The following is a 139,106-nucleotide window of genomic DNA, read 5'->3' as shown; positions in this document are numbered from 1 at the left end:
AATATATATCAGCTATGCTGTTATGCTGTTATGTTGTTTCAACTCTACATGAATGTCAAATTTGAAATTAGCTGTCAAATTTAATAATAATAATAATAATAATTTTAAGTTGGGTGATTCAATTAAATATTTCAAATTTTGCTTGTAGTGAGAATTGACTTTCCCCCATTTCACAACTGTTGTCCCTCGTATTGTACTAAATATAATATATGCTAAATACACAATTCTGGGTATTTTCATGTAAAAAAAAAAAAAAAAGTGCAATTTTGGAAATGTGGAAAATACTTTTCGATTTACACCCCAAAAAAAAACAATCCTCTTGCCAAATAGTGAGCTGTCTTGCCAAACTCATATCTTCGTGGGTTCCTTTTTGCATTTTTGGATGATTTGTTCACGAAAGTGTAATTTTTGCAATGTTTGGGTTAAGAATCTAGTTGTAAAGAGTGAAGGGAAACCATTTTGTGTTGTATTTCTGAAGTCCTTATTCTCACATTCAAATATCTGTACATAAGGCTTTGTAGATGCAATAAGCCCAATTGTTTAATGATATTCACACTTCCTAAAAAAATTTAAAAAAAATAAACATTTGTTTATGACACTGCACTTGCCAAATAGTGAGCTATGCTGACAAAATCCATCTTTGGTGGCTCCCATTCTTGCTTAATTTGATTATTTGCATGTGGAAGTGTACCAAACTTCCAATTTGCATATTTAGATAGGGCAGCCATTTTACATTTTATTTGTAAAAGCCTTTCTGACATTTTATGGCCTCATGTTGACCTTAAAATATGGGGTAGTTATTTACAGTAAAGCTACACTTATTGTTGGGGTTATAAATGTGTTTTTGTTTTTTTCAAGTTACTAATTAGTAAGGAGTACTCAAAAACAACATTTGACTTGCCAAATAGAGAGCAGAGCTGCCAAACTACTTGTCAATAGAGGGTTCCCACTATTGCTTTATTTGCATGTGGAAGTGTACCAAACTATAATTTGTGTATTTAAAGGTGTTAGTTAAGTTATAAATAGAGTAAAGAGCAGCCATTTTGAGTTCAATTTTTGAAGGCCTTACTGATATTTTTTTGTGACCACATGTTAACATTAAAATATCAGGTAGTTCTTTGCAATAAAGTACAGTTATCGATGGGCTTGTACATGTTTTATTTCTAAGTGATTTGCTAATAAGTTAATAGGATTCCTCTTAAACAAGCTGCTACAACAATTCAATAACATTTGGGTTGCCAAATAGTGAGCCATGCTGCCAAACTATCTGTCATTAGGGGGTTCTCATTCTTGCTATATTTGAATATTTGCATATGGAAGTGTGCCTCATTTGTGTATTTAGATTGGTTAGTTAGTTAGTTATAAATAGTAAAAGGGCAGACATTTTGTATTCCATTTATGAAGGCCTTTACTGTCATTTTTATGACCACGTTGACCTCAAACTATCGGGTACTTATTTACAATAAAGTTAGTTAATGATGGCATTATAAATGTTTTTTTTTTGTAATTTGCTAATTAGTTGATAAAGACTCCTCTTTAACAAGCTGCTGAAATCCATTCAATAACAACATTCTGCTTGCCAAATAGTGAGCCATGCTGCCAAACTACTGTCATTAGTGGGTTCCCATTATTGCTTTGATTGATTATTTGCATGCTCAAGTGTACCGAACTCTAATTTGTGTATTTAGATTTGTTAGAATAGTAAAGGGCAGCCTTATTGTGTGAAAGCACTACAGTACTAACATTTTTATGGCCACATGTTGAGCTTAAATATTGTGTAGCTCTTTACAATAAAGCTACAGTTATTGATAGGGTTATAAATGTTTTTTTTTTTAAAGTCGTTTCCTAATTAGTTTATAAAACCTCCTCTTTAAGAAGCTGCTAGAATCCATTCAATAACGGCATCCTGCTTGCCAAATACTGAGCCATGCTGCCAAACTACCCTAACTGTCATTAGTGGGTTCCTATTCTTGCTTGATGTGATTATTTGCATGTGGAAGGTGACCAAACTATAATTTACATATATTGATCTGTTAGTTAGTTATATGTAGCAAAAGGGCAGCCATTTTTTTTTGTCAGTATAATTTCGGTTTAACTCCTGTTTGTGACTGGTAAAAAAAAAAAAAAAAGTGAGCCTTAGTGTAGAGCGGTACTAAATTCTTCCTCTTCCGAGATGTGCGTGCGTGTGCGCGCGCGCGTGTAGCATGGGCGCTAATGAACTTGGGTGGTGCTATACTGTCCGTCTCGGGTTCCCATGCAGCATGAAGAGGGAGGAAGAGAGTGGGATGGATGTGGGATAATGGGGGGATGAGGGTTGGTGGGGGCTACTGGATGTACCCCCATTGTACCCCCCCCCCCCCCACTATCCCATTAAGCACCTCAGAGCGGTGGTGCTTCCCAAGAGGCGCTCGGGGCCTGCCGCCTGCCTAACCCGCCGGACGCGGTAACCTGGCATCGGCGAGGGCGCGCACACACACAGAGGCGCCATTTAGAGGCCACGCCGCTTCCAGGAAAGCATTGGAGGGAAAGAGAAGGGGAGAGTGCGAGAGAGACCCCCGACAACAAAGTCGTGCGGGCGGGGAGGAGGGGGGGGGGGGGGGGTGGACTGACAAAGTTGTCTCTTTGGCAGTCGCGCCTCCTATTGAAGCAGTAATTTATTCAAAGGAGATTTTTATCCCCGCCATGTGATTCTTATGATAATGGAGTGGTGCACGCCTCCTTTTTGGACCCTTGTCTGCGGCTCCGGGCTCGGCGGTGACACTAAAAACTGATTTGCACGCTCCCCCCCCACTCCACCTCCACCCCCCAAAATCCCACCACGACCTCCTCCTCCGCCTATGCCACATTCCTGGACTCCCGTGTGCATCCCACGCACACACCGAGTGCCACGCACGTGCATGCTCGAGCTGGGGGTCTCGGCTTGTATGGTGTCAAATAGGGATGAAACGCTTTGCCGGTAAAGCGGGATACAATTCCTTTGGGAAGAGTTGTCATTTTTCAGCTTGTCAAATCCAACAGCAAACAGGCAGATAAATGAGACGATGATAACTGGAGAAGAAAATAAGAAAGAAACAAAATGGTGCTAATACAGTGAATGCTAAATAGGAGAATTTCACCAAGACTTTGTTAAGCTAAGAGATCACAGAAAAGTGAAATGTACAAAGTACAAACAGAAAACAACAAAGACAAAAGGGTGTTAGTATGAATAACAACATTTAAATAACCCATAGAAATAAACAAAAATAGATGGACAGAGTCACAAAATGCTCAGGACAAAATAAAACCTAAATCCTTAGGACGCAAGTGAAGCACAAGATAACGCTAGCACAACAAAAGGAACAGAAGGCGTTTCTCAGTTTGCGTTCTAGTCTGTTCTTCAACTTTGTGATTTCGTGAAATCATAAGTCGTGGCCCAAATACAGTTCTGAAATACCACGTATGAAAAAAACAAGAACGCACGGAATACTGTTGCATCGTTTGGATACTTGTGAATGTTTGGCTAGGAAAATATCCCAAGATACATTTCGTGGAAGGAAGAATGTTCTCCTGTTTGTGCTTAGGAAGAAGGAGAAGAGAACAAGAAGAGAACAAAAATGGCAATGAAGAAGCCAAATAGGAAGTCACAGATGAAGAATGAGGACAAACAAGACAATGAAAAAAGACAAACAAAGTAGAAGACAGCAGATGCTAACGTCAGGGTGCTACAAAATGGAGGCGAGTCACATGCTAACGGCAAATTAGCCATCCAAGAAGAAGAACTGACAATTGAACACAATCAACTAGATGTTAGCCGCTTCTGTTATGGTGCTACGAAACGTGTCACAAAGCCATTTATTAATTTATTTATTAAATTTATTTTTTGTCAATTTTACTATACAGGTATTGCCAAAATATGAATATGCTAAGGTATTAGCCTCATCATTTATTACCTAACATTTTTCAGTACAAACTGGCACAATATACCCAAGCATCACTCATACTACAAGTCCCATAATGCATTGCAACAGTTAGACTTGCTTAAATCAAGTTTAGGTGGTATATTGTGCTATAGTGGTTAGCACATCTGCCTCACTGTCAAGATGCTCCAGGTTAGAATCTCAGGACCTCTTGTGTGGAGCTAGCACGTTGTTTGTCTGAATGTGTCATGTGATTGACTGGCGACCAGTCCAGGGTGGCCCCCACTTCTCTTGCCAAAGTCAACTGGGATAGATTCCAGTTTATTTGTGCCCCTAAATTTTTGGTGTGAATGTGTGATTGTTTGTTTGTTTGTCTATATGTGCCCTTCCATTGACTGGTGACCAGTCCTGGGTCTCCCATTTCTCTCACCAAAAACAGTAATAGTACTAACGCTCCGAAAATTAAAGGATGGAGATTTTAGTATGCTTCATATTCCGCTGAATCCACCAACTGCATCACGTTTGGCTGACGGAGGGGGGCTACCCGGAAGTGACCTGCGTGACGTCACTGACGGGGCGTGTCCATCTCCGCATGTATATATATGTTCTTGGAGCAGCCATGTCCAAGTTCACAGTGCGTGTGATGCGCGTGAATGGAGAGCGCGAGGGAGCCGCCAGGGGGAGTTGGAGGCGGAGGGGGGTGGAGGAGGAGGAGGATGGGGGGGGTAATGGTTTTTTGGAGGAGGGGGGCAGAGCCAGCTTGGCGGGAAATAACGGGACTGCCGCTGCCATTGGAGGACAAGGCAGCGGCGGGCGTCTGAGTGGATGGACGCTACACGCACGCACACGCACGCACGCACGTCACGGCCCGGCGCGGCCGTCAAGAGCGCGCGCGTCAGCCTCCGCCGGCTCACTCGCCGCTCACTCGCCATCAGTACGCACGCACCGCACGGGAGTCTCCTCTCGGGTTCGGATGGTTCCGGTTTCGGTCCCAGATATTGCGTGAGTATCAAACATCACCACTATTATTATATTAATATTTTTTATCACTCACAATAATATTTGTGTTATTTAATTAGGGGAAACGCCATCCCTTGCATGTGGTTTTGATTGTGCGCCATTGCCATCCACTAAAGAAGCCGAATATAAATAAACCACCTGAAATCTGATTTATTTTAACAATATTGTGCGCTTGAGAGCCAGCGCTCGATCACGTGCATGCGGGACGATAAACAACGTGCACGTGCGCGCGATTTGACGTGATTTCTATTTCTAGCATCATCATTGTCATTATTTGAGCATTATTTCTCGACGTGCACGTGCATGCAAGCAGCAGGCACCAAGCAACACAAACTAACACGAAGCCACACTTTTTTCTTTTTTTTTTGTAGTCCTGCACGTTGGCGCCGTGCGCGGCCACGTGAGTCACATCGAGAAATGATGAGGATTATGCCAGCAGAAGCCGCAGTGCACGCGCGTTAATAATAAGACAAAAAAAGTGCAGCTGGGAGGCTTCACAAGGGGGAAAATGACATCACATGTAGCATATAAAAATATGCATACACACTCGTGTACACGCACGCGCACGTTTGGATCAGAACATTTGGGGTGGGGATGGGGGGGGGTGGGGGTGGATTATGCAAGCTTCCACATGATAGCCGTGAGATTTGCGTGGAGGGAGAAACACACACACACACACACACTTACGCGCACGCGCGATTTAAAAGTTTATAATTGGACGTATAGTAAACAAAATAAGATTAATTTAATGTTTTAGATTTTATTATGCTTCATATTAAATTTCAATACAGAAACACATGACATGGCGTTTGTGTGTGTGTGTGTGTTGTGTTTGTGTAAATGCAAATATACAAAAAATTTGTGTGCACCAGTGTGAAAATTGTGTTACATTTCACATGATATTCCACAGAGTGTGTTATTACAATATGCACAATAACTAATTAGGCCCGTGCATTATTAACATTTTGAAAACACGTGCGCATGCGTCTTTAGTGTTTGTTCAATTTGCGGAATTAAAATGTTGCATCTCCTCTTTCTTTGCAGACGCACGCACTCACGCACACACGCAAAGGCCTGACGATACGCGCACGCACTTTGTAGGTAATTAAACACTCACACACACACACACGCGCGCGCGCGCACGCACGCACACACACACACACTGCAATTGTTTTAAGTAAAATATTTTGTTTAGTTCATTTTTTTTAACACCAATAATACTAATTCACCAAGTGTAACAATCATTTCAATGCAAACACGTATAAATCGTATAAATGACGATGATACAAAATTGAAATGTTTAAAAATGCAGTATACTGTATTTAAAATGAGTGTGCAAAAAGAAATGATGCAGTGGTCAGTAAATTTAATAATTCATGCTGATTGTTGTGACATATTAAAGGAAAGGACGAAGAAGTGCCTATAAGCAGAAATGAATAACTATTTAAATCGTAAATAAATGTATTACTATGAATTGGATTATGATTTTTATCATCACTTCCTTTGCATATTGCAAAACGTGAGATGAGTGTGAGGGTACAAAAAAAGTCAAAAGGATGCAATTTAAAGTGTTGATATTACATTTTCTACATAAAATTAACGAAAATAACAATTAATGATATAATATATTGTAAAAATAAATTAGATTGAAATACTTGGGTGAATGACTCATTTAAATTCAACCCTAACAAAATGTAAAAAGCTGTTAATAATTAATGAAACATACATTTGATGCGTGTGTACGTGTGCGTGTTTGTTACAACGTGTGTATGTATTGCAATTTGACCGTGTGTACTACTTACTTATCCCCTCTGTTTGCCACGCATGTCGGTTGTTTTCGTCTTCCTGTGATAGCATGTAGCACACGTGCTAACATCTAGTAGCATCTGTGCTAACACGTAGTAGCATCTGTTTTAACGGCACGGCGTCCATGTTGACTGGAGAATATTCCACCGCTTCCTAATATATCGCTTCATCTCCTCCCTTTCAAGTGGGGTGGGGGTGTTGGGGGCGGGGGGGGGGTGTTGGGCACACAGAGCCGCTTTAATTAGACGCACCCCTGTGCCATGTGCCCCACTGTGTGTGTGTGTGTGTGTGTGTGTAACATTATCGTCATCTGCTTGTGCATTTTTGAGTGTAAAAAGGCAACGTGTATGTTGGTGGATTTTCCCCTTTCTGCCCCCTCCACGGTACCGCCTCCCCCCCTGCGGCTTTTGGCGCCAACCTGAGCGTTGGCATCAGATAATGCAAATCAAGACCAGCGTCTTTCTTTTGTAGTCCAACAGTCGGCATCCTGGTCTCATTTAAAAAGAAATTTTGGTCCAGGCGGGGGGGCGGCGTTAGAAGACGTCACCCACTGGCGGGGCTCGCCCGGTGAGTGACGTGGGTGCGCCACAGGGGGAGCCGGGCGCCAGGCAGCGGGCTGGTTTGAACCGGCTAGCGCTCCACCTACCACTGCTTTTCTACAAGCTTCTTTTATGCATTTTATGAAAAAATGGTTGAGCCCAGAGCATTTGCTTGTTTGTTTCATACAGAACGCAGCAAAGTTGGACACATTACCACAAGTGGGTGTCAGGTGTTAAATGTTAAACCTTTGTTCGGGCTTTACGTTATTTCCTTTTACATGGTGATCCTACCTTCGATGTTGGGTAATTTGCTAGTTGAAAAAAACGATCTTTGAAAAAAGCCATCTTTGACAGGCAGCGTGAAAGGGGTGAGTTGATTTTAACCCTTATTCTGCATCGGTATGTTTCAAACAAATCAATGACATGGGAAAGTCTGAATTTGGTTAAGAGACTCTAAGAATCTGGAAATGTGCAGGAAGACTTCTACGCCCAATTCCATGTTGGTACCTTTCAAACAGAACTTAAAGTAAAGTTGACTTTAACTGGCAGTGTGAAAGGGGCTACAGAAGCTAGTTCCAAACTAGGAAATTTGCAGGTCGACCATGGGGCTCTATTTTGTGTTGGTACCATTCACACATACAGAATGAATACATAGGGGGAACAAAGGCTTTTAGGGGTACACTCTAAAAACATATGGGTCAAAAATAACCCAATTACGGATCAAAAATGGACCGATCCACTTTATGGGTTAATTTGATCCTACTTTCTGGGTTGCTTTATACAAAATAAATTTTTGGGACCCAAGCAGATATGACTTATATTTAGGAGTTGTTTTACACCTAAAGATCAATTTTTTCACTCTAAGTCGTGTCAAATTGACCCAACTCTAGGATCGGTCCATTTTTGACCCATAGTTGGGTTATTTTTGACCCAACTGTTTTTATAGTGTAGTATGAAAGGGGCTACAAATTCTACAGTGGTGCCTTGAGATACAAGAGACTTGATGTGTGTGTGTGTTGTTATGCCCTTGCTTCTACCTCCAAGGCCAGAAAATTTTCATTCTGTACCTTTCAAACTGAACAGCAAAAAGTTGGAAGACGGCACAGTGTGAAAGGGGTTATACTCCCAAACCATGATATGAAATTTACGTGTCAACTTTGACCACGCAAACATTGGAAAATGTGAAAAAATTCTGGCATCTATTGCCCGTGTGAAAGGGGCTTTAGCAGAAATTCTAGTGTAGAGTAAAATCAGTAAAATCTTTTGAGCTTCCTGATTGGCCAAGGCCCTTAGTGACATCACAAACTAGTCGGAATGGACATTTTGTGGCTACTGTAGCACGAGTGAGGATAAAAAACAACCTAATAGGTCGCCGACGTGTGTACTGAACGAGTTTGTGTCTGCTCGCAGGACGGCGACCGCTTGGTCCAGACTAGTCGGCGCTGGAGGATGGGTGGAGCCTTCGGGGTTGATTGTTATCTTTGGTTATCTAGCTGTATGAGTGATGTACATTCTTCATAAAGCTAGATAACCGAAAGTAACAAGAATCCCATTACACTCCTGGAAAGGCACCAAGACCCCTCGAAAGGACCTCGCTATGCAAGAACCAAAAAGCGAACGGGAAAAAGAACGCCCGAAGGAGTCGGGGGGAAGCAGCGAGAGGTAGAGTACCAGGTTTTTCTTTTGTCCTGCAGATCCAGTGGTTCACAATCATAAAATGCGGAAAACACGCGGCCTTGAACGCATCAATCAGGGGAAAAAAATTAGGAGAACGAGGCTCGGTTTGTAATACTTTTAGATTTTTCATTATCGTTTACGTTTGATGTTGTTTTGACTTTTTGTTTTAATTAAGTTCATTTTAATTAGTCTACAGAACAGGCGAGGTTTTTCGAGAGCGTATCATACAATGTGTTTGTTGTTATTTTACATGCATATGAATGAACTTGTCCGTACTGTAAATGTGGCATTTCTTTAAAAAAATTAAAAAAAAGTTGCATCAATACATACCTCGATATATTTAAAAGTGGAACGATTCAAATTGGTTAATTCAATTAATTAATTAATTCAATTCAATTAAAACCGATCATGCCCACCAAGCGGTCAGTCAAATGGTGACAGAGGGGCTAACTTTATTTGGTGAATTTTCAGGGATTTTTTTGGGAGGGTCTTATTCAGAATTCCTACTGAATCACCCCCAAAAAGTTTTTAAAGACTTTATAATAATGAACACCCAATTTCAAATGTAGATCAAGCTCATTTGTTCTAATTTTCAAGGGGTGTTACTAAGCGATTTTTGAGGGGGTGGTGTTAAGATTCAGAACCTCTAAAATATGGACTTGCCCCACAAAATGCCGTGCTTGAAACTTTTTTTGTGCTTCTACTAGGCAAGTCCACCCAAATAATTTCCACCAGGTGCGACTGAGTGAATTTTCTGTCATCTTTTTTGCCCCGCCTCTCTCAAAATACTGCTATAGAAGATCCATATGTGTCATTTCTGGGCTTATGAGCATAGCATTGAGAAAGGGGATCACTTGTAATCTAATAAGCCGCCCCCCATGATCCCCCGTGTGCGGGGCGGCATGCTGGAGCTTAGCCCGGGGCCCGTCACATGGGCGGCGTATAAAAAAAGAAAAGAAAAAAGACCCCGCACCGAGTCACCCTCCGAATCCCGTTTGAACTTTGACAAGTCGTTTAACAAGTTGCTAACGGCTAATCAGGTTTCTAGCCAACATTCATTGGGCCGGGCTTCAAAAGAGCAATGCATGATGGGAAGAAATACTTTTTTTTAGGCTTCATTGTATGAATTATACATACTGTGTTCCAGTTAAGAATTTGGTTAATCTGATTTCCTGCCGGCATCTGAGCCTCATTTTTTTGTGTCATTTCTCCTCCTTTCTTACCGTCCCACCTCTGCGTGAAAATATGTTTGATTTGAGTGTTGCTGGGCTGTTGTTTGATTTGGTGTGATGGTTGGCTCATAACTACGTGAATAATTGAGAAAAAGTTGGCAGTGTTCGTCAGTGTGAAAGGGGCTAGACATCCCGAGCTTAGGCCGATGAAGAAACCCCTTTCATGCCACCTATTAAGGGCAGTCATTTTACGCCTTGAATAGGCTTTGGCGTGAAACACAAAAGGGTGGGAGAGGTGAGTGTTGGGTGTGGGTGTTAATCGTAACGTCCAAGTCCCGACTTTCTGTTATTCCCCTTTCACACAGCCATTGTCCGTTCTTGAACCAGTATAATTTGCGTGTTGACTTTCAAGTTAGCATCAGAGGCACACCCGAGATGGGACAGTGGCTGTGTGAAAGTAAACAGAGACAAGCACCTTGCCACTAAACCTTTCACACAGCCTCAGTTTTGCCTCTGTTGAAATGAAATGCCTGATGGGGTCATGTTGAATGACAAAAGGGGGGAGGGGGTATTAAGGGGGCGGTGGAGGTGGTGGTGGGGGTCCGATGGGGTAATCAAGCAGACAGTACCCCCAGTGAACAATCTGAGCCTTTAGCTTCTGTGGCCGGCGGTAATTGGTCAATCAGATCGGCAAGGCGGATGCCCGCGATGGCTGATTGAAGGTGTGATTTCTTTTCTGTCCCTGTAAGATGGAGGGTTGGCCCCCCGCCGGCGGCAGCAAAGGGTCCAAGACCGCTGCTTGCCCCGCGTTTCCAATGGCATGTGGACACTTTTGCTGTCCCAACAAGCAGCAGCGATTTGTCCCGCTGGAATCACATTTGGGGAGTGTGCGCAGAACTAAAATTTTGAAGTGCTCCTGAAAGCCTCTTTCACACGGAGATACAGCAGAATTGAAGAAGTGAAGCAGGCTATTGCAGCAACTGTGTGCACATTCACACAGCAACAATTAGATGACATGAGGGCCCCCACAACAGGGTGGGAGAAGCAAACGTCAGGTTCAACTTCATACCCATCCTGGCTTTCTACTACCCCTTTTCACACAGCTGCCGACATTCCTCTGATACTACCTCAGAAGCAGGCAAATTTCGACCTCTCAATCCGTGTTGGTTGACTGAAATCCTCACAGAGGGCAGCTTTGACGAGCAGTGTGAAAGGGGTCACAGACACTATTTCCCAACCGCCAAGTTCAGCATATTACGTGGTGATACCTTTCACACAGAACAGTGACCACCGTAAAAAAGCTGAATTTGATCGGCACTTTCAAATTAGGAAATTAGCAGCTTCACTTCATCCCTGCATTCCATGTTGGTACCTTTCACACATAACAGTGATATGGGGATAAAGGGGGCTTTGAACGGCAGCATGAAAGGGGTTACAGATACTACTTCCGATTTGAGAAATTCTCTTCTTGAGTTTGACTCTCTTATGTTCCATCAGTGCTCTTCACACAGACACTGCAAACGGTGGAAATTATGTCTTAAATAGTCAGTAGCCTGGAGGGAAAATGCTTTGATAGATTGCGTGAAAGGGTTTCTGAATACAAGCTCAGAAGCTGACTCATTCATAGATCTACCCATTATGCCTGTCTATTTTTGTGAACAGGGAACTGGGGGAAAAAAATCAAAACAGCAATCTTGGAAAAAGTTAATAGTCTGCATGAAAGGGGTTAATTTGTCAGAATACGTTGTTAGAAACAACGAACCTAGTGCTGGATAGCTCCTTTCACATTATCGGCTCAAGCTGGCTTTTCACATATTTTCCAATTCCTACTGTATGAAAGGTATCAAAGTGGAAATGGGTGTTGACGCCACTGTTTTGCCCCGGGAGAAGTGTTGGGGTTAAACTTCACACCCACCTTGCTGGGTTTCCGCTATTTCCTTTCACACAGAGATACTACCTCAGAAGCCAGAACATTTTCGACTTAAGACCCTGTTCTGTACCTTTTGCACATGTACACCAACAAAGGCAAAAGGGGGGGGGGGGGAGCTGGGGGAGCCGGGTGCTAGTTGATGTTAGCTATACTGCGCATTTATTCTGCAAGTGTCAAGTAGAAAAACAGCCATTGTTCCCCCCCCTAGCCCTCACACATCCCCTTCCACCCCCCCAGCAGTAGACTTTACAGTCAATAGAGCAAGTCCACTTGTCACCCCGGGACAAAGCGGCCCTTTGCCTCCTTTTCAGTCCCGCCGGGTCCGAGCAGCCAGACAGTTTTCTCAATAAGACCCTCTGATTCTTAAAGCCCCCCCCTGAAACACAACCCCCCTTTTTCCTTCTTCTTCAGACACCAACAGGGTTTAGAAAATGGCTTCAGTGTTGTCCAAAGGAACAGCAGCCCTTCTTGTCACACGGTCTTGAATGTATGACCACTGCGCAGTCCTCACACAAAGAGATTAGTAAAAGGTGTACTTTCCTTAACTGCGTGGGTCCAAATATGTTAACTGTATTGGTTTTGAGCCAAAGGCCCCCACACCTCAGTGTACCCGGATCTGGCCACACGAGCCCCGTGTGTTGAAAGCAATTGTCGCTGTCAATTATTTCTCCAATTTAACCTCTTAATTAGTTCATTTTTTATTAATTATTAGCTTTAATCTGGAAATAAGATATTGTTATTATTTTTTTTAATTATTTTTTTTTCTTAAGTCACACACAATAAAATGGAGATGTCACCTACTCCTTCCCTGTCTATACCTTTCACACAGAGCGACATCCAAGCCAATATAGCCACAACAAAACAAGCCTTGTAAAGCTTTTACAGTACGGGGAAAAAATTGCCGTGAAAAAATTTGTCAACGTAGCCGACGTTCACACCTCCAGCCCGAAGCGCCAACCTAGCATTGTGACGCTCGACACTATATAGACCTATTTGCATAAGGCACTTTTCTGCACAAGGACGACGGAAAGTGGGCTCCACTCCAGAAAAAAATGTCAAGTGCCAATTAGGAGAGGTTTGCCGCCCATTCATGGTGCGACCACTCCTCCCCCTCCTGTCCCGCCGCCTGTCGCCCACCGTGCTTTGCGCCCCAACTCTCTCACACTCCCTAGTCACCCCTTTTTTTCTCTCCGTCTTGCCACCAAATCTTCCCCCGGGTGACACGGCAGACAAAAGAGGCAGACGAGAGCGCCCCCTTGGCTCGTTAGTCACGTCTCTTTGTTGCGTCCTTTCCATGAATGTAGTAGTTTGTTGCGTATGTTAGCATTGTGGCTAAAGCCTAACATGTGAACCTTGAAAGTTGTGAGAAGAAGCTTTATGTGTGACATGCTAAGTTATGCTACTTTAGCAATCTTATGGAAAGCCGTATTTCGTTAGCCTAATAGCACGATTGCCTACCTGAATTTTAACTGTTACCAAATTAATGGAGGAGGGGGAGGGGGGGGTTAAATAGTCATGTACTCGTTATAAATTTGAGTTTCTTCTCATATCGCACAAACATGGCTTAAACAACTATGCTATAAGGCTAACCATTTTTTCAGTAACCTTGATAATTGGTTTAAGGTCTACAGTATGTACTAATACGGTGTTTAAAATATAAAAAATATAAAATATACCGTAGTAGTGGAAGGTAGTAGTTGTAAAAATATTACTGCAGCCAATTTAACTTGGGTTTTGCATGTGCTAATTGTGCTCCGTCATCTTGGATGCCTAAATCACAATAATTTAGCCATGTTAGCTTGGTCAATGGTCTAAGATTAATCACAAACACATGAAGCATAATTTAGCATGGTAGCTTAGCTTTGGCCTAGTGGTGTTCAAGATTTACCCATGCTAGCTGTTAAGTAAAAGTACTTATTCATTTGTGAACGCCCAAATTGTATTTATTGATTTAGTCTGCTTAGTTGAAATGTGACCTAATAGTGTGCATTTAGGATTTACTAGCATAAACTGTTAAAAGTGCTTATGGTATTGATTTGTGTGTTCCCATTTCTAGCTAAAAGCAACAAAGAATAGCCACCTGATGCACATTGATTTGGTCGCACTAGCTTTGAGCAACTTACCAGTAGTCATTTATGGATGCGTGAATCACCTTCATTGATTCCGCCTAGTTAGTTTAGCTTCAGACTAAACAACAAAATACGACATGATAGAAGCGAGATGCAACTTGAGCTCAATTCTAGACAAAAAAACAACAACAAAAAGCAGTCATGATGCGCCTACTTAGCTTATCTTGTGAGCTAACAGTACCTAGTCATCAATCACATTGAGTGATTTGGCTGTTAGCCTAGCTTTAGGCTAAACAACAACAAAGAAGTGGTCTGAACTGAGAAAATGTGCAGTCACTTCTAGACAAATAAAAGGGTGCATTTGGAAATACTTTAGTGTTAAACTACCAGTCAGCTTACCTAGTCATTTGTGGATGCATGAAGTACATTTATTGATAAGCGGTTCAGATGGATGGATGGATCAATATTTAGCTGTTAGCTAAATTTTTGGCTAATAAAACAACAAAAACAACAAACTGGAGTGAACTAATGACTGACAAATTGTGCTCATTTCTAGACAATAAGTAGCTACGTGATGACGTTTGCTTAGCTTTCATTGAACAGTATTAGTCATTTGTAAATGTAAATCAACTTGAACGATTCAGCCTGGTCAGTTTAGCTTTTGGCTAAACAACAACAAATTGGACTGACTGAAAAACAACAACAAATTGGAGTGAATGAATGACAGACGATGTGTCATTCATTGTCATTATAAGACAAAAACTTAAAAAGTCACTTTTGGGGCATATAAGCAAATGTGGCTAATTTCGCCATCTACCGCCATCTTCTGCCACTTTCCGTCACCTTCTGTCACCTCTCACTACTCTGACTTGTGTTCTGCTCTTGTCTTCTCCCATCTTTTCCTCTTTTTTATACTCTTTCATTCATTCATTCATTCATTTAGTCAGCCAGTCGGCAGCGTGGCTCCCGCCCTCTCCTCGGTTCTCACACGCTTGGATGTGATTTGCATGCATTTGCATAATGAAAGTCATTTGCATGCCGGGGGGGGGGGGGGGGGCAGACTGTACCATGAGAACACACATGAAAAGGTGTGTGTGTGTCTCGGTGCGAGTGTGTGTGTTGATGGGAAAATGGCCTCTGATCTTTGCTTCTTCTGTGCAGGCTAACGTTGGCCAATCTGAAAATGACGAAGAAGAAGAAGAAGAAGAAGAAGAAGAAAGAGGAGGAAGAATCTCCTCGTCCTCCTCCTCTACTCCCCCTTCCTCCTCCTCCTCTTCCCCTTCCTCCCGCCATCCTCCTTCGCTCCATCCTGGCCACGCTGCCCCTCTTCTTCCAGCTCGCCACCATCTTGACGACCCCGCCGGCAAGTGCAGGTATCAAACCCGCGCCGTCCGCCATCTTTAATCACCGCGTTGTTGTTGTTGTTTTTAATTGCCGCGCCGACGGGTGGGCGTGGAGGTGGGTGGGGCACCTTTTTTGTGCCTGGGTATTAAATCACGAGGAGCTTCAATGCTTGTCTCTCGCGAGGCTTTCAGCGGGCATCTGTGCACCACGGCACCATCTTTCTTTCTTTGGGTGCCATCCTGAGAGGAGGCGAGGCACATGTGCCACACACACGCGCGCCGCGCGCACACACACACACAGTCACACAGATTTATGCCCTTTTTGTTTTAATATAATTTTGACTTAGAAGTAAATACTCCAAATTGTCTCTATTTATATCAGTTAAATTATATTTTAGGAAAAAAATAAGGTTTTTATTATTAAAAAAAAATATAAAAAAATATATATATATTTATTTATAATTATATATATATATATATATATATATATATATATATATATATAGAGAGAGAGAGAGAGAGAGAGAGAGAGAGAGAGAGAGAGAGAGAGAGAGAGAGAGAGAGAGAGAGAGAGAGAGAGAGAGAGAGAGAAATTCAGTGATGAAAAAAACCCTATCCTTTTTTTTGTACACTGAAGATTTTTTTCTGCTTTTTTTTCCCCTGTCATTTTATTCATCTTTGACCAAGTAAAAAAATAATCAAGTGAGTTTAAGTGTAAGTTAGTGCTGGCTATAAGGATAATATGCAAGGTGGTACAAGTCCAGTATTGTTCCCCCCCCCGCTGCAACGTGTGCTTACTGTAACTTTTTTAAACCTGCTTAAATCCGGCTTGCGCCAATTAGCGGACGCTAAAACAATACGCCATTATATCCTTGCCACACCACCGACGCCATTTTGCTACTATCCTTCCAACCATTTTGACTCAGGTGAAAAACATTTGATGTTTTTGTCTTCCATCATCCTTTGTCACTCTTGACATTTACTGTAAAACAGACACATCAAATATTGTATATTTAAACATCAATATGTTGAACTAAACAATATAAAAATAAAAGTTTGCTAGTTAATGCTAGCATGTAATGTCAAATGCTAGGCTAATGGAAATTAGCATAGATTTTAGAGTCATTCTAAACCATCAAACTACTTTAAAAGGCATAATTTTTCTCTGCTATGTGTGAACAACAACTACTACTACTTGTATGTTGTATGTATGCATGTTGTGGCACAACGTGGTACTACAGTGATGGCACACGGTTCTAAATTTGTAAAAATTAAATTTGTGTGCTATATACTCTACAACCGAGAAAAAAGTGATCGTTTAAAAATACGTGATATAGTGGAGACGCGGACAATGTACCGCAATCGACGTAGCGGTGTGCTAACCAATGCCGGGCCGGCCTCTATTTAACAGGTGGTATATTGAGCTTAGGGGTTATTTGGGGGTTCTCACCCGTCGTCAATTTATTGTGTAAATTATGCAGAGCTGAAAACAAAGCATCCATGGCAGACAGTGGAGTGGCGGCGCGGGCTAATGAGATGATGAGGAGCATGGGAGCTGGTTGAGGTTTTTTTTTTTTGGAGGGGGGGGGGGGGGGGGGTATGGCCAGCAGCTTGCGTCTGGATCTTTGTATGTAACAAGGGGGGTCTGGAGGCTGACTGGCAAAGAGGGGGCACACACCTCACCAAACTGCAGCTGCCTTGGGAACCACTGTGGCAGGGGTCCCCCCTTCCCGCCCTCCCTCTTCAGCGCTGGCACGTAGGGGCCCCCCAAAAGTCTGGCTGCGGGCCTGGGGGGCCTGGGAAGCACTTGAAGTTCACGGCCAGACCTCCTATTGAGCTGACAGTCTGACTGTTTGCTCAATCGGGGCCGCCTATTCAGGGCGGCGGGGGGGTCACGGGGAGGTGGTGGGGGTACGGGTGGAGGGTTCTTGGGGGTGAAGGGGGGTACCCACGATGAGACACGGTAACTATTCACACAGGGAGAGTGACGGCATAAATAAGACGGGAGTAAACCCAGCCTGGAAGTTTGTATTGAAACGCTGGTTTACATTGTTAATTAGCGGCGTGCCTTCCTCTCACACTCACACACACACACACACGCACCCACACACGACATCATCATCCTCAGCTGCGCCACATGCTGCGGCAGTAAATTGTCCATTAAGCAGAGAATCCACTGTAGTTCCTTCAAAGGCAGCAACAATAAGTCAACAAACCGACTATTGGGGCGCCATCTTTCAGCCACACCCCCTCAATGCCACCACCAATCAGCATCTGCCATTTCTCAGCTAATGAGATGCAACCACGATCGGTCAATTTATCAATTTGATTGAATTTAGAGGGATGTAAGATGGTCAGGAAAGAAATATCATTAAAGCAGGTCTGGCAGGGGAAGGAGAGCAAAAAAGAAGGTATAAGAAAGAAGGAAGCTGGGAAAGAAAACATCAGTTCTGAAGAGGAAGGATGGGAGGAGGTAACGAAGGAAGGCAAGTTTTAAGCTAAGAAATAAATTAAAATAAAGTCTGATAAAAAGAAGGAAGGGTATAAAGCAGAGTTGGAAGGAAGGAACAAAAGTAGTTTGAATCAAAGGAAGGAAGGATACAGGAGAAGAAGGGAAAAGAAGAAAGGAGGGAGTTAATTGCAAAGATTGCTACGTTAGCTTTTAGCATTAGCCACTTGTTGACTACAAACTGAAAGTGTGAATGGCATATTTGAGTTCACCAAAATAAACTAAATCAAGTTAGTATGTTTGTTTGTGTTACTTAGAGTAAAACAACATAAGTCCTGTTACTGTATTCTTGCAGGTGTACCTAATAAAGTGTCTGTAGTGACGGGTGTTAGCAGGTTGAAAATGGTCGTTAGGGTGACTGGTACGCGACAAGGCGCTAATGCTAAGCGCAAGCATGTGATGCCGCCTTTAGCAACGGCTCAGACCAAAATGCTTGGAGTCTTAATAACAAGAGCGCGGGTCAATGAGTGCACAATCGCGGCCTGATGGCATGCTAGGACATAGTTTCAGCAGCCCGAAAGTTGGCGGCCATGTTGAGCGCTACGTTAGCTTCTGGCACTATCCACTAGGATAGGTAGCTGCCACCTCTGGGCGAGAAGCTAACGATGCAGTGTACGTCTTTAATCAGTGCTCCTTTACTGCAGTGTATGGTGGTGTACAACTTCAAGGAGAGATGTTTACAATATTTTATTGAACTCAATAGCCGCTGGCTAGGTAGTTTGTGGGCTAGGCTAGTGCTAGAAGCTACCGTAACAGTTTTTATTACATGCCACTTCTTGGCAATTTAGAGTGCAGTAAAACCACTTTAGAGAGTCGTTCATAATATCTTGGTTACCTCATTTAAGCCGCCTACGCATGCAGTTGGTAACTAGCTAGTGGGTAACTAGCTAGTGGGCTGTACGAGAAGCTAATGTAGCAATCTTTTTTACTCAGTGGTCTATTGCAGTTTGAGGTAAGATGGAGTTGCACTGTGAGCTGTTTCGAATGTTTTGACCATCACATTTAGGCAACCACACTGGCAGCTAACTAGTTGGCTAGCTAGCAGCTAGTTTGAGAAGCTGACGTAACAGTCTCAATCATTACTTATTGTGCCACCTCTGCAATTTTTGTCAAGTATAACTGTAAGGGATGCTGTTCTTTCTTGTTTTAGGCATATGTGCCCAGTCGTCAGCTAGCTTGGTAATAGCTAGCGCAATAAGCTATTGTAGCAATCGACGTCTGTACTCAGTGCTGCTTCGTAGCAGTTTGCGGTAGCGTACAAGTTTACAGAGATTTTTGTTCCTTCAATTTTAGTCTTTACTTTTAGGCCATCCCCACCTGCATTCTGCAGTGCGAGACGCTAACCTGGCCGCCATCTTTAATCTTTTCTCATTTTCATTTGGCATGTTTTAACCCTTTCACGCCATCTTTTTATTGTCAGGTTGACGGATGCCAGAGCGGGAAGGATTTGGGTCACGCGGATGCCGTTCGGCCAATCAGAGCGGAACAAGAAGTTCATTGTGGAGCGGTCATTGATGATAATAATAATAAAAATCACACTAATAATAATCATAACAATGAATGAATCTAATCATTAATGAGCGATGGTGTTGTCGTCGCTCGGACTGGTGAATGTGAGACCCACGGCAGCAGTGAATCCTACTGCACTGTGATTGGACAGCTCGTTTGTCAGCTGGAGCACCGGCCAATGAGAGCTGTCGCCTTTAAACTCTATGCAAACGCCCCTTTTTCTTCTGTCTTATGTCTTTCGTCGCCAATTTCCTCTCGGCCTGCGGCACAAACACGCCTTCATTTCCTGTTCTTGACACACGCACACACATACACAAATATTCAGCACTATCACAGCCTAATTGGCTCTCTATTAATTTTCGGCAAGTGGCAATTTTCCCCCGCATTATTAGGATTGATAATCTATGCAAATCTTTTTAAATGTGACTGTAAATGATCTCAATTCAAGGGGGCGCTATTGGGCTATTTGTGATGCCCCAATCATGATGTTGAATGCAGAATTTTTATTTTAAAATATATATATGTTTATGTATATTGTGTAAGTTGTTTGTGTGACACAACAACAGCTGTGTGTATTCACCAATGTGCCTTGTATGAAAAGTGTGTTGCAATAGTATTAAATGTTTACAATGAAAACAATGCAAATGTGACTTTTTGGGTGCATTTTGTGTGTTTTTTTTATGTGGAAATTCATCACATGTCATAATATCTTTTATTAATATAATATTCATGTTCATCGTCCACTACCGAGGTCTTTTTTTTTTTTTATGTCTATAAAATTGTTATATTATTGGAACAAAATGCAAAAAAATTCAAATTAAACATCCAAAAAATTATAAAACAAACAAAAATAGCTATAAAAACAACTAACTAAACCAACATTTAAATGGAAAACAATATACTTACAAATGCAAAATATGGCATTATAATTTGAACTTTTTGCTGATTGGCTGGCAGAAATCGCATTCACATTCAGTGTTTCCATTTCCTTTTGCTATATTGTAGGTCAAACTAACCCTTAAAACATAGACTACTGATATTTATTTTTTATTTACATTTTTATAATAATATCTACTAGCCTATATATTTTTTTATTAACCCTACTGTTTCTTGTTCCAGGGTCAATTAGACCCACTGCAATTACCCCCCCCCCTTTTTTTTAATAGTTACAAAAAATCATTTATAAGCAAGAACACAGTAAAAGTTCTACACAATTTTATCTTAAAAAAAAAAATGTTTTAAACTTATTTTTTAAGCAGTGGTTACACTGACCTATGAAACAAATAACAGCACCAAATATGGGTCCTATAGAAGGTCATTCCAACAGATCCTGGATCAGATACACACATTTAAAACGTTGAACTATTTCATTTTTAGGCCATTTTATTTTGCGTTCGCGGTGCTTGCTGTGATTTTGTTTAATGCTAACACACACAAACACATGCAGAATCCAGCTGCATGCGCATATGGACGTGCGTTTTTCACTGTCCGACGTCACATATGGCCACTGTGTGCACACTAGACACACACACAGTCACACGCGCGCGAACATGCACACGATTCATTAGCATTGTCATGCAAACGAGGGCGCAGCGCAGTATAAAACAAATGAAATGTGCGTCTTCGCAGTACAGCTGTGCCGCTTCTTGTCTTTTATGAAGTGTGGCCTAATTCAATGAGGAAGCTTATTAATGCACCCCCCCCCCCCATTTCTTTTCATCCCTCCCTCTCCTCCCTGACGGGTGCGTTTTATGAGCCGCCTCCGCCCGTGTTTACAGCGTTAAACATCAGCCGGCTTGCAAGTATTCCAGTGGCCTTATAAAGCAGAAGCCAGACCGCAATTACATTACAGTACATGCTGTCAGAGCCGGCCCAAGATATATACAGTAAGCAGGCTAAGCACCTGCTTAGGTCCTCCGTCACCACTAGGGGGGGCACAGCAAGAGCAATTAAAAAAAATATAATAAAAATCAAAGCGAGAAATGATAAAAAGCTACTTGAGATCTTCCATGGCACAATAAAGACGGTGGACTGGCAGGGATTAGCATTATGTTGTCTTTCAGATGGCATAGTTAATTGTGAGTTTACTAGCATAACCGCTAAGCTTGTGTAACAAGCTATCAAGAATGATACCAAAATAATAATGTGTTTGCGAAAAATAAAATTGGTGCTTTCTTTTTATGTCTCTGTAGATTGTCAGTTATTCTGGTCATGGTAATCTACAAAGGTTGAATCGAGGCAACAAAACATTCCAATATGACTTAGCCAACTATGCTATTAGGCTAATGACATTTTGCTCTGGAGTCTTTTGACAAAGCTAAAATGGCGGCAGTGCGAACCATGAGTGGGCCAAAATGGTTGCTCTTTTGATTTTGATGGTCACGATGGTTATTGGGTGGGGTCCAAATTTGAGGTTTTTGGTTGGCGTCCAAGTAGCACACAATGGCCATTGCTATGCAAGAATGTCTTCCTGGGGTCTTTTCTCAGCTTTTTGGAGGGAAACCAAGAACTGTATGGGAATGTCAGCGTGCTCCGTGCTAATACATCACCTTGCTAGCAGTCTCCTCAAGTTGTAACATCCTCCCTCCTTTGCCTCCTTACTACTGGACAATCTTACAAGTCTCATTGCTTCATTGTATCCTGCCTCACCTTCTTGCTAAATCATCTCTTGCTGTATCTGATTAGCATAGCACAGAATCTGACTAGCTAGCCTACTCACCTCCTCGCCACCTTCCCTCCTAACTAATTTATCTCCGTGTCTTGTTTTTCCACCACGCCTCCTCACAGCCTCATCTCCTTGCCACCTCTTGTCCTCACTGCCTCCTTTGTCAGCTTGCTTTTTTTTCACCTTTGCTTTTTTGCCGAGTCATCTCCTGACCCCCTTGCAACTTCATCTATTTAACTCCTCACTTTCTCCACATCCTTGCCACCTTCCCTCCTCACCTTCCTAGTGCCAACTCATCCCCTCGCCACCTTGTGACTAGGTTCCTTGCCAACTTTAAACATTTCTTGACAATAATATGTTATATGTAACGTCACTTGACATTCCGATTAATATTACATTTGTGGAATATCAGTTATGAAGCAAAATCCTGCCATTTTTATCCATCTCAGGAGGCGGCCATTTTGCCAGTTGCTGTTGACGGAAGATGACATCACAGTTGCTCAGGGCTCAAGCAATGATTAATCACAGCTCAGCATTTTTCTGACGCTGAACTGTGATTGGTTGTAACGTGAGACCTGAGCAACTGTGATGTCATTATCACTCAACAGGCAAGTGACAAAATGGCCGTCTTCTGATATTGATAAAAACTGCTGGATTTTGCTGCTTAAAGTCATCCTTAAACATTTCATTACAATAATACGTTATATGTGACCTCATTAGTCTAAACATGACATTCTGATTAATATTACATTTGTGGAATATGAGTTATGAAGCAAAATCCAGCCGTTTTTATCCATCTTAGGAGGCGGCCATTTTGCCACTTGCTGTCGAATGTAGATGACATCACCGTTGCTCAGGGCTCAGGCAACGACCAATCACAGCTCACCTGTTTTCTGAAGCTCATGTTTTCACTTGACAGCAAGTGGCAAAATGGCCGCTTTCTGATACTGATAAAAAACTGCTGGATTGTTTTGCTTATCTCATATTCCACTATACGCAACAATAACCAGAATACAGTATTTATGTATTTATGTATTTATTTAAATGTATTTATTTATTTATTTATATATTTGGGGTGTGGGGGGGGGGATTGACTTAAACTGTTTATCAAAATATATCTTAATTGCCTCAACTTCCTAAAACTGATCCAAAATACTTAGAATTATACTCCCTGTATTACACTTTATCAAACATGTTATTAGATAGTAAAAGCTTCACATCAAAAAAAACATTTTTTTTGGTCTTTTAGCAGCACACAACTGAGCTGTAAAAGCTGCCATGCTCAAGCCCTGCTAAAAAAAAACAAAAAAAAAACAATAATCATGTTTTAATAACATCTATTTGTTATTTTTATGAGAGGCTTTATGTACATTTTGAATGCAGGATGCTACACTTTCATTAGCTGAAGCATTTTAACACATCTCTGAGTTGGGCTATATTGGGAAAAATTCTGGAGCTGAGTGTGTAGTGAGTAACTGATGGTCACTAAAAAAAAAGCAATGTTTGATTGCAATAATATAGTAATTTTTAGTAAACTCCGGTGTATAGTCGACTATAAAACGCCTACTAAGAGATTTTGTTAGTCGGGAATGAGCGAATGATCCCCAAGTTTGCCAAATGAAGCTGAGGCTTGTCGAGCATCCAGATCACAGAGGAGAGGACGCCAACCCGGAGGGTCGCTTTCGTGGAATGTCAAGTAGTCGTCGGCGAGGGGGCCCTCGCAAGCGGGTGAGCCATTTGACTAATGTTTCCCCTTTTACGCCATGTGACAACCCCGCCTTCTTCTTCCCACCCAACCTAAAGTAAGCCCCTCAAAACGTGCCAGAGACAAGTTTCGGGTGATGTCATTCATATGCAAAGCAGGCGTGCAGTTGAGTGTGTGTGCGTGTTGTTGGAGTGGCTCATGGCATGACTTGAAGGACCATTACGTTACGTTGCCATTAAGACCATTATGCTACATTTGCCTGTCAGCAGCCAAAAGATCCCTGGGAAATAATTTGCATATTAAATCATTCGGTGGTGGGAAGTAAGCAAGTACAAATACTTTGTTTCTGTACTTAATAGATTATTCTATGTCAGGGATGGGCAATTTAAATGGCGGAGGGGGCCACAATTTTTCATCAGTGCTACTGGGGGGGGGGGGGGGGGGGCACATAGTACACTTCCTAATCACATGTATGACAAAAATGCTGTTTTAAATATGGACAAAATGCAGGCAAAATGCATGCTCTTTTGAAACAAACAACAAAATAACAACATATTGTAATTTTTGTAAGGGCTATGAAAATTACCATTTAAGGAAGGCACAAAATTGCTGAACAAGAAACCAACATTAATTGCCAGAAGTCATTATCTGCATTTTTTTTTCTCACAAAAATTAAATCACTCAAAATTATTATTGATGTACTATGTTTGTCCTGGATAGCATTCCAAATCTGTAAAAAAAAATAAAATAAAATAAAAAGTTATGAGGCCTACTCACGCTGTAGTATAGGGCCGTGTAAACGCAGCTAAAACATGCTGGTAATGTGTGATATTACAATATTGCAGTTAGGCACTCGCAAATTCGAATATTCACCCCCCAAATATATTTTTCAATATGTTTTCATATTTTTTAATTTCCCCCATTTTCACCCTGTTTTTTTTTTGTAGACAATGTATATTCGATGTTTATCAGCGTTTTCTGAAGCCTTTTTTTGATTTCTAATTTTTTATTTTTTATTTTTTTGGGGGGGTGAATCATGAAAATCCAGAAAATAAAATGACGGCCATTGAAATGCTTTAAATTCTTTGGGTAAACACAAATATTATCAAAAAATATTGACAAAAAAAAATAGATGAATTTGTAAATACACAAATTCATGAGTACTGTATGTACTGTAATGAAGGAAACATAAAAAACAAAAAAAAAAAAATTAATGGAGTGGCCACTGTGGATGTGCGGGCGTGTCAAAATAGGGTTGTTGCTTTTTTCATCCTGCGCAGATGACAACAAAAAGTGTAGGGAGGTAAATTAATTCTGCTGCAATGTTGGGGGAAAAAAAATCAGATACACCAAATCAACCAGGAAGTAAGATCAAAGATGACAACAGATTTTGTGTGATATTCCCCATCAATGGCTCCATTTAAAAATAATGTTTGACTTTACCATCTTCCACAATCCTCTTGAGTTCCTCACCTTCTAATTCTTTGCTACCTTGCCACATCTACTACTAGAAAAAAGAAAGAAAGCAAATAGTCTGTGTCGGGGTGAATAAAGTGTTTGTAGGTAGCGAGCACCGCTTAGCGATCACTGAGCGGATCAAGTGCGTGACCTTCATGTGACCTTCAGGCTGCTTGGACTAATCTTGAGCAGAGAGCAAAAGTTCAAATGCCTTCATTGAACTCAAACACCCTCGCACACGTATACACACACATGTTCATAAGCATACACATACACACACGCGCACACACAGTGATTTAGTCTCCATTGAAGCCGAACACGTGTTTGTTTTCTCCCCCTGTGACCTTCAGGCCAGAGTTCACCCTGCCTAATAAAACCGCTCTTAACCTCTCAACATGGCCGCCGCCCTCAAAGGAGCAGGGGTCAAAGGGCGGGAAGCGTGTCGAGATGACATGCTCGCAAGATGACCTTTCACCCCTCGGCCTGCTGCCGTCACATCACGACTGAGACATCCAAGATGGATGATCTTCAATTTAAGATTGTTTTTTGCATTTGTAGTTTTTTTTTTGCATGTTCGCGTGTGTGCTTGCTTCACCTCACCACTTCACCTTCCTGTCACCTCAGCTTCTCACTTCACCGTCTCCTTACCACCTTGCCACTTAGACTCCTCACCTCCTCACTGCCTCACCTCCTATTTAAACTCACATGCACACTTAGACGGTGCCATGCTTCACCTCTGTACACAGCTCCTTGGTTGCCGTGGTAACAAGATATCTCCATGCATACTGTGTGTGTGTGTGTATCCCCATTAGCAACACTTGTTCTTGTTTCATGTTAAGACACACACACGTACTAAAATTGAGAACTGGAATAGTTGCCGTGGTAGTGCAGTAGTGGGTGGGTTTTTTTCCGGGGGGGCCCTCGTCGCATCAAGGGCCCCCCATGTGCTCCTGTGCATGCATGTTCGTGATCCCCTCAGGTTAGTTGTTGAACAGCCTGATCCTCGTGACCCCGCCTTCCCCTTCCTTCAGCAGCTCTGATTGGATTACACCACATAGCTGTGCTATCTGTGTGTATCGCTATGTAGCAGATGTTTCTAATATTTTGACCATCTTCATGTGACGTCATCTTACTAACAAACTAGTGTCAGACACTAGATAATATACCAGTTATGTTTTTATTGTCAAGTGAAAAAAATAAATAAATGCAGACTTCTGCCACCTGCTGGTCAGGAGAGTTATCCACGGTCACTGGGCTGATTTCATTCTTCTCCACCTTCTTCACCTCTTCATCTCATTGGCTCCTTGTTTACTATTCACACTGCCACCTGACCTCCTTGCCTCTTAATTTCCTCCCCTCGTCACCTCACCTCCCCACCTTTTTGCCTCTTCACCTCCTCGCCACACTTCCTCACCTTGCCGCGCCACCCCCTCACCACTAACATTTTGAACTGAGTAACAAATAGTGCTAAATTAGCTCAAGATACCTACTGAAAAAATATATAATAAATATATATTTTTTTTCTAGCTTCTTGCCAGAAACTGGTGCTTTTCAGGAAGGCATGATGATGAATCTTGATGTTATTTTGTCTCATATGTTGCTTCACATATCCATCGCTTACTACTTTATAACATCACAACACGTAGCATATACTAGCTTTGTTAGCCCATCAATGACATTTTGAGTTGTGTGTTAGCATTTAGGTAAACTTGTGTAGTTTTGTTAAATACGCAACATATAGTTTATTTTTTTATTCTTAAAGTATTATTTTATTTTTAAATTTTGATTGAGAATGGTGATAATAAGCTTGGAGCAAAAATTTTGACAATTTTGAATTGTTGCAGCATCTCTAACTCACGACAAAAATCAGCTGAGTGACAGCTTTAAATAAACAACAAAGAAGGGCAGAGTTGACATTTCAAGGCAATAGCCAAGGTGACCCCCACCCTCATTACCCCCCTTGGGTCAAGGTTGAAGTCGATCACTTGACCTCCATGCGGATCTTGATGGCCTCCTGCTGTTTGGCACAATGAGCAATCAGCACCAACAAGACTTGATGATTACACACTCAGACCCCGAGAACCACACGAGCTTCTCGGACCTCAACCCCACATCCGTCGTGTGCCTCGACGTTGTAGGCAGATAGGGGCCGTCTTTATTGAGTGAGGGATTTATGACCTCATAACAAGTGATCTGCAAACTTCCTGGTTGCGCCTGATTGGACGGAGTCAAGCCTTGCTGGACAACTTTCAAAGTAAAGCATATTTCTGAAAAGCCTGAGGCCCGCTGAACATATTGATTGATTTATGACCCCATTATCAGTATCATTTATACTTCCTGTTTTCACCTGATTGGACGGTGAATTCATGATGTCTAACTGCGTGAATTTCTTGAAACCTTTCAAGGTAAAATGTATTCCTGAAAAGCCATAGACATAAATTAAAAAGCAGATCAATTGATTTATGACCCTATTAATAGTTTAATTTACACTTCTTATTTGCACTTCATTGGGCGGGGGATTTGTGATGTCAAACTGCTTAAATTTCTTGTAACCTTTCTAGGTAAAATGTATTACTGAAATGACTTGAATGAAGAAGCACAGAGATTGATTTATGATCCCATTAACAGTGTCATTTACACTTCCTGTTTGCATCTGATTGGACGGAGATTACCTAATGCCTAACATTCTTCAATTTGGTAGCTTCCTGGAAACTTTTTTGATTAAAATCCCTTCCTTGAAAACAATGTGCCAGAAACTTGAAACATGCGCATATGCATAATATTCATCGATGTCCTTTACACTTCCTGGTTTGCTCCTGATTGGACGGTGGCTTCCGGATACCAAACATCACCCTGAACACGGACGGCAGCTTGATGGATACCTTTCAAAATAAAATGTCTTCCTGAAATGCTAGATAGCTGTGTAGAATGGCTGCTTTATGTGCTTATTAATGTGTTCACTATCATTCAGTGTTGTCTGCACTTCCTGGTAGCACCTGATTGGACAGTGGCTCCCAGATGTCACTCCAACATGGTATCTGATTGTAAACCCTTCAAAAGAAAAATGTCTTTCTAAAATTCAGGTAGCCGAGTGATTGATTTAAAACCTCATGCAAAACATACACCAAAATGTTAAGACAAACCATAATTTAACACCAAAATGGTAAACCAAACCACAAATTTTAGCAATGAATGTCCATTAGCTTAATGCTAGCAGAAATTAGCATAGATGTTAAAGTAATTCTGCACCGCCAAACAGCTGTCTGCTACTTTAAACACTCTCTCAAGCTTTTTAAGAACAACAAATAGTTTTTATAAAATGTCTAAACTTTTAATGATATTGTGTTTGTTCAAGTGCTAACATTAGCATTCCACATTGTTGTAGTCCTGACAACATACAATAGCATACATGATATGAGTATACAAAGACATTCCCAGGCTTTGACATTCCAAACAGGCCACGCCATTGATGATGCGGCCGTAACGCGCCACATATGTTCCCCATCCCGTCGCAACTCTCTGGGATTAAGCCTACCAGGGTCCCCTCTAATAATGTTCCTTCATGGGTGCCCCACTCTTCATTAAAACACAGACAAGGGAGGTATGTCGGGGGTGGGGTGGGGTCTTCCAGCCTGTCTGCATGGGAGTGTGGGAGCGAGCGTGTGTGATGTGTTTGCGGGGGTATGGGAATTGACTTTGCTATTAAATGACTTGACTAAGAGGAGAGCCGCCGCAACAATTTGCTGTCTGGCCTGCACAAAAGGGGAGTTCAGAGTTCAAATAAGTGCGAGGGGTCGGAGGTGCTTTGTCATGTTAATGCCACCGCAAACAAGTCATCGTTGTCAGCATTTGGATGAATTTGAAGCTTTTTTCTTTCTTTTTTTTCTAAGTTTTGATTGCAGGTGTCTAAGGGGCGTGGCCTAGTGAGTGACATTGAGTTTGAGACTGGTTGGAGCATCTAGTCAAATATTCTAGAAAAAAAGCAGGTGTCCACAAAACCCCCTTTTGACATTAAATTGGGGATAACTGCAAATAATGTTTGTTTGTTTGTTACCGGTATGTAGAAAACAAACTAAATATTATGTTGCATTTTTTAAATCAATGAAATGCTAGCAACAGCAAAATATTTCATTTCTGTTAACAGAAAAAAATTAAGTATGAAATCTTACTTTCAAATAAAATAGTTTGAGTCCTCATATTCATGAAATTAAGGCCAACAATTTTGGTTATCATTTTATTAAGCAGTCAGCTTTTGACATTTGAAAAAACAAATTAAGTTATTTCAAATAATGACGCTATTATGAAGCTGGCAACTGTAAAATGTGAAAGCAGGTAAATGTAAAAATGCATGAAAGTCATCATACCAGCCAAAATGAGTAGGTAAATAAACCTATAATGTTGGTAGCAACACACTAATATGCTCTGAGCATTATCAATTTGAAAAATTATACATGCTTATAGAAATTGAGAGGATTGACATGGATGCTTCAACGTTCTATCAGCATTTGCATGCCATTGGTCTCGGCCACCATCGCGATCACTCGATCACTTGAAATGAGGCTGGTATCGGCCCGATACCAATTCGTGGTATCGGTTCTCGCCCATCCCTACTTATTATTAATGTGTGTGAGGAGGAGGACCTTGGTCAGGAGAAGAAGAGGCCTTGCAGAAGAGGCCCTAGTGGAGGAGGCCTCACGGAAGAGGAGGAGGAGATCCAGGGCGTCTGCTGGGGAACTCCTAATGGGAGCAGACAAGCGGCTGACGGAGTGAAGATGCTTAATTGGCGGCGAGTCGTGGGAACGCGTAAACAAACAGCTGCCACCTCGGACCCTCGCGCTCATGAATAAAGTGCAAGCTGGCAGCTGCGGCATCTAAACAGCCGAGAAGAAGAAGGAGAAGAAGGAGGAAGAACAAGAAGAGATTAGCCTCGTTTTAATCCTCCTCCAGTGGCGCTGCACGCACACACACACGTATGTGAACAAAACGTGTGAACATACATGCATTTAATCCCCTCTCTTAAAAACATCTATCTGCCCCCACACACGCACTACACTATCAGCACAGAAGATACGACAGTCACGCTTTGCTGATTTTCTCACACCTCAAATGGGAATTATTCATTCAGTCATTTCTTATATGATCAAAACAAAAAATATTTATTTTTCAGACATTTTCAGCGCAAGGCCCGCAACAGAAATGGCGCAACAATTAATTCACATCACAGAAAAAAATACACATATTTTAGCATCCAGAACATTTATTTTGTGCTCAATATATTTTGTTTTATTATACTAATTTTAATTCAATAATTTTTAATAAATAAATTTATATTTTTTGTGCTGTAGGAAAAGCAGATAAAATATGTAATAAATAACAAATATAATAAAAATATTAATTATATTAAATATAAACAAATAAATATGTACAAACAAATAATATTATAAATAAAATACTGTGTATAAATCAAACCAAATAAAATTAATATAAAATATATATGGGAAAAAATATGAAAATAATTTCTGACCTTCGAAATACATGGACAAAATAGCAATACATTAATTTAATATTATTAAAAATATAATTATTATTAAAATATTTGTTTTGGTGATACCCTAGGGCATAGGTGTCAAACTCCGGTCCTCGAGGGCCGCAAGCCTGCAGGTTTCCCTCTTCCAACAAGCTGATTCCAATCAGTAGGATGGTTATCAGGTTTACGCATAGCTTGCTGATGAGCTGATCATATATCAGCTGTGTTGGAGAACAGAAACATCCAAAACCTGTAGGACTGCGGCCCTCCAGGACCAAAGTTTGACACCTATGCCCCTAGGGCCTAGGCCACCTAAGGTTAAAAAAAAAAAGAAAAAAAAAAGCTGTTTTCAGAATTTCTTTTTTTTTTGGAAGAAACAAAAGGCACTGGCACTTCCATTCAACACTTTCCCTCAAGATTTTCCTTTGATTTCTTTGAGGCACGGCATCTAATAATAGACATGTCAATCAATTGGGTTAATTGGTACTGTGAAGGCTTTTGGTCATTAGATCAGTCCCACCTGCTCTCAACACCCCCTGCAGGACATACCCGCCCTTGTCATTTCACAGGATGGCCGACACGCCTCTTCCTTTATGGGATGTTGCTATGGCTAACGAGCTAGCTAACACATATCATTTTGGGCATCACTTTGAATGCTAGCCAGCTAATGTTAGCTCAGTACAAAGCTAACGGTGACCAAGTAGCCTAATGGAACCACCTCATTGTTTCAAGGTAATGCTCGCCCGCTAAGCCAATGATAATTAGCTAACGTGAAGAATTCATGGCAACCTTAGCCAGCAAATGTAACCAGCTCATGCTATAGTGTTAATACTGGCCACCTCATCATAGCCTGCTAAAGGTAAGCTGCTAATGTAGCAAGTTCGGGATACCCAGCTAGCTAATACCATCTAATGGAACTACTTCACCATAACGGTAACTAACCTGCCAATTCTAGCCAGCTAACCTAATCAGATCATGTTAGCCCACTCATGCTAATACTAGCCAACTCATGTAAATGGTGCTACATACATGTGGTAAAACAGAAAGGGAAGTGTAATGTGTCCGTTTTGTTTACAATGACACGCACACGCACTCTCCTCTTGCTAAATGCACTGGCACATCTCCCGTGATGCCCCTTTTGCCAGCTTCCTGCCTCTGTGTGCCATCCCGGGAAGCACCCCCTACCCTTTCGCCCCCCTCCCTCCGAGCGTTAATGGAGGCCATTGAGGGGCAAAGAAAGCCCCCTTTGTGGGCACCCGTTTGCTCACACACAGTTTCAGAAGCCAGCGCCAAGAGCGGAGATCCAAAGACGAGGGTGCCAAAGTGGCATGAACGGGAGTCGAGGAACGGGTAGAGGAGAAGGGGGCATGAAGTGGGGGAGTTGGCACGCGGGCCCGAGTGAAAGGCCCTAAAAGAAGAGGACCGATTAAGCCAGGGCTGTGCAAATTGAATGTTACAAGATATCACACTTTTTATTTTGGGTACATTTTTGAAATGTTAATAATAATAATAATAATAATAATAATAATATAGTTGTGCTTTTTTTTTTTACCATTTAAAAGTGTCATAGGATTTTTAATGTTGCAAAATATCACACTTGACTACTTTTTAAATGTTGAAAAAAATATTTAAATAAAAATTATTCACATTTTTTTATTTAAAATTGAATATTGCAAGATATGGACTTTTTTTTTTTAGATTTATAAAAAAAAAAAATCAAAAAAAGATTAATATCACAAGATATCGTTTTTTTGCCATTTTCTGTTCTTTAAAAATGTAAACTGCTTACTGTGTTGACCTCCAGCATATTTAATTGTTCAGTTTTTTTGTTTAGTTTTTTGTTTGTTTTGCAAGTTTCATAAATACAAGGTGAGGTGAGCCAGCTTTGTCCTTCCGTTTTTTTGTATGTGGCCCTGAGTGTAAAAAAAGTTTGGACATCCCTGGATTAAGCAAATTAGACAGTCAATGTGAAAGAAGGAGGTGAAGGAAATGGCCGACAAATGAAGAAAAGACATTAACAGGGGGAAAAGACAAAAAAACGGACGTGGTGCACTTTGGGCTGATTTACAGAGTCCGGATTGTCCAACAGATGCGTTTTGAACGCGCAGGCGCTAAATCTGAGCTAACGGTTTTTGTTGTCAGGGCAATGCCAGCCGGGCACTCAATAGCGTTCCGGGCGTTTTGTGTGCGTGTGTGTTGCTTTTGTCTTCATTCAAGTGAAAGAAACAAAAATACAAAACACGTTTCCTGCTGCTGTGCTGCCAACATTCCGCTTGGTTACTTTTGTTTCAGTGGAATTCTGCTGCTCAGGTGCAAACTGATTAAGCTGCAGTAATAGTCATTTTTAAATAATGTCATAGACATGGCAACGCGTATAGAAGCTGTGACCTTTGACCTTTTGCAGGTGATTCTAGAATGTATCCTAAACTGACTCATATTATTGGTGTGTTAGATGTTCGGAATGAATTCCAACCAAACTAAATTTCAAACGACTCACTTTGATTTCCCCACAATGACTCAAGATGGCCCCCTACAGGCGCGTTACCATCCGTCCTCCATCCCTGCTGGGTGGCACACCGCCTCCCTTCTTTGTCCCCTCGCCAGCCTCCCGCCGCTAATGGCCGACCGCCACGGCCCGGAAACGCTCGTATCCCTGCGCCACCGTGGGAGAAAGAAAGTAGCGCCGTATTTGTCATCTGCTCGGCACGCCTGATTGACTTTCACTCCGTGGCTTCCTAATTAATATGCGGGGGCCCGCCTCCTCCCGCCGCGCTGTAAGACAAAAGTGTTTTTTCTTTTTTTTGTGCCTGCACCTCCTCTTTTAATTACGCTCAAAAGGAGCTAGCCTCGTCATCAGTGTGTACACAAACGTACAGTGTCTGTGAGTGTGTGTGTCGTTCGCCCCGTTCCACACACACACACACACACACAAGAAAGCGTGCTCATTTGTCGCCTCCATGCAAATTGGCGACCGATGGAGGTTTTTCTGGCGGGGGCCACAATGGACGGTTTGTACTGGGAACCCAATGGGAGAGGTTAGGAGGGGTTGTGGGGAGACGACCGCGACCAAATTCCCATCGCGGCGTCACGTTACCTTCTTCCCTCCGCATCCATCGCTCGCTTATTAATTTAGGCCAGATTAGTCGGCTGTTAATTACGGCCCCCTCCCCATCTTTGCCTCGCTTTTATCAGTAGCGAATGAGGTAATGGACCCCCCTCCCCTCCCCAAAAAGGACTCAATGAAACACTTTGAAATGATGAATTGGGTCATAATTTTATGGAATCAGCTTCAAGATTGCATATGAGGGGCCAGAGGAAGAAAATAACAGAATTCAACTCCTAGCGCTTTCTGCTTAAATTGATTGAAAGAGAGAAAAGGGTGCAAAAAGCAACAACATCAATCCAGGTCCAGAAAGTAAAAACCCTGAAAGAGGTTAGCTTTAGTCACAGGTCCTTCCACTCAACAGGTGGAGAAGAGCTCATTTGAGCTGGTTTGAAAAAAAAAATAAATAAATCGAATAATCAATATCAAATCAATTTTCCTTTTCAAGCCTGATATTGATTAATAAAGCCATGAATCGATTATTTTAAGATTTCTTTTTCCCTTAAATATATAAGAAAATTAAATTTTAAAGGCCGAGATTTTTTTTGTATTTTACAGTTTTCTTGACATTTACTGTTCACATGAATTTAAAAGTATTTTTTTTACATTTATGAAAGACCAGATTTATTGCACTTAAAGACAATTCAGAATTTTTTTAATTTATATTTGGAATTATTGAATTAGAACTATGAAAATATATTCATCTCATTCATTCATTTTGGGGAATTTAATATTTGTTGATTTTTTCTAATCATGCCCTTGATATTTAAAGGTGCATTGTGCCATTTAAAAAGGTAAAGTAGGACACAAAAACGGTGAGAAATGTTTTGAAAGGATTTCTTGGTTTCATTTTTTTTTATATCACAAAACACCATTATTGGAACAGGGGTGTGTAGACTTTTTAAATCTGCTACATGATTTTGAATTAGAGATTGGGTTTGGGTTAGCGGCTGTAAAGAGTAGTTCAGTTGGGGTTAGGCTATTGTTAGGCTTAGGGTACGTCAAGGCTAGGAATAAGTCTTGAGAATCGAAATTGAATCGATTGAGGAAATTAGAATCGATACCTGGCCTTAGAGCTCATTTACCTGAATAGAAGCACATGTGGCTAAAACTTTCTGAAACAATCATCCTAATAAATTTAATAAAAACAAAAACAAACCGAAACTCTTCGTTAGCATCACTAGCCTAGCATGACTAGCGTCACTAGCTGCTCCCCTCCATCTACACTGGGCCGCATGCCCTCTCATCAAGGCCTCTCAATTAAGAAGGCATGCGACCCTCCAGCTCCGCTCCTCCCAACCCGACGGTCACGCATGCCCACAATGGCAGCCTCTCGTAGGGATGCGTGCGCTGGAAGTCGGGGCTTGTGGAGGTGAGGGCGTGAATGGATGCTTGATGGTGTTTCAGTTGGGGGCGGTGGAGAGGTGGGTCAGTGCTCTTTTGTTGCGGTGGTGTCCAGCGTGACCCCCGTCACCCCTGGGGTCTTTCATAAGGAGTGTGTAATGGCGGCCTTTGTTGGTTTTTCCTGGTCTAATGGCTCCGCTGGGAGTCCTTGTTAGCATCCGGGTTGGACGCCAGGGGACTTCGCAGGAACTCTGGGATTAGAGGCCGCCCTAAACGTGATCTGACCCCCTCCCACCTCGTCACAATGGTCATTCACATGTTACGTCAAGGTCTTTTCCTCAGATCTTCTAATTGCCAAAGATTTCGTTTGTTCTCTCTGAAGGTCTTAAATTCGAGCTTTCCGTCGTTATTCATACGTCCATGATATAATCACCTCGACGATATAATGACGTAGACGCCAGTCTTTAAATCAACAAAAGCGTCATGCGTAGACAATTAAATTGGCCTGTTGTGTTTTTTTGCCTGAACGGGCTGCTTTGCTGCCTAAATGGGCTGCCAGAAAAACTGAAATAAACAGGAAAAGGTTGATTCTTCTATTTTGAACTAAAACTGAGATAATGTCCTGAACAAACAACTTCTCGATACAATTCGAAGTTGACGCAGGTAATTCAGGCCTAACTAGTTTGCTGCCTAAATAGGCTGCTGTCAAAACAGAGAAAAACAGATTCTGCACCAAAAATGCATTAGGCACTGTCCTGAACAAAAACAATGAAAAGTAATAACTAGCAGTGGGAAAGTAGAATTCATACCTTGCTAGTTTGCGGCACAGAAAATAGATAAATGGATAGTTTGTTAGTTTGCCACCTAAACAGGCTGCTGTCAAAATGGAAATGAACAGGAAGAGTTTGGTGCAACTTTTTTGAACTAGACAAGAGGTAATGTTCTAAACAAACAACCAATAAAGGCAACTAGTAAATGACATAGATCATTCGTTTTCAAACTAGCTTGCTGCCTAAACGGGCTGCTGTAGACTTAGCAATGGAACATGGAAAAGTGACAAGTGGCACAGCTAATTAAGGCCCATGTAGTTTTCTGCTAAAACACAGAATTTTGCCAGTTTGTTGCCTAAACGAGCTGCTGTCAAACAGAAATACACACAGTTACTATGCTACTTTTCTGACCAAATCACACTTAAAATAAACTAGCAGTGGGATGTGGTGAGTCCTATTTTGTGCGCTTGCTGCCTAAATGGGCTGCAACTGAAACAAAAAAAAAAACGAAGAATTTGGTGCTGTTATTTTGAACAAAATATTAAGTGCTGAAGAAACAACACTTAAAAGCAACCAGGAGAGGGAAACTGTAATTTGGACATCCTACTGCCTAAACAGGCAGCAAATAAACAGGAAGAGTTTAATACGACATCATTTGTACAATCCTAAAGTTGATTCATGGGTGGTCAGGCTGTCAGACAAATACGACTCTGGAGAACATTTTGGGGCATGAATGAGGTGTCGCTGCTTTTGTTGATATGCCTTTCACACGACTTGTCATTTTTCCACGCCGTGAAGCACTTTGGAGTGCTCCGGCACATTGGAGGCAATTTGCCTTCAGTCAAGTGGCTGAAAACCTCTCCAGCTGAACAACTTCCTGCGTTTAGTCAAGCGCCCCTAACCCTCCCAACCCCCCCGCACCCACCCAACCTCCCACCACCCGCCCCGGCTTCCAAACGTTGTAGCCGGCGTCAATGGCAACCTCCCAGTGGGCCGCCGCTCTACTGACGAGCTGCCTTTGTTCTGGGTTATAATCCGCAAGGCGGCTGGAAAATGCAGCGCGGAAAAGAGCAAACGGGATCGACTAATAAAGAACCATTTGTGCGGAATTTGTATGTACAATCTTTATCAGGATCGCTGAAGTATCTCACGTAACCTAAAGTGACCTCACTTTTCGTAACCTAGCCTAACATATGCAAGTTAACCAAAAATGACCCCCTGACAGCACCCAACGTAATGTAACATAACAAAATAACCTAATCAAACACAATGTAACAATCTATTGCAAAGTAATAAGATGTAACCAAATGTATGGAAATGCAATGTAAACTGACCTAAGTAATGTAACATAATCTAATGCAACGTCAGATGACTTAACCCTAGCCCGACCGTAATCTAAGTATTGTAACATAACAATGTACAAAATATTGTAATGTAATTTAAACTAATGTACCTTAGCCTAGCCATACATAACATACAACAAAATGTGACAATGCAATGTAAACTAATGTAATGTACCGTAAACTAATGTAACATCAGATAATTTAACCCTAATCCCCTATTCGCTAACCCTAACGTAATTTAAATTTTTTAACGTAATGTACAAAGTATTGTATAATAATAATTTAACCTAATGCAACCTAACCAAACTTCACAGAACATAACATAACCAAATGTAATGTAAACTAACCGAAGGTAATTTAACCTGACATATTAGAGCCTAATGTATTGTAACAAAAAAATGTAATGTAACAAAAAATGTAACGTAACTTACCTAGTGTAATGTAACCTCACATTGTCACGGTGGGGTTGAAGGACCCAAATGCAGGGAGGCAAGAGAACCACGGCAGGGAAGCATGTTATACTGAAAACAATTTATTTAACAAAAAAAAAACACTAACAGGTGTACTGGGTGAACAAAACCAACAAAGATCTGAAAAGACCAAAAAAATCAAAGTAACAACAAAACACCAGTGGTGACAGTGACAATGATCCAACAAAGACTGAACAAAACCAGGGAACTAAATACAAGCCTACTGACGAGACAACGAGAAACACCTGAACAAGACACAAGTGGCTGTGGGAGATGATTGGATGACACAAGGCAACAGGATGACGAGTACAGGTGTAAACAAAACCTTACAAGTCAGGCAGGACACCAATCATAACAAACATAATGTAACGTAAAGTAATCTCCCGTGATGTAACCTGACATAATGTAACCCAATATAATATACCTAAAAAGTAACGTAACTTTACTTAATGTAAGGTAACATAATGTAATATAACGTAACATGACGTAATGTAACGAAACGTAACCTAATGTAACAAATATGTAACAAATGTATGTAACCTAATGTCATGTAACATTGCATAACATGACATAATGTAACATTATGTCATGAAAATACCTAATATTTTAAGTAGCATAATACAGCTCAATAATGTAACTTAGTATAACCCAATGTAATTTATGCTAATTCCACATGTTGTAAAACACATCGTGAAAAACTAGGGGTGCGATTCTGGCTTTGGGTGCAAATAGTCCCTGATTCAAATCACAGCTAACTCCTAACATATGTTTATAAGAAAGCCACATTTATCGGAGCATGTGGATTAAAAAATTGAAACTCCAATGGTTCTATTTACATTCAATAAAAAAAAAAAATAGGCACAGATTGGATATATCCTCTCAATATGAACCAACACCTCCCATTGGTTCCCTGCAGGAGGCCCCGAGGGCTTCCATTAAGCCTTTATTATCATCTACAGCGCTGATTCAAAGGACAGTGGCCATCTTGTTTGTGAAGGGCCGCACGCAGAGAGCGGACACCTGACGTCCCATTCAAGGAACGTGGGAAATAACCACGCAGTCATCATCATCAGGCGCCACAGGTGGCGCTTTGTGTTTACTTACTGAAATAAACAGACTGGGCTTAAGTGTACATGATTCTGTTCCATATTTCCTTTTTATCCTTCCTCCATTACTTCATTACTTCCTTCTTTTCTACCTTTCAGATTTCCTTCATACTTACTCCTCCTTTCCTTATTTCATCCCTCTCTTCCTTCCAGCCTTCCCCCTTTCCTCCCACACTTTCTCCTTCCCTCCATCCCTTCCTTCCCTCCTTCCTTCCTTATTTATTTTCTTCCTTCCTTCCTTCTGTCCTCCTTTCCATCTTCCCATTCATTTATCCTCCTTTCCTTCCTTCCTTCCCTTCTTCCTTCCATCTATCCCCCATTCCTTCCTTCCATCTAACCTCCTTTCCACCCTTCCTTCCATCTATCCTCCTATCCTTCCTCCCTTCTTCCATCCATCCACCTTTTCTTCCTTCCTTCCTCCCATTCATCTATCCTCCTTTCCTTCCTTCCTTCCATCTATCCTCCTTTCCATCCTTCCTTCCATCTATCCTCCTTTTCTTCCTTCCTTCCGTTCATGTATCCTCCTTTCCTATCCTTCTTTCCTTCCTTCCTTCCATTCATGTATCCTCCTTTCTTTCCTTCCTTCCTTCCTCCCATTCATCTATCTTCCTTTCCTTCCTTCCTTCCATCTATCCTCCTTTCCATCCTTCCTTCCATCTATCCTCCTTTTCTTCCTTCCTTCCGTTCATGTATCCTCCTTTCCTTCCTTCCATTCATGTATCCTCCTTTCTTTCCTTCCTTCCTTCCATCTATCCTCCTTTCCTTCCTTCTTCCATCTATCCTCCTTTCCTTCCTTCTTTCCTTCTTTCTTTCTTTCCTTACTTCCATCTATCCTCCTTTCTATCTTTCCTTCCTTCTATTCATCTATTATCCGTTCCTTCCTTCCTTCCTTCCTTCCTTCCTTCTTTCCTTATCTCTTTCAAACATTCTGCCTTCCTCTCCACTTATTTTCTTTTCAACCTTCCACAATTTAAATTGTTAAATATATACCTCGCCTTAAATCTCCCTCTCCTGTACAAACTGTACTGTACTGTACTGTATTATACAATTAAAACCATTAACATTTTTTGTGCATGGGAAAGTAAGAGAGTCCATAGTTCTATTTTTACTCAAGATGGCTTTTGGAGACAATGTGTCAATAATTGTCATAATGGCTCTCACGCTCATTTCTGCCTGCATTTGAATGAGCAGCGTGAGGCTGAATGGACGTTTGAGTGGGAGCCGCCATTCAGGCAATATCGGACCACCTGTCCATCTGACCACCTGACCACCTGTCCTTCATGTCCTCCGGTCCTCTGTGTCCTGGGAAAAGAATGCAGGGCTTGTTCACACTCGTGCACTCTCACAGACCCACCCTGGGGGGACCCCTGCGGCCTACAAGGGGCCCTCCTCATATCAGTGCCACCCCAGAATTTATACCTCCTCATTTAAATATCGCTAAGTCACATGTAATGATGTGGGGACAGTACAAAATGAGGTGTGTGGACAAAAGTATTGGGACAGGAAGTGAAAAGACAAAAATGTTTGGGCAAAAGCGGAGGAAGTGCAAAGGGAAATTTGGGCTAAAGTATGTGGACACTTCCACAAAGTAAAAAGAAACAATCATGATGTTTAAACAAAAGTAGTGAGATAGCTACATGAAGAAAAAACTAAATTTGGGATCAAAGTATTTTGATGTCGAGTACTCTCAACAGAGGTGGCAAATCCAGGTCTAGAAAGTAAAAACCCTGCCACAGTTTGGCTTTAGCCTCAGGTGCTAGTTAGCTAGCTGCCTAGCACCATGGGAGCTAGCTAGCTAGTACCAGGGGCTAAAGCCAAACTGGCTTTTTTTTTTTTTTACTTTGTGGACCTAGATTTGCCACCTCTGACTCTCAAATGACACATTTGGACTACTGAAAAGTGAAGTAAATGTGTAAATAATAAAATTAAATAAAAATAAAGCTATTGAGACAGAGAGCTTGAGGTGGAAAGAAGCAACTATGGAATTTGGACAAAAGTATTTGGACATTCATTTTCTATACCATTTATCCACATGCAGTATTGGGAAAGGAAGAGATGTGTGTGACAACCACCCCATATACAGTAAAACAAAATGTAGCGCTTGGACAAATGTATTTGGACACCTAAACAATGTGAAATGTCGATAATTTAATGTGGACAAAAGTATTGGGACGCCTGCAGGAAGTGAAAAGAGAAGAAAATGTGAGGTTACACTAAAACCTTTGGAAGACGGATGAAGAAAATGTCGAGTCTGGACAAAAGTTTTGAGACAAGAAGTGATAAGGGGGGGGGGGGGGTGTAATGTGAGGTTTGGACTTTTGTATTGGGATGCATACTATGACTTACTGTACACGTTCTAAGGAAAACACCTTACGGATATTATTCCGAAAAATTATTTTTGGGGGTGGTGTTGATTATTTTGATCATGAACACCCCCTCCTTCCCATCACCTCCATCCCTGCCCCCAGCAGCACCAATAATCCCTCAATCGGGGCTCTGAGGACGCCGCATATATCTATAACGAGGACGCCCACTTTCACGAGCTTGTTTGATCCCCCCCAAAATGAAAGCGTTAATTAAGCGGGGAGACACAAAACCCATCTGGAATGTTTGCATTAACCCCTTCCACACTCATTAAGTCTTTAAGACTGAAAGGATTAATAGCGACGAACACTTTGATTGCATTGCTTTCCTCTTTAACTACATGTAACTTACATATACTCACATAGGTTTACAGTGAACTATATTGCGGTTCAATGTTTGCTATATTGCGGATTTTTTAAATATTTTTTTGTACAATCGTTTTCTATGGACAGTATACAAGCAGGTCCCAATTTAAAGTTGTACACCTTTGGTGTAGTACCACGTGGTGCCACAGCATGCCAGGCAGCACTGAGCTCTACGAGAAGACATGCAGTGTCATTAATCAGTAGCTTGAAGAAGAGACAGAGAAGGTCCCCAACTATAAACTCCGGTAAGTCATTCCTACTACTAGACTGACTAGAGCAAAGGGATTACATAATTAAAATTGTTGTATGCGATGTTTGTATGTGTTATTGCTCCATGTCTTTTGAAGCTTGTAACATCAATGCTAATTTCTTTTGGCCCTCTACGGCGTTAAATTGTATGCTAGCATTAGTCAAAAATTTACTTACCATAGTTCTATGCGCCCCCACTAGTCTAAACACGGCATTCTGGTTAATATTGTCTTTGTGGAAAATTAATGAAGCAGCAAAATCCACCCATTTTTATCTATCTCAGGGGGCGGCCATTTTGCTACTTGCTGTCGACTGAAAATGACATCACAGTTATTCAAGGCTCAGGTAATGACCAAACGAGGCTCAGCTTGCGAACGTCACATGGCCAAACTCATAAAATAGGTGAGAGAGGTAAAACTAGATATAAAACCAGCTTTTTATGTTGCCTTGCAGTAGCACAGATTTTCACCTATTGCTATAAATATCATATAAATATAACCTATAAATAAAGATAACTTAGCCCCACTCGATAACTGAGGTTCACTGTAGTTGCTTAAAGATGTGTGAAATTGAATGCAGCACCGCCATCACATGAAAAAGGTTTATTTTGAACCAAAAATAATACAATATTGTGCCTTTAAAAAAACATGCTAGAATACAAATGGGAATATTCAGAGAATTAAAAAAAAACTCTCAGGGCCAATCAAAAACGGTAATAATAATAAAAGGAAAATAATGTCAAAGAAAACCCCCAACCTATGTAATAATGCAAATATTTATATGAAAATTGTCATTTTTAAGGAAGTTGGCTGCTCTTTGGTGTGGGAAATCAACAGTAAGCATTTACGTTGCTGTGGCCCACTTTGCAGATTGACTCATGGCATCCTTCATCAAAGAGGCTCACTTCCCACGCAGGCCTGCAGCACAGCGCCATCTAGAGGTGGAAGTTTGCTGCTGTCCTTGTCTTTTTGGAAATGTCCCTTTGACAAGTGCATGGCACGCATGACTGTACATTTGGTGTGTGCGTGTATGTGTGTGTGTGTGTGTGCGTGTGCGCGCGCACGCATGCGTGTGTGTGTGTGTGTGTGTGTTTAGCCGTTGAGTTTCTCCGTCTCTGGAGATACAACAGTGGTCAGCTGGTCCTCGTGGCCCTCTTCGGCCCCGGGAACCTAAAAACACACGCAAAAAACAAACAAGTACAGTGGATGAAACACATAAATTATACAGTATGGTGTATGAATTTAAATATATCCATTACATGTAAAAATAATAATAATTATAATTATTATAATAACTATTATTATTATACTGTAATTAAAATAACTAGTATGATCTTCTATTTAAAATAAAACCCTAACCCTAACCGAAAATATTAAGTACTTAAAAATATTACTAAATTTAATTAATTTATTAATATGTTAACTAATGAATGCAACTGTAAAATTAAATTAGGGCAGCACGGTGGCTCGCGGTGGCTTGTGTCGAGATCAATTATACATTCAACACATAATAATGTTACACGATGCATTGTGGGTAACTAACATGATGTCATTTCATCTTCCAGTAACTGCCTTTAATCCACCGACTGTGGTACAGCGTCGCCACCTGCTGGCTAATTGATGACACTGCTGATAAGCGCCGGTTGCTACATTCTATACCGTGACCATAACTATATCTTACTATATCTACTAGTATAACAATTGAGCACACTAATAACTGTGTTTACTAGGACTATTTTTGTTTCCATCACTTAACCAATTGTTTTAACAAAGTATTTAATGTCCACTCACCTCCCAGTAGATGCTGTCCTCGTAGCAAAGGGTGTCAGGAGGAGCACCAAAAACGGGCAACTTCATGATGAACCCTAGCATGACAAGATGATGATACTATTATTATTATTATTGTTATTATTATACTACAACAACACAGATCAGTATAAGAAGCCCCAGCCCTGTCTTAAAACCCCAATTTGAAATCCCAAATCGAGCTCGAAACCCTAACGATGTGTTCAAATCCTAATTTGAAATTTCCTAACCATGACTTTAAGCCAACCCTATCTTGAAAGCCTAATTTTCAAATCTACAGTAAAATTTATTTCAACTTGCTTTTACTTAACTTAATTGCATTTACATACAAACCCTAATATTAAACCTTCTTTTTTTTTTAAACACATTTGAAAAGCCAACCATGGCTTAAACCCCTAATTAGAAAGTCTAACCTTGTCTTGAAACCCAAATTTGTAACCACTTGTAACGAGTGTAATGTCAACCAACCAACTAAGAGCCCCCCCAGCAGGGCCATGCCCAGGGTGACCGCCAAGGAGATGGCCTGCCGGACACCCTGGAAAGACGCGTCCACGTCGCCATTCGCCACATCCGGGAACACGTCAGTCATGCTGCCAGAAGCACACAAGTACACGAATTCCATCACGTGACCACCTGAACACGCTAACTCGTGTCCCGCCACATTTCGAGTTACCCTTCTCCATAAGTGTCGGACGACGCCACGGCAGCCGTGACCGCTCCCACGATGGCTCCCAGGATGCCCGGCATGCCGTGCAGATTGTGAACTCCGCACGTGTCCTGGATCTTCAGCTTCTCCTCCAGGATGGGCTGAAATCATTAACAAGCACACCTCAGCAATATTTACGTTGCACCGTGTAGCTCGGGCACGTTAGCACCATCTAGTGGACAGGATAAACACTGCTTGTAATGGAGTTGAATTGTGATTTGATTTCATGATTAACTTGAGATGCCGCAAAAAAAACATCAACAACCCTACTTTGAAACCCAAAGACAGCCTAAAAGCCCCAATTTGAACTTCTTCCTTTAAAACTAACCTTTATTTGGAACCCTACTTTGAAACCAATGAACATAAACTCCGCGGCCATTTCATTAGGTACACCATTTAATGTGAATCAATATGTGATGAATCAATATGAATGTCACTGTGTGCTGTTTCTAACATTTTGAACATCTTAGCTAAAAGTGCGGGTTCAAAATGTTGATGCATTTCAATTCCTACCGAGAGGAACTTGAAACCCAGCACGGAGATGATCCCGGCCAGGAAGCCGACGATCATGGAGCCAAATGGCGTCAGCATCATTTCTCCTGCCGTTCCCGCAGCCACGCCACCAGCCAAGGCCGCGTTTTGGATGTGGACCTACAACACGAGGGGGAAAAAAACAAAAGACGCTTAAACCATTTCTTGAAACCCTTACTTGATTCTATAACATTGAAGTGAAATCCTACATTGAAAGGCTCGCTTTGTATTGAATTTCTACTTTGAAGCACTAGAACTTGTTTGAAATCCAGACCAAGAAAGAAACCCTGATTTGAAACCCTATCTCTAAAATCCTAATGTAAAACCCTAAACCTGTCTTGGAACTCTAAATTGAAAACCTAATTTGAAACCACATTCCTGAGTTGAAACACAAATTTTAAACCCTAATCCTGTTATGAAATCTTCATTTGAATTTGAACCTGCCTTGAAGCCCCGTTGCGAAAATCCTCATTACATCCCTAACCCACACTCGAATCCCTAATATCAACCTTAACTCAGGTTTCAAACACTAATTTAAAACTCTAACTTAAATTCCAAACCATGGCCTTAAACCTTACTTTGAAACCCAAAAGCTATCTTGAAAACATCATTTTAAAACGTACAGCCAGTGAAGAGAAAACATTTTTGGGGCAGGATTCTCACTTTATTTTCAGCATTCAGAATTTAACTTTTAAATTAGAATAACAGTAGCATTAAGTCAGAATTCGGACTTTATTTTCAGAATTCTGACTTTAAAGTCAGCATTCTCACTTTTAAGTCAGAATTCTGAGGTTAAATTGACTTTAATCTCAGAATTCTGACTTTAAAGTGAGAATACTGACTTTAAAGTCAGAATTCTGATAATAAAGTCAGAATTCTGACTTTATAGTCATAATCCTGCCAACCTTTTTTTTTCTCTTCACTGGCCTCCGTAGAAAACCTAACTGAAAACCTTAATTTTTTTTAAAACCCTACAGGCATACTAGAAACCCTACCCCGGTCTTGAAACCATAACTTGAACCCACAACCATGCTTCAGTTCAAACCCACAAGTTATTCTCAAAGTGTATTACTACTAGTGGGGGTACACGAAAGAATCCCTTCCCAAGCACAGTTTAATTATTCTTAACCCGTGGAGAGTATTTTATTTTGAAATGGCTTGGTCAGAACCATCAAAACGCCCAAAACGGGTCACATGAACTTTTTAGTACTATTTTTCGATATTTATGCACAGTGTTAGTGTTCAAACTGTCTCTAATGTTACAGCAACCTGCTTTTTAACCGGTGGGGAGTATTTTATTTTGAAATGGCTTGGTCAGAACCATCAAAACGCCCAAAACGGGTCACATGAACTTTTTAGTACTATTTTTCGATATTTATGCGCAGTGTTAGTGTTCAAACTGTCTCTAATGTTGCAGCAACCTGCTTTTTAACCCGTGGGGAGTATTTTATTTTGAAATGGCTTGGTCAGAACCAACAAAAAGCCAAAAAATGGTCACAATAATGCCTAGGGGTTAATCAACATTTAGAACTTTTATGCCACTGATCATGATGCTGGTACTCATGTTTAGGTGTTACTCAACTCGACCACAGCATATTTCTGCCTTTCAGGTTGCGGAACAAACACACGAATGATCCCAACATCAGATTAGCTCCGCCCTAATGTCACCAGTCTACTATGTCACCTGCTTTATCCCAGCCCATCACTGAACGTTGATTCCTATCGGAGGCAGCGCGGCGCCCCGCGACTATCGTCTCCGCTTACAATCTGACGAGCGTACCGCCGACGTGTTTTCTCACCATATCCAGCTTTCCGTCGTGTGCGGTGAGGGCGGACATGCCGTAAGTGGCGAGCGTGCACGCGGCTAGCGAGTAATACGTGTTGAGGGCCGTGCGGTGCTGGTCGTCGCCGTGGGCCGTAACGGCCGAGTTGAAGCTGGGCCAGAACATCCACAGGTAGATGGTACCTGCGAGATAACAATCGCAAAGGGACAATGTAGTGAGGTGGGTTGCTGGTGAAGTGCTGCCTCCACAAGGGAAATACAATCAAATATTTATGAGTGCTCGTGGTTCAATTATTTTTGGAGTAAGTCTCAGAGTTTCGAAAGTTGCCCAAAAACAACACTTAATATAACTAGATTTGTTTCCAGTACAAGTATTAGTTAGTATGCTACTAACATGGATCCGAGTTAGCAAGATTAGCCAGATAAGCTAACAACGCTAGCAACACGCTTCTGGTGACTTTTGAATAAATAGAGAGTGCAACAATTTTGCTGTTGTTTAATGTCTTTGTCCTCTAGCTGTCACCATCATCTTTTCACTTAGCTAATTGTATGCTACGTTAACATTGTATCACAATTTTGAATGGCTCTTCCTTCTGTCAATTTGACATGATGCAAGATTAGCCAGACAAGCTAACAAGGCTAGCAACACGCTTCTGATGACTTTTGAATGAATAGAGAGCGAACAATTTTGCTGTTGTTTAATGTCTTTATCCTCTAGCTGTCACCATCATCGTTTCACTTTGCTAACTGTATGCTACGTTAACATTGTATGATTTTCCTTCTGTCAATTTGACATGATGTACTAATTAACTTTCATTAAAAAGTGTGGCAATAAAATCGCTTTACAAAAAGGTTTCCAAATTTTGGGAGAGTGTTACCAATCATGGCGAAGAGGTCCGAGTGGTACACCGAGCTGTTCCGATGTTTGCTCTTGTCCAGGGTGGGTCGGTAAAGGACTCGGGCCACAATGAGCCCAAAGTAGGCCCCGAAGGTGTGGATGGTCATGGAGCCACCTGCGTCCTTGGCCTGGGAAAATAAAACTTATTAGAGACTTTCTTTTCTTTTCATGAAGCAGCGTTCATCCTCAACTCTCATCTCGTTATGAAAAAACTTTTCTTTTTTTTTTTTTTTACCTGATAAGAACAATACAAAATATAAGGGAAAAAACACATTTTTGAAATTTGAAAAAAAAAAATGATAAGAATTCGTGACAGCACAGTTAGTAATGATAAAAAAGATCAACTGGAACCCTGATTTGTAACCCTACTTTCAAGCTCAACTCTGGGCCTTGAAACCTTAACTCTGTCTTGAAACCCTCATTTGAAACTGGAAGCCTGGCTTAGAACCTGAATTTGAAACATCCTCAATTTCTTAATAAATTGCTCTGAAAAGTGTTTTGAACATGTAAGCAAGTTTACTTGTTTAATATTTTCGCAGGCTATTTTTGACCACATTTTTTAAAATTTGTATAAATAGTTATGGATCGTAACCACATAGTACACAATGGGACCCCTAAAGAACTCACCCCCAGAACGGAGAGCAGGATGAACTCATTTACTGCAAACAGGATGACCTCAAACAGCGCCATCACCAGGAGCTGGATGGGACTGGTTTTACCCAGAACCGCCCCGAACGAGATCAACACGGAGCCCGTGCAGAAATCGGCGTTGATCATGCTGGAAAAGATGATCAGAAAAATCCAGTGGTCGAAAGTGGGCCAAGTACAAATACTTTGTAAAACACATGTAATGAGCTGCAGTCAGTTTTACCACAGTTTTTTTTTGTTTACATAAAAATTCGCATTGGTACAGCGTGAGTACTCTTAATATGCCTGATGGCGGATGCTGTCGTGTTGGATGCTTACCTCTCGACTCCGATGTGTATCTTTCCGCCGTGCATGCCGTGGAAGAATCCCTGCATGAGCGTGGCCCATTGAATTGCGAAGGCGGCTATCAGGAAGTTGAAGCCCACGCTGCTGAAACCGTAGCGCTGCAAGAAGGTCATCAGGAAGCCGAAGCCGACGAAGATCATCACGTGAACGTCCTGGAAGCCTGTGCAGAGGCATTTTGTGTGAAATGATGCTGGTCGGCGTTCCACAGGGCTCACTTCTTTGCCCACTAACTTTTTATTTTCCACTTCTTTATTTCTAATGATGACTGGCTATAAAACTCTTATACCCAAACTTGAAACCAAAATGTCAAATCCCAACTTTGAAACCCTAACATGAACTTTTACCGTGACTGAAGTTATAATTAATCATACAAAAATGGGGAAACATTTTCTATACTCTCACTGTGAAACAATAACAAGCTGTCCAATGGCCACCATCGCCATGGCAACAGTTAATTGGCACAGACACACTTGTGACTGGTGCCAGCATCCCCCTGTTGGCCTCGTGGCCCCAAATCCCACTGCAATATCCATGAAGAGACAACACAGAATAAAACTAAATTACTATGTTTATTGGCCACAAGAAAAAACAATGAGCCATCGTAAAATGACGGTTGACTTATTAACACGTTGACCTGCTCGCTTTTACACACACAAATTCACAAATGCTGAATCATAAAGATGCCTTTCAGTTCGCGTGACGGCGAGGGCTTCGTCTTATCTGCGATGATGCAATCACGCCGATCATGTGACCCGAGCGGGCGACATCTGACTGTTAGTAAAACGTAAAAGACCAGGAAGGCGCCGCTGTGTCAACATTCGATCTTATCTGCTGTGCGAGGACAGACTAGAAAGTCATAGATTACATATTACTAGTCAAAACACTGGCAGAAAAATGACATCCTGAAAAAGTGACAAAACATGACGAAAGAGTCCAATGGACTACATTTTTAAAAAAAAAATTTTTTATTATTATTCACACATTAAGCTACGCTCATTGAGAGATACTTGTATGGAACCTTCTTGAACGTCTTTGTCTAACTCTAAGTGCAGTCGCTTACCAAATAAATCTCTGTGGGAGCTTAAAATAAAATCCTTATTAAAAAAGCCTCAATAAAACCTAACCCGTATTACCCGTAAACGATAGGACCTCACTGTGTTACGTGCAATGAGCGGATTTCACTCTTAATGCGAATTAATCTGATGAAAAGTGGCACACAGCAAGACTCATTTCAGCCACCCACTGTTTTCAGGTACTTATCCATCACAATATATTTACTGTGGTACCTTGAAATATACGTTTAATTCCTTCTGTAGTGTGGCTTAATAACTCAAAACAAATTTATCTCAAATCAACTTTACCCATTAAAATGAATGGAAATGCTAATAATCCGTTCCAGCCACCCCCCCCCAAAAAAAATCCAAGAAAATAAATTGTAATAGTTTATCAATAATAAAATATCACTTAAGAAAACGTGTTCCATAAATTTACTATATATATATATATATATATATATAGTAATACCATAATTAAATAGAATGCAAAAAATTCAACAGTTTGTGCATCATGATTAAATGCATCAATTTAATGTATTGTTCTGCTCTCTCTGATGTACCCACCTTGGCCACCGGGGGCTCACCTACAGTTAATGGCAAAGTCACCACTACTCTGTGACTTCATAAACTGCAATAATATTAGTCATTTTTCATAGAAGATAAAGAATACATCTTATCGTGGATTCCGAGTTAACGGACCCACTATTTCACAGATTTTTTTTTTGTACAGTTAATAACTGCTTTTTTTTTCTAACCCTTGTTTGTATTTGATTTAACTCCACTGAGCACTATTTAGGGTTAGACCAAATTTGAAAATTTGAAAGAAGAAGAATGAAAACGAGGTAAGTAAAATTTCGAGGCTTAGCCAAGTTTTGTTGAAAATTATTGAACGTCATCTTCTTTAATCCTGCTTTTTGTGCCTACATAAAACGACAGCTATAGGATCCATTTATAGTGTACATCTTTAGGCATAAATATTAATGTATACTGTTAGTTTGTTAAAGAAAAAAAATCAGGATTTGTTTACTGCAAACATAGAGAGGGATATGTACACTGTTAGTACAATATTTTATCGCTCTTTTCTAAATATATCATGTGTTTAAATGTCTTTGTTTTATTTTTGCAAGTATGTTTTAAAGACATTTAAAAATGTAAGTGCCATAAACGATAAAAAAAAAAACGTTGTACCGTTTGTGTCATGTTAACTTGTAAGTTACGAGGTTGAAGGTTGAGCAACTTAAGCTAGCGAGTTAGCACGCGCGCAGATGAAGACCGGGATAAGATGAAAGTGTTTGTCTCTCGGCATTCTCGGCATTCTCGCCTGCAGGAAAGTCAGATAAGCGACAAGCACTCACTCGTCACTTTGACGGACACGTTTGAGTGTTTTCTAGTTGAAGTCGTGGACATGAGTGGGGTTGGCAGGATCATATTCGCTTACTGTTTTTACATCACATGAATCAAAAGGCCACGCCCCTTTAGAAGACAACAGGCCGGATCTGGCTGCACTTTTGACCCTTTCTTAACACAACAGTACGAAAATCATTCAATCACGTGTCTTATGCGTGATTTAAAGATCATTTTCACTTTTTGGATGGCAACATAGTGTCCAGTGTCAATGGGGATATGTTCTGAAACTATATTCTAAATTTACTTTTGACAGGAAAGGCTGGAAAATGTAACATTAGCATCAAAATGTCTCTTATGAAACACAAATCAGGAAGCATGAAGACAACAATGGATCATCTTGTATGTATTAAAAGAGTGCGGAAAAAAGGCTTTGATGATTAAATGGACTGGAAAACATCATTAGAGAGACCACAGAGCCGCTCACTTGGCATTTTACACAAAAGAATAACAACGCCACATGTGAATATGTTACTGATCAGAGCTCAGCGTTTTACAACACAGGTTTTTATTTATTTGATTATATTTTTTGCAGTATTGTCTTTTTAAATCCACAGAGCTCTTCTTATTGTTACCTTGGAACTACATTTGGACAACGAAGCAAAAGTCGAATGATCCTGCAGATGTAACTTTCACTCTTGTGTCTAGAGGTGTGGTGCATCATGGGTATTGTAGTTCCCCATGACCGGAGAGGGCTTGCTTCTATATGTCTTGAAAATATGTTGCATGGGTGAACTACCATTTATTGTGAGGGATTCGTACCACGGTTCCAGATTTAAATCACGGTTCCATTTTTTAAAAAGGCATCTAATCCATTCCAGCTCCAAAAAAGAAATAAGAAAATATGTAATGTGTTTTTAAATAATAATAATACCACTCTATATATTGTGCTATATAAAAGCATACATTAATTACATAAATAAATAAAATGTCAAGAATTAAACCCTTTGTGCTATATTTTTTTACTTCATCAATGCATATTGTGCTGCTCCTTTTGGTGTGCATGCCGTGGCCACCTGGAGGCAGTATAACGCAAACAAACAGAAATACAGTACATGGGCTGCAGTATTATTAGTCGTTCTTCACAGAGGATTAAGAATATCTTCCTGTGAGTATTGTTTATATAATCCGTCTACATGCCTTGCTCTAGTTTGTGTTTAAATAGCCGTGGTCTGCATCATTGCTACTCATGAGCTCTTCTGTTTGTTTTTTTTCTTCTCACCGTTTATTAACATTAAGCTAAGCGGACTTTAGCCAAAGTCATGGGGTTGTTTTAAATACACTCAATGTGTTGGGTTTAGTTTGAGAGTAATTTTGGGAGTGGCAAAAACAGATTGAAGCCTTCTTTTTGAAAACGTGTTCAACTATCTGCTCAACCGTTGCTAGTTGTAAAGTCATTTAATGCAAAAATCTGCCAATAATGAAATACGGTATAATAAGGATACACTGGATGACTTTTGACAGGTCCATCGAAAGAATTTTTGGCGCAGTGGCCTAATTTTGGAGAAGAAGAAGAAAAAGTTTGGTGACTCACTGGGGTAGCGGTAGTAGAAGTCGTTGTCGTAATCTGAGTGGTTGTGTTTGTGCCATTCCTTGGCGTCCACCTCGTGGTCGTACTGGACCAGCACGCCGAAGAGGATGATGAGGATGATCTGCAGGATGAAGCAGACGATGGGCAGCTTCAGCCGCATGTTGGTGGACGCGTTGGTCATTTTTGCTGTGTCCCTCCTGGATTAAAGGAGCCGCTGGAGAAATGTGGACCCCCCGGGTGTCACGCGAACACAAAGTGTGGCTGCAGCCAGAACCGGCAGACTGAAATGTGTGTGCGTGTGTGTGTGTGTGTGTTTGTGTGCATGTGTGAGGGTGGAAAGAAATAGATGAGTGAGCTTTTCTGTCATTTGAGTTTTGAACTCTACACACCTCCTCAGACACGAGGGCGGGATCACCTGTAGCTCCGCCTATGAGAAGTTTCCAGGTAAAGTTCAACTTGGAAGCTTCTTCAGTCGGATCCATAAATTGCTTTCATCACTTAAGTTACATTAGACATGCTTTTTGCTTATTGATTGTTTTTTATGTGGATTTTTGGTGGTTTTTAAGAGTCTTGAAAAGTCTTCAATTTGATTTAAGTACAACGGAGATTCTCACTGTTGTTTATTTTTTCCTTCATTTTTTAAAATATTTTTGGTGTTTTTGTGGCGGAGGGTCAGTTTATTTTTCGTCCCAATTTAATGTCCTATTTAACAATATTTTTGAAGAATTTGGAGGTGTTTATTTTTTTTTTATTGCGCATCAATTACAGTGGTACCTCGGAGTTTGAACATAATTCGTTCCTGCAAAGTGTTCAAAGTCCGAATTGTTCAACCTCCGAAACATTTTTTCCCATAGGAAATAATGTAAATGCAATTAATCCGTTCCCAAGCTCCAAAAACAGAAAATTCCTATTTTAATTTCTCTTTATGGTTTTTTTTTTTACATTTACACCCTGTTCAGTATTTAAACAATAAAAAATACCTTACCTTTTTTTGTTGTGGTGTGATTGCATCAGTGGATACTAAATGCTATGTTAATGCTTACTTTAGTTCAGTGCTGAGTTTGTGTATTTTACATTGGGCATATTGTTAGACTACTAAGAGGTCCTTGCGTGCGTTGTTTAACATCAGGCACGTTGTTGAACAGCTAAGGGGGGTCCTCGTGCCAGTATTTACAGAAGTAGTCACGGTAGTTACAATTGCGCGATAATCTCCTTGGCACCTGAAATTTTATATCTGTTAGTAAGTTTTGGAATTTACGTGAATTATTTGTCTTATAATTGGTCGAGGTGGTCTAAAAGTCTTAAAAACTCGTAAATTTGACATCCATCGTCAAAAAGGTCTTGAATTTGAAATAAGTTAAACGAGCTTAGATCTATTCAAAATGGTTTCAAAGTCTTACATTTGTTAAAAGTAGCCCCAGATAGTTTGAAATGTAATGGCCTTCTTCAAATGAGTCTTTAAAAGCCTTAAGTGATGCAAGTGTCCTCAAAAATGTCTTTAAAAGACTTAAATTGGATATAAACTGTCTGAAACGGTACCAAAAAAAGTCAAAAACGTCAACTGCTTCAACTAAACGGGAAGGCTATGGCTAACAAGCTAACAGTGCTAGCTGAAGAATTTGAGCAGAAAAGCATACGTTGTCAAGAAGCTTTCATACTGGACAGTATAGGTGTGTTGTTTTTTTCCATTTTTTTCCCCCAGTATGATAAGAGATGTCAGTCACCGATATCGGCCTCCACATCTCCCCCCACAGGCAAAAGGAGGAATGCTGTTATGATTTGGAGGAATGTCAACTATTACCCGGCGAGAGAGAAAGACACCGTTTCAGCCAATCAGAGGCCCGGATGAAAGAAATTAGAGGAAAAGACAGAATAGTTCCAGGAGAGATGGGGTCATAATCACCCAATTTTAAGCTGTTTTTTTTCCACACAAGCATTGTTTCTTGTTTAATTATTGGATTTCATGTGAACTGTTTTGGGCTCTACTTCCATTGGTAGCGCAAAAGCAGGCTGATTTAGATTTTCACATCAGCACAAGGTCTCCGCAAAGCAGAGGGCGCGTCTTCAAGATGTGCCTGGCATTTGACAATTTAATGGCAGAAAGTCAATCGAAACCCTTACGCCATTGGCACGATGTATTTCATTCATAAATATATGGAAAGCGATCATCAAACACAAATTGGCTTTAAAAGATCCTAAAAGGTTTTTTTTCCCACTCATTCACTGCCATTGACGGCTAAAGACGTCAACAATTCATTTGAACTATTTCTATTAGTTTAACTCCCCCCCCCACACACACACACACTTTTGTTAACAAGAGTATGAAAACCTAGAAAAAAATTATTGTACATTTAAAACAGATATAAAATTTGTGATTAATCGTGAGTTAACTATTAAAGTCATGCGATTAATTACAATTAAAATTTTTTTAACAATCTTCTCTTTTTTTTCTTTAAAAAATATATTTTTAAAAATGTATAGGTTTTCATACTCTTGTTGTGGAAAAGTGGGAAAAAATGTTAAACTAATATAAATTGTTGAAATGAATTTTTGACGTCAATGGCAGTGAATGAGTTAAGCCGCCTGCCCTCATGACCCAGTCAACCAATCAGAGACCAGAAGAAAGTCATATCTGGAAAAACGCACATTCCCTTGAATACTAAACAGTAGAATCACCTGATTGTTTTTGTGTTTTTTTTTTTTTATCAACAATGTTAAGCTACCTGCTGACAACTTTGGCATAGAGTGAATAAACTGGTCGTACATAGCTGACACGTCGTGTAGGTCTTGTGATGATATACACACATGCACGCACACACACACAATGCATACCTCTCACCTGTCCCACATGACTGATCATACCTGCAGATAACTTCAAATATTTGCCGTTTAACACTTTTATGGTAGTAATTGTTAACAGTCGGTTGGCCTACATAATCAATAGTTGCCGATAGCGGATGTTAATGTAAATAAAGTTTTGGTACACAAATGAATTGCTTAATAATTATAGAGATAAGGTTTTCCAAAATAATACAGAATTTCATTTAAGTTTGAAACAAGCTGCTGTCCAGTCGTTTTTTTTTTTTTTTTTTAATGTACGGAAGAACGTGTATTTCATGTGTCATCATGTCACATCCTCAAGGTGAAGTGTGTCTCTCGCTAGTGTAGTGCAAAGCGCTAATCAGTGCATCAGTACCAGGGGGCCGGCTGCGGGGCCTCAGCACTGATAAGAGAATCTGTTCATCTAAGGTATCAATGGCACCAGATGATGAAAAAAAAAATAAAAAATGAAAAAAGATAAATGCAGGTCCGAACCTGTCGGGCATGTTCTCGTGAAAGAACACGAGATCAACGAAAGGGTTTAATGGAGCTTCACGCGCACACACACACACACACACACACACAGACACGCAGTAGCTTTTCTCGTGTGTGTACTTTGCATCCATATGACTTTTCGTGCAGTACAGACAAGAAACTAACTGCAGAGGCAATATTTCATTTAATTATTTTATTGTATTATTGTTTTTATTATATGTTATAATTTATGGTCGTTTTCCCATATATATTTCTGTATTACTGTAAACTTTTTTTGTAACTAAGACTTGTCTTTTTTTCTGCTCCTTTTCATTCAACCATAAAGAATATTGTTTTATATTGTCTTTTTTTCTTTTACAAACGGATACAAATAAATGATTGAAATGAACTATAATAATACTTAATATTACTATTGTTGTTAGTAACTGAGTACAGAAGTGAAGTCTTCTTGATATTCTTAATATAAATGATTTTTTATGACCCCCAAAAAATTTTTGTATTTCTTATCCACATAGCAGGAAGAGGAAAGGCCATACTTTCTAAGATAGAGCACAGGGGAAGCAAATACAATGAAAACAGCATGGCCCCAAAATGGAACCCTGGGGAACGCCACAGGACAGTATGATGTTCTAAAGTATTATATTTTATAATCAAATTAATTAATTTATTTACAATCATGTGAAAAATGAAAATGAGCATTGTATGTTATTTTAAGTATTTTTTTAAAAACTATTATTGTTTATTTATTATTTTAAATGTCATAATTACTCAATTATTTACATTTTTAAAAAATGCACAAAAAATATATATATTTTAAATTATTGTGCAGAAATTGTGAGGAATGAAGGGGAGAAAAACACATTTCGGTTCAATGTAAAGGCTGAAATGTTGAATGATGGTCAACACTATATACTGTAGATGTCTAGCGTGTCTGTCAAGACAAGCAAAGGATCTACAAGTAGCTGCAGGAAAGTGTACAAAGCATTGCACTCAGACAGGTGAGCCCCCTCAAGCTTTCAACAGCAAAATGTTTCTACTGGTTTTCAAGAAAAGAATGTTTGACTTATTGGCCGTCATAGTTGTACATACTACATGCTTAAGCGCCGGCGTGACCCTGATGCTCGTCACGCCTCTCATCAGTCGAGTCACGCACTGCTTCACTGCGCCATCCGGCAGGACGGGACCAGGCGTCGCCCTATCGGCCTCGCTCATCTCGCTCGAGTGGCCCCCCGAGCGACGGCCTGTCACAGCAGCGCCACTGTGGCCTCCTGTTGAACTTAAGTACACTACTTAAAGCTAGTGTTTCATAATCTACAGTAAAGTGACACATACCGTACTCACAAAACATTTATGATATTAGACATTCAGATTCAATTTCAGGATTAACCTATACCTTTAAAAACACATTTTTCCACTTGCTGTATGTGGACTGAAGATGACATCACCTGTGCTGAGGAAGTAGGTAACGACCAATCATGGCTCGAAAGCATTTAATTGTTGTGCTAGTCAGTACCAGGGAATAATGTACGTACGTACGTGTGTGGACGTACGTACAGACAGACAGACGGACGGACGGACGGACACAGACAGACAGACAGACACTGTAGAGTGCAGTAGGATGTTTTAGGGTGAATACTAATTGGAGGCCAATAAAGAGGTTGGATGGATGGATGATAGATAGATAAATGGATGGATGATAAATAGATGGATGATAAATAGATAAATGGATGGATGGATGGTAGGTAGTGTGGATGGATGTATAGATGGTGGGTACTGTGGATGGATGGATAGCTAGCTAGCTAGCTAGCTAGCTAGCTAGCTAGAATGATAGTGATAGATATTATAACATTTTTAATTCTTCATTTCATATATTAACCATTGTTACACATTATTAACATTTTAATTCTTTATATTAACCTTGTTGAAATGTTTTGTGTCCTGTGCAGAGCAGATGGTGTTGATTTCGGTATAATCTGACCTTAAACTGGGACATACTATTTAGTCTAAAAAGTTCCTTCTCAGCGCTTTGTGCGAAAACACATTTGGTCCTTGAGAACAGAATCTGTTTCGAACACGCACTCCTGACTCTGTTTTCGCCATCGCTCATGGAAAAGTACCCAGAGAGTATGTTTTGTCTACAAATGAAAGAGAGGCGGTCGGTTTTAACTATAAGAAGCCATTGTACACGCGGAAGAGACACATTTCGACGCTCTGAATCCCACCTGTTTAAGTGATGAATTAGAGGCTGTTTGAGTGTCCAGAGATCTCTGTTAGATAAAATCATTTTTGCAAAGGTGTTTTTTCTTACATTAAATCTGTCTTCAAATTTTGGAACACGCAAAGAGGACAAATAATTTTATTCCTCTTTCAATAGCTAGCTAGCTAGCTAGCTAGATAGATAGATAGAGTGCAGCAGGATGTTTTGGGTGAATACTAATTGGAGGCCAATAAAGAGGTTGGATGGATGGATGATAGATAGATAAATGGATGGATGGATGGATGGTAGGTAGTGTGGATGGATGTATAGATGGTGGGTACTATGGATAGCTAGCTAGCTAACTAGCTAGCTAGATAGATAGATAGATAGATAGATAGAGTGCAGCAGGATGTTTTGGGGTGAATACTAACTGGAGGCCAATAAAGAGGTTGGATGGATGATAGATAGATAAATGGATGGATGGATGGTAGGTAGTGTGGATGGATGGCTAGAAGGCAAAGTGGATGGATGGATGGATGATAGGCACTGTGGATGGATGTATAGATGGTGGATGGATGGATGGATAGCTGCTAGATAGCTAGCTAGCTAGCTAGATAGAGTGCAGCAGGATGTTTTGGGGTGAATACTAATTGGAGGCCAATAAAGAGGTTCATTGATAAAGAGAACAATGGTTAGGCTACACAAAAAAAGACGCCTATTATTTCCTCTTGTGTCCACCTCAGATATGTGTTTTTGTGTGTGTGTGTGTGTGTTTAAGTGTGTGTGTACACAATGAAAGTGTCACAATGCGGTCATTGTGCCACTGAGCCAACACAGCTTCCTCTCACCGAGCAGCCATAAAGATGCGTGAATGCCAGCTCCAGTGCTGCACACACAAGAAGACTTGTTGTCCGCACTTGTCCACCTGTGCCAATAAACTGCTAGCTCAGCCTGCTATGACATGGACTGTTACGTCACAATTGTATGTTGTAGAAACGTTAGGGATTAGCGAAGTTAGGGATTCAATCACCGTCAAAAGTTGACTTATTTTGCTTCAGATCCTGATCTAAAGTCAAGTCTCAAACAAAAACCGAGTGACCCAGAAAAAGTCAACTAACTACATTTCCAAGTAATTAAAAAGGCCTACGCCACTTGCATCCAGTCTCTACTGAGCAAAGCAGCCCCATGCAGAGCAATCATGTGTTCGTTGTACACACAAGCAAAATTGTTGGTACCCTCTCTGTTAAAGACAGAAAAAAATCCAAAATAATAGGTAAGACCAGAATCTACCAAGTGTTGTCCAGTGTCAGAAATCTAGAAATCTAACTAGTATCATGCTAGACTGGCACAAACAGAAGAGCGACGAAGGTCCCGCCCTGGTAGTCATTAACATCTTGGAGGAAAACAATGGTGCTCATTTGACCACATGACCAGCATGAGGAGAGCGAGAGAGCGAGAGACAGAGCAAGTTACAAGACAGTGGACTGACATGCTTGAGGACAGCCGAACATTCACGACTTCGCCTGCTGAGCCAAGACAGGAAGTACAAATATTTCTACTTTTGGGTGAGTCCGACTATATTATAATTTTTAGTATAGAAACAGCGCTGTGATTGCGATTTCTAGATGTTTTTTTCTTCCGCTTATTTGGAGTGTCCACCTTGTGGGACATCAGCAGGAAGACATCCTAACCAGATGTGTGAGCATCCTGCTTGGATTTCAGTTAATAAATGACAGATGATTTTGTAATTATGTCTACAGCTGTCCCTTTCTCCAAGACAAATTTCTCAAAGTAAGCTTGACCTTTGAACCAACATGGACGAAACATCAACAAATGGAACGACCTAACCGAAAGTCCTCTTCAGACATCTTCACCATGTAAGATAAGTTCTTAAAGTTGATCTTTAATTGTAACGTCTTCATTGCCTAAAACCAAACGTTTGTGCACCAACAGGTGACTTGAAGGAGCTTCATGTCGTTTTTATCATCACCATGATTACCTCTTTGGTTCTTCTTGTGAGCTGCCTGGTCTGCTCTACGGTTCCGCTCTCAGGTAAAAAAAAATGTCCTAACAATATGAAAGAGCTTTTCGGGGGGGATTTGTCTCATCCGCTGCTACTGTGGACGCCTCTAGAGACGAAGCCTCCTAAGTTAGCTTAGCGCTAGCTAACTGGTACGACAGATGAATTTAAAACTTTACCTCTGCGGAAAAAAACCAGCAGACCAGTGAACGGTATGGGAAAGAAAAAAAAGGGGGAAAAAAAACAGAAAAAAAGGAGAAAAAAATAATAATAAAAAAAAAAAACAGCAGACCTATTGTCACAGAGACACCGAATAATTGTGTTATCAAAATGTCTTTTAATTTCCCCTTGTTAGCCAAAAACATCCCGTCCCCCACGACATCCCCTCCCAAGCTGAAGTACCTCCTGGATCCGCCCGTTTACGCCGAGGTGGTCGGCCGCCGAGGCGAGAACGTCACGTTGCCGTGCATCCTGAAGACCAAGCCCGACCACTACAAGGTCAAGTGGACCAAGACGGAGCCGGGACGCGTGGGCCCGGAGAACATCGTGATGATCTCCAACGCTCACGCCTTCAAGCGGCACGGCCGACTCGGCCCGAGGGCGTCCCTCCGGCGGGCCCACAACATGGACGCCTCCCTGCAGCTCGGCGGACTGCAACTGCGAGACGGCGGAAAGTATCGGTGCGAGCTTATCAACGATATCGAGGACGAGAGCGTGGTGGTCGCGCTCAGGATCGAAGGTAACCTCGGAGCGGAGGTCTGGCGAGATTCCTGTAGTGTTGACTTATTGACAGGGTTTTTGTCCTCAGGTGTGGTTTTTCCATATCAGAGTCCAAAAGGCCGCTACAGGATGACTTTCCACGAGGCTGAGGTGGCGTGCGAGGAGCAGGACGGCACGCTCGCCTCCTACGAGCAACTCTACAGAGGTAAAATTTATAACCTATAACCAGTTTTACTTTGGCAAATAGTGAACTTCAAAAAAGAGAGTTCATTTCCACTCTCAGTTTAAGTTTACTGTAAAACTAAAGAGAGAGAAAATATTGCGTATCTCACCAAGCCACGTGCTAGCTTAATGCTAACACAGAAGGAGAAAGCCATATGCGAGCTAGCAGAACACGCATTGCTATTGCGGTAGCAAGAAACCTGTCCGTAACTAATATTCAAAAACAAACAATAGCATAGCAACACATGCAGACAAGACAATATATCAAAACTCGCTATTTTTCTCATTAAAAACATACTCGCTTAATGCTAACGTATACTACCAACTAATTTGCTCCCAAAAACGTATAAATACGTTCTATTTTAATAGTTTCAAGTGTCCCAAAGACATATTTATACGTTTTTTGTTCTATTTAAAATGTTTTAAGTAGGGTTGGGAATCTTTGAATGTCTCACGATTCGATTCCGATTTTTGGGTGTGCGATTCGATTTAGAATTGATTTTTGCTTAAGATTTTTTTTTGATTGAGGATGATTTGATTGACAAGGATTTTTGCTTCAATTTATAGATGTTCAAGGAATTGTAATGATCTACTCCAGTCTGACTCGCTAATGCTAATTAATGCGCTACTTGCGGCAATTTTATCACTCAAAAGAACGGCTCCACGCTGCAAAAAAAAAACTATTTTTATTGGAATAACTTGATCGTGAATTTTTCTTTCTACTCTCTAATGTGGCTACAACTTATCAGTGTATTAGACCGCGTGGAACCACACTGCCCCTAAGTGGCCAAATCGGGTACAACATGAACAGCACTCCCAACAAAGGCACACACAGACAAAGGCAAGACAGTATAAAATGATTTAAATAAAATTGATTTGGGGACATTTAAAATCAATTCTGAATCGTACTTAAATGAGAATCACGATTCTTATGAGAATCGATTTTTTGGCACACCCATAGTTTTAAGTGTCCCAAAGAGGTTTTTATACGTTTTTATGTGAGTTTTTTTTTTTATGCTACAGCATACAGAAGGCTTTGATACAGCCTCTCAACTGCTAAGAACGGTTGAAATAAATGATAGTTATGTAAGACAGCCGGGAGTGAAGGGGATTGCTTCTGTGAAAATGGCTGGGAGTGAATGAGCTAACAAAAATTAGCATAGATATTATAAGACGAACTAGCTACTCCTTATTGTGTTGAAAGCAATTGTGGCTCTACCATTATAGCTGTGATGATCAAATTTGCAGGCAAAGGCTTTTAAATGACGTAACGGAGTTTGCATGTTTTGTTGTGCAGCATGGACGGAGGGTCTGGACTGGTGCAAAGCGGGCTGGCTTCAGGACGGGAGCGTCCGCTACCCTATCATCAGCCCGCGCCCCGCCTGCGGGGTACAAACGCGTCCAGGTATTCGCAGCTACTCACCCAAAGACAAGAACAGAGACCACTTTGACGCCTTCTGCTTCACCTCTTTGACTGCAGGTCAGTTTAGGACCCCCCCCTAAAACATGTTATTTTCAGAAATAAATTGATTCAAAAGTGACTTTTTCCATAAAAAAGACAATATTCCGCAATTTTATTCCTAAAAAAAAATACAAAGAAACATGTGATTTTTTCAAAGGAAAATTTGAATATGTGACTTGAGATGTTCCTACTTTTTTTTTTCAAACCGATACTTATATAAGATTTATTTTCAAAGAAAAATACTACTTTTTGAAGGAAACATTTTTCTATTATCCAAGAAAATATTCCTGCAAAAAACTCAATAAAAAAAAAATTCTTGAAAAGAAAAAATCAAATATACCTTTTTGTTAAGACCAATATATTTCCCATCGAGAATATTTTTCCCAGAAAATGTTTCATCACAAAAGCACTTTGTTGTCATTTTTGTGGTAAAAATACAATTATAAACATGTTTTGTCTTTTCAAAAAAGTTCACCGATTTCTATTCTCAGACAAATATACATTTTTTCCCTCCAAAATGTACTTTTTCTTACGAAAAAATGTACGGTACTTTTTTTCCCTCATTTTTTTTACAGTTTTTTTTGTCACTCTCCAGGAAAAAAAATATACTACTTTTTCTTCACTTTTTCTTCAAGACAACATCTAATAAAATTCAATTACCCTCATGTGCTTCCACAGGTTCCATCTTCTACATCCCGGGTGCATTCTCCCTGGAGGAAGCCGGGCGGGCGTGTGCCCGTCGGTCCGCCGAGCTGGCGCTGGTGGGTCATCTGTACGCCGCATGGCGCTTCCGAGGCTACGACCGATGCGATGGCGGCTGGCTGCGAGACGGCAGTGTGCGTTTCCCCATCGGAACTCCCAGAGCGCTCTGCGGGGGCATCCCCGAACCCGGGGTACGCTCTTTCGGGTTCCCCAATAACATGTCGCATCTCTACGGAGCTTATTGTTATCGGTAGTCGGACAACTTCCCCTCATACCAGGGACCTCCATTCTTTAATCTGGCCGATCCAGCATTTGCACTATCAACAATTTTTGTTGCATTCATGTAGACTTGACTCATTTTTTATGCCTTATGTAAGTTAATTAAAAGGTATTTGTATTTTTTTTATTTATTATTTATTGAAAATAGAAATGCCACCATTTATTTAGTCTGGTAATATTTGTTGCATTAATTTATGCTGTATAGCCATTTAATTCTTGAATTAAAATATCTATCCATTTTTTGTAATTTTTAGTTTTTGAAGTAATTTACATTTCTTTAAAATATGATTTTTTTACCCGTTTTATATGTTTGTTTGTTTTTAACCCTGTAATATTTGTTCCATTAATTTAGCTATTTTACCTAAAATTATTTAATTAGAATGTATCTATTCATTTATCTTTTTAAAATATTGGTTGACTGATTTATTGTGACAAAATAAAAAAGTCATTAAGAATTGTATACATGCATTTAAAAAATCTAAAACTACAAATTGACTTACTATAATTTAAGTAAATGCAAAATGAAAATTATAATTATTTTATTATTGAAATATTTGATATATTTGAAACACTACACATTTTATCCTTTGTTTTTTAGCTCATATTCTCTAATATTTGTTGCATTAATATAGCTGTCTTAAAAATATTGGGGGGAAATCTTTAATTGTTTAATTATAATTGAGTGACTACAAATTATCTAAATAAAAATGGAAAGCTATTTTTTTATATATGAAATAAAAACAATTTATATTATAAATCTATACAAAATACTAATGGGGATATATACATTATTCAAAATAAAGTATTTTACATACACGTCTAAATTCTTTTTTTTTAAACTATTTTTTTGAATGAGCTTTCCTATCTGCCCATTTAAAAAATCTAAAGTTTCCCCTTCCTATCAATGGCTTTGGTTATGTTACATAATAAAAACACACTGTACACTACTGCATCAATATGGAAGAGAATAAGAAGTAGTTAAGCTCAAGTGCCCCGCCATGTTTTCTTTAATAAAATCCACCACATTTCGTGACGAAAAAACACAAACATCATTTATCAATGAAGCGTTGCTAAAATTGCTCATTGACTCGGCTGTATTATTTGGATTACAGCGCTTTGTGGGGGTAAAAACCTAAGGTTAGTTTCAGTGCGGACGATGTTTAGAGAGTGAAGTTCTTCTTAATGTGCCCGGAGCGGGGAGCTGCTTTGTGTGTGGACCTCTGTGGTGACCTTCATGGTGAACTCCTTCGTCTCCTGTGCATGGGGGCGAGCAGTGGAAGTGAACCGATGGTCTGCATGTGAAGCAACTGAAAAGGACATGAGTACTGTGTGAAGGACTTTTGAGGGTTTTCACATGTCCACAATTTCACATGGCAGGCCAAAAATGGGCTCTGTAGCGCTCCCTGGAATATTTGAAAATCCAATCCTCAAAGCCATTTTCATGTTAAAAAAAAAAAGGTGCTGGAAACGTTTTGTTTTTACCTGAAAACATTTATCATTTCTCAGATATTTTTTGTAGTCCAGAAATGACTGAACTCAGAAAGAAACCTGTCCTCAAAATATATATTTCCCCAGTAAGGAAACTCCCATGACAGTCCATCTGCCTTCTAACTTGATGAAAAGAAGGAGCCAGATGGGCTAGCTTGTCTTTACATGACAGTCCATCTGGTTCCTTCTCTTTACTGCGCTTCTGTGTCCTGATTCATTCAATAAGCAGCTCATTCGTCCCCGGGAGACATCATACAGTATACATAGGTTAGGCGACTCCCCTTCAAACAGGAAAAAGTCCAATATAAAAACAATCTATGCATCCTAGTATTAGTAGTAGCACCAGTCCAAAGTGTTGCTTACTTGGCAGGCACGTGATCAAGGGCTCCTCCCAGTGGCCGCCGGGCAAACAGCTGATGACGGGATTCAGTTTCTGCACGAAGCCTGCGTGGCAACGGTACCGTACTTTGGCGAAGGTCTCATAGCGTGTCCGCGTCTTGCCAAACGGCACGGCATTGGGGACCGCAGGAGGTTTGCCACAGGATGCTGATATCATACACCGAGCAGTAAAGATATAAAAAAATTTGATATTTAATATTTTTTCTAACACCACTTCATTAAAATATATTGATTTTTTTTCTTTCTCATTTATCTAGTTAAAACATTGGTTAATTGAATTATTGCAAAAAAATATATATACAAAATAAATAAAACAATCATAGTAAAATAAAATGTTTTACTTACACGTTTAATATTTGTGTATTTTCTTTATTTATTAATATAATTAAAAATAATTTAATTGATTATAAATAACCTTTCAAAAAGTAGATACAAGTCAAGTAACACTCACAAAGGCCCTTCTTGCAAGTGAAGGAAAGATGATAGTTGCAGGGCACGTCGCTCCAGCGTCCGCCGTCGTGCCAAACCATGGCGGCACAGTCCTCGCCAGACAGGAAGTAACTGTCAGGCTGCCCTCGGTGCCAGTTGTCGTAAATCTGAGGCAGAAAAGATCCACGTTACAGGGAAGTCTCACTGGAGATCTTCAAAGGAAGAAAACGTCCCCACCAGAAGGTTTCCGTCGGACCAGCGGAAGTCTCCCTCGATGGTTTTGTCGTTCAGTCCAATCCACTGATATTCTCTGTATTTGTCTAATGTCAACATAAAGAAAATATGGATGATAAAGAGTGAGTTTGTTTCAATGAATATGAACATCGTGGCTTTAGTTTGCATGTGTGTATATTACGACAAGTTATAGTTTCACCCAATGTGCCATCTTAAGAGGCTCTAAACCTCATCAGACTCAATGGAAAGGTGCCAGGTAGGTATAATGCTAACATGCTAACGGGTGGTATGATGACATACAGTACAAGGTAGCAAACTGAATACAGAAAGTGCTTAAATATTTTTATATAAAAATACATAAAAAAAAAAAAAAAAAAACATCATCGCTCTGACATGTATATTATACGTACATCATCCCTTAAGGTCAGCATCAATGGGCTAACGAGAGTGAATAAAATGCTAAAAATTGATGTGCTAAAATAAATCAAGCTAGCAACCCGAGTTAGGGTGTGAGTAAATATCGAATCTCGTGCTCTGTGACTGTCGTCAGGCTTAATAGGAAAATGAGACTATATAAAATGCTAACAAGCTAATTGTTGTCATGCTAACATGCTAATTGTTGGCATGCTAGCATGCTAGCATAGAGCAAGTTAGCAACCAGAGTACGGCTGTTAGTAAGCATTATGACATCATGTTGTCGGGTTTGAAAGGTCAGTGGCAGTGGATGAAATGCTATAGCAAACTTCCTAAAAGTTGGAAAACTAATCAAGCAAGCAACATGTTAACAGATGATATGCTAACATGTTAGCATATAGTATGCGAGTAAGGATTTGAGATCACATCATGTTGCCAAGTTTAAAATGGTAATGGTTACTTGGATAAAATGCTAATATTTGAATAGTTTTATGTTATTTTGTAGCCTCATGCTAACATTTTGCAAAATAACTACCACAACGCAAAAAGCGCGTCCATGTAAAACTGTTATCGACCTGGATACATACGGTATCATGCTCTGTGGTCCAATACTAAGTCAACTTGGTCAAATGACCGACTAGAGAACAGCTGCTATGCTAACATGATCAGGACATCAACCTTAATTTCATGCCATGTTGTAAAGTTCAAAAGGTTGCTGAGACTGAATCAAATGCTAACATGCAACCCGTTGCTACGCCAAAAAGCTCTTAAAATGGAAAATTTCCTGACTAAAAGCTAAGAACTTCATAGTGGCAACCCACAGTTGCATAGCAGAGGAGCATCAGATACAATCTGAGCTTCCTGAGGGTCAGACCAAACACCGGCCGCATCCTCGTTACATAAAAGACAGATGTTGTGTCTCCTCAACGTCGTCACTTTGGAGGTTGCGAAGCATGAAAGAGAAGAATGTGTAAGCAATAGATGTGTCAAACCGATAATCCAGGCGGACCTTCTCTCTCCAGAAAGACAAAAGTTTCTGGTTTCCATTAAACACTGATCTACCACATCAAGATGTACGGTCCTAGAACAGAGATGTGGGGGCAGGTTTCATGCTTCAGTTTCACTTAAATAACGTACTTTTTGGGGGGGGGGGGTGATACTAAATAATAAATAGTATAGTAAGCCATTTTGGTTTGAAGCGGCCATTTTAAATGACTTGCTAAACACTTCTCTACACAAAATGTTTCATTCTTTACCGTTGATGTGATGTTGCTCCTCAGGGGTCATGATGGACATGAGGTGTCCGCCCAACGTCCGGCAGTGTTGTTCTGCCCCCTCCCAGCTCTGCCGCGTGTTCACGTGATGGTAGCAGAAGCTTTGGAATTTCTCCCAGCCAACCTCGCACGCCTCCGCATCTGCAGGGTGAGAGGGGCAATGTGGGCGAGGCGTTCGCAATCAGGTGGGGGAGGTCGAGGCCCTTACCTGACTGGCAGGAGGCGCCGCCGTACCCGGGCAGGCACAGGCATTTGGGCGTCTCGCCATCTAGGCATGTGCCGCCGTTCAAACATGGGCTTTCCCCGCATAACTCTGCAGAAAACATTGTGTTTACATTATTTATTTGGCGAACCTCAGAACAGTGAACGTTAAAATGTTATTTTGTAGGCTTTATGATCTCAAACACAAAGGAAATGGATTTATGTACTTTTACCACCAGGGGGCGCCGTTACATCATAAAGAAGATCGTCTACTTCCACTAAAACTAAATTCTAAATACTTTAGGATTTTTGCTGATGGTCTATATTTATTCATTTGTTTATTTATTTTGTTTGTCCTATTACATGTTAATTTGGTTTTAATTTATTTTATATTTTCTTCAATTTGATTTAATTTACTTCACCTAGGTTGACTTCCTGTCTGGCAGCCATGGCCGTGGATCCTTTCCTGTCCACTGTCGAGTCAGTTAGGGTCTCCGTGGTTTGGTCTTCAAGGTGACACCTGGAGCATCTTCGAACAGAGGCCACATCAGTGCTGGTCTCCTCTTGTCCTCCCTCTGGTCTAATGGCGGTGATAGTGGCTTCATTCCATGCAACAGGAAGTGGCGTCCTGGACTGCATGTGGAATCCAGACTGCTGTGTGGAGGAAGTAGTCTCCATTGGAGGTGTTCTGGGATCAGTGTGATGGTCTGGTGAGTCTGTCAGGTTTGATGCCGTTTCTGCTTCTGGATTTTCTCCCAATCGGTCACCGGATGCTTTGGCAGAGGTTTCAGTTCTAGCTTTGTCTCCATCTTCCTGTGTGGTGTTGTGGACTGCTTCCAGGTGTGCCGTACTTTCTGAGATGAAGTTAAGCATCTCTGGTGGGGAGCTAGACGGGATCTCAGTCCCAGAAGTTGTGGTCAGGTCTAAACTGAAGTCAGAAACTGTGAGGACCTCAACTGTCGGGGTCTCGGGTGTCGCAGACGTGATGAACGCCGCACCAGAGATCTCCTCACCTGTCCAGAAAACCAAATATTAAACTGCAGTTGCTCAGGAAAGCTAGTAAGGTCTGGAACAGCAATTCAGTTTCAAGAGATGGTGGACATCATGCAAAATGCAGTTCTAATGACTTACTTGAATCCGAAGGTGGTTGTGAAGAGGTGATTGCATTGGTTTCCGTGGTAACCAAGGAGTCAGTTGTTAGGATCTCCTCTCCAGATTCTGGATGCTCTTCAAGTGTGTTGTTTTTGTCCAAATTGGGTGACATGGTAGAGGAGGAACTCGAATCTTCAGCATGAGAGGACATCAAATTCACGTTTACGGTGCTAGTATCAGCTGTAGAAGTGTCTGAGGGACTGGTGAGGTTCTCTGGTCCAGATGTTGCCTTGATAATAAAGATCTCCAGACTGGCAGGAGAGGCTGGATGACTCTGCGGGTCAGACTGAGGATCAACTGAAGTCCAGGACTTGGTCTTCAGTGGGTCTTGTGTGACAGGATGGACCGTCTCAACCTCCTCACTAGCAGTGGCTGTTTCCACTGTGGAGAGAAGATGGCTGACGTGCTCTGTCTCAGTGGTGAGAGGAAATGGCGGAGGTTGAGTGGAGAAGTCGCCTGAAGGGAAGACATTGGAAGAAAAATAATCGCGTTACTACAGTAGCTGAAAAGAATTGAAAAGGTTTTTCTGTACTTCTGAAGCAGTAGACGTCATGACGGCTGTGAGCTTCGGGGAAGTCCGTCTTGTTGCCTGGCGCCTCCTCACAGCGCCCCCCGGGGGTGGCCATGGGGTGGCGCACGCTTCCGTCCTTCAGCCACCCGAAGCCACAGTGGCTCAGTCCATGTTTCTGGGCTGCGTACAGTTGGGCGAGGGTTGCTAGGTCTGCACCTTCACGCACACAGTGTGCCTTGGCCTCCGCAAAGGTCAAACCATGGGGGGCCAAACCATGAAACACCTCACCTGGTAGATATGCATTTGTAGAAATGTTTGTGATGGAAACTTATTTTCATATGAATGTGAAAAGTATCAAATCTAATACAGACCTGCGATGTGGCCCACGTAGCAGTAGACATCAAATAACTGTTCAGGTTTTAACGTTCCAAAGGTCCTCACTCCTGGAAGTCCTTCCATGACTCCCAAGCAGTCCTCCCTTGGTTTCTGAACCGCATATCTGACAAGAGGGACTGGTATCAAATGGTTTTCAAATAGGCTTATATAGATTTCCAGTTGGTTTTAAAATGACGTCAAACTGATTTGAAATGTTTCACAGAAATCAATTTGCTTTCGAACCAATTTTGAATTGGTTACAAGCATTTAAAATTGTTCTACATAGATTTAAAAAAAATCAATTTAAAATTGGTTTCAAATGGTTTTACCTGGATTCTGAACTGATTTCAAATTAGTCTTGAATAGATTTCAAATTCATTTCACACTCATTTTAAACTACCGGAACTTCAAATTGCCTTTACATAGATTCAAAATCATTTTAAATTGTTTTTTTCCTCCACTGATTTTACAGGGATTTTAAACTAGTTTCAGGTGGATTTTGAAATTGATTTCAAATTGGTGTTGCACAGACTTTAAATTTCCGTCCGTAAATTTAAAATTGGTTTGTTTTTCAATTTTAACTTTTTTCAAATCGCTCTATACTTATTTTTACTTCATATTCGTTTTACACAGATTTCAAATTAGCTTCACATGGGTTTCAATTTGGTTTCACATTTTAAAGTGATTCCAATTGCTTTTACACCAAAACTTGAAACCGGTTTAGTTTTTTTCATTTCATACTCTTTCCAAATTGGTTTCACAGAAATTTCAAATTGGTTCAACGCTATTTTAAAGTGGTTTCCAAATGATTTAAAACAAGTTTTGAACTGATTTCAAACAGATTTCAACCTGGTTTCTGTTGGTTTTGTCTCATCCTTACCTAACCGAGCGGTCCGAGAGCCAGCCTGCGTGGCAGTTCTCGTATCCGCTGTGGTAGGCCGCCGCTAGTTGTTCTGGCATCGCCATTTCGGACCCGATCTTCACACAAGCCTCACGGGCCTGCTCAAAGGTGAAGGCATGGGGGCTTCTTAACGGATCCCCGTGATGGAACACCAAGCCTGCGTGGACGTTGACTGGATTATTCTCAGTAGTTTATTTTATTTTAGTGTGTCTATTTAGCTTGTTACCTTTGACTTGGACCTGCGTGACATCATGGTCATGGTCGGGTCCCTGCTGCACATGGCACCGGTACTCGCCGGCGTCACCGTACCGCAGCCCCTCCAGCCGGAGCGTCAGGTCAGCAGGGGAGATGGCGTAACGCGGCAGCTGGGCTCGGCTCTGGTAGGCCTCGCTCACCTGCACGCTGTCGCCAAGCGCCACCAGGATCTCCGTCTCCTTATTGTCGTCCTGGCCTACCAGACTCCACCTGACGCGAGGCAGAAAGAGGGCGGCACGCCGGCCATTGGTGTGCGGGGCGGGTGGTGGACGGGCCAGAGACACCAGACACGGCAATGTCAGCGTGCTGCCCAGCTCGCCTGTGGTGTTTCGGCCGGACGTGATGGTTACATGTAGGAGGTTTGCGTCATCTGCAAGGAAAGGCATGTTAGTTTTTGCACTGCAGGTCTTTGTGCAAGGTGGTGGTTATCATTAATAACTGGTGGAAGGGGATATTGCAATAATGATGTGACAGTATACAGCCAACGCGTACACAATTGTTACTGGACTTTTTTGACTATATGTATTATTCTTAGTGTTTTTTTTGTTTTGTTTTTTTAAGTTGGTTGTTATCATTGATAACTCCAAAGAGGAGTGATTGCACTTTTTACATTAGATTACATTACACCAAGTGACGGAGCATGCTGTGATTTTTTTTTGGACTCTGTGGATTATTTTCAATCACTCTATTTCTATTGTGTAAGGTGGCTGTTATCATGAATTACTGGCAAGAGGATCAATCACATTAATGATGTGACAGTACATTCCAGTGCATGACTGGGCTACTGTTGGCTTTTTGGTCTCTGTGGATTATTTGTCGTCATTCTGTTTAGTTTCTATGGTGCAAGGTGGGGCCACTGGAAAGTGACTTGATCATATTAATGATGTGACACTTTTTTTTTTACTCTTTGGATTATTTCTAGCTGCTCTGTTTATTACTGTGGAATTTTAATTTTATTTTTTGACTATGCAGATTATTTGTAGTCATCTTTTGCGTTATCATGAGCAATTGTCAAAAAGGGTATTCACATTAAAATGTACAAAGCCAACTGAGCGTGATGTGGACTTTTTTGACTCTGTGGATTGATTCCGTCCCGTTATGTCATTCTACCTGGATGGTGCAAGGTGGGGCCGTCGTGAATAACTGGAAAGTGACTTGATCATATTAATGATGTGACACTTTTTTTTTTTTTTTTACTCTTTGGATTATTTCTAGCTGCTCTGTTTATTACTGTGGAATTTTTATTTTATTTTTTGACTATGCAGATTATTTGTAGTCATCTTTTGCGTTATCATATTTAGCAATTGTCAAAAAAGGGTATTCACATTCAAATGTACAACGCCAACTGAGCGTGATGTGGCCTTTTTTGACTCTGGATTGATTCCATCCCGTTATGTCATTCTACCTGGATGGTGCAAGGTGGGGCCGTCATGAATAACTGGAAAGTGACTTGATCATATTAATGATGTGACTTTTTTTTTTTTTTACTCTTTGGATTATTTCTAGCTGCTCTGTTTATTACTGTGGAATTTTTATTTTATTTTTTGACTATGCAGATTATTTGTAGTCATCTTTTGCGTTATCATATTTAGCAATTGACAAAAAAGGGTATTCACATTAAAATGTACAACGCCAACTGAGCGTGATGTGGCCTTTTTTGACTCTGGATTGATTCCATCCCGTTATGTCATTCTACCTGGATGGTGCAAGGTGGGGCCGTCATGAATAACTGGAAAGTGACTTGATCATATTAATGATGTGACTTTTTTTTTTTTTTACTCTTTGGATTATTTCTAGCTGCTCTGTTTATTACTGTGGAATGTTTATTTCATTTTTTGACTATGCAGATTATTTGTAGTCATCTTTTGCGTTATCATATTTAGCAATTGTCAAAAAAGGGTATTCACATTAAAATGTACAACGCCAACTGAGCGTGATGTGGCCTTTTTTGACTCTGTGGATTGATTCCGTCCCGTTATGTCATTCTACCTGGATGGTGCTGGGCGTTCGAGGACAATGGAAAAACAAGCAGAGCAAGGGCTGCCAACATGGCGGAGAGATGCACCCGTCTGAAAACAACAGCACAATAACAAGATTATAAGTTATTTATTGTATTGTTGCATATTTGTTACATTGTTTTGATGTTATCCAATATTTTATACGTTCCCTGACATTAACTGGCAATGTAATATATTAAGTCACAAACACCAACTATCCACTGCTACAAATCTTTCTTTAAAACGTTGCATGTACATGTTCCCTTGTAGTTTAGTGCAGCAGCTCGAGTGTGCGATGAATTCTAATTGGTCGTAAAAGTTCTCAGGAGACGTGAACCGAAGAGTCGACCCAACTGACTAAACTAAATTTACTGCCCTTTAGTTCTCTTAACTCTAGGATTATCCCAGAATACTTCCTGTCAAGGAACGTTTTCCCACAAGTCCACCCCCCCCCCCCCCCCTCCAGTTTATTCTCCTGGCCTGAAAGAAGCTCAACTTGTTCTTTGTGCTTTTGTGCACAGTAACACATTCATGAGTTCCGTTTTTTTTAAACCTTCACCACTGCATTGATTTACTGTATTAAAATCCTATTCCCAGAAGCATAATCGTCTTTATATATATACTTACTTGCTGGATTATCCTTTGATTATCATAATCAGCTCTTTCTACTACAGTAAATGTGTCCAAATGCATTAATTCAGATACTGAGTAACACAATCAAGAAGACAGGTGCTCTAATTATTAAAGCACCTGTCTTCTTACTGTAATTATACGCACAGTTCTTAACAAATGTATTAGAAATTCATGTTTGTCTTACGATTCGTGTTTTATTTGCTAAAAATAAATTACCAGTGTTAAACTGTCATACTTTAAATTCCTTAGCTGTTTTTGCTGTAAAATATACCATCATATGTATAATATATTTTGTTCTTTTGGACAGCCCACACAATAGTTCTAAACAGCTCCAGACCACTTGGTGGCAGTAGTGTACCTATCAAATAGTTGCGATACAACCAATAAACAAGACATACAGTATCTTTAAAAACATAATCATGTAAATATAGCTAAATATACAACTTTTGTAAAAGTCTGTTTCTATTTTTGACGCAACAAAGGGTGCAAAATGAGGCCGAGTGGTCGCAGAAAGGTTGCATCCAGGCAACATGGAGGCACGCACAAACATCACAGCAGGCTCAATAGACTTTTTTTTTGTCCCAAAGAAAAGTCCCAAAGAAAAGAGAACCCAAAAAACAATCACGCTGCCAGGAACTGTCATGTGAGGACGAAAGGGGTGGAAAAAAAAAAGAATATTTACGACTTCACTTGTACAGTTAAGAATTACAAGCTGTCCAAGAGCCATCTAGCCAACTAGTTAGCATTATTAGCATGTGGGAACATCACCTTGGGTCCAGTAATTTGTTCATTTGTTGATGTGACTAAAACAAAAACATGTTAACAACTATTAATACTGCAGTGTGTAAAACATTTTTGGTTAAAAAATATATATATATGAAAGAAAATAATCACCCAAGCCACTGCTAGAGGAGATGACTCACTGCTGATTAAGGTCTTGTTGATTTGTTTCAGTATTTTATCTTTTATATTTGGTGTCGACCGGTGACACTCCTACGCTGGCGCACCAAAAAAAATCACCTGTCGGAAATAATAATTCATAAAATGTACTGTAGTTCAGTGATCCTCAAAATTTTAACGGTACTAATTACTAAAGATGTTTCATGAACTGACAACCCATTCAGACTATCTGTGTATCCCGGTACCGAATCGGTGGTTGGCGACCGTTGTTATACTTATACATTATACATACATGTTATACATTTCCATTCCTTATTTTTTAAATAAATCTGAAGATGATACACATACAAAAAAAATGTACTCACTATATAAATTCTATTTTCGTCAGTTGCATCACTGACAATGTTTGATTTATTTTGGACATTTTTAAAACATTCTTTTGAACTCTTTCACTGCCATTGACGGCTATACCCGTCAAAAATTCATTTGAACTATTTCTATTTAACATTTTTTTCCACTTTTACTAACAAGAGTATGAAAACCTAGATTTTTTTTATTGTACATTTAGAACAGATATCAAATTTATGATTAATCGTTAGTTAACTAGTGACGTCATGTGATTAGTTACAATTAAAAAATTTAATTGCCTGACGACCCTAAATTAAATTTAAAAAAGGGGGGGCAGACGATCATTTTTTTTTAATCGTAATTAATCGCATAACTTCAATAGTTGACTCACGATTAATCACAAATTTTATATCTGTTATAAATGTACAATAAAATTTGTTTTCTAGGTTTTCATAAAAAATTTAATGAAATGAAAAAAATGTTGAACTAATAGAAATAGTTCACATGAATTTTTGACGTCTATAGTCATCAATGGCAGTGAATGAGTTAATGACCATCTCTGAATATAACCAATAGCATAAGAGAAGGGATAAATCAATGAATGAAAACAAATGAATCCTAATATAATAATGACACTCATAGTACAGTACTTACATACTATTCCAATACAACTTCTACACATGTTCACGCATCTTAAGAACTATCATGTCAAATGGTACTCACTTCATCCTGTTCAGGTGCAGCTCCAGGTCCAGAGGCAAAGAAATGGGGGGGAGGTTGGTTATGTCTACCCAGACAGCTCCGGCGAGAGGAGATAAAGGACAGAAGGAGGTGGGGTGGGCAGGGATGAGGGCAGCCAGGACCACTAAAACTCCTCACCCACCCCACCTCCAGCTTTACATCATCCCTGCCTGACTGCATGCCTGGAACAATGCCACCACTGCTGCCTTACGGGAAAACACGGGGAGATCAACTATGGTAATCTGTTTGCAGCACTTCAAAGTATTGGGAGAGGTCAAAGAAAAGGTTGAGATTGGACAGAAGTATTGGGACATCGGCATGAAGTTATATGTAAAGTTCAGAAAAAAGTATTGGGGGGGGGTAAAAGGTGGAAAGTGAAGAAAAAGTGGAGTAAGGCCAAAGGTATTGTGACACCAAAAGGAAATTTTAAATTAATTAACATTTATACACCTATACAGGAAATAAAATGCGGAGTTTGGACTGAACTGAAGTATTAGAAGTTTGAACAAAAATATTGGGACAACTGCAGAAAGTCAAAGGTAGCGTAATCAGTCCGAGTGGCCCACACTTAAATTACTAAATTAATTGCATTCTGGGAGTAGATTAAAAACAAGCAAACCAGCATCACGACATGTTTTGTCCCGAGGGCTAACAATGTGCAACATGAACAAATTCCTGTGTGAGGTTAATAAAAAGCGAATTAGCTGTTAATACTGGGCTATGCACCTCATGTGGCTACTGTTCTTGCTCTCAATAAATTAACCCAACAGGAATCCATATTGTATTTAAATCAAGTATTCTCAGTGAATGCAGCAGGCAAGCGCTTAATCTGCTTTACTTTCCTAATGTGGAGGAAAGCGTTCAAGAAAGAACAATTTCTGAAAAGGTTGAATAAGGACATTAAAAGGACAAAACAGATTCATTGCTCTTGAGACATTTTACTAATAAAATATGTTGTCCATGTGTACAGTAAAGCTCAGTGAGAACAGTCAGTCTTTTTACTCAAGTGGAATTCCACCTTGAGCATAACATGACATCCACAGCAACAAGAGAATGACTTCAAGAGTTGGAATAGCCAGGTATAAAGCCCGGACCTAAACCCAAGTGAACGTATGTGGGGTGATATGCACAAGCAGTGTCGTTACAACATGGCAATTTGTTATGTGACACCCGTGCAAGGAAGATTGTTCAAATTGAGCGATGCCATATTAATGAACTCACATACTAAAACACTGAGTAATTTTAATGTAATTATATTTAGTTATTGGTGAATTTCTCTTATACTTGTACAACAGGAAGTCAAGTAAAAAAATGTTCTTTACACTAATATGTTCTATGGAGCCATACTTGTCTAAACACGGAATTCTTAGTAATATTGTGTTTGTGGAATATTAATTAAGCAACAAAATCCGCCCATTTTTATCCATCCCGGGTGGCGGCCATTTTGCCACTTGCTGTCCACTATAAATGACATCATAGCGCCTGAGGCAGGGCTCCCCAATTCCGGTCCTCAAGGGCCGGAGTCCTGCAGGTTTTAGATGTTTACGCTCACTAACACACCTGATTCATATAATCAGCTCAGGTGTGTTGGTAGGCGGCAACATCTAACACCTGCAAGACTCCGGCCCTCGAGGACGGGAATTGGGGAACCCTGGCCTAAGGGCTCAGCTTGCGAACGACACATGAGCAAACCCAGAAAACCGGATGAACCATGATTGGTCATTATCTGAGCCCTTGGCAATATGATGTCATTTTCAGTCGACAATAAGTGACAAAATGGCCGCCCCGAAGTGGTTAAAAATGTATGTATTTTTTTGCGTAATTAAAATACAAAACCTGCTATAGTAAAACATTAAAAAATAATATAAACATTAAGAACGTTTAACAACATGGATTAAACAAAGTTATTTCCCCAATGTAGAAATAAAAGAGGTCATAATTCCAGTGTGATCTGAAAGATGCATCGATGGGTGTGCAGTCACACATTAATCCATATTATTCATTTATTATTATTATTTTTAGGAAGACACCTCTGCCTTCCTAGTGAGTTCACACTAAGTTATACTTATTGATCACCTTCAGTCAAACTGGCGGCAGCGGTTCGAGCAGGAAGTGAGTGGGTGGGGCCTGTAGAAAGAGCCAATCAGCTGCTACTCCTACTTTGGCTTTTCCGACACCAACTTCTTCTCCCACTCGTCTTCAACCAGCTTGTATAGCTCCATGGTGGCGCGAGCATCTTCTACTGAGGAGTGGCCGCGGCGCCCCGTCTAAGGGCGCAAGGATCGGTTGCTGCGATCAGTCAATTGTTTTTTTAATTGCTCGATCGGTGTGTGATTCCAACCTGGATGTCGCGATTGAAGATGGCCTTGGTAAGTCTCTTGAGTGAAGCGCACCCCTTCTCCTCAAAGCCGGCCCGCTGGTTGAGCAGCGGGATACGCGACGTGTCCCGGGTCAAGGCGGCCGGGTGCGTATACTGCAGCACGCGGAAGTCGTTGTGGACAGCGTGGCCGATCACCACTTTGCCCGCCAGAAGCTTCAGGATCTATCATGTTAAACATTGAAATTACAGTATGTATTGCTATCATGTTTATTTTTACTACATTTTTGTTCAATTCAGTGGTTTACTTACATCTTGATACACTTTGCAGCTATGCAAAGAAAAAAAAGAGTTTCGACAAAAGTATTGGGACTGCTACACAAAGTGAAAAGAAAAGGGGGAAAACCTACAGGAAGTGAAAATTATGGAGGTTGGACAAAAGTATTGGGACACCTGTGAAGGAAGTAACGCAAAAAAAAATTATGGAGTTTGGACAAAAGCATTGGGACAAGTCCCGGAAGTCAATATTGAACAAAATGTTGAGTTTTTGACATAACTATTGGGAGACTTAAAGGTCCTAAAAGTAGGGAGGAAAAGTGACGTTTCAAACAGAAGATTTGATACAGTAACATGAAGTTAATAGTAAGAAAGAGAAAAAACATCTGGTGTTTGCACAAAAGTATTAGGACACCAAGAAAAAGTGAACACTGAAGAAAAATGTGGATTTTTGGCATATTGAAAAAACGCAAAAGAAGTGGAAAACGAAGTTTGGAAAAATGTGTTGGGAAACCTACAAAGAGTGAAAATGTGAACTTTGGATAAAAGTATTGGGGCATCTACAGAATTACCTGTGGATAATATCCAGCATTATTTGCAACAAAGACATTGGGGCACGCACACAAAGTAAAAATATGGAGTTCAGACAAAAGAACTGGGACACCTTATGACTTTGTAATAAATTTTGCATTATCTGTGTCAAAAATGATTCTGTTGTGAAAAAGGATAAATTAATCAATCAATCAATCATTGAGGAAATGGCGCTCCCTCACCTCCTTCCTGGCCTGGTTGAAGTGTGTGGCATTCGTGAGATCACTGGCGCGGATGCCACTCCAGCGCGTGCGGTAGTCGGTGACAGGCACTGAGGGCTTAATGAATTTGTCATACACCAAGTCGCCCTCGTAGGACACAATGCTGCAACGTGCCAGCTGGCTGATGCTTCCCTTGGGACCCGTGCCCACCATCTCGCAGTCCATGGCGAGGTACTTGCTGGGCAGTCTGGATGGTGGGCACCCGACCATTGGGATTGGTTTACTTTTTTGCTTTGGTGTTTTGGTGTTGGCGTTCATCACGGTGAAAGAAGGCTGCTGGTGAGAGGAAGACGAAGGCTTGTTGGAGCTCCCTGCATGAGGTAAACCCTGGTTTGGTGTGGCAACATTACAGGATGGACCCTGAGTGGAAATGACGCTTCGCTCTGACGTTTGCGTTAACTTCTTCCTTTTGTGTTCCTTGAATGTAACTGCCACATTGTGTTGTTTTTTCTTGTTAGGATGCATCATCTTTGCTCCCACTGACGAAGAGTCTCCAGGAATGTACACGTTCAACATGATGTCTGACATCTTGACAGCCTTGGTCGGATCACTACCACTCTGGCTAGAAACAGTTTAGAGGATATTAGCTTTGACAAAAAGAAGTGTAAAAAAAAAATGCATTTAACATTCCGTATTTCATCCCATTTCGCCCATAAAAATATAGTTAACTTTTCAGCATTCGCAAAGTCGCTGAATCCAATGTGAATGTTGAAGTGAATTGAAAGGTCGAAAGTGATTTGAGGAGCTTTCATTTTGACAAAAGCCGGACTTTGTCACCGTCTTGTGAACATTTATAGGGAAATATAACATTTTGGAGGGCACCAGGAAGGACTGAGAGCTGCCTTTCATTCATGCCCCTAAATTTCACCATTGCAAGAAATATGCTCTATGCATGTCTAGTCTTGGTACCTCTGAACTGTGTGTGTTTGGTGTGGGGGGAGTATATGTCGCCATTAAAATTATATTATTGACATATTCTTTCCCAGCCTTTTCTTATATTAACAAATGCTTGAAACTCGGCGTATCCTTTAAAAACATTGTTAAGAAGAACAACTTGAGGTTTTGACGTCGACTAGCAGCATGGTGAAGCTAACCGATGTACTACTACCCTCATTAAAAGAATATCAATCGTTGCATACGGCACAGACGTGTAATATATTTGACATCATCTTAACATTTTGTTGGGCATAAATAAAATACCGCTTTCGATTGTGTTTTTACTAATTACTGAGGAAAGAATAAAAAACAGACCTGTAGCATACTGTGGAAACCGGTGCTCTGGACAAACGACAAACATCCACTTCCGGGTCGTGTTACCTTCAGGGAAAACAATTTGTTTAGATTTGTAAAATAATTTCGAGATCTGTAAATTAATTTTGATATAACTATCATTGGACACACTACCAATTTACACTAATACAAAAAAAACTTCCATAATCACAATGTATGTTTTGTTTGTATTGAGTCTCCCTTTTGTTGTACCTTTACACGCTAAGCCTTTCAAATTTTTCGGAAGATTGTGAACGCAACAGTGTTCATTTGGAAAGTTAGCTTGGCAACTAGCGACTAAAATCACACCAAAATCCGCGTGATTACCATTAGTTTGATTACTCGCTATAATATTTCAAAGATGTATGCGAATACAATACGAGACGCGTGGGTTTACGTCCCAAACATTTTAATTAAACAATAATAATTTAATAATAATTGTAATTCTTTAATAACAACTCCAAGCGTGGCTCGTGTGTAGTTAGCAATGCATTTCGCTTGCTTCGGACTCGTATGTTGACGGAAGCAGCAACAATGAGACAAAATGTGGGAAAGTTCAAATAGTCTTTCTGCAGAGGACCAGAAAGAGCTGGCCAAAAGAATCACTTCCTTTCTGTCACAGTATAGATACTTGTCAGAGTCATACATCATTGTGAGTAACATTTGTCTTAACTGTATGTGTGTGTGTATATATATATATATATATATATATATATATATATATATATATATAGTAACTCTTCAAATTGGCTACATTTTGCTTTTATTTAAAAAAGGAGTTCTTCACTGAAGATTTGTGGCACAAATTGCCTGTCAGATGGCAGTCTGTTCTGCAGGATCTGTCCTATCCTCAGGTAGCAGAGCTGCTTCTGCTGGATGCTGGACATGGACACAGAAGGTACGCCCACACTCTCATCCATAAAGTAGCTTTAGTTGACTTTTACCTCACAGTCCATGGCTGCTAATGTTCACAAAGAGACAAATGAGGACTGTGTAATGCATGAGATGTGAGCAAATAACAGGAACTAGAGCAATTCGTTGGAATTTTGAGTTAGAAAAAGCTATTTGATAAGCAAAAAAAAAAATAGAATATACATTTTAACAAAAATCCTCCAAGGGTAACACATACTTTTATGGATCAATGCTGTGCATCTGTCTGTATTCATAAAATGCTCCAATACCATACATGTCTTCTTCAGGTATTCATGCGTGTGGCCGCTGTCCCTCTTGGCTTTCCGGGCTGCCGCTCACTCCCTCGCCTTTCCCAGAAGTTCCTGGCAGTCACGAACCTGCGCCAACAATCCCGCCAAACCCAAAGAGTTTCAGGAGAACCCGAACCAGAGCTCGCTGCTGGCGCATGCCTTCCGCAAGCACGTCAAACCCAAGAAGCAGCACGAGATCCGCGAGCTGGGCACGGTACTCAAAACCTGTCAATGATTGCAAGCAGGATTTCAAACGTGGTAAAATTAATTTATGTTATTTTATTGCATTTCAGTTGGTTAAACAACTTTGTGAGCGGACTGAGTGCAACCTTGTCGTGGATGTTGGTTCTGGACAGGTAGCGTGACTTTTTTTTTTTTTTAAAGAACACTTCATATACCTAATAAAATATATAAAATCCTGCCATTTAAATCAACATTCTTCCTACTCTGACAACAGGGTCACCTGACTCGCTATTTGTCGTTTGGGCTTGGCTTGTCAGTGACGGCCATCGAGGCTGACCCCACCCTGGTTGCCACAGCGACCAAGTTTGATGGACAGCTGTTGTGTGCTTTGGAGAAAGAGCGGCGGAAGAAACAGGTCATTAAAATAAAAAATGACATAGATACTGACTATATTATATACTGCTAATTTTATTTGAAATAAAATGTTGTTACAATTTAATTTAAATCTAAAATGCAATTAAAAATAAATAGTAAAATCCATACAATATCATGCACTACTAAATTAAGTCAAGTAACTTGGAATGCTAAATGTTGTGTCCTTCTTTATTCTAATCAGAAGTGTTCCTCTGAGCCGCCACCAACAGAGACGTGTCCTCGCCATGTGACAGGCTGGGTGGACCCCAAGGCATCCTGGGAGGTCTTCATCCAGCAGCTGGGCACAGACCACTCTTATGGCGAAGGGCCGATTACTCCTTGCAAAAAGAGACTCCGGTGCCCTGAGCGCACCCCCGAGACGGAGGCCTTTGAGGGGCGTGACATGGTCCTCACTGGTCTGCATGCGTGCGGGGACCTCAGCCCCACCCTCCTTCGCCATTTTGTCAAATGTCCTCACATACGCGCCATCACCTCCGTGGCGTGCTGCTACATGAAGCTCACCACCAAAGAGCAGCCCGCCCCTGCAGGCGTGCTCGAACCCCCCGATACGTCGCAGTCAGATCCCGAGCCCCTTGTTCGGGACTTTGGCTACCCGATGAGCATGCACGTACGGGGGCTGCCGGGACACCAGCTGTCCTACAAGGCGCGGGAGGCGGCCTGTCACGCCATGGAGGACTACGTGGAGAGGCTGCGTGAAGAGAGCGCGCTCCTGAGGACGCATTGCTACCGCGCCGCGCTGGAGGTCTTCATCACGGACAGCAGGCCGGATCTGCGCAGGGCTGGAATACAGACGGTGAAGAAAGCCCATTTGCTGACCTTCAATGAGTGAGTCAACCAAATATCTACCAGCGCACACATTTGGTACTCCTGCTACATGCAGTATAATCAGATTGAAATGGACAAATCTACAAACCCAAAAACATGTTACGTTCAGTGAAGAATCTAAATTGCTTTAAATTATACACTAATAATTTTAATTTGAAAGTTGAAAGTTAGTTGAATTTTCAAATCAAACTACAAAATAAAAAAATACTGACACTACCAGTTTTGTTTTAATTTAAAAAAAATATTAAAAACTTAAAAAATACAGATCATATATTATTTTTAATTTATTTGAAAAAATAATTTAAGCCCCTCTTTTTTCTATATTATACATTTCTAGAAATGTAAACAATTATATAAAACCCTAAGGAAGAGTGACCAATATTATGCACTAATATTTTTAATATAATTAAAATAAAAAAAATACAAAGAAAATACTGACCATAATATGCAACAAAATCTTTTAATTTAACACACATATTTATTTAAGGAAGAATATTGAATATTGTTATTTATTCATTTATTTATTTAACCTGATGTTTTACCTCAATGCTGCATCTCAGGTACGCCCGCTTGGGCCTGGCCCGGCTGGGCCTGCCCCCATCCCTACCTTTGGAAGAGGGGCGTTTGGAGGCCATGCTGGCGCAGCAGGGCCGGGTGGTCGTCTTCTTCAGCCTGGCGTTGCTGCTGGCTCCCGTGGTGGAGACGATGGTGCTGCTGGACCGCATCATCTATTTGCAGGAGAATGGTGAGCCGCGGGCTGCCTAACCGGGTCTGTGGGCAATCAAGTTCCGACTAATTGTACCGTCTCCACAGGTGTGCACAGTCAGCTGATTCCTCTTTTCGACCCAAACTTTTCTCCGAGGAATTTTGTACTGGTGGCTCAGAAGACTCCGGAATAAAAGCCTTCAAAGGATTGTACAGTATGGAGACTTCAGGCTAAGGTGATTTTAGCCTCACTTTTTGGAAGTTTTTAACCAACAAAATATTGTGTGATGTTTTTTTGTTTACTTGCAATGTATTAACAATAAATCACACAGACAGAAAACTTTATGTGGTTCAATACAAAATGCCATTAATGGATTAAAGTAACAGAAATTCATTTTTCATGGCCACACTGTTGCTAGGCCGACTTCAAGTAGAGACTGCAATCCCCACCCCCACTGTATTTATTTATTTTTTGCTGTTATTGGACAACTCCAGACCCCCACCTTTAGGCCCCAAATACAAACACACAATGTCAAGTAGATGTTGCAAGCAGGTTGAAGTCCACCAACAGAAAAGCTGTGTTCTGATGTTGAACAACATTCGAGTAGACTTTCAGAAACGACCATGTTGCGTTTTTTCCTGCTGGCGTTGGTTCTTCTGCCGTCTCCCCGTGGGGCGTTGGGTTCCACATGCCGGCCGGTGACCGCCTCCTTCTGCCGAAACGTGGGCTACAGCACCAGTCGGCACCCGACCGGAGTTCAAGGTTTTAACGTGCAGCAGCTAAGTCAGATCGTGGAGACGGCTTGCTCAACAAACGCCGCCATGCTCTTGTGCCGCGTGGCCTTCCCAGAATGCTCGAACGATGACGCCCGTGTGAAGCCGTGCAAGGCTGTGTGCCACAAGGTGAAGAGCGAGTGCGATGCCGCTCTTAAAGCGAAGCGCCTGACCTGGCCCAGCAAGTTGCAGTGTGACGCCTTGCCTGAATACAACTGTGTGCAGGTCAGTCGGGCAAATACTTGTGTTTACTTTCTCATGTGGTCCGTTATGATAGACTTTCTTTCCAGGAGGGTGCAACTGAATGCAAACAAACCAAAATGGCCGACTTCCTGTTTAATTTCAGGCAAAGGTCCTTGAGACATTTTGTCTGGCCATTTGACGTTGATCATTAAAACTGGTGTTGGGGGCTGTTTTTCGTTGTTACTTTCAAAGGGTGTGACTGAATGCAAAATGGCTGCTTCAAACCAAAATGGCCAACTTCCTGTTTAATTTCAGGCAAAGGTCCTTGAGACATTTTGTCTGGCCATTTGACGTTGATCATTAAAACTGGTGTTGGGGGCTGTTTTTCGTTGTTACTTTCAAAGGGTGTGACTGAATGCAAAATGGCTGCTTCAAACCAAAATGGCAGACTTCCTGTTCTATTTCAGGCATGGGTCCTTGAGAGTTTTTGTGTGTATTATCATAATAGACAAGTACGCCCAATTTCACGTCGATCGGTAAAACTGGTGTTAGCGGGTTTTCTTTCTTTTTTTACTTTCATGGAGGGGGTTCGACTGAATCTAAAATGGCTGCTTCAAATCAAAATGGCCGACTTCCTGTTCAATTTAGGGCACGTCTCCTTTAGAGTCCACCCAATCTCAAATCGACTGATCAAACTAGTACCAGGGACCATTTTGTTTCTATTTTTCACCAAGAGTGCTATTGACGGAATTTAAGATAGTCAGCAGTCCAAATGATGTTTGCATGCTTTCAGGCTCAACAACAACCACCACGACCACCATCCACTCATGCTGCTGATCCATCCACAGCATGTCAGACCATTACAATCCCCCTATGCAAAGATCTCCGATACAGCCAGACGATCATGCCCAACGCTTTAGGCCACACCACGCAGGATGAAGCGGGCCTGGAGGCGCACCAGTTCTACCCGCTGGTCAAGATACAGTGCTCGCCACAGCTCAAGCCCTTCCTGTGCTCCGTCTACGTTCCGGAATGCAGGGCGGGGCATTCTCGATCTCCATGCAGAACTCAGTGCGAGCAGGCCCGCTCAGGATGTGAAAGCTTGATGAAGGCGTTTGGCTTCAACTGGCCGGAAAGGCTGAATTGTGAAAATTTTTCCATGTATTCCTGTGAGCAGGTAAGGAGAAGCATGTTTGTCACAAGCACCTCTGACACACACAAAGGGTTTGGGTAACAGATGAGATGCCATCTAGCCACCTTTGCTTTTTGTTTTTAGCCATATATATAGGCATTCAAAATTTAAAGTTAAGCACCTTCAGTGTAGTAGCACATTGTGCCACTACATCAATGGAGTCAAAGTCTGGTCCTCGAGGGCCTGGGTCCTGCATGTTGTAGAAGTTTCCCACGTTCAACACAGCTGATTCATATTTAAGCTCATCAGCAAGCTCTGCAGGAGCCTGACAATTATCCCGATCATTGAATCAGGTGTGTTGGAGTAGAGAAACATCGAAAACATGCAGGACTATATATATATATACTGTATATATATATATATATGTATATATATATACATATATATATATATATATATATATATATATATATATATATATATATGTGTATATATATACATATATACTGTATATATATATATATATATATATATATGTATATATATATATATATATATATATATATATATATATATATATATATATATATGTGTATATATATATATATATATATGTGTATATATATACATATATATATATATATATATATAATGGCAGATTTTCACCTATCACGGCGATAAATAAGGTTTCACTAAATTGAGTTATGAGTTATTTATTTGGGTGACATAAAACAAACGGGAATTAAACATTTGATTGTGTATAAAAATACCAAAATGTTCCAACTAAGCCTGGTGTGTCAAACATACGGCCCGCGGGCCAGAACCGGCCCGTCAGGGGAGGGGGTTCAATGTGGCCCGTGAGAACAGAACACAAACTGCAGTTTTCATGAAAATTAACTGTTGTTGCTAATTTTGTCCACTGCAGGGTGCATTGACGACCACTTAAATTACTTTGTCAAATTTGACTTACTAACTGATCTGGCTCCATATTGGTGCGGCCCTCTTTAGATCAAATTTGGGTTTAAGTGGCCCCTATGAGTTTGACACCCTTGAACTAAGCCATGTTTTATCCTCCAAGGAAAATCTGCTAGCTTAATGCTAATAGTTCATGTGAAGCACCATAAACTGGCTAATGGAAATTATCATAGATTTTACAGTAATGATATACTGTACTTTCAAACAACTGCTAAGTTAACACACTTGGTGCAGCAACACATGCAAACACATTCTCAATAAAGTGAGTATATGAATGTCTCCATTCAGGATCCCGACAGCATTTCTGAGACGACGACATCAGGAACATGCGAGAGCATCACGGAGCCTCTCTGCAAAGATCTCCCATACACGGAGACCGTCATGCCCAATATCCTGGGCCACAAGACGCAGCAGGACGTCGGCCTGCAGGTCAACGCTTACTACACGCTGGTCAACATTGCGTGCTCGCCCCATCTCAAGACTTTCCTGTGCTCCGTCCTAACCCCCGAGTGCAAGGCGGGAAAAGCTCGGCTGCCCTGCAGGACCTTGTGCGAGCTGGTCCGCTCCAATTGCGAGCCACTGCTCAGGGAATTTGGCTACACTTGGCCCGAGTCGCTCAAGTGCGATGCTTTCACCACTGCGTCATGCCAGCACGTAAGAATCAGAAGTTTAGCGACATTTTTTTTTTTCTTAACTCATTCACTGCCATTAACGGCTATAGACGTCAAAAAAACATTTGAACTATTTCTATTAGTTTAACATTTTTTCCCACTTTTGTTAACAAGAATATGAAAACTTAAGGAAAAAATATTGTACATTTAGACCAGATATAAAATTTGTGGTTAATCGTGAGTTAACTATTGAAGTCATGTGATTAATTACAATTAAAAAAATGAATCGCCTGACGCCCTAATTTTTTTCAAAAAAAGAAAAGATTATTAAAAATTAGGTCGTCAGGCGATTAAAAGTTTTAATTGTAATTAATCGCATGACTTCAATAGTTAACTCATGATTAATCACAAATTTTATATCTGTTCTAAATGTACAATAAAAACCCTTTTCTAGGTTTTCATACTCTTGTTAACAAAAGTGGAAAAATGTTAAACTAATAGAAACAGTTCAAATGAATTTTTGACGTCTAAAGCCGTCAACGGCAGCGAATGAGTTAAAAAATAAAAAGCTAAACAGGGATTTCTTTCTAAATGCTTTCAATAAACGAGAGCATATACAGCACAGAACATGTGAATGCTATATTTTGTACGTTCTATGCAGTTTGGAGTGGGCGAGGGCGGCGCCATTTGCGAGCCTCTCACCATCCCCATGTGCCAAGGCCTGTCCTATAACCGGACCCTGATGCCCAACCAGCTGGGCCACGCCAGCCAGCGTGACGCCGCCGCCAAGATGTCCTTCTTCCACTCCATCGCGAAGACCACCTGCTCGGCCGACATCCGCCCATTCCTGTGCGCCGCCTACGCCCCGCAGTGCTCGTACGGCCAGGTCCGCCGCCCCTGCCGCAGCTTCTGCCAGAAGGCCTATGACAGCTGCGATGCGCGCTTAGGACGTTACGGCGTCTCCTGGCCCCAAGAGCTGCGTTGCGACGGCTTCCCGCAGGATTCCTGTGTCACCGTATGTACAATATATGGAGTCATATTTATACAGTGGTACCCAGACTTAAGAGTGCTCCTACTTGGTTACAAGTTTTGTGATTAAATGCTAACCTTCACCAAGAAACTCCATAGATGGGCTAATGAAACTGCCATTAATATTGCAGTAGCTAGAAACCTTTAAATAAGTACAAGACTAATATTACTTAAGCTTAATGCAGTCTACATTATGTGTTTATGCTTGTCTACTGCACCCTAGTGGCCAAGGTGCACAATGCTTATTGAATTATCGCATGAAATTGATTCAAGGACTCTTACATTCTGTTGAATTGAATAATATTGATAATTAATCATTGTTTAATTTCTCCTTGCAGCACTATAATGAGCAAAATGTTTTTTTCAAACTACAAGAGCCGATTGATGTGGTTTACACAAAATTCTAAGTTAATACAGGACCAGGTTATGTTTATGTTATGATTTATAATCGTCTTCTGTCTCTTCGCAGGGTGACGACAGGTCAGAGGTAAACACAAACACACTCGCAGGTAGAACATTTGTGAAACACATCGAGTTTAGGCAAACGTATTGAGACACAAGTGGAAGAAGAAAATGTTGACAAAAGTATTGGGACACTCACATAAAGAGGAAAAATGTGATAATTGGGCAAGAGCAAAGGAACAGCTAAGAAAGTGAAAAGAGAACAAAGAAGAAGTTTGGACAAAAGTATTGGGACAGAAAGTGAAACTATGGCAGTAGGACAAAATGATTGGGACACGGTTTAGACTAGTGGGGCACATACAACATATTGCAAAAAAAAAAATGGGTTGACTTCCCTTTTAAACTAAGCCTGTTGCTCATATTTCTCATCAATTCTTGCATGTGATCACAACAGATGTTGAATGCTGAGGCCGTGGCGGCCAGGCTGCAGGCTGGAGGCCACTCAGTTGGCGGGAAATGTCAGTTCAAAATGTCTACTTTAAGTTGCTTTTCATTTTATGCTCATGCTGGTTTTTATCTTCCCAAACACAGCACTGACCATCAGGACTGCGCGCTTGCTGCTAACACTCGCAGATGTATCCTTCATATGTGTGGGTATGCAAGTGTCTGTTAAAGTGTGTGCGTCTATTGTGCGTAGTACTGCCTATAAGTGCGTGTTGAGTTTCCTGAACTGAGCCTATCAGGCAGACAAATCTGGAGACCTGGATGCGGTGGAGTTCTTCAAGCTGGACCACTATGTGGCGGCCGCCAGACGGGAATACGTGGACAGTTATGAGTGGAAGCTGCCGCCTTCTTTCACTCAAGCGAACATGAACGAGGCTCTAACCGTACGAGGTAATGTTTTGTTTTTGTTTTTTTATTTAATTAGTTATATATAAAAAAAATCTTCTTGTTGCTTTTTGGTAAATAAATACATACAAATGTTCATTTGAAATACATTCATCTGAATTTAATTTTTTTGTTCTGGAAATATCCAGCACTACTATACAATGTTATGTTTTGAAAGTTTAGAGGCTCAAGTAGTGACCCGTTGGAGACACCAAGGTAAACAATTCGGTACCCTAAGATTCCGTCTTGCCTGCAGGGTTTGAGTTGGATAAGGACAGCTTAAAGACGCTGTGGTTGGAGTACAAGAGCCAAGGGACGCTCGAGTACGACGATTTCATTGCTTTGCTGACGCGAATGCAAATCCTTAAAGGTAATAAAGTTACTTTTCACACACGTAAACTACATAAGAATTCAATGTAAACTGACACAAAGTCAATGCAACATTTTATTTGTTTTTTTTTAATGCTTAATCGCAGGAACATGTATTTATATACATAAATGTGTAGCGACTATAAAATGTTGTTTCCTTAGCTTTACTAACTATTTTTTTCATGTATTTATTTATTTATGTAATTAATATTCCAACAGATCGTTTCCAAACTCACCTTCTCAGCTTGCCGTGTGATTGCCAAGTGGCCAGCTTCTCTTTCAAGCAGGTGTGTTCACTGTCACAAGACACTTCATTAGGTACACGAGCCAAAGTGATCCAATACTGCATCCAATACTTTACAAAGATAGTATTCACTTTTGATAGATCCACTGTAACTTTGCTATTTGCTTGTTAGGGACCCCCACCCTTGCCACCCCAAAAAATATTTAGAACTGCCTAGTTTAAACTGAAATACTGAATATCACAAACAAAAAATATATATATCATTTCAAGCTCATCTTACAACATTTCTCTTATTCTTATTTAAAAAAATAAATTAAAAAAAGAGGCTTGATTCAGAGGGTAGTTTCCAACATAGCCTATCAACGCAATGTTAGATTCTAACATTAGCTTTAAATGTCACTGCTAATCTAATATTAGCACTCAGGAAGACCAAAGTTAGCTCCAGTGTTAGCTTTAATATTAGCTTTCAATAATGGCTTCAAATGTTAGCTTCCAACATTAGAATCCAAAGTTAGCTTTCAATGAAATGCGAGTTTCCAGTGTTAGATTCCAACATTTGCTTCAACATTAGATTCCAACTTTGTCGCCGACGTTACTACATTAGATTTAACTAGTTTCAAATATTAGCTTAAATGATAGACTGCAGCATTAGCTTCCAGTGTTGCCTCTGAAATAGCTTCCAATGTTTGCTTCGTTTCACGACTAGGCTACCTATTGTTAAACTGAAAGACGATGTTAGCTCTCTCCGTTACCGCTAACATTATCTTAAACATGAATTTTACATGCTGCTGTCTGTAATGTTGCCTTTACAAAGATTATGCTCAATCTGTGAGAGGTATTAATGAAACAATATCTTTATTGTTGCAGATTTTAATACAGCACACACTCAGATCACATTCGATTGTTTAACTGGTGTAATGTTTGTATGTTAGCTGATGTGTACCTCAACTAGCTATTGTGTCAATCGAAGTAAAACTAGTGAACCCCATTTCATGCACTATTATTACTTATAATGCTCCATATTACATTTATTTTTACATCAATATATTTGTTCTCCTTCCAGTTCATGAAGTCTGCTGTCGTCTGACAACCATCTTGAACCAACAAGTTTCATAGCACCTTTTCTACATTACACTTTAATAGCTAAATTTGTGTAAATGTTGATAATAAAAGTGTACATACATTGATAGTGCACAGTAGGCTATATTCAAAGGTTAATGGAGAATGATAGTGGTGACGTACACAAATATTGATTGCACAGTGGAACCTCTAAAGTCAAACATGTTTCATTCCATGTCAATTTTCCTAAAATGATGTACACTAATTCACAATTAAAAAAAATGTTTAAGTTTATAATTGTTTTTTGATGCCACAGGGTGGTGCCAAAGCACTACTTTTAAATCAGACATGGTCTTAGCCTGAGCACAAAAACAGTGAATTTAGTTTTTCTGTGAATAGCAAAGGATAGTTTCGCCTAAACATCAATGAATAGGTGAATTAGTGAATTGCAAATAAGCGGAGAAGAAATGCATGTTGACTTAATCCATTCCAGAGTCAAACTCACAATTAGATTTAAATGAAAATAAAACAAAACTACTGACATGATGAGGTAAATTTGTAGTGAAAGTTAAGACTGTGCCTAATGTGATTTTAAAATGTGCATTGTGTGCGCGTAGTGACAGCTGCTGGTATTTTTAGGTAATTCTGGGAATGTAATGAAGTTGTCATGTTACACAGGGCGTAATTAAAACATATTTCACATATTTTCTGGTTTGAAAATTCGGCGGTGTATATACCGTTAATAAATTTAGGATTAAAGACATAATTAGCATCTGCTTGGTAAAATTCATTTCAATTCATCATGTACCCATGTATTGAGAGTGAACTGTATTTGACAAAGACTTTTTGGCCACATTTTTGCTGTTGGCAAAATTACAGTGTTGTTGGACTTAAAAGGTTCCACAGTGTTTAGACAAAATACATTTGAGTAAAAATAAGTCTATGCATGACAAAATAAAAAAGGCCTCCTTTCCGCGTGTCCTTCCTCACATGTTCATTGTCACCTGGATAAACTGGACAGAAAGAAAAGTTGCCGTTATTGTTGAAAAAACATCTTATTTGGCTGGATTTGCACTGCAGGTTCAAGAGCACAATTCCAATTTGATTTGGTCACATTCAGTGTATACAATATTTACGCCGTATTCAATATTGTATACACATTTAATGTACTTACATCGTCGTACTGGAAACTGGCGGTGCCATTCCGAGATGCGTCTCGGCGTTGGAAATGATCTGAAAATACACACATTTAATAAGGCCAATACTGTATCCAAATAATTCAAATACAACCCAAGATTTTTTTGCGTTCTTACCAGTCAATCCACGGAGTCGAACGCAACAGCTCACAAAATCGTCAAAGAGGATCCTTCCGTTGATACTGTAGCGCTTCATTACCATGTTCATAGCGTTAGGGCTCAGATTGTAACCTACAAACACAGTACATATTGACGATTATATATACACCTTAACATTATACGCTCGTAAATCCATTTAGAAACTATACAAGTGCTGCATTCATTCACATACACATGATGTGAGTATGTTTTCCTTATTTTTGTTTACCTTTTGCTGGAAAAGTATTGGGGCAGAAAAGCTTCTAATTGTAGCATTTTTTTTTAATTTTTTAGCTGTTTTGGAAGTCTTGTGTTGGATCTCATTCGTTTGCAATCCACAATAGACAGCAGCCACTTCCATTGTTGTCAATGTATCACATACCCAAGGATTTGACGGCCTGTTGCATCTCCTGAGCGTCCACCGTGCCACTACGGTCGCGGTCAAAGGACATGAAAATGTTCTTCCAGGCGTTGAGCGCCTGCCACAGGTCTTTGAACTCGGCGAAGCCCATGGTGCCCGACATGTCTCGCTGACGCGCGCCAGTCAAGGACAGCTCTTTTTAGCTTATGAAAAAGTGTTTAATGTCAGCAAGGATACGTCCAGCATGTTGATCATCAGTCTGCAGGTGTCCATGTTAAAGGCTAGGTTCAACAAAACAAAACAAAAATTAGGAAAGAAATACAAAGATAATTCATTTATTCGTTTTCTATAGGGCTTGTCCTCCTTAGGGTTGTGGGTGAGCTGGCGCTTATCCCAGCTCACTTTGGGTGTCAGACAAACAATGGACTGATTGACAGTCAATGTCAGGCCACATGTAGACAGACAAGCAAGCCTTCACACTAATGAGTAGACGCAAGTGAAAGTAACATGATTTTTTGGGAATGTGAGTAAGCGTGCATAGTGCACGCAGGAAGGCCATAGCCGAGATTCAAACTGTCGAGGCAGACATACTAACCACTTGTTCACTATATTAGACAAATTATTTCTATTATTTCTTACGTTGGTAAGTGCCAGAGATGCCGGACTGAGTAAGGCATCGTTGCAGCTCATCTGCAGAGATCTGGCCATCCTATCAATCCAGATGAAAAAAAACAACATCAAAACGTTTTGATCTATTTGATTAATTTAATTTGAATTTACACTCACTTGCCCGGCGACCGCCACAAAATAACCGTAGAGAGGATCCTGCTGCTGCTGCTGCTGCTGCAAAGATACAAAACATTTGAAAGACTTTACATGTTATGCGTGTATGTAAAGTACAATGCTGAAATATGTAAAGTTTTATGCTAAATATGTACTACAAAAAAATTAAGGCTGGTTAAAATTTTTTTAAAATATACAAATATAAACAGCTACTGGAAAAGCATTTTGAAATTTGTTAAACTACCGTATATAAATAAAACACACTTTAAGGTTGATTAAATTTGAAATAAAATACTTAAAATACATTTTAAGGTTAAATGAATTAAAAAATAATGAAAATAAAAAATAATGCTGAAAATGCATTTTAATATTTGTTAAAAAAAATAAAAATTAAAAAAAAAGATAAAATTTAAAGGTTGGTTAAATAGATGAATACCATTTTAGGTTTGATCAATTAGAAAAAAAAATATTTCTAATACTGGGGCAAAACTCAATGGTTATTGTTAAATAAAAATATATACAGAAAAACACATTTTAAGTTTGATCAATTAAAAACATTTTAAACATGGCGTACAAATCATTGTTAAAAATACAGATGACCTTCTGGGAATTTGTATTTATTTTAAACAAAACATATATATTTATACGTTTTGTTATTCCCCATACATACACATTTAAATACATGGGGAAATGCGCGCTTAACATAGTCTACAAAGAGCTTTACCGGATGTGACCTTTCATTACATATACAGTACATTGGGTGTGTCGAAACGATCATGTCATCGATTAAGTTGACGCATTGCTGCAAGTAAATCTATAATCAATAACCATTGATTACATTTGGTAAAACTTGTCTCAGCGGTTGCAGAACTTATTAAAGATAAAACTATAAACCATTAGTATCACACTTTTGTAGATACGCGTGACTTTCTGCACATTTCTAGCTAATTTGGTGATTCATTTCGGGTAAAATATCGATTAAGTCGTGAGTCGTTCAATAAAATCACACTTTGTTGCACTAAGGTTACCGTTTGTGCACTCTTTCCAACCAAATCTTGCTCCACTTCTACTTCCGCGCCCCTCTCACACAACCAGGGTACCCAAGCATTTTTCTCGGCAACACCTCCTTGAATACTCGCCCTCTTCTTACCATTCCTCCTGGAGCGGCGCCATATCCCGGGTAAGCCATTTTTAAGCTCGTCGAAAACTGTTTCAAATGTGGACGTTGATCCGAAATGTAATATTAAATACAGGTAAATCAATGGTAAGTTTATTCGCTGCTCCTCCCACTAGTTTTTTTCCTTCCTTCTCTTCTATTTTCCGGTGTTGCATGCACAGGAGCACCACCAATCACAAGCGAGCGTCCTTTTTCGCGTTCGAGGGCGCGTCAGCAGAAAATGTCGATGAAACAACCACCACTCCGATAAAACAACATCAAAATATTTAGCAAGGTTAAAAATGTGACTCGGTTGACAATAAGTCTTTTAGATGGGCAGATAAATATATTTCATTTGGGCGACAGCCCATCGACCATGTAGCATTCTGATTGGCTCAGACTGACCTGTAATTGAGAAAAAATCCTGTAGATGGCGTGCTGAATAACCAAGTATGATTGTAACTCACACAAAGAAGATGAAAGGTAGCAGGCTTTGTGTCAACAGGAATCGAAGAGTGGTGAATTTTTATTAAATTGAGTTTCTCTGTTTCTTTAGCCCGATAGCTACCAAAATGTCAGACTCTTTGAAATTCGCAACCCCGCGGGAGCGAATGGAACGCCTGCAGGAGTTAGTGGAGTTTACCGAACATTGTCAGAAGCAGATACAAGACATGTACGACACGCTGGGATGGTCGCCGGACTACGACCCGGATAAGGTAACCGTAATAACAGCTAGTTACTAAAACGACAAAAATCTCGAGGCATCAAGTTTATTTATAAAGCCTTAAAGGGATTCACAAGTGGTAGTACTAAAATCAAGAGCATAACCCCTTCATCTGGCCCAAGAAAACCCAAGTTAAGGATCCCACTTCCAAGCTGCAATGCCGAGCGGGCAACATTAATCACAGGATATGATGCTAATGCTATACAATGTTAGTTTAAATAGCACGCGAGTCTATTTAATAAAAATAAGTCGACTCACTGAAATGGACTTTTCAAAGTCGCAAAATGTTCATTTCCTCCACCCTAACAGCCTCACTACACTTTTAGCCCCCTTTCTGAGCAGAAAGGAAGGTTCGGGTGGAGGGCAAGCTGTAATAAAATAGGCCAAAATCCAGATGTCAGGGAATGAACTTCAACCATAGAGTTACCACTAAGAGGAATACTCGCCAGAAAGCAACTAGATTTATGTCTGTCTTAATGAGAACTTATTGTTCATGTCATGTGATTGTGTTTTAATCAGGAACCCATGGAGCTGTGTCCCTATGATTCCAGCCACCGCATCCCCGTGCGCAGCATGGAGAGGCACAAAGCTTCATGTTACCTCAAAAAGATGGGCTACTCGGCCGAGGAGCAGGTGACACCATTTTACTGTGTCATCTTTCATTTGTGGTTGCGTGTAGGAAAATAACATTAACTATCTTGCAGGCGGAAATGTGCGACACTTCAGCGTCATACGTCAACACTAGCGTCCGCAGCTTTCCGATGGGTGAGTGAGGACTTTTCTGAGCAGAACACGTTAATGGTGATTTTTTTTTCATTTTTATTATTATTATTATTTGTGGTTATATCATGAGCTACTGTTTTAATTCCCACAGACAAAAGCCTTCAGAACCAGGTGATCCTACAGGCCAGGTCTGCTGCTCCACTCATGAAGATGGAGGGTGTCTTCTGGCAAGGTAGTACTGTTCAAACTGGGCCTATTGTGATTCTACCAAACAGTGCAGATCAATTAGTAAGTAAGTAAAGTCTCGCTTTTGGTGCCAGGTAACTATGTTGAGTTTAGAGGAGGAGCTTTATTTAACAAAGCCAAAGCCCTGTCTAATTGATAAGTAGTGCTTTGCCACACCTTTAATGTTTGTTTGTTTGTTTGTTTAATGTTAATAAGTGGCTCCAATTAAAGGAGAAATATTGCACATATTTTTCACAATTTAAACGAGTTGCCAGTTGTTTTAATGAAAGGTGTCTGCCATTCTTTGTTCAAAGTATAAAGAATCACCCAACTTTAAATGCAGCTTTTGTTACCATGGTGACTGAGGATTGGGCATTGCGACTAAGCGAAGGATATTGTGTTGCCAACTTAGCGACTCTTCTGACCCCTCTCTGACTATTTTTCATAAGAAGCTAGTCGCAACAAATTTAGCCACCTTTTGTGGTGTTATTGGAGACACTGCAAATGAACAGAGCCCACTCAAACCCGCACTTGATGGGTGAATAGGCACTCCAGACACACAGCTATTTGTATACAAGCTATTAAAAAGTCTATTTTACACACTATGTTCAGTTTTAATTTAAGATGACAGAATTAAGGCTTTCAATTGACTCTTTTTCTCTGTGTCTAATCTCTTGTGGTACCATCAGGTCAGTACTCCTACGAGCCCGTGGACGTGCCGCAGAACCACAAGCGAGCTGTGTGTGACCTCACCGTGGCCGACCGGTTGGCGCTGTACGACCACGTGATCGGCGTCCTCAACCAAGAGAAGGCTGACGCTGCCTCGGGCAACGAGGAGCTTTATGTAGATCTGGTGTCCAAGCTGAAGAAGGGTAAGACATGAGCAGAAATACAAATACTTTTTTAATGTACTTAAGTAGACTTTTCAGGTATCTGTACTTGACTTGAATAGTTATTTCTCTTTTTTCCCTGCATTTGAAAAGTGGTACTTTGTGTTCTGTTGTCAAAATAGGTTTGTCACGTTTTGTTTAGTTTTTTTTCATAAAAGGTGTAAATGGAGAATTGCAAAGTCAATTATTTTAGTTGTAATGACTAGCTAAGGTAGCATTTTTAGCTAGCTCACATTGTTATCAAAGCTATTAGAACATTTTGTTTTAATAGCATAGAATCAAGATTTTTTTTCCATTGTGCCAGTTATCAAAGCAGATTAACAGAAAAAAAATACTTGAGTACATTTCTGATTCTGTACTTCTTTTTTTTTTTTACTGCAACCTAAGTAAAGGTGCTGAATCAGTGCTTCTACTTTTTATTTTTTTTTAAACTTAAATGTTATAATTTTTTTTTACAACAATAGAGCATTTAGTCCGATTTTCATAAAAAAATAAGATAAAAGATGAACTTTTGGAAAATATTGGAAAAGCAACTGCGTTTCGTGACAGCTGAACAACAGAATGAGCCAAAGACTCATCTGGAGCTGATGGCGGAGATGCGGGACTACAAGAGGCGGCGGCAGTCCTACCGCGCCAAGAATGTTCACATTACCAAGAAGTCCTACACTGAGGTACAAGCCCCCAGATGTGAAGTCAGAAGTCATTTTTATGAGGCTGAAACAATTGTATCGCCTCACAGGTTATTAGAGAAGTCATCCAGGTCCACTCGGAGGAGCTGGCCAAACAGTGGAAGGATGAGCATGAAGAGGATGATCAGGAAAAAGTAGAAGTTGAGGATGAGGCCAGAGAAGGAACATCACAAAGGTTCTTTTATCTTCTTTTTACCCTAAAAGCGATGGTCCACATGTTCATTTTGTGCCTATTTGTGTTCAGCAAGTGTCAGCTGGATGAACGGCGATCCATGTCCTCAGAGTCCCGTCGATCACGGAGCAGACGCCACCGTAGCCACGAGAAGAGTCGTGACAAAGAAAGAAGCAAAAAGAATAAAAGGAAAAGGTGAAGTTGTTTTCCTAATATGATTACCAGGATGTCAGAATTCCACAATATGTCATTCTATTTATTGTATGTCTGGATCGCCACAGGGATTCTCGCTCTCCAGGGAGCAGACACCACAACAGCAAGAAGAAGAAGAAAAGGAAAGAGGACCGAGGCAGGAGTGAAAGTTCCTGACCAGATAACTCATGTCAATAAAGTTTTGTAACATCAACATGGCACCTTTTTTTTTTTAACTGTAACTATTTGTTGTTGTTGAGATACTTGAATTTTATAAATAGATGTAAATGTCAAATAAATCAGTGTAAATATATATATATATATATATATATATATATATATATATATATATATATATATATATATATATATATATATATATATATAGATAGTTAATTTATAAGTATATTGTATTGTTATTGCCCGTTACAAAATTACACTTAAGCGCTGCTTTGGATGTCATCCAATCAGAAGAAAGACTTTTGGTCAGGTGGAGCATCACAAGATGGACAATTAACCGTGTACAGTACGTCCATAAACCGAAAGAGAAAAAGAAGTCTTAGTTCCCAATACAAACCCCGGAATGGAGCCGTAATTTCACGAGTTGAGTGTTTTTATCAGATTTCTTCTCAAGTATTTTACCACAATAGGAACGACAACGTAAAGAATTTGCATATAACTGGCAAAGTATTCGAATGAACTATTATGCTAACAGCTAGCCTAGCTTTGTTATTTTTCATTAGCTGCCCCTCGCAGTTTGTGCTGGTACTACGTCAGGTAACGTTTGATAGTAATTTGTGTGAGTTGAATTACGTTTTAAAAATGTACAGACATCTTTTATGTGTATAGCGAGCTTATTAGAGTAAAAATATAAAATGTGCCATTCTTGTCTTTTTATCAGCGTGATCATGCTCAGCTCTCCTCATCTCCTGGCGGAGTTTTTCCATCTAAAGCCACGGAATGTTGGACTGGCGTGTCACAGCAGAGCAGGTTCAGAGGTCACCCTTCACTTATGTTTCACTCGAGTCATTTATTGATATTCATGTATAAAACAAGCTATAACTAAAAAACATCTCTCATATCCTATCACAGAAAATATGTGATACAGTTCTAGAAGTTGCACAATGCAGTACAAGAATGTGACAGTTAAGCATTTTATTGAAATGGTCTCTTTTTATAGTCTTTTTCTGTAATATTTGGTTGAAATAGTTTAATTTAGGTGAACATTCTCCCCCACAGACATTTTTAGCAATGATGTATTTATTCTCCAAGCTTCTGGCTGCAAACACCTGCATGACCTCGAACTGCTCACGTTCCATCTCCTGTGTCCGCTCCTTCTACTCTGCCGATGCCGGACTCTGCCTCAGGTATTTCTCACCCTGTTGAGAAGAAGACGTATTGGACGAGAGACACCGGTGAGGGTCCCGCCAGCCTCCTGGGAACCTGAGGGCTCCTGCAGAGAGCCAGAGGCACGAGCTTCCAGGGGGGCAACTGACCCAGGTGAATCATGCAGTGAGGACCACCTAAGCCAGCATCATAGCTGTTTTGTTTTGGTGCTTTTTCCCTGTCTGCAGCGTGGAGTGTTTTGAGAGGACTTGCCGTGCAGCACCATGAGAGCTTCCAGTGACAAGGTGAGTGTGACAGTCTGGCCCTGTGATGGCCCAGCAGACCTCAAAGAGTGGAGGAGAACAAAGGAAACGTCAATTGAGGTTGCTAAAAATCTGCTTTAATTGTTTGTTTTTTTAACAAGCGTAATGCTTCTTTAGGTAATAGAAATGTGCACTGAACATTTGTTCAGGAATTTTGTTTTAATAATGGAGTTTTATAGCATGTAAGAGACATAAGTCGAATAGAAGAATCCTTTATTAGTACCATAATGAGTAGAAATTGCAATTTTACAGAACACCGTAATCACACGATTTTATTCATGGCTGACAGAAAAAAATAAAAGACTACTGCAAAATAATCAGGTCCTCAGTTTTTGCTATTTATAGATATATGTTAGAGATTATGTTGTTCTATAGACTACTACTCCCAAAATAAGTAATATCCCTTTTTTCCCCTCAACATTAATTTATTTATAGATTAAATAGTAGACTTTACTTTGTGGTTCAAAGACAATTTGCAGGTTTAAAAAAATGCGAACCCAAAGTAGAATGAGCATTTTCCTTCATAAATAATGTTAAAAGTAGACATGGAAAAGAAAACAAGGAAAGAATTAATTCAATTTCTGTCACCTTGCTTGCCTTGGGGTCCAGTGGGGTCATCTGAGTTGGCTCTACGTCACCCTTCAATGGCAAAAATAGTTAAAGTGCTTATATTTAAAATGATTAAAAAAAAAAAAAAAAAAGCTTTCTCACACACACAGTTAAATGTTCAAGAATAAGCAAGCATCAAACAACATCCATGTATTATCCAGACCAAATCCCTCGAAGGAAATACAAAATAAAATTGAGGGGCAATGTCGGATAAATGCCAAAATTGATTTTTATGAAAATAAAAATCAAGCATTCATATTTTCAGCAGAATGAATTGGCAATTTATATTTACATTTTAGTCCAAATACAAAAACACATACGAGCAAGCTGTACATTGAAACAGTGTGATGAGAGCACTTATTATATTACAATATTTATTTTCTATTACTATTATCATCCGACTTTATGTGTATTTAGGTTCATCTTTTATTTGATCAAAAAAAAAACCTGTTTGAGAGACTTGGCAGTAAACAGCACCCTCTGCCTGCATTAAAAAATAATATTTACTAGTCTGAACATATTTGAAATGTTGTTTTTAAACACTCATCAAAGTAATTTCACTTGTACCTGATTTGAATATGTTAGTCCACTTTCTACATCTGCTTTTAGGCTTTTTGTTCGGTACCATTTTTCAGTCATATGCAAATTAGTCCCGCCCATCGTTGGATATGATTGGTTGCAAGTTGAACAGTCAACTCTTCAGACAAAAAAATGCTAAAATGAGCTTCTAATCCAATGTTACTTTTTTTTAAGGCTTCCTAGGTGTTCTATCTGGGATTTGGTTTACAGTATATCTCCAAAAACCAAACAACTTTGAAGCTTTTTTTTCTTCTTTTTTTTTGGTACTAGTACATACTTAAGCAATTTAAGAGATGATGTGAATATAAGTGCTTCTTCTTTGGAAAAAATGCCCTTTTTGGTCTAAATGCAAATGTAAACACACTCCTAAAGTTCTCAATTTTAGTTGCACATGTGAGGCGAGGCGAGGTTTAGCATGTTCTCTGTGTTTGGTTGCAGGCGTCCTCGCCCTGGATGCTGCTCGTCCTGCTGCTTTGCGTCGTCTGCGCTCTCTGCCAGGAGGAATATTCCGGGAACCACTCGGGTCTGGGCCGATGCTCTTGACGGATATCGTGTTTTGGATGCATCAGCTTGATTAACTAATCATTTACAGTATGTGTGGCTTAAATGTACAGGTGAGGACCACACCTTTGAGGGCTCGATCCTCGACCGCTATGACCACTTGAGGCCCCCCCAGCCAGGTCAGTCACGTGACTTTTAGGTGGCCAAAAGTCATAAGTGCTTTGAAGATGCAGAAGGTGAATTTATGCAAAATTAGACCAAAAATTTATTTGCACCGATAAGCCTGGAGGAAAACACTGCTGTGTTTTTAATAACAAAAAATTCAAAAATTAAATTAAATTAAATTGTCACGCCCCCACTTTGCCATTTTGCACATTTAGTGAAGCCCTGTCATTTAAAAAAAAAAAAAAAACTCAACTTAAAACCCATTTTTATTCTGTTGGTTTCAATTCAGGCGTTATGGTGGATGACTGGTTAGCACATCCGCCTCCCAGTGCAAAGGATGTGAGATCAAGTCCGGGCTTTGGCCTTCCTGGGTGGAGTTTGCATGTTCTCGGTGTGCCTGCGTGGGTTTCCTCCGGTTACTCCGGCTTCCTCCTACCTTCTAAAGACATGCAGGTTAATTGAACACTCTAAATTGTCCCTATGTGTGATTGTCAATGGTTGTTCGTCTTTGTGTGCCCTGGATTGGCTGGCAACCAGTTGAGGGTGTACCCCGCCTATTGCCCGAAGCCAGCTGGGATAGGCTCCAGCGTCCCCCGCGACCCTTGTGAGGAATAAGCAGTTTAGAAAATGGGTGTTTTCAATTCAGTATGACTCTGCACCTGTTGTGTTTTATGGTTAGGTTTCAACTCAGCATGAGACTTTTGACCTGTTTTAGTGTTTTTTAACTTGTTTAATAGTTTTTTATATGTTGTTTGATTTAGATTTTTTTTTTTTTTACAGCGCTTTGTTTCGGGTGTTTTAAAATTGCTTTATGAATAAAGCTGAGTTCATTGTTCTGTATGAAAGGTAGGCAGGCTACCAAATTTTACAGCTTTAATGGTGGTATCAAAGCCAGAAAGGCAGCTCACAGATTTGATATTTAAACTATTGTGTTGAAAGCAATTGTCGCTGTCCGGCAAAGGATTTTATACATCAAGTTATCTGAATCAGGGATGTCTTGATGCTGTGTGAAAATGTGCCTAAATAGGATGTTTTTCTGAGTTCTGTTAAAGGGGAAAAGTCAGATAAATGCCAAATTTTCTGTTAAGGCTCTTGTGGCTATTTTGCAGGATGTGTGAAAGGTGCTCCAGACTGGCCACTGTTGAGTGAACCTCAAACTAACAGACATTGTCATCTCCACCAGAGTCCTCCCATGGCTACGACGAGGACCAGAATCCCGAGGAGGATGATTACGACCCCTACGAGCCCGCCCCCACCCAGGTCACCATGATCACAGAGGACGCCTTCCCTTACATCACTACAACAGAGTCGCACTATGCCAAGAAGGACAAGCTGGGACGAAGGAAGGTGGGGTTGGGGGGTATCCTAGATCCCAATATCAATTCAACATTTTAAAAGAAAATGGTAGTAAAATAGATCACACATGCTCCTTATGTATAGACAAGACGCGTAAATATGTTTGCCATTAAATTCAGGCAAAAACGAACATGCCCATGGAAAGAAAAAACATTTCACCATCTCAGGTCCCGTTCAAGCACCAAGGACCTGACACCGGGTCCTCGGAGGAGTCGGGTGGCGACGCAGCCCTCGGTGAGGAGGGTCCCACCGAGTGCGATTGTGAACCCGGAGAGCCGGGGTTCGCCGGCTTTGCTGGACCCAAGGTACTCGTGTGGCAAAGCGCCGCTGATAGAGGTTTCTAGAACGGCCCATCAGAAGACTTATTTGCGCTCCTCACTTCCTTATAGGGCTTGCGAGGCCTGCAGGGTAAAATGGCAGCGCCAGGATTGCAAGGCAGAGAGGTGACTCTCCAAAATCATCACTGTCCAATGAAAAACTCCAAATAATGATATTAAAGGAAGTCAAAATGAGGAGAAATAAAGTACTGAGTTGTGTTTTAGGGTTATAAAGGAACAAAAGGAGTGCAAGGCCGAAGAGGAGATGCTGGCCCCGTGGTGAGTAACTCAAAATGGCTGATGGAGATTATGTTGCTATGGAAACCATAACTGATAGTAAATGTAAAGGAGAGTGATCAAGTTAAATTACAGTCTAAAAAAAAATCCAGTGTTTTTAAGTATTTTAGCATAAATACACTCACTTTCCACGTAATAATAATGTGATAGCAAATAAATAGCTTCTCTTTTATTCAAACAGCAAAACTTGGACTATTTTTTGTTTGTTTGTATCTATGTTTTCTCTTTGATTTCAGGGTGATCCTGGCGCTGAAGGTGAAGACGGAGGTTCAGGTTTCGACGGAGGCATGGTGAGGAATAGGCTAGAAAAGGCACAGAGTTTGTCCAAAAAATATTGATGTTGTTATTGTTATATTTGTTTTTTGTTTTTTTTTACTAGGGAGAACCAGGACTTATGGGTACCCGGGGTGAGCATGGACAGCCAGGTCTGAAGGTAAAACACACCTTGACATCCCTGAGATTATGCAAAAAGTGTACAGAGCTATTCTACTACTTGGACGAACTTCGTTCCTTAAAAATGCATGAAATGAATGATTTCTAATTTCTAGTTCCTGCTCGTAAAATAGCCACAAGAGTTTTACAAGTACTGATACCTTGAAATAAGGACGGGTATCGGCCCGGTGCCATTACAGTACCTGGTATCGGTACTCGCCCATCCCTAGTGGAGGGGGTCAATTAAAAGAACCAATAGTAAGTTCAATATTGTAATTGGAAAATCACAAAGTTGTACGCCAAGGAATTACAAAGGTCTCTTTCAACAAGTAAAGCAGAATGAGCCAATTTCAGTGTTCACTTTCTCTTTATACGTTTCCACACGCCCTTTCTGGTACAGCGGGTTGGGGGAGTTCAAACCGCTTTTCGAGATTAACAATACCACAACAAGTGACGGTTTGAACCAGTTCTTGCAGGTGCTTATCGTTCACAAAATCAGAACCTTACTAGATGCAGTTCATTAATTATAAACTCGCGTCCTTTCAAGGCCTCAGTCCTTGAGCAGATGAAGTCCCCCAGTGGAACAAGGGAGTCCCCAGTGGGAGTGCTCCCCAGATCCCACTCCAAAGAATCCAAAAAGTGATCTTATGCTGAGCTGCTTGGTGCATAGGCAGAATAGTCAGAATCATCGAGCCCCATCTCCAGGTCTGACTCCAAAACGCTGACCCGCTTCCAAGAAATGGAAGAATGTGATCCTTTTTTTTTTTTTTAAATCAATGGTTCTGGGCCATGCTTTGTCTGGTCCCCTCACTTAGCCTCGGGTGACTCTACTAGGGGGCATAAAGCCCTTGACAACAGGGACATCTAAACCCTTCCACCTTCACAATTTTGACCGTCAGGGGTCACATGACTCTTCCTGTTTGTAGGGTAACGCCGGCATGGAGGGACCACGAGGAGGAGTCGGAGGGCCTGGTAACACTGTAAGGAACCCCAATTGACCAATCAATCAATCTGATTTTAATATAAAAGTCAAACGTTGCATTATTTTGTTTATTTAGGGTTCTCGTGGTGATTCTGGCACTCCGGGATCAAGGGGAGGTAAAGGTCCCAAGGTAAAAATCTGATGAACTTTTTGTTTTTTTTCTGGTGTGACAGAAATATTCTTCCATAGAAGGGAGACTTTGTAAATATAAATTGGAAAATGCAACTGTTGCTAACGGTGACTTTTATACAATGCACGTTAACGTACGTAAGTGATGCTACATTCAAATCTTGCAAGGAGCTTGAACTGCAAACGCAACCTTTACTTATATTTATCATGCATGATCTATTTTTCTATCCAGGGTTCCGTGGGTGAAGAGGGCAAGGTGGGAGTTGAAGGACCAAATGGACGCAAGGTAATTAAAGAGGAATTGAAAGATTAAAGCTTATGTCAGGAGGAGAAGGATAAATCTTGTAAATGCTGTTGGCCAGTAGAGGTCGCCATTGAGTTCTCACTGTCTTGTCATATCCTGCAGGGCCAGACTGGAGCGCCTGGATTCCCAGGAGATATCGGCGACCGAGGATACAATGTAGGACACCTCGCACACGCCCTCGCTTTTCACCTGGAATTTGTCATGTTTTTTTATACACTTGAATTTGAAACACTTAAAAAAAATTAGGAACAGCATCATTTATGCTTTGCTTTTTGGTGGTGGTCTAAGCAAGGCACTGAAAATCGAGGCACTATCTCAAGGCGCCGCTGTACATCATTTTTTTTATTCTTTATTATTTAGATAAAACACATGTATTCAATATATTTAAATTACATTTATTTATTTATTCTATCTGAATATTTCCTTCTTTGTTCCCCTCAGGGTTATCCTGGCCAGACCGGTGGCCGCGGGCCCGGTGGACCAAAGGTACCCACTAATTATCTGTCATTATCATTTATTGTATGTTGTCCCTCTATACATGGACAAGCTGATTCAAGTACAATACTGTATGTCTGTTGTTCACATTAGCCCCTTATTGATTTTAGTCTGTCAAGCAAAGAGGACATTATGACAAACAAGATGAAGAGCCCTATGGCAGCAGAACAGAACAGAGTGTTATGTTAAACATCTACAATTTATTTTGTTTGTCGAACTCTATATACAAAGTTTAGACTGTTAACATAAAGTATATGATATCATTTACCTGTATAAATGGTATACCGAGCATGTATTTACCTTTTGTCGGAAGACATGCGCGATAAAGAAGTCAATTTTTTAGCAAGTATAGCCCGTAGTTATCATTGTTATTACTGTCCACACAGAATATCTGCCAAACTCTTTTCGTGTCAGTGTGGAGATTTCACTTTCGTTATGAGGCACCCAACAACATAACGGATACATGCATACTGAAATAGCAAAGATTCTTTTTTAAAGGGCGTGAAAAAAAAAGGCAAAAAATGGTGTGACTTATTAAATTAATATATAAATCAGGTTGACACTTTTGCTATGGTTTTAGTAGAAAAACAAAAGACTCACAGTTTATGACTAAGTGTGTCGGTTAGTCACAAGGATGTCACACCACCAACTACAGGAAGTTATTTGTATATACACAAATGAATTTTGGGAAGCTTTGAATGTTAGTTTCAATTCACGCGACACCGAAACAAAGCTGGGGCTATTTTCTTTTGTAAAGTAATTTCCGTATCTATTTCTGTGAAATGACACTAAACATAATTATCTAGTATTTGGATTTAATTCTACTATTTACTCTAGTACATTTCACTGACTTTTTAATGTAGCGCCACAATCAGAGCAAAAATTGTACATTGCACACACTGTCATTGTGTAAAATAAAATTTAACTAACGCACACCCTTGTCACAAATATTTGTCACGCTTGCATGTCTCTCTTGGTCATGGAAACAGCTGAAATAGTTTCCATGGAATCCAATAATCGGCTCTTTGGTGACATGAGTGTAGACTATGCATTGAAGGATTCCTACTGTGCAGTTATTAAAATTATAAAACAAACACATTATCTCTTTGTCAGGGTACCAGAGGTTTTGGCGGCATTCCAGGCAGCGATGGTGACCCCGGAGAAGATGTGAGTGTGTATATAAATTTATAGACCTAAACTGGGCAAAGTATGGCCAACTGAGCATTTAGATTATCTTGAGTCCTATAAAAATTTGTTGCTTTTTTAAAAAGCTGTTTTTGCCTAAAATTGGTTAAGTACAATGTATTTATTACTAATGTATCTAATTAAATAATTGGTTAAGTAATTTAATTTAAATAAAATAAAATAAAAATGTATTAGTAAAATAAACACTTTTAAATATCCATTCTCTTGAGCACAAAAAAAAAATTGCCACCTGGTACAATTTGCACAATCAGCTTCTCATCTATGTCATCCCATTTGTCCTCTCAGGGTCCCATTGGTGTCCCGGGACTGATGGGAGAGCCAGGTTTCTTCGGGACTAAGGTGACAAAGCCACTTTATGCTCTCACCGATTTCAGCGTGACACTGAAGCGGTCATATTGACTGTTGCAGGGCAGCAAAGGGGAGCGCGGCCTTCGAGGACCCCGAGGCAGGATTGGCTCTGTGGTGAGTGAGCACTGCAACGCATGTTATAAGTTTGATTCCTGAGGCTGAGTGAGGCCAAGTAAGCTATACTGTTTACGGCATTTTATGCATTATTTTATACAAGTTGGAGCTTTCATGTAGTTTTTACTACCTATCGGTATACCAGTATTTACTCAAAACTCAAGAAGCTTTCTTTTTTGTATATACATTTGTCCTGATATTTACAATGAGTGATTTAAAAAATAATAATAATAATTCTGGTCCTTCCATCAGGGTCCTGCAGGTGAGCAAGGAGATGCTGGGATACCTGGCAAACTAGGACCGAAGGGCCTCCAGGGACCCCTTGTGAGTACTCACTACACAACACTGACAACCGCACAAGCTCAACAAAACTTACGTGTGTGCTGTGTTTTGCAGGGGCCCAAGGGCGAGACCGGACCGGACGGTGACGCGGTGAGACTAGTCATACAATCAAGAGCTATTTGTAGTTGTAGTTGTTATTATTATCATCACTATAAACGTCAACTTCCTGCTGGGAATTCTGCTCGTTTGGCTTCCTCATCATGATTTTCTTTGATGCATGCAGGGTGCAAAGGGTAGGAAAGGAGCAAAGGGCCAAAAAGGACAAAAGGTAAAGAGTTTTTCAGTACGTTTGACACACTTAAGCATCACTCTTGAGTGATTTTGGTTTCTGCTTTCAGGAGGCGGTTGGCGATCGTGGAGACAAAGGAGAGGTGTGCTCGTCACTAACACAGAAACTGAAACACTGGAACCACAAATTACCATAAGGGTTTCCCGCTTGTAAAGTTCAACAGGATACAAACTAAAGATCAAAGATATTCTTTTTTTTAGATGAATGTCATGTTCAAAAGATTTGGATTCCTCTGTTGCGCCTCCAAGATTTGAAAATACTTCTATTCAGTGATAATTTTGTCGACGAAACACTTTCGTCATAATTTTTGTCGAAATTTAATCAAGCCATTCATTGAGACGATAACGATAACTAAAATTGACAATTTCGTCAGGGACTAAAACGAAAAGGAAAAGAACACAGTGACGAAAATTCACTCAATCCAATCAGAAGGAATGGAACGCTGGTGGGACCACTCAGAAACTGTTTAGTGTTCACTGCACTTTATTTAATGTTCAAACATGTTAACATTCATTGCGCAGCTGTAAGATTAATCTCAAGCAATTATGCACTTTTTTTATTTAGGTGAAAACAAAAGTTATATTATTGTCAGTTCAACATGTTTCATTGTAACAACGTTTTATTAAATGTGCCTTGTGTGTTAAACTAGTTACAAATAGGTGTGTTATAATTTTCTGTATAAAAGTTTAAATGTTTGCTGACGGAAAATATCGACTAAACTGTCAATTTAGTTAACTAAAATTGCTATTTTTTTCGTCTAAAACTAAAATACAATCAGATGACTAAAACTTTAATTTTAGTCAAAAGACTAACTAAAACTAAATTCAAATTTCTTGTCAAAATGAACACTGGTTCAATTTGGGCTAAAGTTACAAATGGTTGAGTGGCCTTACGGTGAGGGGGGTGGCATCCATTTTGTTTCAAGTTTACCATTGTAACGTTTTTTTTTCTAAAACTTTGGGCCTACTTGGTAGTAAACTACTGTGCCGCACTAGTAACATTTCCGAGGCCCTACTAGGAGATATCTGTCACTATCACTAGTAGCCTCCTTGACCCTACTAGTAGTTGCAACATGACAAGTGGCTGCCATCTTGTAATGAGCACTTTCAACACCTTTAAAATCTAACATACTGTAAAAAAAAAAAAAAATCTTTGTTATCCTGCTCACACTGCTCTCCTCACACATATTCAATTTGTTTTTTAAGTCGAGTTGTTGTGGTTAGTGATGCAGTTTGAAGCATCACGGTAATATTGACTCAACTGGATAAACCCACTGAATTTTGGCCTGTGTGAGCTTTTTGGTGGATATTTTTAGCTGAAACTGATAAGCTAGTCGAACAAGGGTTTCCCCAAAATGGTTGCGGAGATTTGCTGAAAAATAATCAAGTTATACTGTGTACTTTAATTTGAAGAGTTTTTTTTTTTTAATTATGCACCGGATTTTCTAAGCCACACAAAAAAAGTTCCCCAAAAAGGCTGTATTTCCTAACACACAAAAAAAAACTTAATTTCTTTGGAACACCTCCTCTGGGAGGACGTTACAGATAAGACCAGTGCGAAGGATATCGAATAAAAGCTCAAATGGCTGTTAATGTCAATACATAAAATTTCTCATCTTTCGTTAAAAAATAAAAGAAGAGAAATATGACTCAAATTGTTTTTCAGCACACAATTTTTCTCCTTCGTTTTTCCAGCGTGGCCCAAAAGGTTTGGACGGTCGGACCGGCAATTCCGGCCCCGTGGGTCCTCCCGGCATCCCGGGATCCCGGGGGGCTCGAGGCCCCCTCGGAGACCCTGGCGGGAAAGGCCAAGCCGGTCCAAAAGGAGCGCTAGGTCCCACTGTAAGTCTTGTTTGCTATTTCAGAATGTTTGTGAAGAAAAGTGGAAGCCAGAAGTGGAAAATGCATTTGAGTTAACAAATGTGACCGAATGTTGCCTTCAGGGTCCCGGGCTATCGGACGAACAGGTGCTGCAGCTATGCCGCGGCGTGGTCACGGCTCAGATCTCGCAGTACGCCGCTTCCATCCGGGCCAAGTGCACGCAGGGTTGCCCCATCAACAATCGCACGCTGATCGGACCCCCTGGAGCCAAAGGCCCCCCGGGATCCGCCGGCAAAACCGTAAGTATCCCAAGCATTCATACTGGCCAGATTTCATCCTCCTCTTGTGGTATCACGAAGAAGGAATGAACCCACAATCCTGTCCCAAGTCAACCCACACCACACTGTTACTTAAATTCTCATATGTTGAAAAACAAGCACAATAAATTAGGAAAATAAATATAATGAATAATGTAAAAGTATCTTTAAATAGGGAGTTACAAATCGATGATAAAAATAAAATCTATTTTAGGCTCTTTTTTCTTTTTTTTTGCATGGATGATGCATTTATTATCAGATTACAAAGTATCACTTTATCATCAAATAAAAAAAAAAGTTTAAAATTATCTATTGTATTATTTATTCAATTACTTCCTTGTCTAATTATCCTGCTTAATATAATAAATGAAATATTATGTTCACATTATTACTTTTAGTAGCTACATTAATTTATTAAAGCACATTAGTAAGTGTAAAATAAACATTTCCTTTTTTTTGTTTTGCTTGTATAATTCATTTTATATCTCAACTATATTTGTATAGCAATTTAAAAAAAAAATCACATTTTGAATAAATATTTTCAATTACAAAAATACTAATTTTTTTGAGAAAGTATAAATGATATCATTTATATTTATTTACGCACTGACTTCATTCCATCTCTTGTAGGGAAAAGTGGGCAAAGCTGGATCCAAGGGAAACCGCGGTGTTCAGGGAGACCGAGGCCTGGAGGGAGAGAAAGGATCACAGGGTGAACGAGGTCTGCCATCAGCTTTTCTTTTTTTTTTTCATTTTCAAAATAATTTTTATTTCATGCGTGGAAGTTGATAAGTGCCTTTATGAGCAGGCAATAAAGGTCCTAAAGGAATTCCAGGTGATCAAGGAAAAGGCTTCCAAGGACTTGATGGACCACAAGGGGTCCCCGGTGAGACCATGTTTTCATTGTTATGACCAAGTTACTTTGGTCACCCCCCCCAAAAAAAAAAACTCTCCTCATTTTCTGTAGCGTTAACATGGGCACTAGCATTAGCCGTTAGCCGCTAAAGATGGTGATGTGACGTGCATGGAGCGCTCACTCATGTTACAATTGACCTAGCTTATCTTGGTGGTTGTTTTATTTCAAAGGGTGGTACACAGCTTTAAGATGACTTTCACTACCTTTTTCCACAGTTTGAAATAAAGAAATATATCAAATATGAACAAAAATAGAGAAATTTTTATTATGCTTTGATCTGTCTAGCAATTACCAGTTAAAACTTTGATCTGTACACTTACATTTATTTTTGCTATTAATTCAAAAATTATTTAAAACTAAGTATGAAAATTTTGATAATCATTTGACGTGTCCTAGCTGGTTTTACGTCAACAACAGAGATGCTGAAGACTTTAATTTAAAGATAAATGAGCTATTGTTTGTTGTTTTTTGGAGCCGTTTAAGACCACTTTTATTATTTCCTTAGGTTTTCCGGGTGAGCCTGGTGTAGCCAAAAACGGCATGGAGGGTCCGTATGGCGCCCGAGGGTTCCCAGGTCCAATGGGCATCACCGGGATGCTGGGAATCCCTGGCATTCCAGGTTTCTGCGAAGCTCGGGACTGCAGCATCCACGCGCCGGTGATGCGCAAAGAGCAGGGTCTGGTTAAGGGACCCCGCAGTTCCTAAACTAAAGATTAAACAAGTGGGAGAGTCACTTGGTCATCATCATTTTGCATTATTTAAGCTTCAAGCTGATCAAAATGTTAGCAGCCCGAGTACCAACCTGAGGGGCACTCCGCTCCAGGAACATTCTGTTTTGTATCCATTTTCTTGGTTGGCAAAAAGTATTTTACCATTCAGTCCTAGTTTTTTATTCTGACGTGTAAAAAGCAAATGAGCATTCAGCACCATTGGGAAGTATTTACAACGCTTCACTTTGTCCTCATTTTTGTATCTTACGTCTTTATTCCACAATGGATTTTTTTCGTCATAAAATTCTACACGCAATGCATACTCACAACCCGAAAATAGTTTTTATAAAATGTTTTCAAATGTGTTCAAATTTAAAAAAATAAAAATAAATAACACTGATGAATATCATATATATTCATAGCCTCTGCTCAAAAGTGTATTGATGCAGATTTGGTAGCAATTACAGCCTCAATTATTTCGGATGCCACAAGCCAGGCACACTTTGGCCAGTTTGGCCTTTCAAGCTTCCATCAAGTTGGAGCGGGAATATAACAAAATGTGGAAAAAGTGGATGCGCTGTGAATATTTTCTAGATGCACGGTAAGTAAATAAAGGATGGTGTGTAAATATGATGTAAAGTATCTCAAATACATGTACTGTGCTCTGAAGTGTTTCAGATAAACTGCCTGATGTTTTGTTTAATTTATGTCCTCTTCACTTTGGTTGTCACAGGAATGATCGTTATACAGTTGTTATTGTTTCCCCACACAAATTCCAAGGCAACACAGTGATCATGGATGAAAGGAATCAAGCTCTGGTGATTTTAGTGTTCAAATACTCCATTCAAATGTGAAGTTTATTAATAGTTCCGTGGGTTTGACTGCTTTGGGATGGCACCAAGAGGCATTTGCTAGTTGGGAAAACAACATTTTTAAATAAATACATTTACAACATCATATTTGTTCTGATTTTAATTATTTTATATGATTTTTTTTTGGGAGGGGGGGGGGGGGTAGCTCTTGAAGAAATATGGTATAAAACAAAATACATTGTAGACGTTTGACATCTACAATGCTTTGTCCTGTTCTCCTGCCTTCGGACCTGAACTATTGCTTTATCCTGTTTTGCTAAATGTGGAAGTTAGTGACAGAGAACTTTTTTTTTTTTTTACTCATCACCATTTTTATAATTGAATGCATTTGACAAAATGGTATCCTCAGTTCGGTTTTATGAGTTTATGTAGTTAATTTCAACTTTCAGTGTTAAATATCGCCTACAATAAGAGACTACAGTACTGTATTCAAAATATAAACAAATTTTGATTGGGCTACACGGCGCCTATTCATCACGTGATTTTCGAGAAAGTGAAACTTAAGCTGCATTCAAGGACAGTGGGAAGTCCGAATTTTCTAACGTTATACCATTAATTAGACGCGGGAAAGCCTCATCGAACTCGTCAATCAGCAAGAGGGTCAAGTTGCGAAGTCGGTGGGAAAAAAGGGCCCGACTTCACCGACTGGTTCACCCCGAGGTCCCTCGAAATTGGCGACGCCCCCGTAGACGCCCGTGTTTGTTTTGTTTTTTTCCGAGTGGTTCATTTCCTTTTCGTTCATTTCAAACACATCATTTGGAGAAGCAGGTCATCTGCGCTGCCAACAATGCGTACAATTCCTATGACCTTCTTCCTAATGTCACTCAGTAAGTTTTTTTTTTTCAAAAATTGTATGAATTATGTTCATATTCTACTGTAACTTTATATTATTCCTGCTAGGTGGCGTCTGGGCTCGAAGTGAGGTAATGCACGTTCAAACCGTTTTGGGTGCCAACTGTTCATTACCATGCAGAGCAAAAATCAAACAAGGAGTGCAGTACTTGTTCGTGAGCTGGTACAAGGTAAATGCATCGACTGTGTTGTGCTTTTTTTTTTGCGTTTGTCCCGTTTTGTTTGTTTTCACTTTCATTTTCAGTTATTTTTCTCATATGTTAAATTCTGCGTTGGCTCACGGTATTTAGCAAACAAGTATTTTCCTCAATTTTGAGGTTGGATACCACATCGCTCTTATCCGCGAATGAGTCTGGTGTAAACAAAGTTGATAGGTGGAAACCCGGAAGTTGGAAGTCGGAAGAAGAGTATATAGTCCATTGAACAGGGCCAATGGCAACCTTCCAGACCCACTTAATTTCTTTCACAAAAGTCGGTGTGGCTTGTCAGGCTAGAATACTAATTAGGCCTATATGCCACTTTATTTTCTATGATGGTAGTTTTTTTGTGTGTGTAATATAATAATGTACTGTATAAAGCTAAAGAAAAAACGAACCCCTCCTACCTTCTCAGCCGCTTACTGAACCGCGTCGATGTGACAGATGCAGCTGCTCGGTGACCCGCCGACGCCAAAGCGCCGTGGCCTGGTGACGCGCGACCTGCCCGACGGTTTGGTCGAGCACTATTTGGGCCAAAAGCGGCAGGTGGTTCTTGAGAACAGCAGCAACATCCTCCTGCCCAACGTCACCTGCGGCGACCACGGCTCGTACATCTGCCGCCTGTACGCGCCCATCGGGGAGAGGAACCTCGAGGGAGAGGTGATCCTCCAATTGTCGGGTGCGAATCGCCGGAAATGGGAAATGTTCCGGAATTGTGGCTTAACTTTTGTTATGTGTGCCCCAACTTTTGAAGTTACTGTATTAGACGTACCTTGGTCAAGCAGTGTAGCGTTATCATAGCCAACTTTGTAATTCGTTATTGAAGGAAACTTAATGTTATCGTTATTGGGATATAACTATGTCAGGATATATGATTTAACTCCAAAACAGTGGCTCCAAATTTGCTCCTTTTTTCCCCCCTTTAAAAAAAAAAAAAAATCAAATACGGATTAATGCCATTTTAACATCCCAATTATAATATTGAACATTGACTATTTATTTGACTATTTACAGATTGCAGAGACATACCCGTTGGAAACCTGAGACTGGATGATGATGATGATGATGATGATGATGATGATTTTGATGATAACAATGTGATAATTTGGGTTTCCGTTTCACTGATCCTTGCTGTTTTCAGCTTCCTAGTGGTTATAGTAAGTAATGCACTCAAACACGCGGCATGGCAATTTGATAGAATGCGTTGCTACTTTGTAAAATTAGTAGTTGTTTTGAATTGTGAATTATTATCTATGCTAATTTATGTTAGTCCATTTGTTGCATTTCACATTATATGTTAGCATTAAGTTAGCAGACATCTGTTTGGAAAAAAAAAACTATGGTTTGATCTTTGAACATTTTAGTATATGCGTGTATTATTTTTAAATTAGTGTGTTTTTAATAAGTTTAAAAATGTAAACCTTTTTTCCTTTTAATGTTTTTATGAACCTGTATAGTATTTCTGCATCTTCATTGTTGTTCATATCTGAGTGCTTGCGCGGTTTAGCGCAACACATTAAATGGGTTTGTGTGCATTTCTTAAAAGAAATAAAAAATAACGCAATTTTCTACCCCCACAGATCATGTTGAGAAGGCTGCGGCAGTACCAAAAGATACCGTGGAAAGCAATCAATGCATCACCCGAAGGGTTTTGAGAGTCCGGTCATGGATCTCCAATTTTGTGTGCCTGATCAATAGGAAATACAATGCAATGCAATACAGACTCAAATGATAAAAATATAAATATACAGACAGTAAAAGCAACATGAGGATATAATAAAATGAAGAGCAAATGATCGATGGTGTAAAGTTTCTGAAAGTAAAAGGAGTAAAATGAGAAAATAGAGCAAATAAGGAAATATCAGTGAAAAGCTAAGTTAGAAAGATGGGCCTGAAGCTGTTTTTAAAAACAAGAATGTTCTCTCTGCAGACGCAAGGTTCTACGGATTGTAAGTGCGTGTCCTATATATTACAGTGAAACCCACTGCTGGGTAAATACGTACATTATAAATGCATTGAGATGCTAATCAGTAAACTTGTACATGTGCACTGTAAGATTTGTATGAAAATGTATTTATTTGAAACTTATCAGGCTTATAACTGTGAGACACTTTAACAGCACTGAAATAAAATATTAAGGCTTAACCCCTTATCGTATATATGGAATGACTTGTGCAACGACTCAACACTCAAGACAAAGCTGTTTTTTTATACCTTGTTGCCGTAACAAGTCATGTTATCAAATGAGAAAGAATGTGAAATATAGAAATCACTTCGTAAACGGGGATTTTACCTATCCTTTGATTTTAGTAGTTATTTGGTCATTATGTATCGTTATTGATTATTTGAATGTAATTGATACTTTTTATGATTATGTGATCAATCTTATTCATTTTCAGTGTCTGACAACCGTGCATTTGTTAATTTCTTGTTTAAGTAAAGTACATTTTAAAAAAGCTAGTGAAAAAATAAGTTTGTATGGTAACGTGCATTAATGACGTCTTAGCTCAATGCTACCTTCAAAGCCAACGATCTTAATTTCAACTAATTCCCGCTGGATGAAACCCATATTTAAAATTTGCATAGGTCTTTATATGAGTTGTCGTGGCCGAGTGGTTAAGGCGATGGACTAGAAATCCATTGGGGTCTCCCCGCGCAGGTTCGAATCCTGCCGACAACGTTCTTTTTTTATACAGTCACTTATCGTTGTTTGCTTGTTCTTCGGCGCTTTCCTCTACACTTTCAGAACAAAAGCTCATGATTATTTAATGCGCTGTTACACAAGAAAGGACAATTAAACTATTAATGAATTTGTTATTACCTTGTCCTTAAAATATTATCGGTGTTTTCATTTGATCTCTACGACTTAAATCAATAAAATATCATTCGTAATAACCGGTACGATCGTACTTTCTATTGTACTTCCAAAATAAATGCAAGCGTCAAATGACCCTACTGTACACTGCAAAAAAAGCCGTTAAGAAACTTTTTAATAAATTAAGAATATATGCTTTTTTACGATGTGATAGTTGTTTCTATTTGAGTTTGTCGAGATAAAGTAAGAGAATACATGTGCAATTTATTTCGAAGGATTGTCCATGAAGGCACGCTGACGTTACTTAGCAACGTCAAATGTTGTCGTAATGGCGCCCTAGTTAGCCTCTAAAGCTAATGGACTGACAGCCGCCATGGACGATGACCTGGACGAGTTATTGGACGAGGTGGAAAACAAGTTTTGTCGCAACATTTCCGTCAGTCTGGCGAGCTCCAAAGAGGAGGAAAAGTGCGATAAAGACAGTGGCGAGCGCCGGAATGTCGGGTAAATCCAGCTAATGAGGCTAAAGCTAATGTGCAGAAATGACGTTGCCCCGACGCAGGCAATTATAACACCACATTGTAGCTTTCCTGATGCTATTTGAGCATGTCGAGGCTGTCGTAGTTTAATGAGTATTTCTTGTGTCACCAGATGTGGAAATAAGATAAGCAGCATCACTGAGGACATTGACGCTCTCCTGGAGGAATTACAGGAGGGAGACCACAGTAATGCACCTCATGCTCAGGTGAATATTTTGTTGGTGTAAAATGTTTATAACAAGACATCCTATGCACTACCACAACTCAAATTCAGTGAGAAAACCACTACAGTTCCACTGTGCTTTATTTGCTATAGGGCGACATCAAGTGGCCAAGATGATCAAGCAGTAAAATATACAGGATGAAATAAGATTGTAGGCTTAAACAATGGCAAGATGACCAAAACCATAAGTAGCAATATTGGAGTTTTTGCAGTTGGTGTGTAGTGCAAATGCATCAGAAGTAAGAAATCTAACATCAGAGGTACAATGTTTAGGAGTGTATTAGTATGAATTGATGGTTGGCAATGAATTTAAACTTCTGAATGTTAATTTATTGGATTAATCTATTTTTGCATGTTTCATTTCAGCCTGCATCACTTCCCAAAGGACACGGGGACAAACAGATTCACTCTCAACCTGGAGGGAGAAAGTGAGCTAAATGAGCCAGCCCGAATATTCTGAAACCACTCTGGGTTTATTTAATGTCTGCCCTCTCCATCCATCAATGCGTCCATCCAGGTGCTGTCCCGTTTACCTCGGAGGCAGCGCCGTGGCAAAAGGAGTGGGAACAGCCGCATCCAAGAGGTAACAAAACTCAATTTAGCTTCTGCTATGAGCATTAATGCAATTAAAAACACATTTGTCTCACCGGCAATGACCGATGGCCGTGTGCGGGCAGGTCATGTGACCAGCTGCGGTGCACTTCCTGCGACTTCCGGGTGTTGGCGTTTGACGACTGCGAGTGGGACTCGTCGTGTGATTACCTCTTCCTCAGGTGAGCCGAGATCACAGTTTAATTTATTCCACGGCCGCATTCGTAGCACTTAAATCTCAAAGCCGCATTCCTAATGGAAATGAATGGAAATGCCATTAATCGGTTCCAGCCCCACAAAAATCACCAACACAAATGTTTGTAACCTTTTTATAATAAGAAAAATAGTACATACAGATTATATCTAGAAAAATGAAAGTTTTGTTTGACTTTCTGGTTGGACTTCTTTTTGTTACTGGTGGCTCCCTCTAGTGGTATGCAAAGGAATCCCCGCATAATTACAGTTCAATTCTATTCAACCTTAAAGTACAATACATTTTCATTTAATCGTTATGAATTGCTTTATACTTTTATTTAGCTACAATTTGTATTCAACTTCATGTGCACGCAGGAACAACATGCCCAACCACGGCAAGCTTGGAGCCAAGCTGAGGAAGAGGAAGGGCGTCCGGGCGTACGCTTGCCAGTGCAGCTGGTTCACTGCGTCGGAGGCCACCGACGTATTGATGCAGCCGCAGCTCAGATGGGCATGCGCAAGACACCTGGACTAAACCGTCTTCATACTATACTCACAAAATGATGTACACAATTTGTTCTCTAATAAGCGTTTGAACGGCAACATTCACAACTGTTTTTTAATATCCAAAAATGTACACTTGTTATCCTTTCTGTGACTCTTAACTTTTTGTGAGTTGTGTGTCATCATCATGGCAACGCCACCTGTACACATCAGCAGGCCAAACTATGATGAGATGCTGTTTAACATATTGTAATGTATAATATCAACAATTTTCTAAACACTTGGATCAGTCTACCGAGTAGACAAACCCAATTATGTTGAGCATTTAAATGTTCTGTCTGTCATTCGACATCACTCACTGGCATAAATAGATGATTAAAGATATATTATTTGCAGTAAGAAAATACTGGATCATTAACAAAATAGAGATAAATACATTTATCTCAAAACGTCCAGCGTTTTGATTCCCCAGTCAACTGACTGATTTGTCCGCCAGTCCAGCTGGTGGCGCTGCAAACTAGGAAGCGAACCGGAAAGAACGACTACAAAGAAAAAACACGACGAAAGTGATGGAAGAAACCGAATTTGACGAGTTCATCGACGACTGGTTTATTGAATCGTTGAAAACGTAAGTCACTTAGAAGGAATGGCTGGCTGTCCACATTCTGTTAAGGGTTAACGTTTTTGTTTAAACAAAAAAAAAGCACCGCAAGGAAATGCGAATAGCACGAGGACGTATGCGGCTTTTCACGTTAAACTCCGCTCAAAATCATTACGTTTTGCAAAGCATCTACTCGTAACGAATTATTTTGTTCCACCATTTTCAAGGTATTTTAGGTTTTAATAGCACCTAATTATCCCGGCTTGATTCTCCCCGTGATTTCAGGCTTGTTTAATGGGTTTGTTCATATTAGCATTGTGTCTGCGACTTTACAGCTTGAACTCCGCTCGGAATTAATCTAAAGTTTGAGAAACCCGTACTTATCATGACTATTTCCTATATTACATCTCCTGTAATATTATCCATAGTCTGCATTTCTTGCTTCTGCCGTTGATATTAGGCGACATTTGCTTCATACAGTATAATGGCTCTAACGGCTTCCGTCTTTTCAAAGCTAATGTTATTGATTAAAAAAAAATCTTGCCACAATGGTGAAATTTTGGAAAGCTCACGGTCCTGTCTTGTCTGTGTTGTGCAGTTACAGAGACCTTCATGTGTATCAGCTGGAGTTTCCCACCCGAGTCATTGAGTGGACGTCAGGGAAAAGTGAGTAAATCCATTTACTAAAGACTTTTCGCTCATTGTTAGAAAAAGAGAAATGGATTGGACATACGGCCCTGGCGCACCTGGTGATCACCAACGTCCCGGCAACTACCCCACCGGCAGAAGCATGCTGAGCAGCTACGGGTACGAAATATCATCCAATCATCCCCCCCCTGGATTTCCCTGCGCTTTCCCTCCTCCACATCCTCCTCCTCCTTTGGGCTACTTCCCCAACGTTCCACCTCCACTTCCGACATATCCACCAGTGGTCCAGAATTATAATTGGAATCCGCCAAAAAAAGACTTTGAAGCACCAAGTACGATTTGTCTTGAGTCTCCCGTGGATGAAAAAGCTCTCCAGAGGAAGCAGGATGAACAATGGCTAAGTCATTTCTTACAAAAAAGATCCACAGAGACTAAGGAAGATGCTCGGACGCCGCAGTCGCGATCACCTCCAGATTTCGGAGTGATCTTACGCGACGCTGTTGGTCTTGTGTCCCGACTGTCCGAGTCCTGCCGAAACCTCACAGACAAGCTGCACGAGGACGACGCCTGGGCAGCCTCTTACGGTGATGCCTTGCACCTAAAACGGGACCTCCAGGATAAACTGTCGAGTCTAGCGGATGGATTTGAAGCGAAAAAGCGTCATGTGATGAAGGTACGAGGGCGGCGGCTGAAAAGCAGGCAAAAAGCCCAGATGTTACAAGCCGAGTTTGAGGCGCATCGGGCCGAGAAGGAGAGCGCCGTGGACAAATGGTGGCTGCGACAAATCCACCAAGTGGAGGAGGAGAAGAAGGAGCGCGAGCTGAAACTGGCGGCTGATTCGGTGCTGTGCGAGGTGCGCAAGAAGCAGAGCGACATCAAGCGCATGCAGGACGTCCTGCGCTCGCTGGAGAAGCTGCGGCGCCTGCGCAAGGACGCCGCCGCCCGCAGGGGCGTGAGCGCCGGCGAAGACGAGGACGCGGCATTCCAGCGCCAACTGGAGCGGCTGCGGCGCGTCACCAAGGCCAGGACGCACATCTACACGGCGGAGGAGAAGGCGCTGACGGTGATGCTGGACGGCGTGCAGGAGGAAGAGCGGCGGGCGCTCAGGAAGGATCGGGAGAGGCGGCAAAAACACAAAATGGACGTCATGCTTTTCGGCGAGGAGGCGCCCGCCGACGCCGCCCTGCTGCCGTTTACGGAGTACTATGCCCAAGCGGAGTCCTCGCTGCACGCTTTGCTTCACGTACGACGGCAGTGGGACGTCTTCCTGGTGCCGGATGATCATTGTGACGGGACCACCATCCCATCGGGATGGATCCTGCCTCAGCCGCCGTCCAACCCAGCCTGGGCAGTCGCTCTGGTCGACTAATAACAACCAAGTCGTGTGTTGTTTTTTCTTTCGCTTTTTGTGACTTTATCACAGAAGGTTACCACCAAGGCTGCAACTACAGATTATTTTAATTCGGGATGCGCGAGTACTGCTATCAGGCCGATACTGGCCTTATCTCATGGTATTGGGTAGACTGTAGATACCAATTACAGATACTTGGAACAAATAAAAAAAACTAAATCTGATATCAAGTCTTCCTTGCCCGCATTTGGTGCTGTAGTGTGGCCGTTTGACATATTGGTGAATCATCATGTGCGCCAGAAATTGAATTGTCTGTCATTGTGTACTATATTTTAAAATACATTTTCTATAATAAAAAATACAAATAAAGCAACCTTTACATTAATGTTCTTGATTTCAAGTTATTTGGCAATCTACCATATTTGGAAATTTTATTTTATTTTTTTAAGGTTCTGGATTATTCTCAGAATTTTGCAAGTTTTATGGACCATTTTCTGTAAAATTCTTCAAATCCTCTAAGATTGTTTAAATTTCATTGTGCAAAATTCATTGGACAATTTTCTAGAAGAGTTCAAATTTTAGATATATTTTTTTAATCAAAAGATCCTCTGAAAGATTCTATATTTTTGGGGCGGGGTTATTTGTATTATGCAAAATTCACGTTTTGAATATTTACTTTTCTTGGTAGATTCTTTTTTTTTTTTTACAGTAAGCTTTGCATCATCAAAGCGAGCAAGCCATTTTCAACACTTAACATTGGTCAATTTTTTATATATATATATATATATATATAGGCAGCATGAAGCAAAATCCCCTCTGATAACATTTTTGAAAAATTCGTTTTTTTCATTAATCTATACTACTGGTCAGTCTACGTGTTCTATCTATATATATGTTTGTTTTGTTTTTTTATAAAATATTTTTATATTATATTATATTATACTATTTATATTTTATATATTTTTTTGTTGTAGTGGTAATTTAGACCACATGAGGGTGCTGTGTGCCTTTAAAATATATATATTTTTTCCCCCCTTGTAGAAGCGTGACAGTTTTACTCACTCCACCCACATAATGCAAATAACTACTTATTTTAATTTATTTGTCTACAGCCATCTGTGTGGCAGGTTACAACAAGTCCACAAAAAATGAAATTTTGGAGCTCTGTTTGCCGCAAAAACTCTTTGCTGAACAAAACAAGGTAAACTAATAATAATGCAACCCATGTGGTGTACGAGTTTGTTCATGTTTGTGTGTTCTTTTGCATGTGTACGTCTTGTTTGTGTGTATTTTTGCTTGATTGTGTGTATGTATATTCATCCACGTGTTTGTTCCTGTTCGAATGGATAATGGTGATGCGTTCAGGGTCTCTGTGCTGAGCGGGATTTCAAAGTACTCCACGGTGGATTTTCTCCAGGTCCTGTCAGCGTCCTCAAATACGTCCCGGGAACGAGGTGAGCAGGAAGTCCCAACGTGAACGTTTCCTGTCTTCATTTCAAAAGTCTAAACAGTTTGTGCTGCCGTTTTGTTTTGGAAGGCTGATTGTGACCAACGACGGGCTGACCTCTGACCTGCAGGTCTGGAACCTCGGGGGCGATGACAGCGGTAAGTACACTATGATGTCATCAAATTAGCACTGAGCTGACGCTGGTTTTGTGCGTGTTTGTGTGTCTCAGACGTCATCACAAAGGTGGCGAGCGTCCAAGGTTCGAAGGGAAGCGCAGGTGGCGTCAAGATGGCGGCCAGACTCTCACCGCAGCCGGAGGTTCTACACGGGTGTCGGGTTGGTGACGTCAGGCTTTCGCAGCTCACAACAGGACAGACGCTCTACCAGCTGGGTAAACATTTAGACGGTCGGACATTGGGGTTTCTCGGAATCACGGTTGCAACCTGCTGGTGACGCTGCTGTCCAATGGGCTCGTTGCACAAATCCGCTACTTCCTGAACTCAGTAGCACTCCTTCATTTCCTGTCTTTCATGATTGGACAAACTGATTAATCCGGGTGTACCTGTCCTTAGTATCCACGACGACAATGGACAGACACACCTGGATTAATCAGTTTCTCCAATCATGAAAGACAGGAAATGAAGGAGTGCTATAAGGAGAGCCCATTACAAGTTTACAGAAGGTCAACCTTCCTAGTTTTTTTTTTTTTTGGTCTATTGGACAAAAAAAAAACTTATGGAAGATTTTTTTTTGTGCACACCTCATAATACACACACCAATACCCCTCGCCCCCCCACAAAAGAAAAAAAATTCACCCCTGAAAATGTTATTGTGGTAGATTCTCACGCTTCTGTTTTTATACCACCCAAATTTTGGAAATGCTATTTTTATTTTTATTTTTTAATCCCTGAAAAATTTGTTCTTTTTATTTTTTTACACACTGAAAATTTGGCTCTGGAAGATTCTTAATATTTTTTTGTCTTTTTATTTCTTTATTTTAATTTTTTTTCACAATTTTTTGTTTTGAAAGATTTTTGGGGGGGAATTTTTTTTTTAATTGTTGTGGAAGATTATTCTTATATTTTTTTTATTTAATATTTGTAGATTTTGATGATTTTCCTGGTTTTGAACTCGCAGATTTGCATATTTGTGGTGTTTTTTTTGAATTTTGATTTGTTTTTGTTTTTTTACATGTTCTGATCTCCAATGCATTTTAATGGTTGACGATTATGCAAACATTTGCAATTTGCAGACCAGCTGCGTCTTTATCACCCAAGAATCTGTACTAGATATTTTTAGTTTTTTTAAATCGTAATAAATTATTAGATTACTTTTATACCATTGCAAGATACTCAAGGACACTTTTATTTCCTGACCTTGCAGATCAAAATTAATTAGATCAATCAAAAGAGTTTTGTGGAAATTTCACTGCTAAAAAACAAGCTTTTTTTAAGATGATAAATGCCCAAATTTGAAGGAAAATATACCAGTATGTTTTTGCTGTCTATATATATTTTATTTTTTTAAATTTAAGTGTCTTATCTTCGTCTTTATCCAGTTGTTATAATTGAAAGCATTTGTATTTTATATTTTGGGCCCCTGATAGGTTTCTGTTTCTTTTTGTCCGAGCAGCATCAACCTGTGAGGAGCGTCTGACCGGTTTCCACTTTGTAAGCAACGCCGTCTTCCTGGCCGCCTGCGCCAACGGCGACGTTCTCACCGTGGACACGCGGACGTCGTCTCCGCCTCAACTGGCGCCTGCTCCCTCAATGGCCGATTCCGGCGTTTGGTGGGCGGGCGCGTCCGAGTCCAAACTGGTCCGCGTGTCGTCATCCGGGCGAGCGGCAGTGTCAGATTCAAGGAGCCCGGCGAGCTTCGTGTGTCGGGCTAAGCTAGCGGTGGACAAGCCGCATCGCGACCCGGATGACATCAGTGTTTCGTGTGCGCCGGCGCTGGACGACGTCATTGCTGTGTCAGGTTTGTCACGTTTGATAAACTGCTTAAGATGGTTGCTCTCTTAACTCATTCGCTGCCATTGACGGCTATAAACATAAAAAATTCCTTACTATTTCTATTACTATCAACATTTTATTTACAACATTTTATTTATGAGAACCTAGGGGAAAAATATTGTACATTTAGAACAGACAAAATTTGTGATTAATCGTGAGTCAACTAGTAAAGTTATGCGATTCATTACGATTAAAAATTTGAATCGCCTGACGCCCCTAATTTTTAATAATTTTTTCTTTTTTCTTTTAATGTTATTCTTTAAAAAAATAAAAAACATGAATCTTTTCTTTAATTTTTTTTTTAATTTTTTAAAAAATTTTCTTTAAAAAATCATTTTAATTATTTTTACATTTTTTAAATAATCTTTTCTTTAACAAATATTTGAATGTTTTTCAATTTTTGATAATTTCTTTTTTATAATTTTAATTATGTTTTGTTATTTTTTATATATTTTTACAAAAAAAAGATTATTAAAAATTTGGGGGATCAGGCGATTTTTAATCGTAATTAATCGCATGACTTATCAAGTTAACTCACGATTAATCACAAATTTTATATGTGTTCTAAATGTACAACAAAGAAATTCTTCTAGGTTTTCATACTCTTGTTAACAAAAGTGGAAAAAAATGTTAAACCAATAGAAATAGTTCAAATGAATTTTTGACGTCTTTAGCCGTCAATGGCAGTGAATGAGTCAATATAAACGCCTGCATTCATTTTATTATTTTCAGGTTTCAGCGGCGTGGTCCAAATATACGACACGTCGTCGTGGGGGTCCGAGCCCGGTGACGTCGATCCACTTTTCGAGCACCGCGGCCACGCCGTGTGCTCCCCGCAGTCGTCCAGTCATGCTGAAGGTGGCGCTGTTGCAGTCACTTGTCACCTTTGGCATCCCAAAGAGTCTAGGACGCTTGTGTCTGCTGCCGGCGACGCTTCACTACACGTGTGGGACTGGATCGGCCAATCGGATGGCAGGTGACACACAGGCTAAATAAACCGCTTGCTTTTGTCAGTTGGCTCTCAAAAGCACACCAACCACATGGAATTTTCGTTTAGCAGATAAAGTTGAAAAAAAATTCATATTAAAGCATAATTAGTGCACAATCAAAAGTGAAATAAAAAGTCACACAAGAAACGTTTAGGTTTGACATTCTTTTTCTTTAAAACAAGTAGAGAGGTCGTATCACAGTCGCTCACTCGTATAAGAATTAATACACTAGTGATCATCATTCATTTAATCTCAGTTTACATTCTGATTGAAGCCCTTTTTTTTAAACCAACATTAAGAAGACAAAACAATTCAGCCATGTAAGAAGATGACATTTCATTGGTGCAGCATTCAGGAAGCACGCCAGCAGTTAGTGTATCAACTTGACAATACATAAATCACGGTTAAAAAAAATCATCATCAAAAAAGTGGATCTGAATTGGTATCATGGCCCTTTAACACATCGAACGGACGGACAACATAAAGATTTGTCTAGAAAATCAACACAGGAGTAATAAGCATGTCAAAGGATCAACAAGGTACACCTCGTCACTGAATTTGAAATCAAAAGAAAAATATTGTAAAAAAAAAAAAATCCCTTTCTTCTTGAGCTGCTTTCAATCTTCACTCATTTGTTTGACATTATATTTGAACTACATTTATTAGGGAGGAAACAAAAATAATGCTACAAAAATAGTATATAAATATTTTTTCCCCAAAATTTTTTGTTTAAGAATAAAGTACTTTTTTAGAGCATCCGTTTTATGGAGAAAAAGTCATTTGACAGGAAAAGTAATTTAAGAAGCGTCACAATCTAATATGTAGTCAACTTATTCAGCGTAAAATTATGTTCTATTATTGATAGTGTTTTTTTTCCCCCAAAGAAAATAAGTCATTCCAGTGACAAAAGTTTCCATTTTTAGGAAAACACTTAAAATTTCATTGTATTCTTAATAGTATTTTTTTTTAAAGAAAATAAGTAATTCCAATGACAAGTTGTAATTTTTTTTTAGAAAATGAGAATACGGTTGTATTTTCCTCAACAAAAGTTGTGCATTTATATTGGGGGCTGTTTTTAAGGGGAAAAATGTCTTTAAAAAAAATACACACATAAGGTGTGACTTTTCGAGAAAAAGAACCGTAATTTGTGTTTATCTTTTTTTTAGGAAAAAAAAAAAACAATTTTACAAGAATCTGGCTTTGACAATACAAATGTCATCTGAGAAGTTTAGTTTAATAGAAGTCACAATCGTCAGTATTTTTTCTAGAAAAATATCGGAATCTTACAAAAATACATACTTTTTTTTTCAGGAAAATGTTTTTTTTTGTACAATTACAAGATTAAAGTCACTTTTTTGACGTTTAACAAGCCATTTCATCTCTTTACTAAAAACATTCCTTTGAAAAGAAGCCTTTATTCTCGTAAGGTTTCCGTACGTATTGCTTTTCTTTTTCCAGTGGGCTGATACTCCTTTATAACACGGACAGGCGATTTCAAATTTACATATGAACACAAATTATGTACATTAGTTTGATTGGTCATTCATTGGGTAGCCGCAAATAGATAACAAAAATAAATGGTGTAGCCATGGCAACTGTTGTCAAGACGATGTTTAGCAAGCACCAAATGCCTTCTTTTTCTTTTTTTTCTCTGAGAGGGTTGGGGAGGCGTTTAGTGTGTTGTATGAGGCACGAAGGTGACATAAAGTGGAGGCGCACGCGTGTTTTGCCACTGACATCATTGTAGAGAATATACAGAAAAATACTGAAGAGCAAAAACGATCGCTTCGAGAAAAAGCTGGTATCCCTTGAAAAACCCGAACTTGCTCAAAAATTTGACTGGTCTTGGGGGGTGCAGGGGGGTTGGACTCTTAAAAAAAACTTCCTGAAAAATTCTGACTCAAAAATATGACATGGTTGTTTATACTAAAAATATAAATATACCTAGTTTTCTTTATTCTAAACAAAAATCCCTGAAAAAAAATTCTAGAAAAACTGACTTTTGAAATATAGAGTTTTTTTCCCCTCGAAAAAATCTCCCTACCCCCATCAAATATGAGTTTCTTGAAAATAAATGTTGAATCTTTTCTTATTTGTAGAAAGCTCTTGAATTGTTTTGGAAAAAATGTGTACATTTTTTTTAATTGCTGTTCGAATAATTTTTTTTTTTTTTTAACAATTCTTGGACGGAATGCAAAAAAAAGATTTAGAAAATATTGCATTTATGTTTCAAAACATTTTTAGTAAACTATTCACTTTACTTTTCAAAAGACCTTGAAAAAAATGTTCTCCCCTCTAAATAAAGACATCTGAAAAAAAATAATAATAGAGTTTTAAAGAGAAAAAGTCAACAACAACAAAAACTGCTCTCGAAAATATGACTTTGGGGAAAATTGATTTAAAAAAACATTTTTTTTTAAAGATTCAGATTTTCCCTTGAATAATGGACAAAAAAAGGTGACGATTTGCTCTCGAAATGCCAGGTCTTTTTATTCTTGTAGTATTCGCTCACCCTCGTGGTTTGGTCGCGGCGGTGACCGCGCGTGGCGAGTAGAGTCTGAGTTGAAAGGGCACGGGCGCACCCCCTCAGTCGCTGCTGTCGTCGTCGTCGTCGTCGTCGTCCGAGAAGTCCCCGGGTCGCCCGCCGAGCGAGTCGGAGCGTCCGCCGGCCACCAGCTGTCCGTAGCAGAACTGGCAGACGCGCACGGGCTTGGAGGACTGGCTGGGCAGCAGGTACTTCTTCTCGGAGCAGGGCCCGCACACCACGAAGCCGCACTTGCGGCAGTGGTGGCGGCGGCTGACGGGCGTGAACTTGACCTTCTGGCAGCGCATGCAGACGGCCGCCTCCGAGTCGGGCACCCAGACGGCGGCGTGCTCGCCGGCCGGCGCCTTGCCGCTCTTCTGCAGCAGCTCCTGGACGCACTTTCCGATGTGGTTCATCCACTCGGACTTCTCGGTGGCGGTGGCGGCGTAGACGGCGAAGGACTTGGTGGGCGTCTTGATGAGCCAGCCGTTGCGCAGCTCGCCCTCGTCGGGCACCGTGTCGATGGTGACGCTCTCCAGCGGGATGATGTGCTGCTTGTTGTACTTCTTCTTCTGCAGCACGATGTTGCCGTACACCAGGATGTCGTTGAAGAGGAAGAACTGGCGCGCCTTGGGCTTCTTGCGGCACAGCTTGGTGAGGACGCCCTCGCCGATTAGCACGCGGCCCGGGATGGCCAGGGGCTGGCCCGCCGCCCCGAAGCAGCCCTCCACCACCGAGATGCGCTTGGAGTTGGCCTCGCTGTTGGCCAGCCGGTCCACCATCTTGGCCTGGCCTGCGCCAACAAAACACATTTATGCTAAACCGTCAACGTGGATCACCATGCGCGGTCCGAGCATTGTTGAAGTGAGTGGAGACTGATTTAAACAAAACGTGGGCTTTGACGCCATCTTGTGGCACCCAGAAGCCAATTTGAAATGAGTTGAGGAGCTCCGTTTAGACAAAAGGAGTACTTTGGTGCCATCTTGTGGCACCCAGAAACCAATTTGAAGTGAGCTAAGGAGCTTCAATTAGACAAAAGTAGGGCCTGGATGCCATCTTGTGGCAACAAGCAACTATGTTGAATTGAGATAAGGAGCTTCATTTAGACAAAAGGTGTACTTTAACGCCAAATTGTGGCACCAAGAAACTATTTCAAAGTGCGATGAGGCACGTCATTTAGACAAAGGGAGTACTTTGGCGCCATCTTGTGGAACCAAGAAACTAGTTTATAGTGCAATAAGGCACTTCATTTAGACAAAAGGAGTACTTTGGCGCCATCTTGTGGAACCAAGAAACGGTTTAAGTGAGATACAGAACTTTTTTAGACAAAGGGAGTACTTGACAAAGTTGCTGCCATATTGTGGCACCAAGAGACTATGTTGAATTGAGTTACGAAGCCTCATTTTAGACAAATGTAGTGCTTTGCTGCCATTTTGCTGGCATCTTGTTGCCAGGGAATGATGGTAAAGTGAGCTGAAGAACGTAATTTAGACAAAAAGTAGTGCTTTGCTGCCAGCTTGTGGCATCTATAGGCAACCTTTAGACATCAATTAATTGCAGACCAGCTCTGGTCATTGGCATTCCACGCAAGCCCCGCTCACAAGAGCGCTATGCTAATGAGCGCGGGCCGTATTGAGCCACCCAAGCGACATGCACATTAATCAACTCGAGCGGTCAACTCAGACGACACACATATTTGGTCCCTTGGGGGGGCCCGCATAAAAGAGAGAGAGAGAGAACAAGTGGCATTCGCTAGTGATCCATGCTAGCGACTAGCGCTATTGTAACAAACGCTGAAAAGTTAGCCACCCAAATGTAGCACGTTTGAATAAGTAGCTAATGTTTTTACATGCTCTCTGTTAGCACAAATTTTCACTGCAATAAATTGTTGTTTACGTATATTATGTTTGTCATGCTCGTGGTCTTAGCTAGCAAACCGCGTTAATTAGCTGTGCGAGCCGATTTCAAAACATGACAACTGAGCCTGTTGGTTGACATGAGGAGCGCCATCTGCATGCTAACGAGGCGCTAGCGTGGATATTTGAGGTGTCAACAGAGCCGCACACGCCACCGCTGTGGGATGAGGATAATTAGCAGCTCTGAAGGCACCACGCCAACAGCCTTCAAAAGGCTTGTTGAGGAGTCTCTCCGCAACTTTAGCCGCTTCGCACGGAAGGCCGCCGTGTGGTCGCTAGATAACGCCGGAAGCAATTATTGATTCGCATCATGCAGCAAGCGCCACTTTGTGAAATTGTTTGAAACAAAAATGGGAACAAAGGGACGGAAAGGATTATTATTCTTTTTTTAACTTTAGCGACTCCACTGTCGTAATTAATGTCTTTGAAGTTAATTTTTTACAGATGATTCATAATGACTTAATGAGTCACTTTTGGCCTTCTAAGCAGCTTGCCGCCATGTTGTCGTTGGTTTGAATTGAGTTGTTCATGGCTCGTTACTGCAGCATCAACTCCCATCAATGGCAGAGGCGCAGCTGGGACAACATCATGTTGTGAAGCGTAATCATCTGATTCGGAATTAACAACAACAAACCTCCAGATTGACATTTCCATTGCGACTCATCATGAAAGCCTTATGTTTAGCCCCCGAAAAGCCATTTGACTAACCAACATAAATTTCAGCCGCCATGTCTATGACGAGTAAAAGTATATCCACAAAAAACGTCTTGGGAATTTTCATGGCAATTGAACATTTCGTGGTAATTTTTAGGGCCCGACCGATTAATCGGGTGCCGATTATAATCAGCCGATGATTAGCCTTCAAACCTTGGGCAAAATATTTCCCCCTTAAAACGTTATCGAAAACAAAAGTTTCTGACGCTGTGAGAGTACCCTGAATGCACCATTTTGCTTGCGTAGCATTAGCAACTAGCAAGTGTGTAGCGCATGTTATTCTGGTTATTCTATTGGCCCTAAGCGTCCTTTAAGCTATTTAATGACACTCCAGTTGGAGTTACTAGTAAAGCTAAACACACGACAATAAGAATAACATCCGCTGTATATTTAAATACAAAATATGCTTTGCTTTTAAAACATCGCTAACTTAGCGCTAATGCTAAACGTGAAGAGAGGATCCCATTCAAATGTTAACAGGAAGTTAGCGACGACTTTGGGAGTGTTTTACCTTCAAATAACGAATATCCACACACAACTCTTGTGGGAACACATACCAACAAATGAGATAACACTACGGAAAGGCACAAATTCTTCCTAATGTGTGAAACACGAGTTATTTTAATAGAATTCAATCTTCGAACAATTCTTTAGTACTCACTTTATTAGGTGTGGATGCACGGCACCACACTGCCCCCAAGAGGCCAAAAACGCACAGGAACAGTTAGTATTTGTTCTTACTGTTTTTCAGTTTATGCTATTCTTATTGTTTAAATTTGTCATTGTCCTTTCTAGTTTATTTTTTTGGTCTTAACACGCATTTCCACATGACTTCGCACAAAATACAACCCCCGGGAGGTCCCAGGTTAGCCTAGTAAATTTCAAAACTTGTGAAAATAACACAAGATAAAAATATATCAAAGAAAGGGTTTACAACAGTTACTGACACAAATCTATACAATAACCTTGTATACCTTTTTTTTTTTTTGATGAAGTTATACTTATTCAAAGCATTGAATCTTAATAGCAAAAGTTTGTGCGTGACACCCATTGAAAAGGAATTGGGGAGGGGGGTAATTTTATGGATTATATAGATTTTTAAATAATAGGTAGATCATCGGTAATCTGTATTTTTTTTCTGACAAAAATCAGCATCTGCTTCAAAAAATGCATATCGGTTGGATCCTAGTAATTTTCCAGGGTTACTGGACGACAACCTCCTAAATATTTTATCCAATTGCTACCAAATTTAAACCAAAAAAAAGGGACAGATTGACGACACTTATGGGACATTTGAGTTTGTCAGCTCCACACTCTTTTAGCTTGACCAAACTTTTAATTAAAAAGAGCCTGAACTAAAAATGTCAAGTATTACAAAACGTGTGCGTTTGAGTGATCCATGTTGAAATTGAAGACGTGTTTCAGCGGAACCATTTTGTCTTTGTCATTCAGAGCCTAGAGCCTCATTTTTTATTATTTTTTTTAAATCACATCAAGTTGCAACACAGATCAACAATCAAGATGTCTGATTGGCCGACACGCGTCCAAACGCGTCTTTGGATCATTATGGATTATTTGGTGCAGGATCTCGTTGAAATCCACCCTGGCTTTTCTGTGCTTCAATATGTCAACTCAAAGGTCACTTCATTAGGTACACTAGGCAATGCTATGCTAAATGTTTACTTTTGATTGAGAGTCATAACGATAGGTTTGTTCTTGGTGGTGGTTAGAGCTCATTAGTCATTGATGTCTACTGCTACTAATAATAAACATATTGTTGACGTTTGGTTTATGCATGTATACTTAGTAAAGGTGTTACCGCGGCAACAGCATAGTTACTGTACTAGTGTACTGTGAACGGCGGGTTCCTTGTAATCTGTAGCCATTTATACACACTGACATATTGGATTATGATTACACAAGGAGCTGTGCTGCGAAGGGGAGTGGAGCGGAGGAAGGCAGGAAAGAAGTTTAGACGATCAGGTGGATCATTGAAGAGTGCCACGCCCTCCTCGTCTGCAGTAAAAACACTTTCATAGCAAGTTTATTGTTTTATAGTGGCCTGAGTTGTAAAATGACCACATTAAAGTTCCTCATAATAGAACAGGAAACAATGACTTTTGATGGTGAAAATCTACATTGAAACTGCACAGATGCAGAAAGTCTAATTTAATTGGAGACACATATTATGATATTTGGAGCATAAAGCTCTTCGTAAGACGCATATTTGTGAATGCTAAGTAGCTTAGCAGCCCCCTGCCTGCCTATCAGGCTCCTTGGGGGAGGTACAACTTTTTATTTTTTCTTCTTTCCAATGCAACTTGCTGAGCTGCAACTTCCCCTTTGAAACAGGAAGACGACTCAGCAGGAGTCTAGGTCACACTTTCGCTACATGATCAAGTAACGGATACCGAGGAAAGAAAGTCGTATAAAGTTGGGCCGTTTGCCAGCCAATCGAGGGCCTCATATCTCACATTCACACCAATTGAGAGTCTTCAATGAAGGGATGTCAACGGAAGGTCACATATGCAAACAATGGGCTGGTCGCCAATCAATGTCAGGGTGCAGAGAGACACAATTGACTGGTCGCAAGCCAATGGCGGGGCACTTATAGACAAACAATGGACAGGTCACCAGTCATCAGAAGGGATGAACAATTAATCAAAAAGAAATCATAGAATGCAAATTGAAGCAATTTGGGGGCTGCTTCATTTCAACAAGTAGTTAGGCTTTATAGTCAACAACTCTAACTTAAGTAGATAAATAAATTCTCACATATGAATTCTGGGTTCATTTGTCTTCATTTTAACATAAGCCTGGACCAGAACATTTATGTATAATAAATCTGATTTACTTCTTGTGTTTGTTAAAATGTAAATGGAAAGAAGACATTGGGGGGGGGGATAATAATTTTTCAACATGCAAACTCCACACAGGAAGCCGAAATTCGAACCGCGAACCCTGTGCGGCAGACGTGCTAACCACTATCGTACCATACTGCCCTCAAATTAAATTAAGCTTCCAATTAAGTGTTTTCCAATTGACGCTTTTAAAGAAGCCTTAACGCCGATTTGGTCATTTAAACTGTCACGTTTGTTCAACGGATATAAACGGAAAACTTTGAATTTGACGTCCAACTTATGACCAACTGTTGCTAACGCTAGCCTAGCCTGGCTGGCTAGCCTAGCTTCGACAGAAAGTTAGCTCTTCGCCTCAATCAGTGTTTGAGTGAACTTTTCCCAACTTTTAACTTTTCAACCCGAAACTGATCCGTTTGCTCGAGTTATCGATCGTGCAAAGTTCACGAGGTCGATAAACTCGAGCTCCGGTAAGAAAAGTCCAGGCTAATCGGCTAAGCTAGTAAACGTTACAATGACACATTGAACACACAAGTAACTTTTTTTCCCGAAGTAAAAGTACATACCAGACTCTTTCTTTACTTCACTCTCTCTCTCTCTGTCTCGTTGTTATCCGGTGACTTTTAAAAGGTAATGTGTGTGGCCGATATGGCGAGTAAAGCGGCGGGTCCCATCAGAAAGTGTCCGGAAAAGGGGAGCCGAGCAACCACAAACTCAACACCGACAGCCGCCGCCTGCCTGGAAAATGAGGGGAGAAAAAAACAACAACAACATGGCAGCCGAGCAACGCGATGCCTTCGGGGAACACGCGGGGGTCGGATATTAGAACGCTGGTCAGATCAGGCGCGTTCACGCGACACTTGAAGGTAGGAAAGCTGACTACTTAGTCAGGTCAACAACAGCAAAGTGGGGGGAAATAACTCAAACTGATGTTGTGTGCGTCAGAATGTGAATTGTGTGGATTTTTGTAGACTAAATATAGTCTCACGTATGCTATTCAGCATGCTAACGTTTTTCAACACCAAGTTCGACTCCACACTCCAGTGACCATTCCAACTTCTAAATATTCATCTCTTTCAGTAAATAATGTGAATTACTTTCCCTATTCCACAAATTCATACATTTCCCACAATTCCATATTTGTATTGAAATTAATCCAATTTAAATATTCCAAATACAAGGAATGTCTTGAGACAACATAAATTCGCACCGTGACCACGCTCGTACCCCAAACACCTCAAAATGATCTTTCCCGATTGAAATGAATGGTATGTCCATTAATACACTTATGAATTAATCAATGGCGCGCAATTTGACTTTACAGTGACTTAAAACTCAATTGCAAGTTGCAATTATAACAAACTGTGATTGGCCTGTGTGCAACTAGTCTAGAGTGTCCAGTACCACCTTTTCCCCAAAGTCAGCTCGGAGAAACTTCAGCTCACCTGCGCCTCTAGTGACGATAGTGGTATAGGGGGGAAATGGTTAGCCCACTAGTTCTTTGTGGCTCTTATAATGTATATGAGAAGTAAATAAACAAATAAAACATGTGCAGATGATGCAGCCATCTCTCACAATCCAACTCTCCTCTCTCCTCCTCCCCCCTCGGCTTGCCTGCTTTCTTGCTTGGACACGCAAGTCCAAACAAAGATGACATCACTGCACACTCAAACGTGACTCAGAGGCCAGCCAGTGGACCGTGAGCTCGCACGCACGCACACACGCGCGCGCGCGCGCGCACAAACACCCATCTGTCCAGCTCCGCCAGCCTGTCCTCCCACCCCCTCCCTCAGGCCCCCAAAGGACTCACCCAGCTGGGGTGATGATGATGATGATGATGGAGGCCCGCAGACAACAAGCAAAGCATGTCACAGTCACAGTGAATTAGCGCCACGCTCTTGGGTGGCGTGCGGGGATCGAACGCCGGCGCGTGCCACGCAACGCAAGCCGCTGTGTCATCATCGCCCTCCTGCTCCTCCTCTTCATCGCCCGCCCGGGCTGCAATGTACACCATCAGCACGCCACAGTCAGGCGAAGCAATGTAGCAATGTCATCGTCGACATCATCATCATCATCGTCATGTTCTTCAGCATCATCAGCATGTGCACTTTACACTCCCTTTTCAACCCGTCGTTTTTGCATGTCCTACATGCAAAATTTATAAAATAAATATTTTTGAATGTTGTTGTTTTTTTTACAATAAATGATATGTATTTTTTTAAACAGTTTTTTGGGGGGTATGCGGCATATTGAAGTAAAAATTATTTTGATAAAGTAACTCATTTCTATAATTAAATGGAATATTAAATATTTAAATAACAAATGCTAAAAATATAATTTTATTTGGTTTAAATGACATCATCTCCTCTATTGTCAGAAGACAGACTGCGAGCCAAGTTATTTGTATCGCGATTTGTAATTTGACAAGCAACACAGGTTTGTTTAATCTGTGAAGAAAACAAATAATTTTTTTTAATACCTCATTACAAAGTGTCGACAGACAGCACATCAACGGTTCAAAAAGAATCGAACCAACAGAATAAAGTAATATTTTTTCAACAATTTAACGGAAATTAAGGCTAGTTTTTACAGGGGGGAAAGGCTATTGAGGACAATGTTGCGTTTTTGGAAAGATAAAAAAAGTTTTATTTAAAAAAAAAATATATATAATTCATGCATGAAATATAAGGCACACAAAGCAAACTGAATAACAGGTGAAGTCTATTGAATTGCACACACATCAAAACACAATGAAGTGCATTGAATGACACCTACGAAGTACATCGAAGTGATAAGAATAAGTGTTGTGTCATTTCTGCTCTTCACAGCGTTATGCTTTATCCGCTGCTTTGGCGTAATTCCGGCAACTGGTTGCAGTAGCCGACACACACACAACGCATACACAGAACGTAATCCCGTGTTTCCCTGTGTGCGCCGTCCGGGTAATCCTTAATCCGGGGGGTCACGGTGGCAGCCCGACTAGTGAGCTAACGAGTGAGTTTATGCAGATTAAAATGTTGTGTCAGCAACTGAAGCGAAAAGATTCAATTTTCACTCCCAAGATCCTCACACACTCGCGTCGATGACATCATCGAGGGCAGCGGCTCGCAACCTCAAGAAGCACCTGATCTTAAATAAACAAAAACAAAAAGATGAAATGTGAATGTATAGTGCAGTAGTTCAAAGTTTAATACAAATTAACTGTATTTAAAAATATATTTGAGTAGAACTGTGACATGAGTTTTTCGCGTTAGAGGCTGCTGCTTGAATTTTTATTTTCATTTATTTATGTATTTATTTATTTATTATTTGCATTTCTGGCAACAATTTGATCTACCAGTGACTTTCAGGAATTTCTCTAAGAGATACATCCACTAACACATTCACAACATCTTCCCACTATTGGTTGGTTCTAGTGAAAGTGAATATTTTTGTTGTTTTATGCTCCCATTTTCCGTCTTCTTTTTAATGCAGACATTTTGCCAAATTTCTTCTTCTTACCACCAAACTATACTACAACATACTTCTTAGCAAAGATTTTGTTGTGAGAAGGTTCATAATTACCATAACAAACTATGATAATTTCCATTAGCCTGTCTTTGGTGGTCACATTGTATGTTAGCATTAAGCTAGCATACTTTCTTGAGACAAAATGATATGGTTGCTTGAAACAATCTATCTATCCATCTATCCATCTATCTATCTATCTATCTATCTATCTATCTATCTATCTATCTATCTATCTATCTATCTATCTATCTATCTATCTATCTATCTATCTATCTATCTATCTATTGTCAGCTAGCAAGCTAATATCATTTGCTAGCAAGCAATCATCATCTTTATCTATCGTTAGCTAGCAAGATAATATTTTTTCTATCTATCTATGTATCTATCTATCTTTCTCTCTCTCAACATCTATAACATTGTGATGTATGTTGATAACTAATTTACACATCTCCATAGTTGCTCCCACTCGCTACATTATTTTAATAGAAATGATTATTTCCCATGAATGCATCAAAACACATCTTAATGCATCTTAATGGACTTGCAGGACTGTCGAATAGTGTGAGTCCACATAATGGAAAGTGTGTACATCAGAGGTGGGCTGGAGAGGGGGTGTTGGGGGGAGGAGGAGGAAGGGGGGGGGGCTGTCATCATCCTCACAGTCAGCCAATAGAGGGAGCCGGCGGAGACCCTTATAAAGCTGAGCAGAGCATCGTGCATCATCATCATCATCATCATCATCATCATCCTCGTCCTCTTACAAGGATGCCGCGATGGACGTGAGCTGATGAGTGGGCTTTCTTTCTTTTTGGGGATGGGGGGTGGAGGGTGGAGGGTGGAGGGAGCAGGGGCCGTCTCATGCATGCAGGGATGTGTGCGGGGCACGGGAGTGTGGGGGCAAGATGAAGCTTCCCAGTGGCTTCCTCAAAGTGACACTCAAAGTAAGTCGGGCATCATTTATCAGGTCTTCTGAGGTCTTTTTTTTTTTTGACGGGGGTTGGGGGTGATCCACACTTTGGTGCACTTTTAAGGATATAAAACCCTAACTGACTATTTGTAATATTGCACATTCTGATGACTTGCAGTTATGTGTTATGGTGCTTGTAGTAAATATATGC

At 40.4% G+C, this 139,106-nt stretch overlaps 14 protein-coding genes, 1 long non-coding RNA gene and 1 other non-coding gene across 33 annotated transcripts in view; 11 read left to right on the top strand and 5 right to left on the bottom strand.

Annotated features, from left to right (window-relative positions):
* Positions 1–4,604: 4,604 nt before the first annotated feature.
* Positions 4,605–20,120, top strand: LOC144058438 (uncharacterized). 2 transcript variants are annotated; one of them, XR_013295436.1, is made up of 5 exons: positions 4,614–4,898; positions 5,961–6,017; positions 8,672–8,923; positions 15,271–15,482; positions 19,382–20,120. It is a non-coding gene; the product is annotated as an uncharacterized LOC144058438 (long non-coding RNA). The 2 variants fall into 2 exon arrangements; XR_013295437.1 differs by lacking the exon at positions 5,961–6,017 and having other exon boundaries at positions 4,605–4,898.
* Positions 20,121–42,526: 22,406 nt separating this feature from the next.
* rhbg (Rh family B glycoprotein) lies at positions 42,527–52,990 on the bottom strand. Its single transcript, XM_077575405.1, has 10 exons — positions 52,649–52,990; positions 48,629–48,815; positions 48,290–48,440; positions 47,643–47,790; positions 46,781–46,947; positions 44,964–45,101; positions 44,418–44,551; positions 44,213–44,334; positions 43,730–43,803; positions 42,527–43,108 (listed from the first exon to the last, which is right to left on the bottom strand). The coding sequence occupies exons 1-10, from the start codon at positions 52,824–52,826 to the stop codon at positions 43,031–43,033; spliced, it is 1,377 nt and encodes a 458-aa protein (XP_077431531.1). The 5' UTR covers positions 52,827–52,990; the 3' UTR covers positions 42,527–43,030.
* Positions 52,991–59,602: 6,612 nt separating this feature from the next.
* hapln2 (hyaluronan and proteoglycan link protein 2) lies at positions 59,603–63,893 on the top strand. The gene is made up of 7 exons (XM_077576232.1): positions 59,603–59,722; positions 59,918–60,034; positions 60,111–60,209; positions 60,533–60,916; positions 60,986–61,102; positions 62,417–62,599; positions 63,260–63,893. Exons 3-7 carry the CDS (start codon positions 60,149–60,151, stop codon positions 63,535–63,537), a joined length of 1,023 nt encoding a protein of 340 aa, XP_077432358.1. The 5' UTR covers positions 59,603–59,722; positions 59,918–60,034; positions 60,111–60,148; the 3' UTR covers positions 63,538–63,893.
* Positions 63,894–64,551: 658 nt separating this feature from the next.
* Positions 64,552–76,594, bottom strand: bcan (brevican). Its single transcript, XM_077576231.1, has 14 exons — positions 75,797–76,594; positions 73,185–73,264; positions 71,167–71,565; positions 70,920–71,097; positions 70,036–70,163; positions 69,686–69,952; positions 69,133–69,609; positions 68,424–69,014; positions 68,009–68,113; positions 67,783–67,941; positions 66,116–66,198; positions 65,901–66,045; positions 65,414–65,596; positions 64,552–64,869 (listed from the first exon to the last, which is right to left on the bottom strand). The coding sequence occupies exons 1-14, from the start codon at positions 75,799–75,801 to the stop codon at positions 64,742–64,744; spliced, it is 2,928 nt and encodes a 975-aa protein (XP_077432357.1). The 5' UTR covers positions 75,802–76,594; the 3' UTR covers positions 64,552–64,741.
* A 142-nt stretch (positions 76,595–76,736) lies between these two features.
* Positions 76,737–80,524, bottom strand: isg20l2 (interferon stimulated exonuclease gene 20-like 2). Its single transcript, XM_077576233.1, has 4 exons — positions 80,471–80,524; positions 79,181–79,781; positions 78,156–78,356; positions 76,737–78,081 (listed from the first exon to the last, which is right to left on the bottom strand). Exons 2-4 carry the CDS (start codon positions 79,745–79,747, stop codon positions 77,971–77,973), a joined length of 879 nt encoding a protein of 292 aa, XP_077432359.1. The 5' UTR covers positions 79,748–79,781; positions 80,471–80,524; the 3' UTR covers positions 76,737–77,970.
* Positions 80,525–80,761: 237 nt separating this feature from the next.
* On the top strand, positions 80,762–84,173 carry mettl25b (methyltransferase like 25B). Its single transcript, XM_077574773.1, has 8 exons — positions 80,762–81,140; positions 81,265–81,386; positions 81,688–81,904; positions 81,984–82,046; positions 82,148–82,288; positions 82,490–83,133; positions 83,694–83,878; positions 83,947–84,173. Exons 1-8 carry the CDS (start codon positions 81,033–81,035, stop codon positions 84,030–84,032), a joined length of 1,566 nt encoding a protein of 521 aa, XP_077430899.1. The 5' UTR covers positions 80,762–81,032; the 3' UTR covers positions 84,033–84,173.
* A 263-nt stretch (positions 84,174–84,436) lies between these two features.
* LOC144057330 (uncharacterized) lies at positions 84,437–92,483 on the top strand. Its single transcript, XM_077574772.1, has 11 exons — positions 84,437–84,837; positions 85,589–85,972; positions 87,191–87,556; positions 88,175–88,528; positions 89,012–89,029; positions 89,399–89,462; positions 89,536–89,579; positions 89,688–89,838; positions 90,089–90,202; positions 90,421–90,488; positions 91,509–92,483. The coding sequence occupies exons 1-11, from the start codon at positions 84,463–84,465 to the stop codon at positions 91,530–91,532; spliced, it is 1,962 nt and encodes a 653-aa protein (XP_077430898.1). The 5' UTR covers positions 84,437–84,462; the 3' UTR covers positions 91,533–92,483.
* On the bottom strand, positions 91,284–95,319 carry LOC144057334 (sorcin-like). Of its 2 annotated transcripts, none has more exons than XM_077574775.1 (8): positions 95,133–95,319; positions 93,986–94,042; positions 93,839–93,908; positions 93,437–93,480; positions 93,221–93,368; positions 92,818–92,931; positions 92,679–92,737; positions 91,284–92,517 (listed from the first exon to the last, which is right to left on the bottom strand). In XM_077574775.1, the coding sequence occupies exons 1-8, from the start codon at positions 95,169–95,171 to the stop codon at positions 92,491–92,493; spliced, it is 558 nt and encodes a 185-aa protein (XP_077430901.1). In that variant the 5' UTR covers positions 95,172–95,319; the 3' UTR covers positions 91,284–92,490. The 2 variants fall into 2 exon arrangements, with proteins under 2 accessions (XP_077430901.1, XP_077430902.1); XM_077574776.1 differs by having other exon boundaries at positions 93,986–94,039.
* Positions 95,320–95,352: 33 nt separating this feature from the next.
* On the top strand, positions 95,353–98,967 carry snrnp48 (small nuclear ribonucleoprotein 48 (U11/U12)). The gene is made up of 9 exons (XM_077574774.1): positions 95,353–95,854; positions 96,382–96,495; positions 96,567–96,627; positions 96,737–96,817; positions 97,500–97,682; positions 98,250–98,371; positions 98,440–98,564; positions 98,634–98,756; positions 98,843–98,967. The coding sequence occupies exons 1-9, from the start codon at positions 95,711–95,713 to the stop codon at positions 98,928–98,930; spliced, it is 1,041 nt and encodes a 346-aa protein (XP_077430900.1). The 5' UTR covers positions 95,353–95,710; the 3' UTR covers positions 98,931–98,967.
* A 261-nt stretch (positions 98,968–99,228) lies between these two features.
* On the top strand, positions 99,229–113,587 carry LOC144057329 (uncharacterized). 11 transcript variants are annotated; one of them, XM_077574763.1, is made up of 28 exons: positions 99,229–99,530; positions 99,655–99,743; positions 100,121–100,384; positions 102,029–102,113; positions 102,205–102,270; positions 103,440–103,603; positions 103,780–103,917; positions 104,002–104,055; positions 104,155–104,208; positions 104,463–104,516; positions 104,606–104,659; positions 105,585–105,638; positions 105,717–105,770; positions 106,002–106,055; positions 106,176–106,229; positions 106,515–106,559; positions 107,682–107,735; positions 108,060–108,113; positions 108,183–108,236; positions 108,489–108,560; positions 108,633–108,668; positions 108,802–108,846; positions 108,917–108,949; positions 110,562–110,708; positions 110,810–110,986; positions 111,635–111,725; positions 111,813–111,890; positions 112,426–113,587. In XM_077574763.1, exons 3-28 carry the CDS (start codon positions 100,364–100,366, stop codon positions 112,623–112,625), a joined length of 1,992 nt encoding a protein of 663 aa, XP_077430889.1. In that variant the 5' UTR covers positions 99,229–99,530; positions 99,655–99,743; positions 100,121–100,363; the 3' UTR covers positions 112,626–113,587. The 11 variants fall into 11 exon arrangements, with proteins under 11 accessions (XP_077430889.1, XP_077430892.1, XP_077430893.1 ...); XM_077574766.1 differs by having other exon boundaries at positions 100,026–100,384; XM_077574767.1 differs by having other exon boundaries at positions 99,229–99,552.
* Positions 113,588–114,021: 434 nt separating this feature from the next.
* On the top strand, positions 114,022–116,696 carry cd83 (CD83 molecule). Of its 4 annotated transcripts, XM_077574632.1 has the most exons (5): positions 114,031–114,329; positions 114,403–114,524; positions 114,996–115,230; positions 115,566–115,708; positions 116,132–116,696. In XM_077574632.1, the coding sequence occupies exons 1-5, from the start codon at positions 114,290–114,292 to the stop codon at positions 116,204–116,206; spliced, it is 615 nt and encodes a 204-aa protein (XP_077430758.1). In that variant the 5' UTR covers positions 114,031–114,289; the 3' UTR covers positions 116,207–116,696. The 4 variants fall into 4 exon arrangements, with proteins under 4 accessions (XP_077430756.1, XP_077430760.1, XP_077430759.1 ...); XM_077574630.1 differs by having other exon boundaries at positions 114,022–114,329; positions 115,566–116,348; XM_077574634.1 differs by lacking the exon at positions 115,566–115,708 and having other exon boundaries at positions 114,025–114,329; positions 114,996–115,211.
* A 453-nt stretch (positions 116,697–117,149) lies between these two features.
* On the top strand, positions 117,150–117,231 carry trnas-aga (transfer RNA serine (anticodon AGA)). Its single transcript has one exon. It is a non-coding gene; the product is annotated as a tRNA-Ser (tRNA).
* Positions 117,232–117,242: 11 nt separating this feature from the next.
* cfap418 (cilia and flagella associated protein 418) lies at positions 117,243–119,567 on the top strand. The gene is made up of 6 exons (XM_077574635.1): positions 117,243–117,870; positions 118,018–118,111; positions 118,495–118,556; positions 118,646–118,711; positions 118,806–118,901; positions 119,290–119,567. The coding sequence occupies exons 1-6, from the start codon at positions 117,740–117,742 to the stop codon at positions 119,447–119,449; spliced, it is 609 nt and encodes a 202-aa protein (XP_077430761.1). The 5' UTR covers positions 117,243–117,739; the 3' UTR covers positions 119,450–119,567.
* Positions 119,568–119,713: 146 nt separating this feature from the next.
* On the top strand, positions 119,714–127,091 carry LOC144057275 (integrator complex assembly factor WDR73-like). Of its 2 annotated transcripts, XM_077574626.1 has the most exons (8): positions 119,714–120,046; positions 120,618–120,685; positions 123,131–123,219; positions 123,384–123,472; positions 123,556–123,623; positions 123,695–123,856; positions 125,098–125,442; positions 126,210–127,091. In XM_077574626.1, the coding sequence occupies exons 1-8, from the start codon at positions 119,988–119,990 to the stop codon at positions 126,455–126,457; spliced, it is 1,128 nt and encodes a 375-aa protein (XP_077430752.1). In that variant the 5' UTR covers positions 119,714–119,987; the 3' UTR covers positions 126,458–127,091. The 2 variants fall into 2 exon arrangements, with proteins under 2 accessions (XP_077430752.1, XP_077430751.1); XM_077574625.1 differs by lacking the exons at positions 123,131–123,219; positions 123,384–123,472; positions 123,556–123,623; ... (1 more) ...; positions 125,098–125,442; positions 126,210–127,091 and having other exon boundaries at positions 119,958–120,046; positions 120,618–122,403.
* Positions 126,616–129,772, bottom strand: plekhf2 (pleckstrin homology domain containing, family F (with FYVE domain) member 2). The gene has a single exon (XM_077574629.1). It carries the CDS (start codon positions 129,770–129,772, stop codon positions 129,053–129,055), a length of 720 nt encoding a protein of 239 aa, XP_077430755.1. The 3' UTR covers positions 126,616–129,052.
* An 8,980-nt stretch (positions 129,773–138,752) lies between these two features.
* LOC144057276 (neuropeptide receptor 22) overlaps positions 138,753–139,106 on the top strand; it is a 7,573-nt gene continuing 7,219 nt past the window's right edge. Inside the window, exon 1 of one of the 2 annotated variants that reach the window (XM_077574628.1) lies at positions 138,753–138,779. The gene's annotated coding sequence lies outside the window, so the exon portion shown is untranslated. Of the gene's footprint in view, positions 138,780–138,808; positions 138,930–139,106 lie in introns of those variants that run through there. The other variant, XM_077574627.1, reaches the window with a different exon arrangement.

The sequence above is a fragment of the Vanacampus margaritifer genome, chromosome 9, assembly GCF_051991255.1.
Source record: "Vanacampus margaritifer isolate UIUO_Vmar chromosome 9, RoL_Vmar_1.0, whole genome shotgun sequence".
Lineage (NCBI taxonomy): Eukaryota > Metazoa > Chordata > Actinopteri > Syngnathiformes > Syngnathidae > Vanacampus > Vanacampus margaritifer.
This window is presented reverse-complemented; position numbering and strand designations above follow the sequence as displayed.

Excerpts from the sequence above, each read along its gene's own strand:
- rhbg (XM_077575405.1), bottom strand. The coding sequence starts at position 52,826 with ATGACCAACGCGTCCACCAACATGCGGCTGAAGCTGCCCATCGTCTGC. Across the intron at positions 47,791-48,289 it reads TCCTGCTCTCCGTTCTGGGG|GCCAAGGACGCAGGTGGCTC; the intron begins GTGAGTTCTTTA and ends TTATTTTCCCAG. Across the intron at positions 46,948-47,642 it reads GGACCTCTTCGCCATGATTG|GTACCATCTACCTGTGGATG; the intron begins GTAACACTCTCC and ends GTTATCTCGCAG.
- hapln2 (XM_077576232.1), top strand. The coding sequence starts at position 60,149 with ATGATTACCTCTTTGGTTCTTCTTGTGAGCTGCCTGGTCTGCTCTACG. Across the intron at positions 60,210-60,532 it reads CTCTACGGTTCCGCTCTCAG|CCAAAAACATCCCGTCCCCC; the intron begins GTAAAAAAAAAT and ends TCCCCTTGTTAG. Across the intron at positions 60,917-60,985 it reads GGTCGCGCTCAGGATCGAAG|GTGTGGTTTTTCCATATCAG; the intron begins GTAACCTCGGAG and ends TTTTGTCCTCAG.
- bcan (XM_077576231.1), bottom strand. Across the intron at positions 69,610-69,685 it reads TGACGTCTACTGCTTCAGAA|GCGACTTCTCCACTCAACCT; the intron begins GTACAGAAAAAC and ends TCTTCCCTTCAG. Across the intron at positions 64,870-65,413 it reads CTTGATCACGTGCCTGCCAA|TTGCTTCACATGCAGACCAT; the intron begins GTAAGCAACACT and ends TGTCCTTTTCAG.
- isg20l2 (XM_077576233.1), bottom strand. The coding sequence starts at position 79,747 with ATGTCAGACATCATGTTGAACGTGTACATTCCTGGAGACTCTTCGTCA. Across the intron at positions 78,357-79,180 it reads TCAACCAGGCCAGGAAGGAG|ATCCTGAAGCTTCTGGCGGG; the intron begins GTGAGGGAGCGC and ends TTAACATGATAG. Across the intron at positions 78,082-78,155 it reads TCTTCAATCGCGACATCCAG|ACGGGGCGCCGCGGCCACTC; the intron begins GTTGGAATCACA and ends TTGCGCCCTTAG.
- mettl25b (XM_077574773.1), top strand. The coding sequence starts at position 81,033 with ATGTGGGAAAGTTCAAATAGTCTTTCTGCAGAGGACCAGAAAGAGCTG. Across the intron at positions 81,387-81,687 it reads GCTGGACATGGACACAGAAG|GTATTCATGCGTGTGGCCGC; the intron begins GTACGCCCACAC and ends TGTCTTCTTCAG. Across the intron at positions 81,905-81,983 it reads AGATCCGCGAGCTGGGCACG|TTGGTTAAACAACTTTGTGA; the intron begins GTACTCAAAACC and ends ATTGCATTTCAG.
- LOC144057330 (XM_077574772.1), top strand. The coding sequence starts at position 84,463 with ATGTTGCGTTTTTTCCTGCTGGCGTTGGTTCTTCTGCCGTCTCCCCGT. Across the intron at positions 85,973-87,190 it reads CCATGTATTCCTGTGAGCAG|GATCCCGACAGCATTTCTGA; the intron begins GTAAGGAGAAGC and ends GTCTCCATTCAG. Across the intron at positions 87,557-88,174 it reads CCACTGCGTCATGCCAGCAC|TTTGGAGTGGGCGAGGGCGG; the intron begins GTAAGAATCAGA and ends CGTTCTATGCAG.
- LOC144057334 (XM_077574775.1), bottom strand. The coding sequence starts at position 95,171 with ATGGCTTACCCGGGATATGGCGCCGCTCCAGGAGGAATG. Across the intron at positions 93,909-93,985 it reads TTGTGGCGGTCGCCGGGCAA|GATGGCCAGATCTCTGCAGA; the intron begins GTGAGTGTAAAT and ends CTGGATTGATAG. Across the intron at positions 93,481-93,838 it reads CATCTCTGGCACTTACCAAC|CCTTTAACATGGACACCTGC; the intron begins GTAAGAAATAAT and ends TGTTGAACCTAG.
- snrnp48 (XM_077574774.1), top strand. The coding sequence starts at position 95,711 with ATGTCAGACTCTTTGAAATTCGCAACCCCGCGGGAGCGAATGGAACGC. Across the intron at positions 96,628-96,736 it reads CGTCCGCAGCTTTCCGATGG|ACAAAAGCCTTCAGAACCAG; the intron begins GTGAGTGAGGAC and ends TAATTCCCACAG. Across the intron at positions 98,372-98,439 it reads CCAAGAAGTCCTACACTGAG|GTTATTAGAGAAGTCATCCA; the intron begins GTACAAGCCCCC and ends ATCGCCTCACAG.
- LOC144057329 (XM_077574763.1), top strand. The coding sequence starts at position 100,364 with ATGAGAGCTTCCAGTGACAAG. Across the intron at positions 102,271-103,439 it reads CTTGAGGCCCCCCCAGCCAG|AGTCCTCCCATGGCTACGAC; the intron begins GTCAGTCACGTG and ends CATCTCCACCAG. Across the intron at positions 104,517-104,605 it reads CAGGTTTCGACGGAGGCATG|GGAGAACCAGGACTTATGGG; the intron begins GTGAGGAATAGG and ends TTTTTTTACTAG.
- cd83 (XM_077574630.1), top strand. The coding sequence starts at position 114,290 with ATGCGTACAATTCCTATGACCTTCTTCCTAATGTCACTCA. Across the intron at positions 114,525-114,995 it reads TGTTCGTGAGCTGGTACAAG|ATGCAGCTGCTCGGTGACCC; the intron begins GTAAATGCATCG and ends TCGATGTGACAG. Across the intron at positions 115,231-115,565 it reads GGTGATCCTCCAATTGTCGG|ATTGCAGAGACATACCCGTT; the intron begins GTGCGAATCGCC and ends GACTATTTACAG.
- cfap418 (XM_077574635.1), top strand. The coding sequence starts at position 117,740 with ATGGACGATGACCTGGACGAGTTATTGGACGAGGTGGAAAACAAGTTT. Across the intron at positions 117,871-118,017 it reads GGCGAGCGCCGGAATGTCGG|ATGTGGAAATAAGATAAGCA; the intron begins GTAAATCCAGCT and ends TTGTGTCACCAG. Across the intron at positions 118,712-118,805 it reads GGAACAGCCGCATCCAAGAG|GTCATGTGACCAGCTGCGGT; the intron begins GTAACAAAACTC and ends GTGTGCGGGCAG.
- LOC144057275 (XM_077574625.1), top strand. The coding sequence starts at position 120,738 with ATGGATTGGACATACGGCCCTGGCGCACCTGGTGATCACCAACGTCCC.
- plekhf2 (XM_077574629.1), bottom strand. The coding sequence starts at position 129,772 with ATGGTGGACCGGCTGGCCAACAGCGAGGCCAACTCCAAGCGCATCTCG.